This window comes from Amblyomma maculatum, chromosome 4, assembly GCF_055883805.1.
Source record: "Amblyomma maculatum isolate TAMU_Amacu chromosome 4, ASM5588380v1, whole genome shotgun sequence".
Lineage (NCBI taxonomy): Eukaryota > Metazoa > Arthropoda > Arachnida > Ixodida > Ixodidae > Amblyomma > Amblyomma maculatum.
This window is the reverse complement of record NC_139347.1, coordinates 63592993-63737171: the sequence shown is the minus strand read 5'-3', so window position 1 is coordinate 63737171 and position 144179 is coordinate 63592993. Positions and strand designations below refer to the sequence as shown.

Sequence of the window (144179 nt, the reverse complement as noted above, 5' to 3'; positions counted from 1 at the left end):
GCGGTCTTCTGGAAGACTGCAACACACAGACATCGAAATCGCAAGCTAGTAAGGCCGATGCCAGTCTTTCGCTCCACAGCAAGGCGAGGCGCACAAGTTGTTCAGAAAGCCGAACGTCAGGCCAGGTAAAAGCTTGTAAGCACGAAAGTCCGGCGAGTTCCCGATGGCATTTGGGATCGAGATTCGCGCTTCCCGCATACGAGCCAGTTGTTGGAACTGCTCTAAGCTTCCGCCACTCACATTTATTAGGCTGCATGGAGGCATGGAGAATGGCTCGTGATCTAGCCAAAGTACCAAGTGGCATTCTACCAGCATTGCCAAGGTCAAGTTTGAGCATAGGGGTCCAAAGTACATCCGAATGTACTGTTCAAAAAAGCTTCGGCCCAGGCCCCAAACAAGAATTTGCCCGCCGGGGTGGTGCAGTGGTAAGACGCCCGACTACTGCGCCGGAGTTCCCGGGATCGAATCCCGGCCTCGGCGGCTGCGTTTCGATGGAGGCGAAACGAAGTGGCGTCCGTGTGCTGTGTGATGTCAGCGCACGTTAAAGATCCCCAGGTGGTCGAAATTACTCCGTAGCCCTCCACTACGACCCCCCTTTCTCTCTATCCACTTTCACTCCCACCTTCATCCCTTCCCTTACGGCGCGGTTCAGGTGTCCACAGAGCAAGTGTGACAGATACTGCGCCTTTCCCTTCCTATGAACCAACGAACCAACGAACGAACCAGTTACCGTAGCAACCGTCATAATGAACGAAAATATTACACAAACGCGAAAATGTGTCCAGCTGCTATGAAAATTTTTAAGCCCAGGAGGGGGATCAAATAAAATCTTCAGTTGGAAGCTAAAACTCGTGGCGCCGACTTTAAAATCAATCTTTTTTTCTGCGCTTAACATTGGAGGCCGTATTGTTTAGCTCTGACCAGGCTGGCAAAACGCCATTGCGGCCTGGCTAAGGAGGTCGTCGAGCGCCATCGAGCGACGACCACCCTTGGGTCGACTTGAGGAGAAGCGTCCTCTCGCGAAGAAAGATTGGTTTGGTTTGTAGGGTTTAACGTCTCAAAGCGACTCGGGCTACGAGAGAGGCCATAGTTGAGGACTGCGAAAATTGCGACGACCTGGGGCTCTTTAACCTACACTGACATCGCACAGCACACGGGCGCCTTGCTTGCCCCCTCCATCGAAAAGCGGCAGCCGAGGCCGTGATTCGATCCCGCATCCTTGGGATCAGTAGTGGAGTGCCGTAACCACAGCACGACACCGGCGGGGTTCACGAAGAAAGAATACCCTAATTTCTCCTCAATAAAGCTTCCTCCTCCTCCCAACATTTAGCAGCAATAATGTGGAATCAACTAGTCTACTACTCTGCATTAGTTCAACTCAAGAAAGCGCCTGCATTTTGTAGAGGCTACCTGCTTTGTACGCCGCCCCCAGTGTCAAACAGGCCGCGCCGACGCTGCTGGTGCGACCTCTTTGACACTGGAGGCGGCGCGAGTGCGGACGTGCTGTTCTGTCCAGCTGGGGTTCAGCTGAGTCTCCGCTCAGGTAGATTGGTGGGCTGCTTCGACAGCTGTGTAAAGCTATTTTTCGCGATTGCAGAAACGGGCCAAAGAAATGAAGAGCGAGGTCCAAAGTAAAGGCAACCCAAGCTCAAATTCCGCCGCGCGAAGCCAGTGGCGAGCCGTTTAGGCTACTGGGGCTTTGACTGGGAAAGAGCGCGGCGGCTGCTACCAGCCATACGCCGGCGGTAGCATCAGTGGCTCGCGCGCATACGCGCCCTTCAGTCGGAAGGGGGGGGGGGGGGGAGGGAAGTGGGAATGAAGTGGCGCCTGGCACGCGCGCTCCCTCAATGGGTGCCTTTGTAAGAAAATATTAAAAAATTTTGATTCAGTAGGTATGCGTTCACGCGTGGTCTCCTTGCCAGCTATGAAAGGTGATATGAGCGGCGGACAGACTAAACAAACCTTCAGAAAGTGGAAGATGCCCATTAAATTAAAAATGAACTGTTGCTTGCCGGAAAGCATTTTTCGTGGGTTAGGAACTGACCAATTTATTTTACCGAAACACTGCTTTTATAGCATGAATGTTTTTCCAACTCGCGAGCGATGAGGTCGAAACCTTGGCTATTGCCCCACTGGGGCATGAGTTTACATCATAATATTTTAAATGAAGCCCACCGCAACTTCGTTTTCAAGTAGCCGTAGGTTCCAGCTTTCCGATGGCATCTTCCACCTAGAAAAAAAGATACTCACTTTTCATTAGATCGCCATGCCTGCTATGAATAGGCGAATATGAGCTAGCATTGACTTTTATAGCTCTTTTAAAGGTGATATTAACATCCCAAACTTTCCTCAGCCAATGCTAACCTTGTTAGCATCCCTGTTCAATCCTCAGGCAGCGACCACAAAAAAAAATATAACGCACTATAACTTGTTATAAGAGAGAGAGAAAAAACATTTATTGCTCTAAAAATTGCTGGTTTTAGCGGCGGGCCGATGTCTTCATATCTTCGGCCTCTTCACAAGGTCGGCGCCCCTATTCCAGAGCACCGCTGAGTCTTGCTGCTTCGCAGGCGTGCCGCACCAGTGCCCTTTGGGCCGTGAGCTCGCTGCTGGTCAGCAGACCCTCCCATTGTTCCGCACTAGGGTTATTTAGTTTGTGGAAGGCTCTGTTTCGTTCGCATTCCCATGGGATGTGGTATAGAGTGGGGGTTGCCCTGCACCACGGACATGTGTTCCTGTATTGTGTAGGGAACATCTTGTGCAGTATGTATAGATTGCGGAAAGTCCCGGTCTCCGCCAGCAGACCGCCTCGTGCTGTGTTAATGATGTGTGGGGTGGTGGGTATTTGAATCTCCGCCCTCTTTGGCAGTTTAGTATATCTGTATACGTTGGTTCCACCGTTATAGGCTCCTCCAGGGCTTCTGACTGCCCTGCTCGGTTCGTGATCTCGCGAACTAGGCTGTCTACCCTCGAGTTACCCTCTATCTCGGTGTGTGCCGGTATCCAGAAAATCCTGTGTCTTAAGGTCTTATTTGGAAGCCTTGCTTCGAGGAGGATACTCAGCGCTTCCTTGCTTATTTTGCCCCGTGTGTAGTTCCTGCATGCTGCTTTGGAGTCTGTTAGGATTATCAGAGACTTGTTCCTACGGTAACCTTCGGCCGCCGCTAGAGCTACGGCAGCCTCCTCCCCCTCCGTTACCGTACAGTTTCTTAACGTCGCACTGCTGATTGGTTCCCCCATGTGGTCTACCACTGCTGCCGCGACGCTGAACTTTCTGGTCCTGCGGTCCCACGGGTATAGGGCCGCGTCTGTGTATACTGTATTTTCCATTGTGGCTAGGTTCCGCTGCACATAGTCTGCCCTGGCCTGCCTTCTAGCGGCGTGGAGGTTGGGATCCATGTTTCTCGGCAGGGGGCTGACATCCAGTGTTTGACGGACCTCGTCTGGAATAGTGGCTGTTCTATCTAAGATCCCTTCTACGTTGTGTCCTAATCTCTCTAAGAGCTTGCGGCCGGTGACTGTCTGTTGGAGCCTGACTATTTGCGCACTTAGCTGGGCCTCCGTTAGTTCTTTGAATGTGTTGTTTAGGCCCATTTGTAGCAGCTTTTCATTTGGTGTGTTTCTTGGTAGGTGGAGTGCTGTCTTGTACGCTATTCTTAGCAGTGCCTCCGTCTGTTCTTTGTCTTTCTTGGTCACGCAGTGGTATGGCAACGAGTACGTGACTCTGCTGACTATCAGGCTTCTGACGAGCTTGATCGTATCGCTTTCCATCATCCCGCTTCTGTTCTGCGATACCCTCTTTATCATGCGGCTTACTTGTTCTGTTGACTTCTTGAGTAGACTGATTGTGTGGGTACATCTTCTGCTTCCTTGGATCCACATGCCTAGGATGCGTATGGTGTCCCTTTCCGGTATATTTTGGCCTTTTAACCTTACTGTCAGGTCCTCCTTGGTGGGTTTGGACCCCACCCTAAGAAGTTCCGACTTCTCCATGGAACAGGTTAGGCCCCTTTCTTTCACGTACTCTTCTACACATGTTGCTGCTTCCTGCAGTCTCTTTTGCTTTTGTCCTAGCGAGCCTCGATTCGTCCAGACCGTAATGTCGTCGGCGTACATTGAGTGCTGGATGCCATCGATCTTGCTGAGTATTCTGGCCAGTCCGATCATCGCAATGTTGAAGAGCACTGGTGAGATTACGGATCCTTGCGGCGTGCCTTTTCGTGGGGCGGTGAAGGTGTCGCTTCGCAGGTCTCCCAACTCCACTGTCGCTCTGCGTTCTGATAGGAAGGATCTTATGTAGTCATGGGTCCTCCTTCCGCAATTGGCGTTGTTTAGGCCTTCCATGATGGCTTCGTGGCTAACATTGTCGAAGGCCCCTTTGATGTCCAGGGCCATGATATGTTTTCGCCAGTTGTGGGTGCCGTGTCTATGATTTCTTCCTTGATCTGCAGTAGGACGTCTTGCGTTGACAGGTTCGCCCGGAAGCCGAACATGCTGTGCGGGTACTGCTCCTCGTCCTCTAGATATTGTTGGATTCGCCTGGTGACGATTCTCTCGTACAATTTGCCAAGGCACGACGTGAGGGAAATGGGTCTCAGGTTCTCTATCTGAAGCTTCTTACCGGGTTTGGGTATCATAACCACGACAGCGTGCTTCCACTCCTTCGGGACCATCCCCTCTGCCCACAGCATGTTGAGGTACACCGTGAGCTGGTCGATTGCGTCGTCGCTGAAGTTGCGAATCAAGGCGTTCTTGATCTTGTCTGCGCCGGCTGCTGTATTTCGTGTTGTCGCGCTTATCGCCGTCTGGACTTCCTCTGTCGTGATTGGCCTGTCCATTGCAGGATTGTCCGCCCCTTGGTACTCCCCGTCGTAGCCCTGGGGGTTGTCCTTTCCGTAGCATTTGATGCGGACTGCTTCTAGCAGTTATTCGTCTGTTCCGTCGTACTGGTTCCGCCGCCTCGCATATCTGTTTCCCCTTTCTCTCTGTTTTTTGGAATCCCCAGCTGGCGCTTCTTGCGTTGAAGTCACCCGCGATTACTAAGGTGTTCGTCTTGGCTAGTTTATTTGCATCCGAAAAAAGCTTGCTGAAATCGCCACCCTTTTGTTTGGGGGGGCTGTAAAGGTTAACTACGAAGGTGCTCTTTGCCTTGTGCTTCTTTTTGGGTATAATTTCTGTTATTATATGTTCTATCTGTGTGCCCCTAAATCTCTTTGTGTGCTATGGTGACCAGTTTATTGCTGATGAGGGTAGCGACGCGTCCGTTTTCCTGACATGTGCATCCCTTCAGGGTGGGTGTGGTGTTAGTCTTCTGTAACATGATGATGTCTGGCGGTGTGTGTCTGGTATTGATGAACTGCTGGAGGAATCCCTGCTTGCGTCGGTATCCCCTGCAGTTCCACTGCCATATATCTAATTGGTTCTGTCCTGTCATGTTGCGCCACTGCTTTTTCCACTTTGGTTTTCTGCCCCGAATCTCCTTTCATTAAAAAGCCTGTCTCTGGCGTCGTTTGTGTTTTTTTGTGTGTTTTGGCTTTTAACGTATGTTCGGAAATTTTGATCTTGTAGCGCTACTTTCTGCTACAGTTGCATCATTTGGTTTTGCATCATACTAATAAAATTTTCCAATTTGCACTCTAAGCTCTGTGGTTGTTGTGTGTGCTGCTCCAAGGGCGGTTCTGGCGCTTGCGGGGTCGGGTTCATGATTCGCGGGTGCGAACCCTGTCTCTGGAACTGCATTTTCTTTATGAGGTCATCCATTCTTTTTTTACGTTTCCGCGTTTCCTCGCGGCAGAGTTCGAGCTCCTTTTTTAAGTGCCCTATTCTCCTCAGCTAGTTTCTTTTCATTGTTTGTTTGAGTTTGTTGTCCCGAGTGCGGAAAAAGTGATTTGGGAGGGCCTGCTCCCCAGCTCACCTTCACTCCACCTTTCTTCTGTTGTTGCTTTTGTTAACCCGGGCCTCCGCTTTGCTTTACCTGGGGTGGGTAGGACTCGTCTCTGGTCCGACTCTGGCCCCGGCTCTGGCTCCGCGACCGGCTTCTGGACTGGCTCGCCTCGTCCCGGGCCTGGCTCCCGGTCCGCTCCGAGCTGAACCACCTTGGTCCACGTCCTCCCTTTCGGTTCCGGATCCGGCTTTGTTGCTGTGTGGGCCCGCCTCGTGTGGGTCCTCCTCGCAGCTCTTCGGCCGTCTTGAGCCGGTGCTTGCACTCCCTAGTGCCGGCTGAGTGATCGCCTCCGCAGACCAGGCACTTGGTTGTGCACGAGTGTCCTTCCATTGGATTCTGCGTCCCGCAGAGTCTGCGGGCCTTGCTTCCCGGGTTGGGGCAGACGCCCGATCTGTGTCCTTGTTGACAGCAGATATAGCAAATCTGCCGCGTCGGGCGGTATGGGTAGCACCACATCTCTCCTCCGTAGTATAGCACTTGTCTTGGGGTGGTGGGTCCGTCAAACGTGATGACGGCTGAACTTGACTTTCCAAGCATCCGGGCGCTGTGGATCTGGACTCCCTGCGTCCGCATTCTTAGGTTGGCTTTGAGTTCGGCAGATGATGTCCCCGGTTCTATACCGTGAATCACGCCTCTCTGAGTGCCTTCGGGGGCTGCTACGTAGGCGTTGACTTCATACGCTTTGTTGCCAAACGTAAGATGGGTAATACGTCTTACGTTCTGGGCCGTATTTTCATCGTCTGTGCTGACTATGATGATGTTCGAACCATTTCGTAGTCTTATTATGTCTTCGCTCTTGCACTTTGCACCGGTCGCTGCGACAACGGCTAGGGCGACTTGATGGGTTTGTAGCGATTGTATCACGAGGCCCCTCGGTCTCAGGATTACCTTGAAGTCGTCTTTCGGGAGCGGCGGCAATCTTGGGCCTGGCCGGTGCGCCGCTTCCTTCTTGTCTTGCTTCAGCGCAGCTTTCGTTCCAGCTGCCATCGAGGCACCCCCCGGGGTTTTCGCGCTTAATTCCGCTTGCAGGAGGTGGGACATCTCCGGGGTTTTTCCGTTCCTTGCGAAGTTTCCTCTTGCGTTTCAATTTGGCTAATTCCCAATTTTGGTCATCTGCCTGCTCGATTTCGCTCTGCGAGCCCTGCGGGCCCAACATGGCGGCCTCGTTTGGCGCGAAAATCGCAGCGTTTCCCGCCTCAGCCGTCGGCCGAGTGCTGAAGTGGCAATCTTCTTCTATCTCCTGGGTTTCCATGAAATCTTTCGGTGATTCTTCTAATGCCCTCTCAGTGTTGGGGCGGTTGTCGGGGTAGAGAACCGTTTCCATCGCCGTTGTCGCTCGTGACGAGGCCGGAGAGTCCTCGAACGCCCATTGTCGCGCTAGGCCTAACGAGGCTTAGCTCGCATCCCGCCGCTCGGCAAACTGAAAGTCCGGTAGAAAACCCAAAAATGGGCCCACCTATTCGAATTTGGTGTCCAAGTGGTCCGCTTCTGTTGCATTTCAAGCTCCAACAAGAATTTTGGAGATCCGTTGAGATGATCGGGCCTGGCTGGTCTAAATTTGCTGAGCCCATGCGAAGCACGTCCGCTCCCTCGAGCTACCGCAGCGCCTCCTCAACTTGTTATAAATATTCGTAACATCGTTACGCATGTGTTTATGCTCTAGCTCTTTACGCGCGTGCATCGCGTACACTGGTTTGGCCCCACCGGCACCTAACACTGTGTTTTGCAATCAGTCTTGCGCCAGTATAGCCCACATTCTCACAAAATTCAAGTCCAAATACGAATTGAGAAACGAAAAATATGAGACAAGCTTCTTCAGAGCTAACTTCCCAGCTTAGCATCGAATCTAGCCTACTTTTCCAGAGCATAAGCGTTCCGCTGCCTCATGAACGATTTAGTGGGGATTATTTTTATGAATGGAGAACGCGTGTCTATTACCTACCAAAGCTTTTCAGTTGATACTACTTTCAAAGAAAAATGTCTCCAGCACGCAGTGAACTTTCATCCTAAGGACACAACGTTTACCTGTAAAAGGATGTCATATGAAAACAATTGAAGCGTGATTTTCATACTCGACAGCGCAGAATATCGATCGAGTGTGCCACTGAGTTCTTCGATTCGCAGCGGTTATAAAGCTTTCAGTATTTCGAGCATATACTAAAAATTAGATTTTAGATGCAGGAGAAAAGAAACCCAAGCTGCCCGTGTGTTGCGCGGCGCAAATGCACGTTTAAAAAACACAGGTCGTCGAAATTTCTGGAGCCTTTCATTACGCCGTTTTTTATAGCCGTAGTCGCTTTGGCACGTACATTGAAGTCCATAAACCATATTCGTAACATCGTTACGCATGTGTTTATGCTCTAGCTCTTTACGCGCGTGCATCGCGTACACTGGTTTGGCCCCACCGGCACCTAACACTGTGTTTTGCAATCAGTCTTGCGCCAGTATAGCCCACATTCTCACAAAATTCAAGTCCAAATACGAATTGAGAAACGAAAAATATGAGACAAGCTTCTTCAGAGCTAACTTCCCAGCTTAGCATCGAATCTAGCCTACTTTTCCAGAGCATAAGCGTTCCGCTGCCTCATGAACGATTTAGTGGGGATTATTTTTATGAATGGAGAACGCGTGTCTATTACCTACCAAAGCTTTTCAGTTGATACTACTTTCAAAGAAAAATGTCTCCAGCACGCAGTGAACTTTCATCCTAAGGACACAACGTTTACCTGTAAAAGGATGTCATATGAAAACAATTGAAGCGTGATTTTCATACTCGACAGCGCAGAATATCGATCGAGTGTGCCACTGAGTTCTTCGATTCGCAGCGGTTATAAAGCTTTCAGTATTTCGAGCATATACTAAAAATTAGATTTTAGATGCAGGAGAAAAGAAACCCAAGCTGCCCGTGTGTTGCGCGGCGCAAATGCACGTTTAAAAAACACAGGTCGTCGAAATTTCTGGAGCCTTTCATTACGCCGTTTTTTATAGCCGTAGTCGCTTTGGCACGTACATTGAAGTCCATAAACCAAACCAATCAACCAACCAAAAATTAGGGGACAATTAAGCTCCGCCGTTAAGGGTATGAGACGGTAGTATTCTCACACACACGGAGGGTGTTCGACACTTTTTATTACGAAAGCAATACTATTCCCATTTTCAGCCCTTCGCGTAGGCATGGTCGGTTGGCATACTTGACCTTTAATCACCCCAGATGGCTGTGACGTCATACCAGCTGCGAGAGATGAGTTGAGTCGTCGGGTGGCGGCGGTCAGTAGACACGGCGCACCGCGGATGAGATGATGACGTCACTGTGACGTCATACCAGCTGCGAGAGATGGGCTACCAAGTCGAGTCGTCGGGTGGCGGCGGTTGGTAGGCACGGCGCGCTGCAGCGGTGGTGGTGGTGGTAAGAACATTTATTATCTATACAAGGGCCTGGAGGTATGTTCGGATCGGCCCATATGGGACCGGTCTTCACAAGCACTAAGTGGAGGTCCCTAGTTTGGGACCCCAGTGGAGGTTTCCGCCGCCCGGGCGCCACCGACTAAGGCTTGTTGGGCCTGTAAGTCGTGGCAGCCGAGCAGGACCACCTCCCAGTCCTCCCGGGTTGGGTTGGGGATGGGGGAACAGCCGGATTAGAGGGGCAGGCCCACACCATGTGATAGATGTCAGAAGACACCGATCCACAGTGTGGGCAGCTGCCACTAAAGGAGGGGTCAAAATGTTTTAGTGCTGCCGGGCACAGCAATGTATTGGTTAAAAGGCGGAGAAGGAGCCGCTCATCCGCCTTTTTGAGGCCTTTACATGGGTTGGGGTAAAGGCGATGACAATTCTGATAGTACATCGTGATATCTTTGAAGGTGTAGGCTGGATTAAAATCGGGTTCTTGATCGGGTGGGGAGGAGAAAACAGCCCGGTGAGAGAGCGCGTAGGCGGCTGCGTCTGCTGCCTCATTTCCTGCCAAACCCTGATGAGCAGAGGCCCATATAAGGGGGGTCCATATCCCGTATGCAATTTGAGTAGATTTGATAGGCTAGTAAGGGAGTCCAGCCTTGTCTGACGTTCCTACAGGCTCCTCGCGAGTCCGTAATTATGTATTTTGAATCTGAGTGTGAGGCCGCGAGAGCAATCACCACCTCTTCTGCGTGTGTTGTATTGTGGGCTCTGAAGGTGAGACCGTTAACCGTTTTGCTGTTGTGAACTACAGCGGCCGTGTACCATCCCCCATGGTGAGGGCCGGAGGCGTCCACGTAGTATACACCTGTTTTGTTGCCATAATGTCGGGCTAGGGTTTCCGCTCGTGCCAGGCGGCGACCATTATGATCTTCATGTGACATATTGGCTGGAAGAGGTCGCACACAGAGGGCGCGTCTCCACAGTTCTGGGATGCGAAACTTGTCTTCCATGAGAGTGGTGTGTTCGATACGGAGTCGAGCAAGAAGGCGGCGACCCGACTCCGTTTGCGATAAACGCGTGTACTGATTTGTAAGGTGCGCCTCCCGGAGCTCCCGGAAAGTATTCACCACCCCAAGGGCCATAAGATGGCTGTTTGAAGTAGTGATGGGGAGGTCTAGGGCATGCTTAACAATTTTGCGATGGATGACCTCAAGGGCATCCTCCTCGTGTTTCCGTAGGTGGAGCTAAAGTGTCGAATAGAGAATCCAACTGGTCACGAAGGCGTTTGCCAGCCGCAAGGCATCTTTACTTCGTAACCCCCCGCGTTTGTTTGAAACCCGGCGGACCATGCGGCCTAACTGGTCCCCCACCTTACGGAGTGTGGCCAATGTTGTGTCTGACCGTCTTTGTTTGTGAATGTAAAGTCCGAGTACCCGTATCTGGTCAGCTTCGTGTATGGGACCACTGTCTAAAGAAAGAGTGATTTGAGTTGTGCACTTTGGCGAGGGGCGGAGGTGCATAAATTCCGATTTTTGTGGGGAACACTGAAGACCACAGCAGCGGGCGTAGCGGTCTACTATCGTCGCCGCTGTTTGCAGGCTGGTTTCAATGTCCCCTATGCTGTCATGCGTAGCCCACAGGGTGATGTCATCGGCATACAGGGCGTGCTGCACACCAGTGACACCATCGAGCTGGGCAGGCAGGTGCATCACAGCCAAATTGAAGAGCAGCGGGGAAAGTACCGCGCTTTGGGGGGTTCCCCACGTGCCGAGTAGGTAAGGACCATGCTCATTACCTTGGATGCGAATGTAGGATTGACGATCTGTGAGAAATTGCTTTATGTATTGGAATGTGTTGAAGCCACATTCGGTCTGGCTAAGGTTAGTGAGTATGATCTGGTGTGTTACGTTATCAAATGCCCTTTTGAGATCTAAGGCGAGTACTACCCGGTCATTATGGGGGCATTCGAGTGGGTCAAGGACTTCCCGATTGAGTTGCAGGAGGACATCTTGAGCGGATCTGTGTGGGCGGAATCCGAACATGGTGTCCGCGAATACATGTTTTTCTTCAAGATATTCAGATTGCCGGTGCCGCACCATCGTCTCCATTAGTTTGCCCACACAGGAGGTCAGAGAGATGGGGCGGAGGTTATCTGTGTCAATTGGTTCGCCTGATTTAGGAATAAAGGTTACCAGAGCCGTTTTCCAGTCGCTTGGTAGGGGGGTGTCGTCGCGCCAAATTGCATTGATGTAGTCGAGGAGGGACTGGTATGCCGAGTCGGGCAGGTTCGCCAATAGCTTGACGGTGACCTTATCCTTTCCCGCGGCAGTGCCCGTTTCATTTTGGCAAGAGCCGCCCGCAGATCATGGAGCTGGAAAAGTTGATCCAGCTCTGTGTTCTCTCTGCCTGCATAAGAGTATGCTGATCCATGGGGGTCTTGGGCTGTACACAGATACTGGTCCCTGAGTTTCTGTGCTAGTTGAGTCGTGTTTCTAGAGAAAGCATGCATGGCTCTCTGCAAATGTTTCTGTGTTTCGGTTCGTGTTTGGGTTGGGTCGATGAGGGCTCGAAAGAGGCGCCATGTGTTGCGGCTGGACATTTGTCGCGCGGCCGTGTTACATCTATCCACCCAGTTGGAGTCGCTGAGTTGGGCCGCGTACTCAGCCGCTTTCTGGGTGAGCTCGGCAATTCGAGTTTTAAGCTTGCGGTTGTGTTTCTGGCGTCGCCAACGGCGGACGAGGCTGCGACGGGCTTCCCAAAGATGTAGAAGGTGGTTATCCACGTCCGTGACCGCCTCTGAAAGCTGGATCTGTGTTTCATGCGAGCTAAGGTGTGTCAGCAGCTGTTGGGACCATGCTGAGTAGCCCTGCTCGGAAATGGGTGTGTTATCAAGTGAGTCAAAATTTTGCCTAAATTTTGTCCAATCTGGGATACATGCTTGTGTTATGAGACGTTTGAGCGGGCGTGTGTGTATTGTAATGTTAAGGATGCAGTGGTCACTAAGGTTTCCTCGGTGTTGAGCCAGTCTGTGTGTTTTATGTTGCGAGTGAAGGTTAAGTCCGGACACGTATCCCGTGTCACGGCGTTTCCTAACCGTGTTGGGTGGATGGGGTCAGTCTGGAGGGTGAGGCCCAACGTGGACGCAAGTTCCGCCAGCTTAGTCCGCGCGACTCCTCCTTGCGATACCCCCGCAGCTGACTGGGAGCATTAAAGTCCCCCACGATCAGGGGAGGATCGCGACGCGCTACTCTTAGCGCGCGGCTGAAGAGGTCCGCGAATGTCACTCGCTTGAGTTCGGGAGAGCAGTATACGTTGAGTACATGCAGTGGCGGGTCCCTGCGGCGGAGTCGTAGGATGGTCACCATTACGTAGGGATAATCTATTTGGAGATCGAGATCCACTAAGTTGGCTGTGCATGCTTTGTGTACGAGAATACAAGACGCGGGATCCTGTTGGAACGTCGTGTAATTTGAAAGTGTGCGCCCAGGCCTGGCTCCTGGAGGGCAACCATGGCTGGTACAGACTCGAAGGTTTCAAGGTAGAGAAGGAAATCGGCCCGCTTAATGCGGTCCTTAAAGCCTCTACAGTTCCATTGTGATATTTAAGTTGAGAAGGCCGAATTGGAGGTGGGAGAACACCTTTGATTAAGGTGTCTCGCCATGATTAAACAGTTTTTCGGAGGAGGATGAGGGAATGGCCGCCCCAGAGCCGGGAGCCGCGCTGCTACCGAGTGAAGGCGCTGCTGTCACTTCTCTCGCAGTTGAGAGGAGGAGGAAGAGAAAACGATGGGTATATAAATACTCGCGCTTGCTTAGCTGAGGCACTTGCTTTGCATCCTGATAAACAGAAAGAAAAGTCACACCGTCTCGATGAAGCCGGTTAACGACAGCGGGCTACAGAGACAGATGAAGAACGGTAACAGCGTCTCGCTCGACGGCGCGCTCAAACTGCAGCTAGACGAGCGCGTCGCGCTTCTCTTGAATTGTCCTCAGCTGGTAACGACTCCTAATGGAATGGAATGTAATGGACGCTTTGAACAGTGAAGACTTTTTGTCGACGTATTCACTCAGCACTCAAGAACGTAGGAATGCAACTAAGTGGCAACGACGCGTTCAGGAAACAGAAAAACAATGGCTAGGTTATGGTTCAGCTCTTAGTTTAGCCAATTGTGGTGTACTATTTTGACCATACGATTAACACAGGACACACATTGGAGTTTACTGTTGTTTAGCTTTATTTATTTATTGTTTTATTGATGGATTTATTGAAAGGAAAGGCAGAAAGACAGAAAGGAAAGGGGGGAATTGGGGATGGCTACTAGCTCTCCCTCATCCATGCATGCGGTGTCCACCCATACGGCGTTCGTTTTGGAGCCGTGGTATTTGTGCAGTGCCTTTACTCGGTTCGGCGGCGTTGCTCGTGATGCTGGGGGCGCATGTTGCAAGAGGGAGGTTTGATGAGAAGGTCTCAGTGTAGGGGGCGCTGTATGAGAAAGAGGGTAGGGTCATTCACTGTGATGCGAATGTCTACAGTCCCCAGGATATAGCGATCGGTGGAGGTCTTGGTGAGACGCAAGTATTGGGCTTGGCGATGGGCCTCCACCAGCTCCCCATCTGTGTTGTGGAGGTCCAGCTGTTAAAGACGTTCTGTGGAAGCATTGATTGCCACGTGTAAGGTTGTCTAGAACGCCGTGCGTAACATGATGTCCAAGGCGTCCGTTTCCTCTCTGTTGCGTCGGAGATAGGAGACTGTGTATAAAAAAAGAACTGAGGACGAAGGCATGAATAAGACAACATAGGTCATTCTCCTTCATGCCTGTTGTGCTTGAAACTTGGCGGGTGAGGGGCGATATCGGACTTGTCACCTGCTTTAGTTTCTTGAGGATTACGGTGTTTTTGCCATTACTCTGGATATAAAGTCCCAGAACTCGGAAAGTTCTACTTCTGGGACGTGACGGCCATCAAGTTCAATAACAATGGACGTGGTGTGGCATCCGCGGGTCGTGGGGCGAAGTATAAGGGGCTCGGTCTTCTCTGGGGAGCATGAAAGTCTGAAGTTCTGGGCGTGTTCTTGTGGGGGTGATTTGGCGTTTGTAAGGTGCCACTATATGTTGCCATCACCACCTATGGCGGTCCATAGTGTGTTGTCCGCATAAAGGGTGTGTTTAAGATGAGGTATTGCGGACAGTTTCCGGGCGAAGAGAATTAGAGTGGCGTTGTACAGGAAAGGAGAGGACGAACGCGTGTAAAATACCGACGCAACGGAAGGTGTAGGATGGGAAGGCAATGGGGGTCAATATGAGCCTTAGCTGTATGGTCCATGAGAAAAGCTTGAATGTAAGTGTACATCAGTACGCCTATATGTTCAAGAGCTAAAGGAAATTCCAAAGTCAGGACTGCCTTTGTGTGGCCCGCTATAGCAAGGTGGAAGATTTCACGGGGGAACTGCAGCACGGCGTCCTGAGTAAGAGGTGGGGTTGGGAATCCAGCATGCTGTGTAGGCAAAGATCATTGGGAATCCAGCATGCTGTGTGGGCGAAGATCATTGTCCGGCATGTGAATTATTTTCGCGTGGGCCACGTGCTCGAAAACTTCCCCGAGACACGAGGCGAGCGAGGTTGGGGTACAGGTTTTCCAGTGTGAGAGGCTGGTTCAGTTTTGGTATATATATTGTTAGGTCGTTATATTAATTTGGCGTGCCGTCAGGACTAGGGAAGGGTGCGCTCCGCCCATAATTTGTTGAAGTAGCCTGTAACTAGGCGATTAATTTGTCATCCATGTTTTGGAGTATAGAATTATTGCATATTTTGTCAAATCCCGGTGCCGCATTTGGGCGGAGAGTCAGGAGGGCCGCTCTTACCTCCACATCCGAAATATCAGCGTCGAGTTCCGGGTATAGGGTTATCTGAGTAGGAGGCATGGGGTCAGATGTGCCGGGTGAGGTGTATGTCCAGTAAAGGGTGTCAAGGAGAGCATCTGGGTCGCTGTTTTGTGAGTATACGAGGCATGTAATATGGCATGTAATATGTTCTGCTGGTATAATATGGTTTTGGTAGATTTCGACTGTGTGGGATTTATGAGATGTCTGAGAAGTTGCCAAGCTCGCTTGGTAGACAGTTTGCCGGCGAGTCGGTCGCTAACTTGCCCCCAATTATCGTGGCAGAGCTCATATGCGTTTGTTGTATCTGCGTCAGCAGGGAGGCCAGGCACTTTTCAAGCATTCTGTTTACCTTGTTGCGTTTGCAGCACTCGAGGAGGATGTGGTATACCTCCCAGAGGCGGGCGAGACGGGAATCTAAAATGAGGGTGTAGTGTGTGGTTGTGATGTTCCAGGTATTGTGCTGGGCATTGGTCATCAGTTATTCTACCCATTCAACGATACTGTAATAGGTGTGTTTAATGCACGGATGGCATCCCAGTTCACCAGTCTGTAAGGGATGTATTTGTTGCAGGATTGTTTATATGGGAACGAGATGGTAATAATGTAGTGATGACTTACTAGTGTATGTTGTGTTCTTGTCCTGGTGACGCCAGCGACGGAGGGACTGAGCGTCAGGTACGAACTGGTGTCCATACTTACGCTCCTGCCGATCCACGTGCGTGTGTGGCAATTGTGTGTAGTGAGGCGCAGCTCCTGGGCTAGGGACCAGAGGCGTCGACCATGGCCCGTGGTATAGATATACCTGCAGTCGGTGCGCTGACATTTGAAGTCCCTTTCGATGAGGAGAGGGTGCTTGCCCGCGGTTCCGTGGAGGAAACGCAGGAGCGTCTCCAGGGAAGACATTGGCTGGGATGTGGTGATATATATTTGCAATGGAGATGGCGGGGACTGTCTGTGCGTGAGGCATGATTTCAGTGATTATGCAGGGTGTCTCAAGTTTCGGTCTTTTATGTCGCGTTTTGTTGGGTGCTTTAATGGAGTATAATTTGGCCACCGAGGGTTTGTCCGTGACATCCGAGTTGTAGGGCATAAAATTCGGAAGCGATGACTTATGGTTGTATCCTGTAGAAGGATGGTTTGGGGTGGCGGTGAGGATCGAAACGACATATTAAAGAGAGAGCGCGTGCCCCGGAAACAGCGGCAATTCAACTAGAGGATAGCTAAATTACGTTGATGCCCCGCCATAGTGGAGTATTTGGGGTTAAACTGCGGAGGGCGTTAGAGGCGGTGGTGTTGGCGAGACGCGAAGAGGAGGTAGATGGAGATTGAAGTGTTTTGAGGAAAACTGTTTGCGTGTGCTTTAAGGTTTGTATGCGGTTGTCTATATTAGCCAGTCTCATGTGGAACGTATGAACCAGGTGTAAGAATATCATGTTTATTTTGTTCTCGAGTTGGGTGAAGAGGGAGTCGATTTTTCATATATCCAGGCTTCTGAAGCCTTTACGTTTGCTTCAAATTTTGCTTTCATTTGCTCAAGGTCATCATGTATGACGGAGAGAGGGTTCTGAGGATAAGTTCCTTTTTCGGGGAGCGGTTGTGTGGCTGGGAGTGAGAGAAGCAGGGAGGTACTGGTTGCTAAAGTAGGGTGCATTGGTGTGGGGTCTGTATAAGGAAGGAAAGACGGCGTACCTCCTGCCGCAGGGCCCTGAGTTCCTTGTCGCGTGGATCCTTCTGGTGGGGCTGGGATGTCGCGGTTTCTTTGGAAATGGCTGCAGCTTCTCGGATGGCCCATGACGTCTTTGGCGGGTCCTTTGCGCTTTCTCCTCTGCGACGCGACGTGAAGCCAGTGGCGTTGACTGAGCTCCACCTTCCATGCAGCGTCTCTGGGTGACTTGTCCTTGCGAGAGAGAAAGGAAGTACAGGGGTGTTTTAGGACTTCCCTCCCTAGCCTTGCAACTCCCCGTGCCCGTTATGTGTGCTAAGCACAACATACGTTGGGGAGTGCAGGAAGAGTTAGTCTCCTTGGGAGGCGGTTTGCCACACCTAGCGCAGTTATTCGTACTTGACAGCGAGCACATATCTGTACAGTGGCCTGGTTGTCTCCAGTTAACACAAGCGTCCATGTGGCCTCTGTAAGGGGTGCACCGGTGGAGCCCCCTTTCATAAAGCACTGAGCGGGGAACCGGTCCTTCCCTAAAAGTAATTAATATACAGATCGAGTGGTGCCTTCCGTCGAACATCTACTATGGGAACACGGGGATATCTGTTGACTAGACTGGGAGTTTCATTACGGTAGGCGTTCGAGATATCACCTCTCACCGCGCCGCCAGGGGCGCGATGTATGCTGCAACTGCGTGGTCGGTGTCTTGGTAATGAATTTTGTTGATTTGGACCAGAATAAATGCGTCGGCCTGGTGTGCTGTGCTTATTGTGCACGTGTTATTCTTAGAATGAACACGTAACTGGGTGCGGGTGGTCTCCTGCAGCGTAGAGGTGGCGTTCCAGATTGGGACACGGAGCTGTCGTAGTGGCACCAAGGTGAGATGCAGTCCTCGCCGAGAGCGGAAAATCGCATTCTAATCGTCCATCGGTAGTGCCAGCTGCTCGGTGAACTACGCGAGCTGCGCCTCGGATCCTCGCCAACCTTTTTACGGGTGCCAATAATGCGCCTCGGATCCTCGCCAACCTTTTTACGGGTGCCAATAAATGCTATTTCTCTCTCTATCTCGCCGGGAGCAGAAAATCACCTTGTAATCGTCAGTCGGTAGTGCCGGCTGCTGGGGTGAACTTTGCTCGACAGCGTGTGAGGCTTGCAACTGCTTGGATTCCTTGGGGCTTTTGAGTGCGTTTGGGGTGGCAGGGAATGCAGTTTGTGCGTCTGTGATAGGCTTGTCTGTCTCATCGCTCTGCATGGCGGAGGTTTGACGATTCTGCTGCAGTGGACGCTCCTGGGCGCGGGCAAGAACGCTGAGGATGCGCATTCAGTCCCGCGGATTTAAGCCCCGAGGGTCATCAGCTTCGCCTGGCACTTGTACCTCCATGATGACGATGTGCTTGGAGGTCGCGCACGGAGTAGGCCTAGCTGCCAGCAGAGCGAGGCCTAGTTCGAGCCATGCTGCTGCTCAAGGCAAAATGAGACCTTGGGGGCCCAAAAATGGGCAGATCGGGCAAAACGTGATCTGCGCGAGGCACTCACCTTCACGGGGCTCCTGTTTGTTGGCGAAATATAGTCCGGCTTTTTGGGCAGCTGGCGAACTTAACAGTCTTCGCACAGAGCCGATGTGAAGCGCGTTCACACTCCACGCAAGGCTGCGTTATGATGGAGGCGGAACGAAAAGGCATTCGTTATCTGTGCAATGTCAGTGCACGTTAAAGCCCTTACCACAAGTCTAGGTAAATTATTTGAGCAAATCATCACATGCAGGATAGCGGTCAATACCCACACAATAGTTGGTTTTCGATCTGGCCTATCCACGCAAGTGCTATGCTTCAACTCACGACAGGTATTCAGGACACACACCAAAGCAGTACTGATTGACATCAAGACGTCCTTCAACAATGTCAAACATGAGGTCATCCTAAAACCCATGGTAGATCTAGGGGTTGGCCAGTGAACATGCAATTACATAAAGGCTTTCTTGCAAAACAGAACAACAAGCATGTGCGTAGCCAACCTTTGTACATGCTGCTACACACTAGCGAACATAGGCACCCCAAAATGGTCCATGCTATCAGCTTTTCTTTTTAACGCAGTACATGTTTCATTTGCACGAAAATGGACGCAAATTCCCCATCTTGGTCATACTTTGTAGGACCCTGTGGACTACATGTTGCTTGGACGCCCAATCGTAGAAATACTACAAACAGCCACAACTGTAATACAAAAAGGTCACCAAGGTAGGCCTCACCTGAGAATGAGTGAAAAACTTTATTAGGTATATTTAAGAGAGGGGGATATTAGAACTTCTCTTGATTCCACCACACGGCAGAACTTAACACACCCCCATCAGAATCTGCGTACAGGTTAGAGAGATCCCTCAGGGGCGAACTATTCGCATCCTGGACCTCTACCTTCAAGAAGCTGGAAAAAATACTGAAACCATCAAAAGGTTAAAGAGCACGCTAGCAGCCACTACACAGCTAATATGTGGATTTACAGGTAAAGCTTGCGGACTAAGGGAAGCGGATACTCTGCGAGTGGTTCAAGCCCATACTATGAGTAGAGTACAGTACTCTACCACATACCGCAAACTCAGTACAATCAAAACCCATACAATAAACTCTATATCAGACAAGCTGCTAAAGCAGCACTCTGCCTGCCCAAACACGCCAACAACGAACGCCGGGAAGAGTGAGGTGTGCATAACACGATACAAGAGTTAATCTAAGCGCAATTACAAGCCGAATATCTGAGCCCAGTCAACATCCCTACGGAAGGCACATACTCTCTCAACTCCAAATTCGCATCCCCGCTAATCATAACTCTCGAAAAGCCCTCTCCAAAATCCTCGTCAAATGCTACGCATTTGATCACTCCCTCGTAACCTGCACCCCGACCGAAATCTCAAACGACGGGAAGCTAGGGCAGTGGCCCTCATACTCGATACGGCGATGAGCAGAACGCCATATGGGTAGACGCTGCATGTGATCAGCCCAGAGCCACAGCTGTTGCATGTACCCTTCCCCTCCCAATTATATAAGAATCACCCTAGGAAACTGATTCAGAGGAAAATAAAGTTTTGCCAAACCAAAGAGGAAGCAGGAGAAATAGCAATAGCACTTGCGCTCGGCAGCTCCAGTGCCCGCTGCACACTCAGTGATTTAAAAAACTGCCTTGCTAAATAATGCTAGGGGCCGAGTCCACCCTGCTACCTACCAAATACTGCCCCCCCCCCCCCTCCTCATGCAGCACTGAGGCCATATGGGTGCGCGCGCTCTCTAGAAACCCCAGCAATGAGGCCGCTGGTTCTTTAGTCCGAGGATCCAGAAACCGGACACAGGGGGGGGGGGGGGGGTTTCTCGAAGGAGCGTGCCTGTAGATTCGCTGAACTCATTGCGAATGCTCGCGCCGAATGGCAAATATAACCCCCCCCCCCCCCCCCGGAACTACCCTCACTACCCGACAGCGACACCTATGGTGCTATCTGCAGACGCGGACCATACCAACCCCATCCCTCCTCTCTCACTACCGACCCACCCCACCTTCGTGCTCTCTGTGCAATGCATATATAGAAGGCTGATCTAACACATATCCTCCTGCCCTGTCCGACTTCGCCTCAACTAGGCGGGCCGATTTCACTCCAAACATGGGAAGACCTGGGAGACCTCACTACGCTGGGAGACCTCACTACGCTCCACAAATCTGGCAAGGCATAAGATCGCCGCAGGTCGCGTTTACAGCGTAATAGACGTATTAGGCATGATCGTTTCAGTGTGTGGGGTCATGAGGGGATCCAGCGGGCCCGGAAGGTCCCGAAATCTTCTGCTAAATAGTTTGTCTCTCTTTCACGCTGAATATTCACAGGTGGTCAAAATTACTGCGTAGCCCTTCACTACGGCTTCTCTTTCTCTCTTTCCACTTTCACTCCCACTTTCCTCCCTTCTTTTGGCGCGCTCTAGTGTCCACAGAAACTAGTTTACCAGATACTGCGTCTTTCCCTTTTTGTGAACCAATTATTATTGTAGCGAGTGCTACCAAAGCGACCTAAACTGAGCAAGGCCTGCACGCTGTTCCTCTTCACAGGGGCCTACGTCACACACTTGCTTAGGGGAAGATACAAACGAACACCTACTCATCGCCAGAAATCCATGGTATATACAATCAGCACATGGCAGAGCTCAGGGTATGCAAAAGGAGCTGAAGGCACTTTGGCACACAAAACTATAGAATGTGGCAGCTGCCGAGTTCAATAATGAAACAGCCTGGGACGATATGCCGCGAAGTGAGGATTCCGCTAAGCAGAAATAACTCATCAGCCTTGCGGCCGAGGCTGTGACCGCCCAATGCCACCATCCCCTGCCCGGTAGCCCAAACTCCGGGACCTCGACGTAGGCAGGCCCACGGGGGAGCAAGCTACCGCGCTTTGGCTAAATAAAGACCGACCGACCGACCGACCGACCGACCTTCCGACCGACCGACCGACCGACCGACCGACCGACCGACCGACCGACCGACCGACCGACCGACCGACCGACCGACCGACCGACCGACCGACCGACCGACCGACCGACCGACCGACCGACCGACTGACTGACTGACTGACTGGACTGACTCCGACTGACTGACTAACTGACATCGACTGACTGACTGACTGACTGACTGACTGACACCGACTGACCGACTGACTGACTGACTGACTGACTGACTGACTGACTGACTGACTGACTGACTGACTGACTGACCGCGAAAGATAGTAGGAGTTCAGTGCAGCGCAGGGGGAACGCACTGCATGCAGGTGCATCTCACCTGGGAGAATTTCTTTTTTCCTGCATCTTGGTTTTCGAGCTCCAGGATGTCAAATTCTTATTGTTGGCTTGTGCGCCTTGATATATCTTGCTGAAGAAAAGCACACGCATTTCGCAACCGCTGCAAAATGGGCTGATGCTGTGTGCTCCGATGCTGCGGAAATTTCGACAGTAGCCCAAAAGCTATTAATAGTATTTGGTTATCCCAAGAATGAAGCTCACAGAAACCGTAAACATTTTAGGGTAAGTAAATTAAATTGACCCCTTTCGATAGCTGTTTGAAACCGAACATACAACAAAAACCTTTTGTAAATTTTAAGGTTGTTGAACAGCGGTTTCGAGAGAACTCGGCGCTCCATTTCTATGAGCAAGACATCATTACCAAGCTGATAAACAAATGGCAAGAACCATATAGCTCAAGCCTTATCGAGTTCAAATTCAAAAGGATGCAGTGCATTCGAAGTTTCTTAATTGCCCATCGCATCGTTCCTTCGAGAAAGAAAGAAGGTGCGTCGGGAAAATGACACCATCCAGCAAGACATCGAAAATTCCGTAGAAAGGCTAACAAGGAAGAAAAACGCAAAAATTCACTGATTTCGTTTAAAGATTTGCAACTCAAGCTAGTCAACGTTTCCGAAATTGAAGTTCGGACCAGTCACTGAAAAAGAAAAGAAAACCCTGCCAAGAATTTGGAAAAAATAAAGGTCTGAAATATTTTGATGTAAAGCACAGAGAGCGATGTAATGTTCATAATATCTTCGTATTCGGTTTTGTACGGTTTCGCTGAGTTCTGTTTCTTTCGATGTTTAACAGGCCATGCTCATTCAAAATTGAATAAAAAAAAAACTTTTGCTTCCTTAAAGAGCTGTAAAATGCATGAAGCGTACTTGGATATCATGCTGTCTAGGGAATAATGTTTTGGCGTTAATAAGATCTGTAGTGTACTCAAAAGCAGTAACTATAGCAGTGTAATGATGTACATGAAACTCTAAAAACAAAGCACTTAGCTGCAAAACAAAGTGTATCGCGATGGGCTACAAAAAACACAAAATATATATTAGCGCGGACTATATATATATATATATATATATATATATATATATATAGACGTCATGCACGTGGTTAAAAAGTGGTCTGTTAGTCATCAATTTATGTTTATTAGCTCATTGCTACAGCTGTTGGCGAACCCGTCCAGCCGCGAGCGGAGGCAAGCGACCGACCGGCAACTAGCGTGACGTCACAGAGCCAACGGAGAGGCCTTGAGTAGCCTAGGTGGCTTTGGGTCTGGTGTCCACAGAAGCTAGGGTGACATTGAAACTACACTGGGCTAGCAACAAAGCCACCTAGGTGACTTTCCTACCAGTCGAGCATTTCGTTGTGGCCGGGCGAGGTCAGTTGGTTGCATGCGTCGTTTACCATGGCAACCGGAGGAGGAGGAGGTAAACTTTATTAAAGAAGAGGTCGTAGGCGCGGGGTGGGTTGGCGTTCCCGTCCCCGCGGTGGGCTCCTCTTCTAGGCCGGACGCCAGGTGGCCGACCGACGATGTCGTTCGGCGACCTCTTCGGCTCGCTCCGTGACTCGGAGTTGAACCTCCGGGTCGGAGCTGAGCAGCGCGGCCCCCCACTGAGATTGGGTAGAGAGCTGCAGACTCTGTGATGGATTGTCGTGATTACATGAGTATAGGATGTGCGGTGTGTCTGCCTTTTGATGTCCACAGAGAGAACAGACAGGGCTGAACTGCTCTGGGAACCATATGGAGTACATGTACGGATTAAAGAAAGTGTCTGTTTGAAGCTGGCGCCAGGTGACTTGTTGTGTTTTACTTAGTGATCGATGTGGTTCTGGGAAGATTTGTCTTTCTTTCTTGAAGTGGGTAGTAATTTCTTTGTAGGTTGTCATCCGCTCCCTAGCCGACCTGAGCTCAGGGCAGCGCACCTCCCGGTTAACTACGAATCCTCGGGCAAATTGGTGCGCTGCCTCGTTTCCAGGATGGTCCGAATGGGCAGGGACCCAGATCAATGTGATAAGGCGGGTATGGGAGATTTTTTGTAAGATTTTGATGGCTGCGGAGTGGGCCCTTCCTTTTGCAAAATTTCGAATTGCAGTTTTAGAGTCGCTAAGGATGTATTTGGCAGTGGTGGAGGTAATGGCTAAAGCTATGGCAGCCTCTTCAGCCTCCTCCGGAAATTTTGTTTTATTGATTGTCGCCGATGCGAGGGGAGAACCTCGATGATCGACAACTGCCAGGGAAAAGGCATCTCTGTCCGCATGTTCTGCCACGTCCACGTGCGCCGTGTCTTTCTGTACTGAAAATCTTTCGTGTAATTTTTGTGCTCTAGCCCTTCTTCTGTCCGTATCATATTCTGGATGCATGTTTTTAGACAGAGGACGGACTATTAATTGCTCGTGCACGTGTCTTGGAATCGGCAAAGTGTGGGCCCGGGTCCCTTCATATTGTATTCCTGCTTTTTTTAGGATGAAACGTCCCGTTTCAGTGCTTGACAGTCGTTCGTACTGTGCGGTGAGGTGTGCTTCCACCATTTCCGCTAAGGTGTTATGAATTCCTAACTTTAGTAGTGTTTCATTTGGGGTATGACGAGGGAGGTTTAGCGCAATTTTATAGGACTGCCTAATTAGTGAATCCAGGTCGTCTCTACAGCAGGTGCGGCGTGCGCTTGGCCCTCGCTGCGGGAGCACGCGCACTCCACCATCATAGGCGTGCCTGACGTCACGCGGATGAGCCGTTGTGCGCCTACGCCTATATTAAGGCGAAAGCCTTTAATGGCTCATGCTGTCATGGACAAAATATGTCCCGCTTTTTCGGCGGCTCTGATTGGCGGAGGCGGGATGACGTCATAGAGGTAGCGACCAATGACCGAGCACCACCACAGTATGCGCGAATGCGTGCCTTATGTGGCCTTAGGTCATTCAATGAGCGAGTACTAATTAATAATGTATTATTAATTGCTAAATAATAACTAATTAAGTAATTCTTTATTTATAAATCATTTGTCCCTTATGATAATTAAGTAATTACTAATTAAATAAATAATTCCTAAATAGTGGCAGTTGCGTAGCAGAATTCGGCACTCAGGTTTTCGCCTTTCACTACTTTAGTCGCTAAAGTCCCTCGTAATTTTTTATGGTAACCACAGAGACTTCACAGGTGCGCCGCGAACTTTGTCGCCACCTCACCGCGCGCCGCTCTATCACCCGAACCGCGCGTCGCATGCGCAGTATTAGGTATAAAAAGCGGAAATGAAATAGGCGGCTTTATCACAACGTTTGACATGGATGCAGAGAAGGCGAGTCAAGCCGCTGCTAAACGAACGTATAACAAGAGAAGATTAACTCTTCCGATCCCGAGGTGCGCACTTCACAGGTAGAGCGTCTCCGCCTAACCGCCACACGCAGGTCCATACTAGAAAACCTATGGATCGGCACTTGCGGAGGCGCCCAGCCAAAATCTGAAATTGACATGGCTATACGGAACCAACCAGTTATGGATTCCCCCTCTGCCAAACAAATTTGCTGGGGCTTAACTTTAGTTAAGCCTGGAAATTGCGAAAGCAATGTCCGCTTGTCTACGCAGTGTTTGGCTTGTGGTGGTGCACATTGCTAGTCTCCTTTATACCCACGAAATGAAAGGCATATTTTAGACGTCTCCAAACTATTATTCATTCACAGATTCTTCTTTCTGTAGCCCAATGAACCGCAGCAAGGCCTGCAAGATCTTGCAACTTGTATGACGTCAATCGCTTGCCGCCGTTCGCAGGTGGTCGACCGGCCGTGGAGCGTAGCTACGGCGCGCCGAAGAGCCGACTTGCTACCCCGTCTCTCGTTCTGGTATGACGTCAGTAGTCACGTGACCGACCGCCGCCGTCGCTCGACCGTGAAGCAAGAACCGACTTTCTACCCTGTCTCTCGCTCTGGTATGACGTCAGTTGTCACATGACCGACCACCGACCGTGAAAAGTAGGCTCCGGTACGGCGAGAAGGCGAAACCTGGCGTAGTATTGCTTACGCAATAAAACATGCATCCCGAACATCATAAGGAGCGCCGGTGGAATATATAGCTCAACTGCTCAGTAGGAAATTTAGCCGCATGCCGCCGGAGGAAGCGTAGATGCTACCGGAGGGACAAGTTCCTTTATGGTTGCAGCGGTGACGAGCGGGTCGGGTAAATGATTACCGCGGTCACCCTGAAAACTAGCCCTCCAGAGATAGCTGAGGAAGTGACTGTAGCTCTAGCCTGTGCCCAGACGAAGGCGCATTTCGTGGTCTGCGACAGCAAAACTGCAATACGAAATAACAGTCGTGAGTTGATTGCCCCCCAGGCGAATCGAAAATTCAGGAGCACTTTGGCTCACTAAAATGCAACAAGGCGGAAGCCTTCCACGCCGCGCTGCTTAGGCAACGACTGCGAGACAGTTTATGATTGACTAGAATTATGACGGATGCTGCGCCTTTTTTTTTTTTTTTGCTGTAAGCCAATTTTATGCGCCGATATGCCTGCTGTACTGCGTCTGTTTCTCTATATGCTCTGTGGTGCGGCATTAGAGGAAACTATATAATTGAGGCCTCTTTCTCACTAGCCTCCATAACCCTCCATGTAAAGTGGAAACGCAAAATCACCAACTGGGATCGCTTTCGCGATCATCGTACCGCGGCCCCGAAGCAAATAGACCATCTTACAAATTGGCTGGCTAACCTCAACAAAGGCGTGAACGTGGCCACATCAGAAATGCAGTGCACATAAAACTATGAGGTGATTGACAGCCGAAACTCCACATGTGGAAAGCCCACTCGAGCCTAGAGAAGTGATGATTTAAAAACAAACACAATCGCACTCTGAAGCTACGCATCTCCGCTCTCATAAGAGAAATGGAGGCACGCGCGGCACAGCTCAGTCACCAGCAATGGGGTCAAGTATGAAACCATCTTGCTGGAAACCTAGGACTTAAGGACACGTGGCGGTTGTACGATGCCTTCTTGAACCCGATCACGCCAAGAATGTACAGCAGAAAAATGTGACTCGTCTTATCCACGGCATAGAGATGGACGACGACAACATTATTCAATCCTTAAAAGACACGTACCTCACAACCACACCAAAAACACCCTTACCACATTACCTTGGAACCCAAGACCATGAGCTAGACGAAGACATCACAAAAAATAAAGTCCGAGCAGCCATGCTCCAACTCCACACTACGTCTGCTCCAGGAGCCGATAAGGTCACGAACAAAACACTTAGAGACCTTGATGAAAACTCAATCCAGGCAAAAACGGAATTCTTTAACAAACACTGGCAAGAGGGATGAGGGAACGCTTCCCTCAGAGTGGACACACGCTCAGGTTACCTTTATTCCTAAACCCGGCGAACCGCTCACTCTATCAAACCTTAGGACCATTTCGCTAACTTCATGTCTTGGTAAACTTTTTGAACACGTTGTCTTGAATCGGCTACATACACACATGCAAACCGCGACCTTATTCCTCACACCATGCTGGGTTTCCGCAGCCACATATGCACCCAAGATGGCATGCTACAGATATCCGAAGAACATTATTCATCCCCGACACTTGCTGGCTCTAGACTTGCAAAAGGCATTTGGCAATGTCTATCACTCATCTATATTGGATGCATTATCCGCTCTGAATGTGGGAAACCGAACACATGCTTACATTTCAGCATTTCTCCGGGATCGCACAACAGTAATTCTGTTCGGTCCCCTAAAATATCCCACTTTTACCCTCGGTAATAGAGGCACCCCGCATGGATAAGTCCTTTCTCCTTTTTTATTTAACGTCACACTCATCCCATGGCTCAAAGCTGTCAAAGATTTCAAGCCTCTCCCATTCTGTATAAGCAAATGATATCACCCTGCGAACCACCACCGAGAATATCGGCAGCATTGAAGAAACTCTTTACGAGGGGGCGGACGTGGTGTCAACATGCGCAGCTTCAATAGGCATTGCATGCTCCTCCACCAAATCCGAGCTCCTGATACTCCACCCAAGCCCGCGGAAACACCGCCACACCCCTATGCTCATCACCATAGATGGTCAACCAATGCCACAAGTTCACAAACTTCGAATACTAGGTATGTTGATACAAGACAACGGCCTTAACACGAATACACTTTCCAGACTCACTAACAAAACACATCAGATCACCCGCCTAATCAAACGTATAGCCAACAAGCACCGTGGAATGCACAAGCATCACCTCAGACGCTTAGTACAGGAATTTATTATAAGCCGCATTCTTTACTCGCTTCCGTATTTATATCTAACAAAAACAGAGACAGACAAGGTGGATGCTCTCATCAGACAGGCTTATAAGGCAGCCCTCGGCTTACCTAAACGCACCCCAACCTATAGAATCTTAGGCATGGGAATTCACAATACCCTCAGCGAACTGGTGGAAGCCCACCGCATCGTTCAACTAGGAACGATGCGAATGCCCACTACCCCAACTGGTCGCCACTTTCTTTCCTATCTCCAACTTAGGCCGTTAGGTGCCCCTCCAGTAGAAACTTATGCAGTTCCAAAGGCAGTCCGCGATCACCTCACTGTCCACCCACTTCCTAAAAACATGCATCCCCTTCATAACCAGGCCAGATGGAAAGCGAGAGCACGTGCCTTACACAGAGCCCATGCGAACGAACCTGACACGGTTTACATGGACACCGCAGAATATCCACACCGCTCAGCTTATGCGATATGCGCGGTATCCAGACACTTCGACCACATAACATCAGCCTCTATCATTGCCCGAACGTCCGTAGAAGCGGATGAATCCGCTATAGCCATTGCGATAGTCTCTTACACTGCCACCCTTATCCTCAGCGATTCTAAAACTGTTTTACAAAATTTTTGCCCGAGGCCAGCTACATGCTGCCTCTCACAAAATCTTAACTACCAACGTTCAAACATCCCGACCCATAGAACCTGTCTGGGTACCAGCCTATTCAGGCAACCCCGGTAACGAAGCGGCACATTCTGCTGCTCGAGCATACGCCGACCGAGCAACAGATACCGAGGATCTAGGCAGCACTTGAGATCGACTGATCACCTACAACGACATTACACTACACTACCAGTCTGAAAGACTTCACTACCCTCCCCCAGACCCCTCCTTAACTAAACCACAACAAATAACATGGAGACACCTTCAATCCCGCACCTTTCCTTCCCCGGCACTGCTGGCACTCTTCTCCCCCTCTACTCATCAATCCGAATGTTCCCTCTGCGAGGCCTCGAGAGCTACATTCGAACATATGTTCAGATGCCCGGAGTTTCGACCACCGGCCGAATGAGGCCCTACGGACAACGAGGCTTGGGAGATCGCGGTCTCCAGCTTAGAACCGGCTCCACAAAGCACTGGGCTGAAGCGGTCGCCGTCAGGCACGGCCTGCCGGCCACCACCCGTGATCAGGAGCCGACCCAGCCTTTGTAACAAGTATTTCGCGGTTCCACCAAATAAAGTTTTTTACCACCACCACCAAATGAAAGGCGCCGCACAGAGCCGGGATGGAACACCCGGCGGGGTCAGCTCCTGGTGACGTCTTCACCAGTCATGACGTCACCATGTGACAGCTATGGATGGGGATCGTAGAGTGTGTCAAATCTTAAGCCTGCTTCTGATGTGGAGCCCGCCATTCATCCCAAGCGACAAAGGGCCTGAGCTCCTTCATCCGCTGTTGTAAATAAGTTCTTTCTCTCTCTGGCAGATTGGTTTATAGGAAAAGAAAGGCGCATCATCTGTCACACTTTCTCCGTGGGTGAGAGAGAGAGGTGCCGCAATGCAGGGCTGCGAAGTAATCTCGAACACCTAGTGATCATTAACGTGGACTCACATCGTACAGCACACGGAAGCCTCTCCGATTCGCATCCATCGAAATCAGCCGCCGGCAGTAAGTTTTGAACTGGGTAGATTAAAGAACAAGAGCTTGGCAAAAACAAATTCAGAAAAATCCTCCGAGAAGTTGGGAACACACAGCACATTTCTTTTTCTTTAAATTTTACGTTTTATAGAACACACTTTGGTTTGTGGGAAAGGAAAGGCACAATATCTGTCACGGAGACAAAATGATGTGGTGTCCGTGTGCTGCACGATGTCAGTGCACGGTAGTAGTAGTAGTAAAAAACATTTATTTTAACAGAGGAGCTCGGGGCGCGAAGGCCCCTGGGCCCCCGCACGGCCCCACTACACTCAAACGTTCATGTTCCTACGGTTCATGACGTCGGCAGCTCGGTCTGTGGCAGTGCACGGTAAAGATCCCCAGGTGGTTGAATTTACTCCACAGCCCACCACTTCCAGCAGTCTTTCTCTTTCACTCCCACCTTTCTTCTTTTCCTTGCGGTGCGGTTCATGTGTCCACAAAACGTGTGACAGATACTGCGCCTTTCCTTTCCTGTGAACAAATTATTATTATTCCTCCGTGAACACATGAGATGGTTCTCGGCCGAAGGAGGTGGGACAAGGTAGTGAAGGGTGGCAGCTCCTGGCCCTACGGGGCTGGGACGGTAGGTCAACGCCGCGTACGGCGGGGGCTAGCCAGCCACCGAATTTATATCTGTTGTAGGCCGTCATTGCACCCGCCGCCGCTTAAGTGGTGGACGACGGCTGTTGCGGTGCGCGTCTCTCTCTCCTTCTTCTTTTTTTGCTTTTCTACGTTCTCTCTTCAGTCCGCACGAGGCAGCGGAGGTGGCTCAGCTACAAAGACAGTAGCAGGCCCATGCATTTTCTTTTCCTTCTTCCTACAGCCGCAACAACAACACCGTGTGCTGTGCGATGTCAGTGCACGTTAAAGAACCCCAGGTGGTCGAAATTTCCGGAGTCCTCCACTACGGCGTCTCTCATAGCCTGAGTTATTTTGGGACGTTAAACCCCACAAACCAAACCAAGCAACAACAACAACAACAACAAAGAACCGCGCTGTAAGAAAAACAGACAAGTAGGTTTGAAAGAAAAAAGAGAAAGAGGTGCCACGGTGGAAGAATAATTTCGATCACCTGGAGATTAACGCTCACTGACATCGCACAGCAAACGGACGCCTTTGCGTTCCACCTTCACCTAAACGCGATCGGCGCGGTAGGGTTCCAATCCAGGTACCTGTATCAGTAGCCGAGCGTCTTAATCTGGCGCTAACAGTAAGCTATATAATCACTATCATCATCATCTCCACTCCTACCAGTCGGTGCTACTGGGGCAAATGAAACAACCAAAGAAAAAGAAAAGGAAGGTAGGCTTATAAAAAAAAGAAGCGAAGACAACAAGGTCGGGGGTTAGGACTGTTCCACGAGGCCTCTGCACGGGGAGAGCACGGACTCGCGACCGCTGTGCTGGAGCAGCTGCTGGAACGAGCTGAACAAGGTAAGACAACGTGCCCGCCCACAATGCGTGATTTCAAGCGCAAGCCCGAGGCGTCCGCCTGCGAATACCACGCGACATGCGCCCGGCGTGCTGTGAACGCGGTGAAATGTCTCCTGCCGTACTTTTTTCGCATGTCGAGTTTCGTGACTCAGGCCTAGGCTGCCCATAGGCGGCCATTGTTTGCGGAAGAGAGCCATGAAACCGATTTTTGTAATCTTCCTTCGTACTGACTGGCCTTTATGGCGTTTAGTATATGCTTTCTCCCGTCGACGTTTTAGCGAGCCATTGTGTTCATGCATTGCATTTCGTGTTACCTGAGCGCGTATTTTTCCTTCTCAACTGGGTCTTCACTTCGATGTGCTGGGTCACTAGTCGAAGACGACAGCGTTCTATTCTTTTTTATTTCGCTCCGTTACCAGCTGGCCTCCATGCTAAAGTCAGCGCGGCAAGTATCGTCACTCTGAAATAATGCGGTGAGCTGCAAATGGAGGCTGTGGGTGTATTTTTGGCCTTCGCTCAGCGCTACTCTTCGACGCAGTGGTAACTCAGTATTGCATGCCTCGATGCACCCCAGTGTTGCCGCATTTATGCATAACAGCTTAAATATAGTAATGCCTGATTGGGAATGATAATAGAGAAAAAATGCCGTATTAATATTGATCACAGAAAAAAAAAATATTTTGTGCGTATTTCATGCAATATTCTTGAACACCTTCTGCAATTTCCGCGTCGCATGTGAAGTGATTTCCAGAAATGCGTCCAGGTGAGAGTGACTGCTCGACCGGATTTGTAGCTCAACTGCAACCGATCGAGTGAAAGTTGCATTCCTTTGGTACTCTGCTATCAATTTTGTGTTCCAACCGGCTGTAATACTTTGCTCTTCCCAAGGCTCTGCTTATGAGAGCTTTAGTAGATATTCTGCGCGTATAATCCTTCTTGAACGTCGCCTCTCCATCCCGCATCGTAACAAAAAGTGTTATTGAGGAGTGCGTCCAAATGAGAACGACTGCCCTACCCGTATAGTAAACTTACCACGCCCTATCGGGCGCCAGTTAAATTCATATGACATTCTGCAATACAATCTTGGGATCCGCCCGGCTGCAATACACCACTTGCTAAGGCGCTTGTGCGAACTTTATAGTGCTTATTCAGCACCGATTTTTTTTTCTTTTATTTTTTGAACATCCCCTCACATTTTCGCGTCACCACTTCAAATGATTTTCACTAATGCGTCCAGGCGAGAGTAACTTCTCTGCCGGATTCGTAAAGCCCCTGTACCCGACTGAGCATAATTTTCATTGATATTCTGGAATTAGCTGCAAATTGAACTCTGACCGCCTGCAATACTTGGTACTTTTTACATTTCCGCATATGCCTACTTTAGTGCTGGCAGTGCTGGAAGGTATTGCCTCCGACATCGGGATGTGTTGAAGATTCTGCATGGAAAACCGTGCGTGTCAGAACTTTTAGGTGCGGAACCTTGCAGAGATTGCCACAGGATTGGTCAGAAGTTGTAAGGAAGCAAAGGCATCGTTCATCGGAAGTGACTGCGTGGGGACGTAATCTGGTGTTGATAGACTGCAGGTGGCAATTATCGAGTAATTTTGAGTACTGAAAATGCAGCTAGACATTCAGCACCGCTCATTTGGAAAATCCAATCAGCTGTAGCTGCACGCGAGCACTCAAGGACGCAGCTTTGGGGGGAGGGGGGAGGCTATCAGAGATTATTCGTCTAATCATTAACAATACCGCATATTTGTCACTTGCTATCTGCGCCTGCAAATGACCAGCTGCCATGAGTACATTGGCAGCAGCATACAGAGCACTCAATTTAAACACTTTATGTTCTATTTCTTTAGCTGTTAGTTTACCTTAGATGCCACAGTAGCAAGCGCTCTGATTTACTGTGTATGCTGCACAATGTTCCTATCGGCTAAACACTAAAATATATTCTTGATTTGTATTTATTTGTACCCGCGCCTTGCGTTTTCTTCAACTCGTAACTGGTATATCTTGAGACACTCTTGTAGGTACGTTGCTTATTTCTATAGAATTTCTCTCTGTGTGCATTTGCTTAGTCACTTTCATTTAAACACACTATTAGCGATATGCGCTCGATGATTGATATGCTTTAGCAATGTACTAAAACTATTTTGCAAGGCCGTTCTCGCACTGGCACTATCTTCTAAAAGACATTCCTGAAGAGAAAAAGTTTGATGAATGTTTAAGCTTTGTCTTAAATGTAGACGCCATAGCGTGGGTTGGCTTTCTTTGTGTACTATACCCACAAACTGACTACAATGCAACGAATCGCCACTTTGTTTTTAGATACTACAGAGTACGACGGAATGTCTTGGCACTTTATTTTATTGATTTTTATTTATTTTTTCATTACAAAAACTTTCTATATTTTTTCTTATTTCTTGGTTAGTAATAATAATAATAATAATTGGTTCACAGGAAGGGAAAGGCGCAGTATCTGTCACACTTGCTCTGTGGACATCTGACCGCGCCGTAAGGGAAGGGAGGAACGTGGGAGTGAAAGTGGAAAGAGAGAAAGAGAAAGGAGAGCCGTAGTGGAGGTCTACGGAGTAATTTCGGCCACCTGGGGATCTTTAACGTGCGCTGACATCGCACAGCACACGGACGAAAATTTCTCTATTCTTATTTTCACTTTTTTTAGAAAAGCTAGGTGCAGGTGTGCTGTGCGATGTTAGTGCGAGCTAGTAGCAGGCCCGCGCATTTTCTTTTCCTTCTTCCTACAGCCACAACAACAACAACATGTTAGTGCAACTCCGGATGGTCGAAATATCTGTAGACCTCTACTACAGCGTTTCTCATAGCCTAAGTCGCTTTGGGACATTAAACCCCACTAACCAAACCAAACCAAACTTTGTTTAGCTTTTAATTATCAATAATAGATCTATTAATTATAGCCTTAGTGTTAACCATCAATCACCCAACACACTTCCAATTCAATACCTAGCGCTTATTGATCAACTCTAGGCCAGGCTCCTTCCAAAGTTCCGAACAATTTCGGCGACTCCCTAAAACACCTTAGCCTGAAGTGAGGCACGGCTACTGCTTTTCTAATGAGCGAACTGTATTTGCTTCGCGTAATATTTATCACTTTTCGCATCACATCATGATGTGTGAAGTTAAAATAAACAGGTTTTCATTCCTTCTCCCCTCCCCCCTGGCGAGCTATAGGAGGGGCTGACACGAGTGCCATGTGTGACAAGACCGAGCCAGACACGGAAGGAGCAGGTCTGGCCAGCAACCCCGCAACCGAGATCGACGATCGCCAGGATTCATTTGCTGGTTCGGTAAACAGCCTAGGCACGCCATCTTCACCTTCCGATAGGTAATCTCTCATATTTACCTATTCCGTGTTCGATTAAAAAAAAAGAAATAAGGGAATGTTGTGATACACGTAGAGCACATGCTAAAATCGTTTTTGGAGGTTGTTCCGACAATACTGCTAGGTCAGCACATATTGCCTTCATTCGTTGATTCTCCCTAGCATGACTCTCCTTGTTGCAGATTTCAGAATCATTTCGGTATGACCCGAACGTTCGCTGAGCCTACCGATCTAATTCAGCTCTCGGTGTCTTTCATTATCCCTTGTTATATCCATACACACCCTCACAATTGTTCATTGTCGTTGATAAATCGCTCAGTGATGACCCGAGTTCATGCCAACACTCCAGAACTCCAACTATATAGAATACGCCCCCGTCTACCTAGCTGCTCTCATCTTAGCCCTCATTCAAAGTTGTTCGCATTCCTCCCCTACAACACCCTTAAAACAGTCTCCAACCCACTCTAGCAATCTTCTTTGGACCCCCGCAAATGCGGGCCTAGCTGGTGACGAGGTGGCTCACACTTGCGCCGGCCACGAAGTCCGCCTTCGGCCGCATGGCCAGAGTTTCTGCGGGGGATCGCCTCATCTGCAAAAATTTATGGCAGTGGATTCGTTACCGTGGTGGGACGTAAAACGAATAGAGTAGGTCTTCATATTCACAAAATTGTACAGAGAATAAACATTCCACAACAAATTCGAAAGTCGCATTCAATGCAACGCAATTGCGCAAACACTTTGTAACAGGTACTGAATTTAGTTAAGACTTCAAACACAAGTGCAGGTAAACAACAGAGGCAGGAGAACACAAAGTAAGAGAACATGCAATAACAAGCGCAATGTTTGACAAGACGTTTTCAGATTAAAGTATAAATAGCTTTCTCAGGTGTCGTTAAATGAAGCGGCTTGTAACAGAGATGCTGGTAAAATATTCCATTCTTCTGTCGTCCTTGGGAAGTAAGAATTGGCATCAGCATTTTTTTCCAGAATAGGACCTTGGTAATAGTATTCATGGCTTGCTCTTAGGTGCTTAACTCGCTTGGGAACTAAGTAACGGGAACAATTGATATTCAGGGAATTTCTTGAAAGTTGTAACAAGAGTTTGAATACGGTCAACCGCCGAAGCTCTTTTAGAGGTGCACATTAAGGCTCCGCATGTCAGCGACAGAATCTGTATTTGGACATTATAAATATAGTGGTTCTTCGTTGTACCCTTTCAAGTACATTTATTAATTCCCTTCCAACGGGATTACACATAATGCTAGCATATTCTAATGTTGCTCGCACATATGTAACCATTACCACCTCAGTCGGCCCTTGTGCTTCCCTTGCACACCGCAAGACATCTCGTTATCGCAAAATTCTATGCCTGTCTGTCTGTCGAAAAAAACATTATTTCGGGTATTTTGCAGGGAGGAAATTTCAAGTGACCGGGGCCACCTATCACAGTCACTAGGTGTCAGCTTCAGACTTGCACATTTCCCACTCCTGCCTTGCGCCACCTCGTCCAGCCATCTATCCGTCTCTCCTCAACTTGTCATTTCTGCCTTGCCAGAACCAATCTCGGCCACATCATGTGGGACTGTCTTTGGCTCCCCCTACAAAAATATCTGTGTTCATTCAGAGGAGCACTGGACGGCTACCGTGCACAGCCCAGCGCCTGATCCTCTGGACAAAATCTTGAATTGGTCTCACAGGGTAGCGGAGGTCTATTTAATATAGTCCCTCCCTCCCTCGCTCACTCCACTCTTCCCTCCCCGGATAAATAAACTCCTTACGCACCCACTTCATTTCGCTTTTGTTTACTATTCATACCGCGTGCCAGCTGTCAACACGCCCCCGTGCTGGGAGATAAACAAACCCGACGCCTCACGTGCACTTCTAGGGCACCGCACGAGCCCGGCTAACGGTGTCGCTCGCCTGCTGGGAGCAAACCACCGACGCCACACGCGCACCACTAGCGGTATAGCACGAGCACGGCTAAGGCGACACCGTTAGCCGCGCTCGTGCCATACCATTAGTGGTGCGCGTGCCCCATCGGGCAAGATGCAAACGACGTTGATAGCTGGCACGGGGTATGAAAAGTAAACAAATGCGAGGGACCAGCGACCTTGACAGGATACTGGAATGAGAGCAGCACGTGGCATGCTCCTCTGGCGCTGCACGAGCTTCCTCTCAGACACACGTCCCGGCCCGGCGATGTTAAGGTTCCCTCCGGATTCCTCCGCGAAATTTAGTTTGACTTCAGCCAAGCGGAGTGGGAGGCAGAGCTGGCCCACACAGGCCTCTCTGAGAAGCGCAGCCTGCTCACCAAGGCCCGGGAAACAGCCCAGGCCAATGGTATCCTGTAATGAGGAAACCACCCACGCTATTCCGTTAAACAAATAAAGTTTACTCTCTCTCTCTCGCCTAAAAATGCAAATTTGACGGGGAATAATAAAGACGTATAGTATATCGACTCTTTGGTACGATAAACGCCAGAAAATTACGGAACGTTACTCCCTGTGTCGCATTGGTGCTTTTAGTTGACCGTACGAAACTGACTGAAAACCTTTATTGAGCAGATATAAGGGACGGGGATGAGCAGGTGGGATCCCTAGTCCTGGACTCCAGCGGCTGCCGCTGCTATCCGCACGCGTGTCACGAGCACCCACGAACGCAAGTTGCAGTGGCGGCATCTAGTGTTAAACAAGAAAACAGTCGTCGTTTGTTTAGTCTGAAGCCAAAACTAGCCAAGTTTGAGAGACAAGCGTGGCAGATGCTACGCCTTTCCTTTCCTGTGACCCAATTATTATTATTATTATTATTATTATTATTATTATTATTATTATTATTATTATTATTATTATTATTATTATTATTATTATTATTATTATTAATTATGAGACGCGCTTTTTCGCTGAAATCGTTTCACTTATCCCCGCCTATGTGCAAAAAAGTTGGCAGCGCTTTCGAGGTGAAAATCGCAACACGGCCACGGCTACGACTACTTAGGCGCAGTCGACGTGCGTAGGACAGTTCAGGTGCCACTTTCGAACGAATAAGGAAACTGTAGTGTGTGCGGTGAACTGAACTCTGCGGTGTTCGTGAAATAGCTCTTCGTTGGAGTGGAAGGTGGTTACATTGTGTTTTGTTGCGGAAGCATTAGTTGCTGAGCCATTTTGCGGAATCCCCGATGTGTCAGGCTGCGCATTAGCGAGTGACGTCACACAGAGCACAGCTGGAGAGCGGCGTCAGAGCCGCCACCGACTGCTCGCTGCACGGTAGACTCGAGGTGCCGCCGCCGCCGTGCCAGCTGCGCATTCGTCAGGAGAGAGTGACGTCCACTGTGCACATCTGGTGCGCCGTGGCTACCGCCGACTCCTCTTCAGCGCAGTGACTCAGAGGTGCCGCCGCCGCGTTGGCCGCAGAAAGTGGCAAGCCAAAATGACCTGTGTGTGGTTCTTTGCGAATGCATGTAAAGAGAGCTATACCTAACAATACCAGCGAAAGCGGATGACGCACGAGCAGATGCCGCAGCATTCAACCTAACAGGTGTTCTTGATTACTTTTTCGTTGTTTCCTCAAGCGAACTTCGTTTTGTTCAGGGGCCTCTCATCGTTTTGCATGTTCCGCACGGGAACCCACGTCGGTCTGGTGTTGAGACGCAGCCTGGCGTCTATACTGAACCGTACTGCCCCTCCACGAGCCGATTAGAACGGTGAAGCGAACGCGTGCTACTGCGTCTTGCGGCGATCATGTGGCTGTAGATATCGTCAAGCATACACAGCCGGTCCTCCTAGTTTCAAAGCCATTGCGTGGCTTTTCTCACCAGGGAAGTTGTAGCTCTGAGTAAGGCCTTAAATTGCCACCGATTACGTGTGCCACTGTGATGGTACAATCCCTTGCCATAATGCTATGTGCGCCCTTGCACGCGTTGGATCTCCTCTGATGACTACCGCACGTTGCCACTAGCACTTCTGTTCTAGATGCTTAGAAAATACGAGCGCCATCAGTCCTGCACTTTTACGACAATCGCGGGACCACAATCTTTGCGCCCCGGCCGCTACTGTGGTTCAATGGTTAGGGCGCTCGGCTGCTGTGTCCAAGGTTGCGGAATAAAATCCCAACCACGGCCCCCGTTTTCGATGGAGGCGAAAAGCGAGGCGTCCGTGTGCTGTGCGGTGTGATTCCACGTTGAAGAACCCTAGGCGGTCAAAATTTCCGGACCCCTTCACTGCGGCTCATAGTTTGAGTCACTTTGACACTTTAAACCCTACGAATCAACCGGCATTGGTCCAGAAACCGTCACCTCACAGCGTGTGTGAGCGATACACCAGGAAGCTGCTCTAACGGGATCCTATGCGCTGCGTTCAAACTCGAAGCCACCGATGTTCAACTGCACTCTTCTATTACGGCGACTGTTTCCTTCCCGTTCTGACTTTCACTCCAAACCACGCACGTGCATATAATCTCGAGTCCGCCACGATGGCGGACTCGAGTAAGACTACTCGAATAAGTAGCTGAAGGGGCATGGTGTACACCCCAGTCACTGCGGCCTCGTTCCTATGGATGCGACGTCCAAAAGGCGTCCTTGTACAATGCAATTCCTGTAGTTAAAAATTCCCAGCTGGTCGAAATTATTATAAACCCTTGCGCTGAAGCCTGTTTCCCTTAAATTCTTTCTCTTCGCTATCGCTTCGTTTATACTGTGGTTGGGGGCTCATAACATTGTCGCATTCCTTCGTTTTCTCGAAACCAATTTTTCTAGCCTTTTCGTGCCTTAGTAGATTGGAAATGTTTCGCACGGTTCGCCACCTGTACATGAAGTTGTCCATTGATTTTTTTTCAGCGATAGCTTATGCAGCTTGTTCCGTCGAAAAGCCGCCCGCGGCGTCTGAATCGCGTGTCTGAAATAGTCCGGGACTGCGCGAAATAAGTCGCATCATGATAGTTTGTGGTTCTAGTGAGTGATGAATTTTTGGCGTATGGTTGGCGATGGCGAGATGAATAAATCATTGTAATAATCGAATAATTCGTGAATTACAGAAATGAAAAGTGACAAATTGGCAAAGGAGTGTTCAATGGTGTAAAAATGCTTAGAATGAAAAGCCAATTGATGATGCCAATTATTGAATTTTATATTACGTAACTGATCCATTATTTGAAATGATTGAACAAATACAATGTGTTGAATCGTGCTGAACTGCTCAAAACGGAAAGCTAGTGCTTGCTGGTGCTAAGTGATGGCGCATAAAATAAAGATGACAAAAATGAAAAAAATGAAAAACTGAAAAATGTCCGTGTGTATGCAACTTTATCCCGTAATGCACTTAACAATCGAGCTTAAGTGTACTCCTATCTTTTTGTTTTACAAGGACAGCGAAAAATTTACCCGCCAGTTTTTTCGTGGTGCAGGACCGCAAGTCATCACACAGCTGGTGGCAGCGGCGACACCAGTGGAGACAGCGCTCGTGAAAACAAGCCGCAGTTCTACATCGAAGTGGATGCCAGTGCCATGGTCAACCTAAAAGCTGGCACGCAGTACACTTTGGTGCCCGTGGACTCCGACCAGGCAACGGCCGCTGCCGTGAATTCTATCCCCACTGCAGACATCCAGACGCAGCAATCACTGTACGTCTGTAGCGACCCAATAGCGGCCCTTTTTCTTCCGCACTGCTTTGTCCGCACCGTTGTAAGCGTGGTACGGAGGGCACGTCTGACCATATATCTGTAACCGAAGTCAAAAGGAACTCGTTATATTTATCTACTCACCGAGGTGAGCTGTTTTTAAAGCTAAAGCCTTTCTAGGCTCGTGCAACGAAATCCCATGTGCGAGAGTTGTGCGCGAGATCAAACTGTAGGCGAGATTCCTTGGTCTATACTCCGTTTCATACATCAAGTGCAACGTAGTGAGAACTACGCAAGAAGTCCGCAAGAAAAAAAAAAAGGAGTCGTATCACTACGCGCTCGTTTTGTGCCCGAGTGGTTTCTGGGCAAACGGGCTCTATTCCGAGCATACACGTTTGCAAGTTAGTTTGCAATAACTTGCTTCGCGTGCCTGGACATCTTCGCAGCCGCGGATTTTATAGAAAAAATCCGCTCAGAAGAGGCAGTCGAGGTCACTGCGTTGCGCAACGCGAAGGGCATAGCTGGCAGGGTTGCGGGGCAGCAAAAACGCGACACGAAAGGAAACGACAATCAAAACATATAACAACCAAATCCGATGCTTTCCCCCTAAAAAAGGTGCATTTTATAAAGTTTATGGCAAATGTAAGGTGTATAAAGCTTGCAGAGAAAGCAACTATTATTTTCTCTCGTCAAGAGCAGGCACTATTTTTCATCGCGGATGCGGGGAGCGCTAACAAGAACTCTAGCTTTGGCAGTGTTACACTTGATGTATGAAACGGAGTATAGCTTTCTGCCATGTTCAATCCCACACTTGAACGCGCACCAAGAACGCCACGCGACAGGAGCGTTGGTCTACCGTCCAAAACTCTCACTTAACGGACACTTTCCTGTTGACCAATTATAACTATATGTACCACTGCAACGACGTCGATAAGAGGCAAGCAAAGAGAGGCAAATGATAGGAGAGGAAAGGTGGGCTTTCGCCATTCTCCTCTTAAGAGGCATCAAGAGACGCTTTGTTTTATACTTCCTCAACAATGAAATCACTGCCCCAGTCCTACGGACTGGACGGCATAGTGCTGGCGAAGATAGACGCAAAGCAGGCGCCAATTTTCGCTATCGCTTAGCCGCTGGCTATGGGTCCAAGCAGTGTCTGCCTATTTTCCTGTAGCGCACCAAAAAACATAAATAAAAAAAAAAAGCGTAACTACGGAAGGACCAATATGTAAAACGGAGACTTGAAATAGTCGTAACTGGCTGGAAATGAGTAAATATGCTTAGCTGCGAGTGGTAGTATTTAGGCATGACTCAGCATTACTATAGAGTAATTACACGAACTTACTAGAAATGAGTAAACATGCTAAGCTATGAATAGTAACGACTACTATACCTAGGCAAGACTCACAATGACTCAGCATGACTACGGAAGGACTAGTACGTCAAACGAACACTTCCAGTGGCCGCAGCTGACCGGAAATGAGTAAATATGCCTAAATATGAATGCAGTGGTAATGACTACAATGACTGTGCATGTCTCAGCATGACTACGGAACGACTAGTATGTCAAACGACAACTTGTATGGCCGCAACTGACTGGAAATGAATACATATGTTTAACTATGAGGGGTAAGGCCTACAATGCCTGGGCATGGTTACACAACGACCAGTATGTCAAATGACAATTTGTAATGACAACTGACTGGAAATGGGTAAACATGCCTAGCAATTAAGGGCAACGAGTATGATAACTAGGCATGACTACGGACTTGTAATGGCCACAATTGACTGGAAATGAGTCAATATGCTTACATATGAGTGGTAATGACTACAATGGCTAGGCATGACTCAGCGTGGCTACAGAAGGACCATTATGTCAAAAGACGACTTGCAATTGCCGCAACTTACTGGAAATTAGTAAGTATGCTTAACTATGAGTGATAATGACTACAACGACTGGGCATGACTCAGCGTGACTAAGGAACGACCAGTGTGTCAAACGAAGACTAGTAGTGGCCGCAGCTGTCATCGTTGTAGAATACTTAAAAAAAAAAACGATCAATAGCAGCTTTAACAGCTCTTTTAAACGTCCTATAGTTGCTTGCAACGAACAGGTATTTATCACGTAATTTGAAATGAAATGTAGGGCAGCCTTACAGGAAACACGGAAGAATACGTGCCTAATCAGCGCATATATGTTTAGGAGACTCGTAGTTTGTCTGGACTATCGGTCACTTGTCAGCTTGTCAACTCTAAGGCAGAATTATTATTTGACGTTTTAAGTTGTGAGTGTAATAATAAGCACTTGTGGTAGTGAATCGCCGAAATATTATTGTAATTCACCAATTAAAATTGCCATGGGGCCGGATATCTACCCCGGCCTTTGTACTCTGTCTGCACTCTCCCCGGTGCACCCGAAGCAAACTTCCATCATATCCTCAACATCTGCTCTGAGCTTGAGCCACCCAGCAATTGACAACAGACAGAGTGATGGGAGATCGCGGTGTCCTGCCCAGACCCAGCTGCACAAGAGCGGGTGGTGAGCTGGGCTAAGAGTCACTGAGAGCCACACGCTCCCGACCACCCTACGCATTATCGATCCAGCCCATCAGTATAGGCAATAATCATAAGGCTCAAGAATCAATAAATATTTTCACCACCACCAAATTAAAGGCGCCACACGGACGCCTGGATAATACTGATGGGTTGGTAGTTGCTCCTGGCCCTACGTAGCTGCAAGGGGGTCACTGCCGCTTGTTGCGTGGGCTAGTATGCCACCATATTTTGAAGCGAAAAGCTTCACTGGGCTAGTCAACACCGGGGTGAGCGTGGCATCGTAGTCAGAAAAAGCCACAGCTGCGCATGCGCGAACTCGCTGAGTGACGTCACTAGGAGAGGCGCAGGTGTTTGAAGCGAAAAGCTTCACTACGAGGGTCAGAGCCGAGCTTCGCGTATGCCATGTGCCGTGACGTCACAGCCAAGTCCAAATGCTCCTCTCTTCATAAAAAAATTGTAGCCATCCGGTAATCGAACTTCCATTACTTGGAGCCACAGCTGAGCGCTTCACCGCTGTACCACGTCGCGGGTCAAGAAGATATGCTCATATTTCCGCTTGTGTACCGTGACGATGATAGCGGGATTCCGCGCGTGACAGATACTGTGATTTGCGCGCAGGTTGAAAGTACCAGACTAAAATACTTTAGTCACTCAATTATGGTGACGTCAAGGATGTGACGTCAGCCTACTGTCGTCGGCTATGAGGACCAAGCGGGAACGAGTGCGCTCCAACGCCGCCGGGCGGCGCGTCTAGCCTTCCGCGAGTGACAGATGCTGCGCCTTTCCTTTCCTGTAAACGAATTATAGAACGCCGGTGAACTTAGACGCGCTCGACATGGAAGCCAAGGAGAGTTTAGCTGGTGACGAACGGCGCAGAAGTCTAAGTAAAATTAACTTCTGATCCCGAGGTAGTCATCCCGAGGTAGTCACGTCTTTTCGCTACGTATATCCAGGCATAGCTGAGCTAAGCCATGTTTAATTTTTTTTTGTCTGTTGTAGGCCGTCATTGCAACCGCTACCGTTTCGGTGGTGAACAATTTCTGTTGCGATGCGCGTCTTTCTCCCCTATTTTTCTTTTTCGTTCTTATCTATTTGCTCTTCTGTCCGCACGAGGCAGCGGAGGTGGCTAAGCTACAGAGCCAGTAGCAGGCCCGTCCATTTTCTTTTTCTTCCTTGCCTTGTCAAAGGGAGGGGATGGTGCACTGGGTGCAGCCCTCCTGTTAGAGTACAGACCTCAACCAACAACCATCATCATCCTACGGCAACCCCGGGCAAGGCCACCCACACCATAAGGTGGGGAGGTTTTTGTTTCGGGGAGCGGGCGTTATCCCAGCCAAGGGGCGCATGCAATCTGGATTCGCTCCGCCGGAGCGGGTTCACACTGCCAATGCTACAACCCCTGCAACGCCCCGGCGGTTCGAAGCCTGACGCGAGCAAGACTCCTAACAGCAGACTTCTATTCTTCGATTTTCTTCTTTGAATATGGTTAATGGGTTTCCCCATTCTTCATAAAATTTCTTTGCGCCAAGGTGCTTTCTTCCTTCACTCGCAACAACACGGACCCTGGCACGCGCAGTGCGAGCATACCGCAGTTGTACCTAATGGCTACTATTGACTTGGCCACTGGATAATGTTAGCTACTCTTAATCATTTTGAAATGCTGCTGATGTCTGCTGTACTGCATCTGCTTCTGTATGCTGGTTGGTGCGGCGTTCTGGGAAGCGGCAAATGAAAGGCTCCGCACGGAAGTCTGAATAGAACGCCTGTGGTTACGGCGCTCGACTACTGTTCTCAAGGATGCGGGATCGAATCCCGGCCTCGGTGGCCGCTTTTCCATGGAAGCGAAAAGCAAGGCGCCCTTGTGCTGTGCGATGTGCGATGTCAGTGCACATTAAAGAACCCCAGGTGGTCGAAATTTCACTACGGCGCCTCTCAGAACCTGAGTCGCTTTGAGACGTTAAACCCCACAAACAAACAAACAAACGCTTGGCGGGGTCAGCTTCGCACATGCTTGAACGCCTGGCGACGTCATGACCCGTCATGACATCATGACCGAAAGTGACGTCATTATGACGTTAGTTCCGGTTTTTACAAATGTTCGGTCATTGCGTCACTAGGTGTTGACGTCATAGTCAGTCATCTCTGTCAATTCATAATCACGTGACAATCACTAACTAGCACTGTCATTATCGATCACTATCACTAAGTAGCGGTGAAGGTCTCCCTTTTAACCACACTGGTATGACGCGAGACAAGAACTGATACGTTTCTTCCGTGCGCGGCTTGGCTGTCAGGATGATTGATAGCTATAGTGGGACAGGACAGGACGCCAGATGCCGGGCACCACATGTTGCATTAAAGGCTTTCGCCTTAACGTGTAATGACATTGCATTAAAGGTACTTCTGAAATTAACACAATTGCTCCAATATATAGTTTTGATCTATAGAACAACTAGGTCAACAATAAACAAATACCTCTCTCCAGACGTGGCGCATGCATTATTTCCCCTCCGAAATTCCCTTCTAGCACCTATTCCATCCCTCTTTCCTACACCCGCGCTATTACAAAGATAAAGCGACCGGAACGAAACCGAAAGCACGGTCGAAAGCCCGTTGCTTTCGCTGCACTTGACGGAAATAAGCGCTGAATGCAGTGAACAGCCTGGCAGCGATGCCTCAAGGTTATGAAGTTCGGCTACGGTGCCGCGTTTCGATGGACACTACGGCACCTCTTGACAGGGGTGACCCTGTCAGCACGATGCAGCGGTGGGGGCTCAGCTAAGGGCCAGTTAGCAGACGCGTGCATTTTGATTCCTTCCTGTTGTTGTTGTTGTGGCTGTAGGAAGAAGGAAGAAGGAAAAGAAAGTGCACGGGCCTGCTACTTGCTCTGTAGCTGAGTCACCTCCGCTGTCTCGTGCAGGCAGAGAAAGCAGAGAAGGAAGAAAAAGAAGAGGCAGAGAAAGACGCGCGCCGCAACAGCCGTCGTCCACCAACCACCTAAGCAGTGGCGGGTGCAATGACGGCCTACAACAGATAAAAATCGGTGGCCGGCTAGCCCCCGCCGCAAGCGGCGTTGACCTACGTATCCCAGCCCTATCAGAGCCAGCAGTCCATATATAGGTTGTCAGATGCGAAACCCATCACCTAAGTCTTGTCCACCGGGCGCACAGAAATGATACCATTTGTAATTTTACGAATCGATGTTGACTGTCTATGAGTGTAATGTAATTGAGTAAGCGATTAGTGAATGGTGCACTGTTTCATGATCAGTTAGTGAGGATGCTATGCTAACCATCGTTAATTACCTAATAACACGCATTTCAATAATTATGATTAACCAATGATCCATAATTATCTCGTAAAAACGATTAGGCAAATAAAATAATATTGATGACGATGGCTAATAAGTGAAATTAAGAGTGATATTAAGTGAGGGGTTTAATATGCGTCATAGGTGCTGACATCATCATGCCTGCCATCTTTAATTAGTTACAGTAAACGCATGATTATTAAGAGATAGCGATGATTATAATGCGAGTAAATACGGTAACATCACGCGACAAGATTGCGTCATACCGGTCACATGACAACATTACGCAAAAAGTTGTCATGTGACTAGATGACATCGTATCAAAGTTGCGGGACAGTATGACGCAAACACTTCAAAGACACGTGACACCACGACGTCATACAAAAGTCATGTGCAGGACTTCATTGCAGGAAGGATCACTTAGCCATCGCAGCAGTCCATGCTTTCGCATTTCTCCGGTGCAGCAGACTGCAGTGATATAAAAGTTTTTCTTTCACTCCCAGTTTTCTCTCTCCCCTTAACGCGCGGTTTAGGTGTCCGGATCCGATCCCGCCGCAAGCCGGCGGCTGCGTTTCGACGGAGGCGAAACGAAGAGGCGTCCGTGTGCTGTGCGATGTCAGCGTACGTTAAATATTTATTCCCAGGTGGTCGACATTACTCCATTGCCCTCCACTACGGCTCCCCTTTCTTTCTACTTTCACTCCCACCTTCCTCCCTTCTTTTACGACGCGGGTCAGGTGTCCACAGTTCAAGTGTCACAGATGCTGCGCCTTTCCTTTCCTGTGAACCAGTTATTATTCAATCCAAGCATAACCATAGTTAACACAGCTTTCGCTCCAATCACGAGGTTCTAGCCATGCTTCAACTTCCCCAAATTGTTTGTGCAGTAGCCGCATCTGCGAACGTCGTACTACGCTAGCCTGCTTCGGGAACGCGCTCGTAGTTTTCGCATTCTCTTGGCTTCGATAGGCGTTCTCGTTCACTTGCTTTCATCAATGGCCTGGCGCCACAGGCAGCAAGCATTTAATCGACAATCAGTTCCACCAAGCAGGGTCACCATCTGTATATACTTCCCTCTGCGTCATCGCCTCGCGCATAGACGGCAATCATGTGCGCCTACAAGAGGCATACCGCCGAGTTTCGTGCAATCTGCGTTCAAGCTCGTGTAAAAACACTGCGACTCGAGACATTTTCTTGCATTTGGGATGCGGCTGTTTTGAGTGTCTCAGTAGCTGCGGTAAGGGGAGCGGGGGGGGTGGGGCGGGGGGGGCATGAGTGTTTTCAGTAGCTGCGGTAAGGGGAGGTAGTCGAGGAGGGCGGGGGGGGGGGGGGAGCATGTGCTGGCATTTTCACTCAGGTTTCACGTGTTGCATTTGAATCTCGAAGGTCTGTATTACTGTGTGTCAATTGCTTTTGTGCTTCAGAAGTGGCTAATACCCATCGGGACGGTGGGTAGGCTACTAATGTTTCTGCTGACGCTCTTCTTCAACCCTTTACGAGCGACTTTAGTCCATCCACGCAGGAAAAAAAAAATTCTACGGGGCACTTTGGACCACTAAGGTGTAAGGAGAAAGCCTGTATAGCGCAGTCGTCCGCAGCGCTCCACTACGGCACCTCTTTCTATTTCTTTTTTTCGCTCCCATCTACCTCCCTTTCATTACGCGACAGGTCAGGTGTCCGTAGAGAAGTGCAACAAACACAGCGCCTATCATTTCCTGTTAACCAGTTTGAAACGCCGCTATCTGCATCTGTATGCTGTGGGGTGCAGCGTTCGAGGAAGCGCCAATGGTCGCAGCACTGACGCGCGGATCGGAAGCCCAGAGGGGTTAGCTTCGTATACGTATATGCGTGGATCGGAATCTCGCGAAGACGTTTTAAACTTCTTGCGGACGCAGGGACAGACGGACACTCTTGAGACTACAAAGACGTTCGCCTTAATATCAGTAATTGCTTACCTTTGCGTGCTTTGAGGCATAAGATTCTCTTGTGAAATGTCCTATATCCGTGCTTGGCGTTCTCGGCAGGCGAAACCCGTCCACCATCTCTGTCCAGAACCGTAGCCGCCATTTCGGAACGTTTGAAGTTGTCCGACATGTCGCTGATCATATCCCATCATGTACCGTGCACGACACCACTTATCATTGGGAACACTTGAGCGCAAACGAATCCGCATGGCGTAATCACATTTCTACAAACACTTGAGTTTAGTTTCTCGCTCATTCCACGATGGCTCCTACGCGGGCACTCCACACCGATTGCGCGCGGTTTTTCTTGACGCTCTAGGATGTCGGCGACAGAACGTGTCGAACAGAGATTTCAACACTCTCAGCTTTTGCCTGCGTTTCGCGCGGTATCATTTCTCTCGAACACAAATAATGTACGACTGTCGTCATTGGCCGGTAGTTTTGCTGATGAGAGAGCGAGGGTTCACTGGAAAAACACATCGCACGTGTAGCACTGCCCGTGAATCAGCTCTGCGATTTGTCCGCCGTTATGTGGATGCTATGAGCCCGAGACGACCGCACGAGCAAACCCGCTGTCACGCGCTCACGAGCTGATCGCGCGCCACTGGAGGAAGGCGGCCGCCTGACGCTCGTCGCTCCTATTGTTCTTTACACGTTGTGCGCGGGTTCGCCGGCGTTCGAGTTCAATATTGGTTACGAAAACAAAAGGAAGCTTTCATATGCGGCATTCATCGCGTACGCGACACGCACGGGGAAAGGCTGCGCTCTTCCTCAGAGGACATCCAGCACTGTAACAGGTATAGTGTTGATAATAGGGAGAATACGTCTCTCACAGAAACATTGCTACTGTTTTATAGCTGGGAGCCTCAGCGTGATTTGCGTCGAGGGTATTTTACGAGGGTACTTTACGGTCACTTGATTAAAGGACAGTTCAATGTCATATGCACGAAACAGCGCATAGGAGTCGGAAAATGTTATAAGCGAAACGGAATTGGATGGCAGTCCGCTCACTTCGTATGACCGTGCTAGACCCTTTCATAACTTTAACTGCATGTAAAAAACGTTCAGATATTGTTAATACGGCATTTGCTTCTGCAATGAAGGGTCATCAAGTGTGGTTTGTGCAGAAAACCGTCTCCGTGTGTTGTGAAAAAGCCAAATCTAAGAAACTATTCAACGCAACAAAATTGGTGAAAAAAACAGCCTCGCCTCCCTCGTTACAGTATTCCAAACCATCGAAGAGCAAAACAATTCGAGTGGATTTTTATGCTGTAGTACGCTACGTTCAGAACAGCTGAATCTCCTTTCAATTTTCTATGATAAATTGCTGACAGGGCGCGATTACGAACGCAGTTTTCACGAATGGTATAAAAACGGTTTCATCCATGTATTATGCAAAGCCGTCCTTTGGGGCGGTTGAAACCCGAGCGATCAATAACACCTGTTCACAGGTCTTAGGCATATTAAAACAAGCGTGCGTATCCTTTTTCGTTTTTTTCTTTCCCTTGAACAGTGCTTGTATGTTAGTTTGCTAAATATTTGCTCTGGTACATCAGAGTCAGTCGCTGTAATCAAAACTACTGCGAAGCCATCATTTATTTTACGCCGATTATTTGAGACACCTTCTCCGAAAAACAACGCTTACCAACGAAAAGATAGCAAATTTTCTCCAAATTATTCATTTTCTCATTTCGCCCATCGTTTAAGCGCTTCCAGGCTCCAAATATTGCCAGGATCGACCGTTAGGCGTAGCGAAATAAAACAGGCATAGGATCAAGTGAAGAAAAGTATTATTTATATGCATATTGTTTCTTGCCTATATTAGACTGGTTTCTTCGAGTTTATATCCCTAAAATAATAGTAAAAAAGTGCGGAAGTGGCACAAGAAATAAAGAGGTAAAGCTACGAACAAAAGCCGGCAAGTTAATGAGCCATTTGAAAAATATCAATAAAATTGTTATCGTAAGCATATTGGCAGCACGTTAACCTGTGCCCTTGATTGTGTCTTATAACGTACTGGTGACGAAGAAGAGGAACGGTTCGTGCACAAAGACGCCACAGACTACAGAATGTCTCATCTCTATTATAGCTAAGTGCGACTTCTAGAGCGTTTCTTGTTTTGTTTTCATGCGAGGCGCATCGGGAATATCCCTAAACACTGATGAAGGCTAGAATTCGAACCTTCCGGCTAAATTATGCACTTTAAGGCAAAAAGTCTTCTTGGCGCATGAGTGGCATATTTGCAGTGCGTCGACCAAGTCGGCAGAATGTGTCGACAGTGCGTGTGGACAGAGCCTGTCATCAAGTCGCTACTGAAACCGAGTAACCGGGTTCCAACGCGACCGCCCGCCTCTGCGTTTCGATAGACGCCACGAGGAAAGGCGCGCGCCCGTCTTTTTTTGTGCGATATCAGAGCACGTTGAACATAACCAGGTGGTCGAAGCTTGGAGCCTTTCACAAGGGCCCCTCTTCTCTCTTTCCGCTTCCACTCCCATCTTCCTTCCTTACAATACAGTGTGGGTCGGGTGTCCACGGAGAAAGATCGACAGATAATTTGCCCTTCCATTCCTGTAAACCAAACTACATTTTGCATTTAGCCTGTCGTCAGAGCGTGTCCGCACAATTTGTCAATAATCCATTGAAAATTGATCACATTTTATATCCAATCTAAGTGGAGTATGGTCAACATCGGTGACATAAATTCGGATGGCGACCCCCAAAAAATATCGCCCCTGGACACCCTAAATTCGACCTTGTCAGAATTTGACCAAATCCAGTCTCTAGCCTAATCAAGTATGGCTGATTCAGTTGTGAGCTCCAAGCTATAATGGACCCCTCCCAAGACTTGGCCCGTGAACGTCCAAATTTGACATCGTCAATATTTAAGTAAAACTGATGTCCAACATAATTTGAGCATGGTCAGTGGAGTGATGACCTTCAAACTGGGATAGGGCCACTACCAAATTGTCCGCCAAGAAACCCAAATTTTGATCTCTCGTTGAAACTGGACCAAAATAGATATCGAACTTACTTCCAGCATGGAGAATTCAGTCGGGGCTTTCAAATTCGGATGCCCCCCCCCCCCCCCCCCCCCCCCCCCCTCAACAGAATTTAGCTGCCTGTAGCTTCAAAATTTGTCCTCCTCAGAATTTGGCAACATCAGTTTCTAACCTAATTCGACTATGGTCGTTTCAGTGGTGGCGTTCGAATTGCGATTGCCACACCTAACACCTTTCGTCCTGGATCCTTGATATTTGGTCTGGTCATAATTTGCCCATATGTCTCATACATATACATATAAACCTAGTTGGGCTTCCTCAAAATTGGCCTCCCTAGGTCCGCGAAATTTGGACGAAACCTATTTGAGTATGGCCATGGCAGTGGTCACTTCCAAATTTATGGGTTATTCCCAAATGCTAGCCCCCTCTGTAACTCCCAATTTGACTTCTCCCAAAATTGACCACAGTCGGTATGTAACCTATTTTCAGTTTTGCCAACTCATGGTAGCTTGCAAATTTTCGCGGGCCACCGCCGAAATTTCGCCTCCTGGACCTCTGAGATTCGACTTCATCCAAATTTGACCAAAACTGATGCCTAACCGTATTTTATTATGGCCAACTCATTCGTGATTTCTAAATATGGCTGGGCCACCTCCAAAATTTGAGTGCATCCACGTTTTATCGTTAGAAATGGCAACTAAGCAACGGTAGTGAGCAACGAACCTCACAGCTCATAAAAGAACTGGGCATAGAACTTAGCTTTTACATTTCTGCACGTAAGGAGATTTAAGTGCACTCCCATGATTATTTTTGCCTTCGCGGCTATCTGTTCTTCATCCGTGTGCGTCTAAAACTAGGTGCAATACCTACTCCAGCTCACTAGTTCCCAACTATGCTCTCACTCTTCTCCCCAGAGCTTGGTCCCGAACTATGGACGGAAGACTACCCGGCGAAGAAACAAATGGACATACCGGAGAAGTCGTAGTCTCCAAGGTAAAATAAACTTCGACACGTTTTATAGGCACTACGCCTCTTTTATAGCCTCACGTCTAGTAAGCGTTAATGAAGACACTGCTGTTGATTTGTTGTAGACACGAAAAGTCATGAACATGCTAAGCAAAAGTAGTTATACGCTCTCTTCCAGTACAATATTTTCTTTGGTGAATTTTGTACAGTGTCCTCAAATGCAAATTAAATTATCTAGCAAATGCATTTCAGACCACTCATAGTACTGTGCCTATTTAACAATGGCACAGTGGCACCGCGTGACAGCGCGTGCGGCGAATGAAATTTTGTTAGCCAAAAATAAGGAACTCTCGTGAGAACAAAAGCTGCACCTAAACACTTTCTAGCTCCGTTTTGCTGACATATGTCATTGGGAGTTCTGAGCACTATATTGGAGCTACTCATTAACTTACAACGTTGAATAACCGAGCGACCAATATCCTGTTAGCTTCACGCTTGGCTGTGCTGATACGCTGATATGCAGATAAGGTTAAGGGGACCATTAAGCTCCGCATTTATGCGCATGTGACGCGATAGCGCTTATCGCTCCCGTGCACGGCTTGATCTTTGAATCCTTCTTCACGCGCATGCATTTTCCTACTCGCTCAGTCAACATCAGCCTAATTTAATTTTCTTCCTTATCTGACACACACACATTAGTGTAGAGACTTGAGCTACCACATTATGCCAAAGACCTTCCGACATAGGAGTGAAAGGCCAACCGATGTTCTTTCCGGATTCCACTAAAAATCAGTGCTCGGAACATTTCTCTTTCTTATTTTCATTACCAGCGCATAAACAATATTCAGTTTTTTCCAGACAACTGCTTTAATAACGCTAAAGTGCATAATTTTGAGATAGTGTTAGCTTGAAACGCGACTTACTCGCTGTAGAAAATTGATGCAAAAAATTGGTGGTGGTTTATTTAGCTCTGGTTAAACTGGGTTGAATTGCGTTAGTAATACCTCCATGGCTGCGCTTATTCATGATTCAGTATGTAGTGCACCTGATGGTGTAGCTTGAGATGTTTAGCTATGGGTAAAGACATGGCACACAAATGAATGACTATAGTCTTTATTGAACGTCGTCGTGTCCTTGGTCCCATGGCAGGAGCTGCCAACTTGTGTCTCTCGTTTCACATAGGACGGTTATGTCAGACTCAGCTTGCCAGGACCCTTGCATTCACGTTACCCTTATAGGCCCCTAAGGCACGTTCATACTGCTTGATTAAAGCTGTATTCGGCTCGGCTACGGCTCAAGGTCAAACGTGGCCCTTCCAGGGACTACGCGACGGGCTGAAACCTGGCCCACTATTGCTAACGCAATAAAACAGAAAATGACCTTAGACGCTGATAAATGTAAGATGACGCATTTTCCAAGGCACTAACAATATAACTGCTCATAGCTGCATTCTCTGCGGCTCTCAATCACAGCATACAATAGCATATAAACATATTGGACTACATCTCTCTACCAATCTTACGTGGTCAACCCACATTAAGCGCATCACTTTAACATCAAGGGGACTCCTAGGCTATCTTCAATTTCATGGAGTTCTCTCCCACAAATGTTAAATTATTAGTCTGTATACTACAATAATATGCCCTCATTAACTGTACCTTTCTGGCAGCATTGAAACTTTATAAAATCGCCCCATTAGATTTGTCTATTTCAATTTTCATCGTACAGCAGTGTAACTGAACTAAAGAACCTTGCTGGCGTACCCCTACTGGAGCACCGCGAAAAAGTAGTCGGTTAAGCTCTCTTTCATGCCAAGCATCAACGTCACAAAACACTCCCCGTTTTCAACGCGTCAGGAAAATAGTCAGCAGGTGTCGTATCTTTGTCCAAAAACGGAAGCATTCGCACCGTTTTTATTCATCTGGAGAGTAAACGATTGTAACGGCCTTCTCAACATCTCTGTAATCATTGAAGGCTTCACCAAATTCAAAGACATGCTGAAGTTTATTTGCGTATTTTAGTTTCAGGTACCTTACTGCCGTAATATTAAATCTGTGGTACTTTGCTTTAATTTCTGGTTTTTCTTTACCAATGCATTATTATTGTTTCTCGTCTACTGTCCGTCACCTGTTTGTCTTCTTTCCTATTGTTTTTGTAATTGTTTTAGCACTTTGTACTTAAAATGTGTGAGCTGTTTGCCAACGTTAAATTTCTATTTCGTCCCTCTATGGCAACGTGGGAATCGTGCAGTATGCATGGTCCTTTTTTCGTTGCTTTAGTTCTCGATACCCACACCTCATGTAACGTGCCTTACTGGTATCTTTGAGGCTGCAGAATTAATTATAAAGCCCCATTTTTACCAAACCGGTCAAATACGCTTGCGTGGCCTATGCGTATCGCGTTTGACTCGGGGCCCAAAGCCCACGATTCGGTTCCCATCACAAAGGAGCTACCAGATATGACAGCTCCTGCCAAATCGTCCATGTCACGTGGTCTCATGACGCCGCACAAACCGGCGGCCAGCCAGTTCCCCCAAATTCCACCTGCCAACTACACCCACCGGAGACATGGTGGTGATTTTTTTTTTTTTGTTATAGCGAAAGCAATACTACTCTGTTTCGAGCCCTCAGCGTAGCGCGGCGTAGCCACTTATGTCTTACCCACGTGACGCTGCGACATCACATCCCACGTGACACTAGGGTGAGAGCTGGGCTACCAATTCAAGCTGTCAGCGTAGCGCGGTGGTAGCCACATCTTACCCACGTGACGCTGTGACGTCACACCCCACGTGACACAAAAGCGATAGATGGGCTCCCAACTCAAGCGGTTGGCGTGGCGCGGTCGGAGCCGCGGCTCAGTAGGCAGGAGCTGCAACTAGGATCTCTCGTTTCACATGGGACTATTATGTCAGAAACAGCCTGCTAGGATCCTGGCATTCACGTTATCCCTATAGGCCACTAAGGCACATTAATACGCACGTTGGTTAAAGCGGGGCTTTATATGTGGGCTGAGGAATAAGAAAAAGAGAAGAACGCTCGGTCACCCGCAGCTAATGCTTTCGCTCAATATTTGGTTCAGCAGCGTTGAACTCTTGTAATTTTTATTTTTTGTTGCCCGCCATGGCCATAATGCCGAAGCCGAAGTTAACGCGTCAACATTAAAGGTTCCGTTCACTGGTCGGCGTTGTTGCGATAAATCATAAGCATGGCGTTTGCAGGCAGTAGCTGGCAGCTGACATAGTCGCTCACTGACTGAACGTAGGCTTCAATGACGTTACGTTTGTCAGGAGCTGCCAACTCGGGGCTCCCCGTCGTATGGGGGGATGATATCAGAATCAGCCTGCTAGGAACCTTTTATTCACGTCACCACTGGGCCACGCAGGCACGTTCATACGGCTTGGTTACAGCGGGCCTTTATATGTGGGGTGGGAGTCTCCGCTAGCTCGTCATAGCCTTATAGGCGGAGCTTTAGTGTCCCCCTTAATCGACGCTGTCATGATAAAAAGTTGTGCAACCTAATCGTATGATATTGTAAACCACTCGCTGTCGTTCTATGTCGGCTGCAAGCAAAGTAATCAGCCAACTTTCCTTATCAACGCTTCTATTAAGCCACCCAATATTACATGCATCAAATTAGCTAATTGGAGCTTACTTCTTTCTTTATTTTCATAAAACTTATCTGAAATCTCAACTCCAATCTTTTACTGCTGTCATGAACAGACCAAGTTCAGTTTTACTTAGCTAGTTTAAGTGGCAGTTGTCAAAAAGCCTCTCCTCTGCTTGTGTTAAGGCATAAACATGTCATTTACATTTCGTATGAACGCCTCGTGCTTCTTTACAGTTGGACTCGGTATTTTCTTTCTTTTTCTTTTGCTGCTTTGGCCACAGGAAGAGATTCATGGTGACGCGTTCGGCCTGGAGCAGAGCATGATGGGCACATTCGACACAACCGCGGTGACCGTGTCAAAGGCGGAGGTACCGGACACGACGCTAGAGACGGACTTCGAACAAGCCGACTGCTCCGGCGCCGACAAGGAGATGACATACACCCCACTTATGACAGTCTCCCAGCAGCCACCCCAGCCGCAGCAGCAGCCACAGCCCCACGACGCAGCCGGGGCAGCCGCTGCCGCACACATGGTAAGGAGCGTAAACCGCTGAAATTCCAGTCGCAGATCATCGTAACTGTGCATGCACTTTGTTGCTACGCGCTTAATCGTCGATTCCTAAAATATTGCTTCTGTTATAACACACTCCTTGCCATATAGTCGTAAGACATGACAATATGTGAATGAGCATTCGATGTAGATACAAAGCTCCGCTTCTACCAACCGGTACGAACGTGAATACGTGACGTACGGGTATACTGTCAAATTCGAGATCTTAGAGACTTGCAGATATGGATTTCAATCACAACTTCTAATCTCAAACCCTAAGCGCGAATTTGCAGAGCTTGCCAATTCAGCAATTTCTTGGTGCCTAGTGATGTCACATGACCGGACCACCAGTCACTGCGCGGAAATGTCACCTGGTAACTACCACCTGCCAAAGCCGTGACAATTATTTCTATCTCGCAACGTCTACGCCAAAACCTCTGGTCAAAAATGTTTTCGCATTATCACGTTAAAAAAAAAACAATAAGCTTTTTAAAAGCCTTTGGCCGAGGCACTTTACGTAGCCAGTCAATGAGGACGCGGATTTTTGGTGATTTGAACTTCCTTGAATTACTTACCTTTCTTTACCCTTTCAGTAGGCTACGCATTTCAGGCTGCGGGAATTCTGATTTCGGAATTTGCTTGCACCTTTAAGTAGATGCTAATTAAACAGATACCTGCTACGCATACATGTCGTTGACCACTGAAATGCAATGTGACTGAGAGGTATCGCTTGTTTTCCGCTCATGGAAAGGCGAACATACCTTGCTATGCTGAGCAAAACCTGAGAAGTACCCCCCTGCATGCAATATCACCTCTAACTTGGCCTCCTGCACAATTTTCGCCTCGGCGGCCGACTTGACCAGTGAATAGCTTGTTTCTAACCGCGTTCTGCCTCCTCAGAAGTGCAGTCTCTGATTTGTAGGAAAGTTTCAATAGAAACGCTTAGTGGAAATTAGGTCGCAATACTCACGTTTTTCTGATGGTTTGAATTTGGAAGTATTTTGATACTTTAATTTTCGATTCTTCTCTGCCAAGAAACAGGCCTTCCATATAGAAATAAGCGTCGGTAGTATCCCCAAGCAATAATTTATCGGTCTTAGTTTTATATCTGCTCAGTGTTCTTGTGAAGACATTCGGAGGAAGCACTGCATGGTAGCTTTCATAGAACTTTTCTTGATAAAAAACCTGAAATGTAAAGCCGGCGTTAAATATTTCTCCCAGCATAAATTAGCGTTAAAGCATTAAATAAATGAAAGCGGTCTTTCTGACAAAACAATACCATTTGAAATCTTCCAGAATATTTTTCCTGCCCGAACGAGTCCAATATCCAAAAATAAAACAAATGCTCTGCGTGCGTTGCTTCCGGACAGCATTCCACGCCCGTATTAGAACGGAGGCCACTATTTGTTCCAGTGCTCGATGAAAAGAAGAGTTATGCCTTCTCGGTCTGTGCGCTCTTGCGCGCAGCAACACACGGGCGGCTACGACAACCTGCGCTACCGGCACCAGTCGCCGCCGATGTACGTGGCTCCCCAGCACCAGACGCCCTACCTGGTGCATCCAAGGGCGACGTGGGCACCCTACCCTGGAACTTCCAACACACAGGCAAGTCGCACCCACGTGCCCTCGCTGGCAAGGCAGCTATTCCTCCCCCCCTTTCCTTTACACCTTTTATGCACGGCCTTCTAGCTCGGTCCCTACAGACCAGAGAGGCGTAGTCTTGACTCGGAGAGCTAGGCGCTCGAACCTTTGAAATTGAATTCAGTGTCCAGGACACACCACATGAGGGTACTAAAGGACTGTGGCTCAATGTCAGCGTCCCAGCCAACAAAAAACAACATTTTCATACATTTATACCCGTAGAAAAGCGATAATTAAACTCGCTTTACTGTTTCATCTCTAGCTTCAACATTTCCTGGCATCATCACACCATCCCTAATTTCTACTTGTCCATAGTAGATGGGGGTGTGAATAAGCCTAGCATATGATCAGGGATTATGAAGAAAGATTGGTCTGTCCACACTAACCCCGCCAACGTCAGCGGAGCCTGAGAGTGTACTGTACGTTTACCCAGCTCAATCCACGCCAATCTTTTATACTCCTGCCACTCTCGCACTCAGTTACGCATAAATCACGCTTGTTATAATAGAGAGTTCATCTGTACATTGGCTCTGATACTGTCGTTATAATTAGTTAACTTGGAAACACTGATTGTGGATCTGTAACACATGCAAACACATGTATAACACATGCACACACAAAAAAAAAAACGTAATCGCAATTGGGGAAATGGCTGTTCGAACTTATTTAGAACATTTCCAAACTCGATCCTTATTGCCAAATACAATCATCCTTAAAGCACGGCCTAATAACATTTAACCAACGCAAGTCTTACTTCTGCCACTTATCGATTACTCGCGTGCATCGATGTCCTCGACACTCGTCGCTTCTCACATTTGTTTGATACCTGCTCAAAACTCCAGTGGCGTGCCGAACACATTTTGGGTCTCGTTTGTAACACATTCGGAAGGGTCGTATAAACATAAGGATGTTCTCGTCCTATATGTGTCCCTCCTAGTCTTCCCTCTTCCTCCTTTCATCATCGCATCGCTCCATTCCCTCTGTTTTCCTCCTTCGCTTCCACCTTGGTTTTTATTCTCCTCCTCGATTTTTCACTTCGCATCGTCTTTTTTTTTATCATACTGTCATTCCTTCCTCAGTTCACATCTCCCCGTTTACTGACGGAAAGAAGTGATTTCACGTAGCGGTACTTGCCAGGTTCCGGAATTGACCTGCGTAGCACAAAGGCACATTCATCTCGGAACACATCATCCTGGAGGTCTTCCCGGTGGCTACCAAGCACCAGTAAGCGGCTTTCACTTATGCCAAACTTAAGGTATATATATATATATATATATATATATATATATATATATATATATATATATATATATATATATATATATATATATATATATATATATATATATATATATATTATAATAGAATAAAAGTGCTTTTATGACTTATATATGCCATGCAGTTTTCTACCTTTCAATATGCGGTCGAGATTGCGTGTCAGAGAGTGCTTTTCATTCAGTGCCCCAATAAGCTGCAGATTATGAACCCTTTAGAATGTTTTGGTCTACGAGCGTTATATGATAGGATGGACCTGTTTAGAGCTTATGAATGCATGAAATAGTGGGGGGTTGTCTTTCGCAAAGGAAGGCTGGGATGGAGGACGACTCAAGGCCTGCCGCTTGGGCATATAATATCCCCTTATGCATTTTATCGCACACACAAACACCCGTACAGGCGGCGACAAAGACATACTATACCCTTCTAAGAACATTTAAATGTCTCCTGTTTAAAATTGACAGCTGCGGTGTGCGTAGAGTTTAGTAGCTGCTGGTCAGGTTTTTTATCAACAAAGATGGTTTATTTTTATCCGATAGGGAAGTCCTGATTGCAATTAGAGCAAAATAGCGGGCTCAATTGTATCTCACCTGTACCTTCAAGGTTCTCTGATCACCGATGTTTTCAGGTGTGCGCGGCATCAGTTTACAAGTGACTGCATCGAGCTTAACAATTTATTATTTTAGTATTATCAGGTGCGATCAGTGCGTAAACCGATAGTGTAGAGTATACATCATCATCACTGATTGGCACCGGGAATGCCCTCCCTGCAGCTGAGAAGTGCACCGCAGCATCCTTCAACTGACATTAAATTTTGAAGTATTATTCCTCTGAAGCCAACATAAAATATGATAAAATGAGAAATCTTACAAAAGCAAGGGCATTTTTTTGTTTATCATTTTTTAATACCAAGGCCTTCGAAGTTGCTGGGAAGACAATCCTCGTGCTTTGTTTTCAGCCACGCTGACACAAGTGTCACACACCTTGTTTGCACCTAGGAAAGCCTAAGCAGTGATCCGCGATACTCTCCCTCACTCCTTCTGATTTGTATTGGATGTACCTGGGTGGGTCTTCAAAACGAACTGCAACATACAGATCAACGGCTCCCACTAGGACAGGCTTCCCGGTAGGCTCCCTACGCTCCCTTGTTAGAAGCGACTTTTATCCCTAGTCTGTCGTTCAGATTCCTAGATCCCCAGAAGCGAAGCGTAAGAACATTTTGCGCCGTCATGGCTGTAACATTGCTCTCACCTTCTCATTTGCGCAGCGTCGGTTTTCCAGAAACATAAGGAGGGGGGGGGGGGGGGGGCAAAAGTGAAGTGCCTACCAGGAGCAAGTTTTATTGGTGACTGCTCTCTTTTATTAAAAGTCGTTTTATATCTCCGCAGGGTCGCGAGTGTCTCATAATTCCGAGACTTCCTTCAGAGCGGCTGTGGTCTAGTGAAAGGCGCTTACTCACACGGTCCAGTGTAAACCACCACAGCACTCTGGGGCCTTTCGTCGTTTGTCAAGCCGTACCTACATTTCAGAGGCTTATATCTTGTATTTGCTTTGAATTTTCGGCCATATTCATTAGGTGATGGTTTCTGGCTCAGCAAGGAAGCATTTTCTTGACATTATGCTCTGCCAGAATACGTAAAAGCTTTCCTTTTTTAATTCTCTATGAAAACTGGCTATAACCCAAAACATAAATGGGCTCCATTTATCAAACGCTGCCAGTGATTTCAACTCTACAAGTGGCATCCAGGAGAATATTTTTTCGATGGGAAGCTGGTCTGGGCAGGCAAGGGAATGAAAGCGATTATTTAGTTTGTTGACACAGTTCATTCCCAGCTTACATATTTTGTGTTTCCGTTTCCTTGATATAAAATGCCCTACTTCTTTTTTCACGGCGCCCGCGGTTCAATGGAGGCCAGCTTGAAAGCACATCAGTGTGTACCCTGTACGGAAAACGCATCAGTACGTTAAGAACTCCTGGGTTCTGGAAACTATTGAAGCCGTTCACAATGATGTCCCTCATAGTATGGGCGACTTTAGACGTTAAATAGCACGAAAAAGTAAAATTTAACACTTCCCGTTCCTTCAGGGGGTGTTTCTCAGTCTAGTCTCTACGATTTGTATCACTGGTGGCAGCACACGGTGAGGCGTTGCTAAATGCGCTGTCGGAGGCATAAGGGGCGTGGCTGCACAAGGTCGTAGCGCGTGGCGCCGCGGTGGCCAGGCCGTGTTTCTAACGGAGAACCCACCCCTTCACCCCACCAACCCCCTCCCCCCTTCAGTTTCGCTGTAGTGGACATCACGGAAGCGGCAGCCCAAGCAAAGTACACCCCACCTCCTCGGTTCACCACGTCCCCACACATAACGGCGGCTTGCCGGCTGGGCGCCCTCACAATGCCCCTGCTGTGCAGGCGGCCTACCTGCCCCTGCCTGCGTCCAGTCACGCGGCGGGCGCGGCGGGCGGTGCGGCCGCAAACCTCGGCGCGGGTCCCAGCACCAGCTCGGCCTCAGCTGCAGCGGGCTCCGACGCATCCCTGCACGCCGCGCTGGGCGGCGACGACGTGACCGCGGCAGGAGACTTCGGCCGCGCCGCGGCGGGCGCTGCGGCGGACGGCACAGGCAGTGACATCATGGGGGTGGCCCGAGTGGCCAACATGGGACAGATTCAGCACATGGTGGGACCCCTGGACAACGTGCCTTACTACATGCCCTTCAACGGCCGAGAGAACCACAACGAAAAGGAGCGGAAGAGGAGGTGCGTAGTCACTGGCGTCGAAATGATTTATTCAGCAGCTACAGTTGGCCATGTCACTCTCCGCGGAAGCGCTTGGCTGGGCCTCGCACTTCACAGTTTAGCCCAACAAAGGAACGTCCTCACGTAGCCCGAGAATTAACTGGTAAACGCTGGGGATAGGCGCAAGAAAGTTCTCATTCACCGTGAACTTGAACCATGTCCTGCAGAAAGAGAATAGGATAGAAGGGAAACCGGGATATATTTTGACAGACTAATAGTGCACACTATAGGTGCGCTCAATCTCGCGATTTTAGCTAAAAACGTTGGTGCTCACTGTATGTTTTTTTTTTTTTTTCAAATTCTGCCTTCTTCTAAAGCTTATTCGAGGGACTTCGACTTTACTATTTTCTATTAAAGTAATGACCCCTGTATGGCAAAATTTAAGAAAAAATAATGCCAAATTAGTGACTTTTCTAAAACAAAGGAAACTCAAAACGGTATCCACTGTGTTGGTTCGGTGCCAATGGCTGTTTGGCTTCTGAACCCGACGAAGCGGAACCGAATCGCGGGCGCATGTTGAAAGTGCTGGAAAACAAAAGCGGCCATGTATGCCTTGAGAATTTTTTGCCTGTAAAGAACTTAAGGGGATGAATTTGCTGCACCCCTAACGGCAGTTCCTAGCAAATAATCCGCACGTCTTCGGGCTACAAAGTTCTACACACAGCACTTGCAGATCACTCGCCTCAAGGCGATCATTTCAGAAGTGCCACGGAAGAAAATTTACAGCTTAATTATTCGTGTTTTAGTTTGCAGCTGCAACTAATCAGCGATAACAACAAGGCGTGTCCAAATGACCCGATTTTGGCACGATGGCAGTCATCTCAGGATAGGCACGTTTACTTAACCCAATTTCATTACAAATATTTTTAGAAAAAACGTCATATTGCGATGCCCTCTGCCGCTATTGCTGACACTAGGTGCTTAGATACCTTTGGGCTCTTTTTCGCTATCGCTGCTGGAATTGCTCGAGTCCTTACCCTCTTCCTAAGCTCCGGTTGCATCTATGCATCCGCCAGCTCCGCAACTGTAAAACTTTTTTAAGTGCTCTGTCCGGAGACCCTGTTCGGCCGGAATAAAAAAAAAAGTAAAAATAGACGAGGTAAAGCTATGCTCTTGCGTTCAAGCGTCTCTATTGGAGAGGCCAGAAGATAACAATGAGGCCGAAAGACAAACAGCAAAAGACCATGCTGGTCTATTGCATTGTATTGGTATATTGCATTTTTCAGATTGGAGGCTCTGAAGTTTAGAAGTGGGAGGCGGGGGAAGGGGGGGGGGGGGGGGGGCGTAATGCAGAGTTGAGTGTATATGTGGTATTTCTAGTCGTTGCAGAAAAAAAATTAATACCGAAAACAGTTACCTTGAGATCAAAAGTTTAGGATGGGTTCGCCATCCGACCCTCATCATCTGACTCTTGCCGACCGTTCAGCAATGTTTGTTTAATGTATAGCGATATATCGACGTCGTTGTGACCCCACCCGAATGGTTCAGCACTAGACAAATGATTCAGCGGCAGTTTTCACGCTACACTGGACCTTGAATGTTAGATTCAAAAAGGATGTCCGGCGCTTGCCACGCATTCTTGGGGAGCGCTGTTATCTTGTTAGAAGAGAATATCACGTCTCTTTTGCCGTACTCGCGATAGACTGACATCCAGACACTTTGATAACATAGAAACGAGGGTCAAGTAGTCTCAAAGGAAAACAGAAAATGAGAATCGAAAAAATTTGCACCGCAGCATGCCATATCAGCGCTCCAGATGAATAGCGTTTTTTTTTTTTTTTTTGCAGAGATGTACATGCCATTTTATTTTGTGGGAATTAGTGAATGTACCACATGATCTCTATACTGAAACCGCACTGTTTGAAACTTTAGACCTTCTCTATGAAATAACTGCAACAGATAAATGGCAGATTTTCGTATTAGCGTTCTAGACAGCAGATTTAAACTGTGAGCAACTGCTGTGTGCCCATTGTGTTTAAGGAAAAGAGCAGCATCTATTCAACTGTGGAAAAAAAAAAAAAAAAGAAACACTGCAACGCTGACTTCGATGGTCCGCGTAAGCTCTTCAAAGAAACGTATAAAGCTGGGCGAGGGCTTAGAATTCGCCCTCATTGTGATTACATGAAATGGTTGTTATATGCGCTCAGCGCATGCAGTTTCTTATGAATACCGAAATCATCAGGCTACCCTACACACAACCACACGGCCGTTTACACCCTTTACTGCAAGGACGAATGCTCATCTGTCACAAACCCCCGCCTTTACGGTCACAAGAGGTGCGGGATCCTCTTTACGATTACTCGTCGTTCCTCTATGAGGGTTGTGAACACATTTAAAAGTTAGGCCGGTCAACCCGTGAAGCACGTGTGTCGGTGTGTGATTGAGGAATAAGTACAAATAGGTCACTTTCTTTTACAAACAATTGAAGGTTTATAAATAGCAGACCAAAATTACACTGATAATAATAGAGTACAATGAAAGAGAATACAACGCCACGACAAGATATTGATAAAGACGAAGAAATAAATGATAAGAGAAAAAAAAAAAATAACCCGACAATGAACAAAACACTGTGATAAAAATATGAAGACTATAAAGATAATAAAGCAGGTATTTCAGATATTATAAGTATGAGCAAAAGTTACATAAGAACACAGCGTAAAATACTACTAAGTCAGGTCAAAAGTTAACAAAGCGAAAATAATGTTCGATTGAACAACAGTCCAAAGTTCTCACGTCTTTCTTGTTTGCTGAGGCGTCGAAGGCTGTGTTGCTCGGTAGCGGCGGCCGTACAGGTGCAGAGGACGATGCGTCGATCGCGGGCCCGAAGAACACAATACGCTTTCGGAGCACCGCGGAGTGGCCGGAAGTTTGAATCTTCCCAAACGCACTGGTGAGGGCGTGCTGCTGTCGGTTATTTTATACCCTCGGCCGACTACGCAGCAGCCGCGTCAAGGACAGGCGGTCACTGCCCCATCGGCTTGTCGAATCTTGTCCAGAGGAGCGACGGAGTCCCGTGAATTTCGCTCTATATTCCAGCCATAAGCTCCCGCATCTTCCGCTGTATAATAGGTGAGGCAGCTTGTGACACTGCCCCCCACTGAAGAATATTGCCTCGGAATATTCTAGAACTCCACAAGCGCCGAGAACGATGTTATTACGCCCCTATAGAGGGGTGCAGTAGATTGGGTCCGTTCAGTGCACTGAAGATCGTTCGTCACTCACTACCGTTCATGACGCGCACCATATACACACTGATCTGAACCCGCACACACCACAACACTGTAGTTCTTCAGTCATGTCTTGCGCACATGTCACAAGTCACGGATCACTGATAACAATCAAGTGCACATATATACAGGCACATCGTGTATGATTTTCATTACACAATCAACACAATGCAGCTATGCAGTAGTGCAAGCTTAACAACTATTCCAGCCGGCTCATGTAATCTGCTCCCACGTTCTCGCTGCCTTTAATATACTCGACACGAAAGTTAATTATGTCACAATGACGGGCACTCGAACCAAAGGCGCTCGTGTGGTGTGACCCTTCGGAGTTGTGCGTTGGCACAGATCGCAAGAGGCAACGAACCGCTTAGCGTCAGCCTGCATTGCTGGCCAGAAGAATTCTGTCTGAAGCTTCAGTAGGGTTTTCTTCGCGCCTTGGTGGCCTCCCATCAACCCATCATGTGCCAGCTTGAGAATAGCTGATCTGTACTTTTGGGGCACAACAACTTGAGTGTACTCCCCGCCCGACTCGGCGACGTATTTCCTTTGAAGGACGCCGTTAGCAATGAAAAACTGGTGGCTACCCTTTCCTTTCTTCGCTTGCGGCGGGCCTACGCGATCGAAACACGAGCGTAGGGTCGCGTCATTCTCTTGCTCTTGAACCAACTCTTCGCGGCATACACTAGGGAGGCCTTGCAGGACTTTAAGCTTCTTCAGCGTTTTATCCCTGCACGCCTGCGCTCTAGTCACTACCGGACAAGCTTCAACGGCATCCGAAATGGGTGCGGGGCTCTCGGTGTCAGGCGCTAGCTCTTCAACTTTTACTGCTGTGGACTTCGTAGTCTCGCTTTCTGTTGTCTTGTGCCAGTTCGGATCGGGGTCGTCTGCTGGCCTAGCACCTTCCACATTTCCCAGCACCAAATCGTACAAGGGATTCTCCATACACTTAGCGAGAAGTCGTCCCTGAAAGTACGGGGTGTCGACATCGACCCAAGCTTCTGGGAGCATTAGGACTGAGCGGTCAAGTAGGTAAACTGGAGACTTCGTATCGGTGATATCTTCTTTCCGTACCAAGTCCTTTCTTACCACCACCGTGTTGCAGCCTGTGTCTCTCAGGACTCGGACTGTCTGGCCTCCGATCATGCCGGCTACGACAGGTAAGCATTCCCTGACGGCGCATTCTTTACTGGTGAACCCAGCGTTGATGACGGGGATCTTCCCTCCATCCTTAAGTTCGAGGTATCCGTTCTCAACACATACTGCAGCGGACTCCCGATTTTCTTCTCTCTGTTTCGGGGCCCCATTTGCCCAGCATCTCCAGCTTGGATGACCTGGTTTTCCGCATTTGTGGCATTTCTTGGGCGGTCCCGATCCGTCGGATGGGGCGGCCCGGCAATTTTCGGGGCGGTGTCCCGTGCGTGAACAAATAAAACATTTCTTTTCATCGCTGCTCTTCGCATCCGATGATTGAAGCAAAGTTTCCCTTCTCTCGGTCGTCTTGGAGACGGCGTTTTCTGCCTTATTCTTCGGGGTGCTTCGCTTTCCGAAGTTTGACCAGCCATGGGCCTCCACATACTTTTCTGCCCTTGCTACTGTTTCAGAGAAGGATGTGTCCTTCTTTTCTTTCAAAAACATTTGTAGCGGAGTGGCGCAGTTAGAAAGGAACTGTTCCTTTAGAATCAGGTCAAAGAGATCTGCGTACTCTTTCTTTGTGTCCGACAGCTCTATCCATCTGTCTAGGAAGTTCTGAAGACGCGTCACGAACTGTGAACACGTTTCCTCGTTCCGGGGACTAGCAGACCTGAATTTTTCTCTGAACCCTTCCTCTGTCATACGGAAGCGAATCATGAGTGCCTGCCGGAGCTTGTTGTAGTCCAAGCACTCGGACGCAGACATGCGACTAAAAACGCTGAGCGCTTCGCCGCTTAAACATAGACTAAGGGCTGTAGCCCACTGGTCGCGAGGCCAATTCTGACTCTCAGCGACGCGCTCGAAACGCATGAGGTAAGCGTCAAGGTCGTCCCTGCCCTCATTAAAAACCGGCATCAGCTTGTGCGGGCTTATGCGTTCGGGCCGAGCAGCTTGACTCTCCCCCGTTTCTGACCTTGTCTCTCCGGTGCTGTTAGCGTCAGTTGCCGGATTATTAGGTAGGTCTCGTCGGAGTATCAGTAACTCCTTTTCTTTCTCCATCTCCGCCATCCGGAGTTTAGATTCTAGTTCTGCCTCCTCTTTCCGCCGCGTACGTTCCTCATTGCGTTCTTCTCTGCGACGAGCTCGCTCCTGATCTACCCATTTGAGCAGCTCTTGACCCTCAAAGCCAAAAGTTCGGCCATACTCAACAAGCCTTTCTAACTCTGCATCAGCCATGTTAGGTGGAAAGCGTTATGCAGTGCTAGGATACAACACTAAAAAAATTGCACCTACTCCTCTCTCCCTCACCGACACTTGGTTGACCAGTCCTGTCGCGGACGCCAATTATGTCACAAACCCCCGCCTTTACGGTCACAAGAGGTGCGGGATCCTCTTTACGATTACTCGTCGTTCCTCTATGAGGGTTGTGAACACATTTAAAAGTTAGGCCGGTCAACCCGTGAAGCACGTGTGTCGGTGTGTGATTGAGGAATAAGTACAAATAGGTCACTTTCTTTTACAAACAATTGAAGGTTTATAAATAGCAGACCAAAATTACACTGATAATAATAGAGTACAATGAAAGAGAATACAACGCCACGACAAGATATTGATAAAGACGAAGAAATAAATGATAAGAGAAAAAAAAAATAACCCGACAATGAACAAAACACTGTGATAAAAATATGAAGACTATAAAGATAATAAAGCAGGTATTTCAGATATTATAAGTATGAGCAAAAGTTACATAAGAACACAGCGTAAAATACTACTAAGTCAGGTCAAAAGTTAACAAAGCGAAAATAATGTTCGATTGAACAACAGTCCAAAGTTCTCACGTCTTTCTTGTTTGCTGAGGCGTCGAAGGCTGTGTTGCTCGGTAGCGGCGGCCGTACAGGTGCAGAGGACGATGCGTCGATCGCGGGCCCGAAGAACACAATACGCTTTCGGAGCACCGCGGAGTGGCCGGAAGTTTGAATCTTCCCAAACGCACTGGTGAGGGCGTGCTGCTGTCGGTTATTTTATACCCTCGGCCGACTACGCAGCAGCCGCGTCAAGGACAGGCGGTCACTGCCCCATCGGCTTGTCGAATCTTGTCCAGAGGAGCGACGGAGTCCCGTGAATTTCGCTCTATATTCCAGCCATAAGCTCCCGCATCTTCCGCTGTATAATAGGTGAGGCAGCTTGTGACATCATCATACTTCGCCATGTAATTTCAAGTCTGAAATGAACTGTACGTCGCTGGATGCCAACGCTGTATGAATCTCGTCCATTTTCAATAATGCGATCGGGGCTGTCTTCCATATGATTATGTAGTACTCCATGCTTAGTGTCTTTATAAAAATGAATTTCTTTTGGAGGGGGGGTTGGGGGGGGGGGAAGCGGTGGCACGCCCTTATAGAGACGTCGGCAATGTCCTATACGCATGCACAACAGTCACTCGGCGTATTGCGAACGTCAGCGATATCCAAGAATAATTGATGTGTCTCGTCCATCGTGTTCCAAGCGTCCTAATTAAAGCCCGCGTCGATTACCAGGGGCATCGATGCTGACATGGATGCCATTTACGCACGAAAAATCGTGGGTTATACCACTTTGGTATCCAAGTTTAAAGACCATTTTGTGATATTTTTCTCACCCCTATGATCTTTTGAACCAGCCTTTATCTAAAGCAGCACACTGGGATTAAGAATAAGAGAATAGACAAGTATTGGTGATTGTGCACTGTTTCATCGAGTTATGTGAAACTGGCTTCAACTTAAGCTTGTATTTCTCCAAACTCTGTTGTGTGGCGCTTTGTGCAGGACCCGCATCAAGAACGCCTGCCAGACCCTGCGCTCCCTAGTGCCAGGCCTAAGCGAGAAAACGGACAAGGCCACAGTGTTTGAGTTCACCGTGCAATACCTACTGCACCTGAGGAGGCACCTCGGCAGCAAGCATGACAAGGTTAGTCAGCGAAAAGCGGACAAACCCAACCAAGTTACCCGTGCTTGGCAGTGCGCCTGCATGCTATCTTGGACAAAGTACATGGATGCGGCCAGTTCGTCAGTGTCTACAATGACCAAGTTTCAAATATTAACCAATACACCTTTTTTTAAAACAAAATCAAGGTATGCACTTCCATGAGCAGGTCCACGGTCAGTTGCCGCACACCATATATGGTTTATTTCATCCCTTCAAGACATTCTGTCAAACATTTAGGCATTTAATGTAATTTCATGAATAAGCACAGTCAACAAGAACAGCCAACCTCATCGCTGCCTTGTGATTCTTGCTAGACAAAGGTGTTCCCTTCAATTAGATCTGTGGTGCAGTGGTTAGGGCGCTCGACTGCTGTGCCCAAGGATGAGGGATCGAAGCCCGGCCACGGCAGCCGCTTTTCGACGGAGGCGAAAAGCAAGGCGTCCATGTGCTGTGTGATGTCAATGCACGTTAAGAACCCCAGGTGGTCGAAGTTTCCGGAGCCCTCCACTATGGCGTCTCTGACAGCCTCAGTCGTTTTGAGACGTTAAACTTCGAAAACAAAAAAAAAATGTATGTCCAGCAGCAACAGCAGCAATTGAACCCTACCAATTAACTCTGCCTCTAACCGCCTGACTCTACGGTGCACTGCTATGAAACTTTCTCCTTTGAATGCTGGCGGCTGAGTTTCGATTAAGGCGAAAAGAGGCGCCCGTACACTCTGCGATGTCAGTGCACGTTAAAGATCCCCAGGGGGTCAAAATTACTCCCTAGACCTCCACTATGGCTCCTCCTCCTGCTCTCTCTCCACTTTCATTCCCACATTCCTCCCTTCCTTTGCCCCGCCGGGGGGGCGCAGTGGTGAGATACCCGACTACTGTGCCGGAGTGCCCGGGTTCGAACCCGACCTCGGCGGCTGCGTTTCGATGGAGGCGAAAATAAGAGGCGTCCGTGTGTTATGCGATGTCAACGCACGTTAAAGATCCCCAGGTGTCGAAATTCCTCAGTAGCCCTCCACTACGGCTCCTCTTCACTTTCACTCCCACCTTCCTCCCTTCCCTTACGGTGAGGTTGAGGTGTCCACAAAAAACAAGTGAGACAGTTACCGCGCCTTTCCCTTCCTATAAATCAATCAATTCTCCCTTCCCTTAGTGTGCGGTACAGGTGTCCACATAACAAGTTGGAGAGAACTGCGTCTTTCCTTTTCTGTGAACCGATTATTATTATTATTATTATTATTATTATTATTATTATTATTATTATTATTATTATTATTATTATTATTATTATTATTATTATTATTATTATTACTGAATACTCCGCTGTTGTCACAGAAAAAGTGGTCACCTCTTCCATGCAATACGCATGTATTCCTCCCAAGGCCATTTTATCACTTTAGCATAGCCGTTATTAATGTAAGTTCTGCTTCAGCACTTATTTACTCGACCTTGTGACATTCTCTCTTTCCATGCACACTGTAGTACCTTTAAACTGATTCAAAGTTTCCTAGTGTCTATCCTTAATCCCATAGGTTAGCTGTGAGAGTATACAGCTGTTACATGCTTTTCTTTTAAGGAATACTATAATCTTATTAAATATGCACTCCGAGCTACAAATTGGTTATCCGAATAATTTACTTCTGGTAGCACGAATTACGCTAGCCCTAGATGCGTTTCCTCTCAATATCCCTATGCATTTCGAACGATTCTTTCCTTTGTGACGTTAATTTCAAATTAAGGCGAATGTCTTAACTGTGGCTCTGGGGTGGTGCAGCGGTTATGTTGCCCGACTGGGGTAGCCGAGTTCGATACTGACCGCCCACGGCTGCGTTTCGATGGAGGCGAAACGGAGAGGCGTCCGTGTGCTGTGCGATGCCAGTGCACAGGTGGTCGATGCCAGTGCACGTTAAAGATCCCCAGGTGCTCAAAATTATTATGTAGCCATTCACAATAACACCTCTTTCTCTCTGTGCTTTTAGTCCCCCATCGCTTAAGGCGTGGTTTAGGTGCCCACCGATATGTGCCTTCCCTTTCTTGCGAGCCAATTATTACTATTTTGCGTTACGAAGTGGCGTAGCTGTCCGCAGTGTGTGTATGGCATATCCGGCGCCTAATTCCTTTCCATCATTTCCTTACAAAGTGGTGCAGATGTCCACATAGTAAGTGTGACAGATAATGTGCCCTTCTTGCAACAAATTACATATGCGAAAGCGCGTTCCCAGCCACGTTGTCCCAGTCAACACGCTCGACTACTCCATCAGAGTACCTAGGTTCAAACCCGAACGCCGGTGGCTGCGTTTTGGTGGAGCCAATACGGAGAGGTAGGTGGTAATAACTTTATTAAAACAGAGGAGTTTGGGGCATGCATGCCCCTGGGCCCCCGCACGGCCCCACTACACTCAAACGTTCATGTTTCTATGGTTCATGACGTCGGCAGCCCAGTCTGTGGCGATCTTCTGCCGAACCGGGTCCTCAGAGTGCAGCAGGGTCTCCCAGTCCTCCCAGGTGGTAAGGTGCTCTAGACCCCGCGGGGGAGGATCCGCCGGGCATTGGAACAGGATGTGGGCGAGGGTGGCGTTGGGGTTATTACAAAGGGTACAGGAGGGATTGGTGAGGGTGTGGTGGTGGCGAGACGCACTATAAGGAGACGGGAGGGTGCGCGTTTGTAGTCGTCGCCAGAGCGTCTGGTGGTAGTTGTCTAAGGATGGGTGAGGTGGGGGATAGAGTAGTCGCTCGGCCCGATAGGCCTGCGTTAGCTCACTGAAGGAGTACATGCGATCACGCGTGAATCCCGGATCGGAGGCCGCCGGCGCCCGGTTTAAATAACCTCGGGCTAACGCATTGGCGGCCTCGTTACCGGGATTCCCGGAGTGCGCAGGCACCCATATCAGCTCCACATAGCGGGGTGGGTTAGTGGCGGGCGAGTTCAGTATGCTGAATGCAGAAATGTGAACTCTACCACGCGCAAAATTTAGTAGAGCAGTTTTCGAGTCGGAAATTATGTAGCGTGCTTCCGTGTGTGCAAGCGCGTAGGCGATGGCTGCTTCCTCGGCTGCCTCCGAGGAGGTGACCGAGGGGAGGGGGACAGTAGCAACAGGCTGCAGGAAGGAATTTGTGACGGCCAATACCGCTCCCTCATTCGTGCATGCGGCGTCCACCCATACGGCGTCCGTTTCGGAGCCGTAGTATTTGTGGAGCGCCGCTGCTCGGGCTCGGCGTCGTTGCTCGTTATACTGGGGGTGCATGTTGCGAGGGAGAGGCTTGATGAGAAGGTCTTGGTGGAGGGGGCGAGGTATGGGAAGGAGGGTAGGGTCATTCGCTGGGACACGAATGTCTAAAGTCTCCAGGATATGGCGACCGGTGGAGGTCTTGGTGAGACGCAAGTATTGGGCTTGGCGATGGGCCTCCACAAGCTCCCCAACTGTGTTGTGGAGGCCAAGCTGTAGAAGGCGTTCTGTGGAAGTATTAATTGGGAGATGTAGGGCCGTCTTGAACGCTGTGCGCAACATGACGTCCAAGGCGTCCGTTTCCTGCCTGTTGAGTCGGAGATAGGGGACTGTGTATAAAAAACGGCTGAGGACGAAGGCGTGAATTAGACGACATAGGTCGTTCTAATTCATGCCTCTGTGATGGCCCGAAACTCGTCGGATGAGGTGCGATATCGCGCCTGTCACCCGCTTTAGTTTCTTGAGAGTTAATGTGTTTTTGCCGTTGTTCTGGATGTGAAGTCCCAGAACCCGGAGCGTATTCACCTCTGGGACGGGACGGCCATCGACTTCGATAACAATCGGTGTGGTGGGGCATCCGCGGGTCGTGGGTCGAAGTATAAGTAGCTCAGACTTCTCTGGGGAGCATGAGAGTCCGATGCTCTGGGCGTGTTCTTGTGTGAGGGATGCGGCGCTTTGCAAAGTACCTTCTATGTCGCCATCACTACCGTGTGTGGTCCACAGTGTGATGTCGTCCGCATAAAGGGTATGTCTAAGATGAGGTATCGTGGACAGTTTCCGGGCGAGTGGAATGAGCGTGGCGTTGAATAGGAAAGGAGAGAGGACGGATCCCTGTGGAGTACCGACGCTCCTGAGGGTGTAGGGTTGGGAGGTAAGGGGGCCGAAATGAACCTCAGCCATGCGGTCCGTTAAAAAAGCCCGGACATAAGTGTACATCCGTACACCTATGTTCAGAGGAGAAAGAGCAGTCATGATCGCCTGATGTTCGACGCGATCAAAAGCTTTGGACAGATCCAAAGCCAGGACTGCCTTTGTGTGGCCCGGGACAGCCGGGTCGAAGATGTCGTGGGTGAGCTGCAGCATGGCGTCCTGAGCGGAGAGATGGGGGCGGAATCCCACCATGCTGTGTGGGTAAAGGTCGTTGTCCGCCATGTGAAGTGTCAATCTCGCAAGTGCCACGTGCTCGAAAAGTTTCCCGAGACACGAGGTGAGCGAGATTGGTCGCAGGTTTTCTAGTTTAAGAGGCTTGTTCGGTTTTGGTATAAATATTACCTTGGCGTGTCGCCAAGACTGGGGGAGGGTGCCCTCCGACCAGCATTTGTTGAAGTAATCTGTAATCTGTGTGATTGATTTGTCATCAAGATTGCGGAGTATAGAATTGGAGATTTTGTCCAGTCCCGATGCTGAATTTGTGCGGAGCGTCAGAAGGGCCGCTCTTACCTCCGTTTCCGAAATATCAGCGTCTAATTCCGGGTTAGGTTTTCCTGAGTAGGGGGGCATGGAGTCGGATGTGCCGGGTGAGGTGTATGTTCGCTGAAGTGTGTCAATGAGAGCGTCCGGGTCGCTATTGTGTGTGTGTAAGAGGCGTGTAACATGGTGTTGTGTAGCGGATTTGGACTGTGTTGGATCTATGGGATGTCTCAGAAGTTGCCAAGCTCGCTTGGTGGACAGTTTTCCGGCGAGTCCGTCGCAAACTTGCCTCCAATTACACCGGCAGACCTCCTCTGCGTGTTGTTGTATCTGCGTCTGCAGTCCGGCCAGTCGCTTTTTAAGCGTTCTATTTAACTTGTTGCGTTTCCAACGCTCGAGTAAGCTGTGGTACGCCTCCCAGAGGTGGGCGAGGCGGGAATCTAGAGTGGGGGTGTCTTGTGTGGTTGTAATTAGCCGGGTATTGTGTTGGACATCGGTCATAAGTGATTCTACCCACTCGTCGATGTCCGTGATAGTTGTGTTTGTGTCGTCCTTCCGCAATGCGCGGATGGCGTCCCAGTTCACCAGTTTGTGGGTGATATGTGTGTGGCGGGATTGTTTAAAGGGGAGCGAGATGTTAATGATGTAGTGATCGCTTCCCAGTGTGTGTTGTGTTCTTGCCCAGGTGACGCCACCGAGGAAGCGACTTAGCGTCAGGTCCGGACTGGTGTCCATGCTGACGCTGGTGCCGATCCGCGTGGGTGTGTGGAAATTGTTGTGTGTAGTTAGGCGCAGCTCCTGGACTAAGGACCAGAGACATCGACCACGGCCCGTAGTGTAACTGTACCCCCAGTCGGTGTGTTGGCAGTTGAAGTCCCCTCCGATGAGGAGAGGGTGCTTGCCAGCGAGTCGGTGGAGGCCCCGCAAGAGCGTCACCAGGGAAGACATTGGATGAGATGGGGGGTGGTATATATTGGCAATGAAGATGGAGGGCACTGTGTGTGGGTGATGCATTATTTCCGTGATAACGCAGGGTGTCTCTGACGTAATAGTGTGTGTTTGGTGGGTGATTGAACGGTGAATAAGAGTGCACACCCTGGGTTTGTCCGTGGTATCTGAGTGGTGGGGCATAAAACTAGACAGTGATGCTCTAGTGGCCGTATCCTGGAGAAGAATGATTTGGGGCGGCGGGGTGAGGATGGGAATGAGTAATTGGAAAGGCGCACGCTTGCCCCGGAAGCCGCGGCAATTCCACTGGAGAATGGGTAAATTAAGTTGCTGCCCCGCCATAGTGGAGAGATTGGGAGCCAAGTGCACTAGGCGTTGAAGAGGGTGGTGGTTGCGAGGGATGAAGAGGAGGTAGTTGGAGATTGATGTGCTTCAGGATAACGGTTTGTGTGTGCTCTAAGGTTTGAATTCGGGTGTCTATGTGGTCATTCTCATGTCGAGTGTATGAACCAAGCGTGAGAACATCGAGTCAATTTTGTTCTCGAGTTGGGTGAAGAGGGAGTCGATTTTGGAATCTATCCGGGCTTCTAAAGCCTTTAGCTTTGATTCAAATTTTGCCTCAACTTGCTCAAGAGCATCATGTGTGACAGGTGGGGGTTCTGACGTACGTTTCTTTTTGGGCGGTGGTTGCGTGGCTGGGGATGTTGGAGAAAAGGCGGGAGGTACAGCTTGGGAAGGGAGGGTGGATGAGGAGGGTTGGTGTGGGGTCTGTATAAGGGAGGAAAGGCGGCTTACCTCTTCCCGCAGGGCCCTGAGCTCCTTGTCGCGTGATTCTTCCTGATGTGGCTGGGTTGGCGGGGTTTGTTTAGAGATGCCTTCAGCTGCTCGGTCGGCCCATGACATCTTTGTGGGTCCTTTGCGCGTTCTCCTTTGCGAAGCGACGTGGATCGAGTGGCGTTGAGTGCTATCTTCCGAGTAGCGTCTCCGGGCGGCTTGTCCTTACGAGAGAGGTGTTGAGCTGCAGGGTTGGTTGCAGGTCTTCGCCCTTTAGCCTTGCATCTCCCCGTACCCGTCATGTGCGCTTCTCCGCATAAAATACATTCCGGAGTGCAGGAAGGGATAGTCTCCTTGGGATGTGGTTTCCCACACCTCGGGCAGTTATTCGTACGTGGCAGCGTGCACACATCTGTCCTGTGGCCTGGCTGTCTGCAGTTGATACAAGCGTCCATGTGGCCTCTGTAAGGGGTGCACCTGTGGAGTCCCCCGCCGTAAAGAACTGTGCGAGGAACCGGTCCTTCTCTAAAAGTAATTAATATTGATCGAGTGGCACCCATGCGTCGAGCGTCCACTATTGGGGCACGGGGATTGCTGTTCACGAGATCCTCCAGTAGCTCCCTGGGGGTTTCATTCCAGTAAGCGTTCGAGATTACTCCTCTCACCGCGCCGTCCGGGGGAGCGATGTAGGCTGCTACGGCGTAGTCGGTGTCTTGGTAATTAATTTTGGTGATTTGTACCAGCATAAGTGCGTCGTTCTGGTGTGGCGTGCTCATTGTACACGTGTTATTGGTGGGATGAACACGCAGCTGGGTGCGGGTGGGCTCCTCGAGTGAAGCGGTGGCGTTCAAGATTGAGACGCGCAGCTGTCGTGGCGGTACTGAGGTGAGGTGAAGCCCTCCACGGGATCGGAAAATCACCTTGTAATCTTCAATCGGTAGTGGCGGCTGCTGTCGTGACCTTTGTGCGGCAGCGCGGGCGGCGCGCAGCTGCTCGGATGCCTGGGCCTTGTTAGTATTTGGGGTGGAAGATGATGCCGCTCTAGCGTCTGTGGTAGGCTTGTCTGCCTGATCGGTCTGCATAGCGGAGATCTGGTGAATCTGCTGTTGCTCCTGGGTGCGGGCGGGAACGCTGAGGATGTGAGTCCAGTCCCGCGGATTGAAGTCCCGAGGGTCAATAGCTTCGCCTGGCACTTGCACCTTCATGATGGCTTTGTACTTGGAGGTCGCGTTCGGAGTAGGCCTAGCTCCCAGCGGAGCGAGGCCTAGCTCGGGCGACGCGGTGGCTCAAGGCGAAATGGGCCGTGGGGGCCCGAAAACTGGCCAGATCGGGCCGAAAATTGGTATGGGCGTGGCGCTCACCTTCACAGGGCTCTTGTTGGTGAAAAATAGGCCACTGGTTCGGGCTACTGGCGAATTTCGCCGTCTTCGCACGGAGCCGACGTGAAGCGCGTCCGCACTCCACGCAAGGCGGAACCGGAATCCCCAATACGGAGAATTGTCCGTGTACGATGCGATTTCGGTGCTTATTGTTGTTGTGGCGACTTTATTAAGAAGTAAAAGAAATGCACGGGCGTGCTATTGTTGTTGTTGCGACTGTAGAAAGGAGGTTGGAGGTGGCTGTTCTTGGCCCTACTGGGCTGGGACTGCTAGGTCAACGCCGCTTGCGGCGGGGGCTAGCCTGCCGTCGAATTTTGTATCTGTTCTAGGCCGTCATTGCACCCGCCACCGGCTAGGTGGTTGACGACGGCTGCTCTGGCACGCGTCTTTTTCTCACTCTTCTTTTATGTGAAGCATACTAGCCGCACAACGCACAACCGAGCTCTTCCTTGCTGCGCCGCGCGCGGCCGCGTAGCTACCATTTGACCTACATCGGCGCACCACGTGATATGACGTCACAATAGCTGTGAAAGCTGGGGCTCGAACTCTGCGCTCGCTTGCGGACGCGCAGCCTCCACCGGCGGCCCAACTCCCGCTCCTACCGCTAGGAGATACTGACGTCACGCAGTTGTATAAAAGGCGACGCACTCGTTGAGTCAGTTGAGCAGCGAGATGTCGGCCAGGGAGAGGGCGGCTCGCCAGACCGCAAAGCGCAAGTTACAAACAGCCACGGAAACGGTAGAAGAACGGGAAGTACGGCTTGCCAAGCGACGTGCACAGTATGCAGCTAGACGGCAGCGTTCGACAACCGATGCCGAGGGGAAGGATGAAGCTTCGAGTACTTCTACTCGGTTCGAGCGGCGAAATGCTACCAAACTGAAAATGCGTGCTGAAGACTGAACATCATAGTGTATTTATTGGTTTGAGAAAAATAAAGGAAGAGCAGAGTGTTTCTTGTCTATGAAATGGCTAACCAGGTATAGCCAGGTAATGTCTTGTCTATGAATGGCTAACCAGGTATAGCCAGGTAATGTTTAATTTTTTAGGCTAGTATGCTTCGCATCCTAGGCTTAACCATAAGCTAAGCCAGACCAATTTTTTCTTCTCTACTTCTGTCCGCACGAGGCAGCGAAGGTGGCTTAGCTACAGAGCCGGAGCAGGGCCGTTCATTTTCTTTTCCTTCTTCCTACAGCCACAACAACAGCAACAACAACCGGGTACTCCGGTTCACTAGTCGAACGTCTTAACCAGTGAGATACTTCGGCGGGTTAAACATCTCCAATTGGTTAGGTTTTTGGGAGAAAAAGGAACAGCATATATCTCCGACTTTCCTGTGAATGCAATCATTTGGAATGATCGGCATACAACATGAGACCCGCCACATACCCGGATTCGAATCCGAGTGCGGTGGTCACATTCGCATGGTGGCAAAACGCAAAGGCGTCCGTGTACTGTGCGACGTATGTGCACTTTGAAGATGTCAATAAAGTAAATTGGTTTATTGCAAAGAAAAGGCGCTGCATCTACCAGATTTCTCTGTTAAAACTGATTTATTTATAGGAAGGGAAAGGCGAGGTAACTGTCTCACTTGTTTTCTGTGGACACCGCAACCGCGCCGTAAGGGAAGGGAGGAAGGTGGGAGTGAAAGTGGAAAGAGAGAAAGTGGAGCCGTAGTGGAGGGCTACGGAGTAATTTCGACCACCTGGGGATCTTCAACGTGCGCTGACATCGCACAGCAGGGAAGGTGGATTGATAGAAGAGATAGAAGGAGGTGTTGTAGTGGAGGGCTACGAATGATTGCGACAGCTTGGATCGGTTTGCTTTGTTCAATTTGCATGGAGCCGTAGTGGCGGACGGCGGAAATTTCGACCATCTGGGAATCTTTGACGTGCCCGGTATTCACAGCACAGGGATGCCTTTGCAATTCGTGTGCACCGAAACGCAGCCGTCGCGCTCATGTTCGATCCCGGGTACTCAGATTCCTAAGCCGAGCGTCTTAGCCTCTGACCCGTAGCGGGGCCCGATTGATAACTGATTGATAACAGCCAAGTTGAATCCCGACCGCCGGCGGCTGCGCTTCGATGGAAGCGAAACAAAGAGGCGTTGGTGTGTGATGTGATGTCAGTTGTTGTTATTGTTGTTGCGGCTGTAGGAAGAAGGAAAAAAAATGCACAGGCCTGCTACTGGCTCTGTAGCTGAGCCACCTCCGCTGCCTCGTGCAGGCAGAAGAGAAAATAGAGAAGAAAGAAAAGGAAGAGGGAGAGAAAGACGCCCGCCGCAACAAGAGCCGTCGTCCACCACCGAAGCGGTGGCGGGTGCAATGACGGCCTACAACAGATAAAAATTCGGTGGCAGGCTGGCCCCCGCCGCAAGCAGCGGTGACGTACCTGCCCCAGCCCCGCACGTTAAAGATTCCTAGGTAGTCGAAATTACTCCGTAGCTCACCCCTACAGCTCCTCTTTCTTTCCACTTTCATTCCCGCCTTCCATCCTTCCGTTATGGCAAGGGTCAGGTGTACACAAAAACAAGTGCGACAGATACTGCGCGTTTCCCTTCCCACGAACCAATTACTATATAACTGCTAACTTCCGACAAGATTATGTTGTTATTATTATTATTATGGTATTATAAAATAGGAACTGGGCTGCGTTTATGCAAATGCAGTGCCTTCGTGGGCATCAAAACAACCTTTATCAGCCCATATGACTATCTTTGGAAACAGGTCCCCGCCGCGGTGGTGCAGTGGTTAGGGCGCTCGACTCTGTACCCAGGTGCGGGATCGAATATTAGCTCCTGTGGGCGCTTTTCGATGGAAGCGAAAAGCAATGCGTCCGTGTACTGCGCGATGTCGGCGCACGTTATAAAACTCATGATGGTCAATTTCCGGAGCCCGGTGTCTTTCATAGCCTCAGTGGCTTTGGAACATTAAGCGCCCTAAACTAAACAAAGCCTTAGGAACAGGCAGGACTCTGTTGTGATTTTACCATAACATTTAATAGATGTTTCTACGTTAAGTCTTTGCATGTTGCCTGGCTACGTGTTCTTTTTAATTCCCTCCCTTTTTTTAGTATCTTTTTATTCGTTAATGACATATTTCTTACCCTTAACCTCCTTACCTTTAGATGGGCATGAGATTATGTGTCGTTTTGCACAGGCCATGATATGGTGTGGCAGCCCGTTACAGCACATTGGGTGATCCTGGGCGATAAAAAGCGAACATAAACCATATATTTTCGTCATTTGTTGAACCCTCTCCATGGTTCATGAAAAGTTGATCTCACCGTGTTGGTTCAGCGGCGGTGACACTCGGCTACTGATCCGGAGTTACCGGATGCGACCACGATCGCGGCAGCCGCGTTTCTATGATTTTAAAATTGGTGTATAGGAAAGGTGCCGTACCTCTCCCTCTTCTCCGTGGACTCCTGAATCACGCCGTACGGGGAGAAAGATGGGAGTGAAAGTGGAAAGAGGTAGCATAGTGGAGGGCTTCGATGCAATTGCGGCCGCTTTATAAATAATGCACCCACATCAAACAACACACGGACGCCTCTCCGCTCATCGAAAGCCAACCGTCCGCGGTCGGGTACGAACTCGGGTGCTCTGGTTCAGCAGCCGGGCATCTTGACCCCTGCGCCATCGCAGCGGAGCTTATTCATGTTCGCGTTTCCTTGGCGGTGCTTTTGAGGTCTCCGCCGGGAAGAGAGATAGCTTTGTTCCTTTTCTGTTTTAAGCCCGAAAACCGGCGTAGTGTAAATGAAAACGACGTACACGTGGTTCCAGCGACAGCGCAGCATGTAGGCCCTTGGAGATGACTCACCAAATTTTATTTATGTTCGCCTGCGGGATCCCCTTTCGGTTGTCCTCGTTTTCGGCGCCTAGTTCTCCTCGATGATTACAAGCGCGCAGAAAAACATTTCGAGCTAAAAATGTTATTTTAATCGCCCATGCATGTCCTTAACCGTTATCCCTGCTATCGTTTACCTAACGCTTCAGGCATGTTTTAACTGCTACAGTTGCACAACGCTTCCTTTGCGAGTTGAGGAAGGTTTAAACTCCTTACATTTACTCCAGAACGTAGGTGAATAATTGTGACAGAACTACTCCGAAATTATTCTTAGAGATGATAGTAAACGTTACCGTATATCCTGGCGCATCTTTCTCAATATAAATGTCGAAAGTGCCACCCTCAGGAGTCAGTAAATGATAATATCTCCTGTCTCTGCCAAGGTGGTAAAATAGGTGGCTACCTAAAACGTACCTAACAGTGATTACTTTTGTTGCGTTGCCCTCTGGAGGGCGGAATCTTCGTTTAGTTATTTGCACCTTCTGATAAAATATTAACCCCGTAAGCAAATGCAGTGTAAACATCCTAAAACTTTGAAACTTTGCACTAGATAAGGCTGAGAGTCAAGTGTATGAATAAATAAATACATACATAAATATTCCATGATAATGATATATTTGAACGGCTGTATTTCGTAACAGATTTTAGGGTGGAATTTCGCATATTTTCGGCCTCTGTCGTGTTAAGGGCTCATACATTTTTAGTATTTTTGTTTAATATTAGGGAAATATTTTGTTTGTTGACTTAAAATTGGCTAATCTGTTAAGCCTTACGTTCAAATGCATGCTGTGGACTTGCGGTATGAGCTCCATACGAACTAAGTACACAGTTATTTTGACCTAAATCTTAGTGCACCACGTTTTTTCTCGGCGTTGCTTTTTTTTCTCACACTTTTTCCTAATCCGGAGCCCTTCACTGCGGTTCGTCTTTTGTGCTTCCTCGTTTTTCCCTCGGTCATTTCACACATTTTCACCCCACCGTCAGGCGCGCCACGATACTGCTTCGGGTCCTGTGGCTGCTGATTTTGACATCTGATGTTCGCTTCTTTTTCTGCTTCTTTCTTATCAACCCGTTGTCGCATTCACTAAGTGTTCAAGGTCACACTACACAAATGAGCGTGTGCAGTCAGCCACTTTGCGCAAGGTCGTTTGTGCTAAAATACATGTTTCATTCTTGTTAGGTTAAACACTCATATTTTACACTGCACTTACTTACGCAATGCGGTACCTCTGTAACAAGCCCCCATGAGTGCGAGCTCAAGGCTTGAGAGCGCTTTATAGCCGGGGTGATGAAACAGCGTAGTATCGGCGTTTCTCACTTTTTCTGCTTTATCAGATCTGATTTTACGTGAGAGCGTACTGGGCTCGTTGTGCCGAAAAGCCGTCGCCGTACCCTAGGTTGAGAGAGAGCTTTCAAGGATGGATAAAGAAAGTGCCGATAAATATATACCGCCCCGGAATGCAGCGGCTACTAGAACTCCGGGACCTGTTACGTCTTTGCAAAGACAGTTGGCGCTTGCACGTTCGAGTCATGATAAGGCCTCGCTCAAAATTGGCTGATCCACACTGCCCGTGTAATCCGGAAGCAACGTGGGAGCTCCAAGCCGCTATCACGTCATACCCTTAAGACGGTGCTTTAATGTCCCCGTTTTTAAGTGCTTTATCCAAGAGGTCGGCGCCAGTTGACGGTAATTAAAAACAGCCCGAGTTTTCCGCTGGTGGCACGGACGAGTCGACGATTACACCAGGCGCCTACAGCATTTGTCGTAGACCAAGTTACGCCGCCGGCAGTTAAGTTTTTCACTTGATTTGTGTTCTCCCTTAGACGTAAAGAATCATTCATTCCAGATCACTTCTGTTAGAATTATACTCTATGACCATCTGACCATCTGAATTCGCTAGCAGTTGCGAACTCTCTCTGCACTATCACAGACATCGCACATACAAAACCATGCGCTAAGTTTGCTTGCTCGTCGCCAAAGGGACCAGCTTCAGCTAAAATTCGATCGTTCTGCGCTTAGTGTCAGAGAGTGAACGTGTAAAGTTTAGTCTCACTTTGCTTACTTCTAATTTGAATAAATTATAGAGCGAAGCTAGTTGGTAATGTCGTAGTCTTTTCGGCATAAGATTTCACTCGGGTGCCGATGCAGGGGCATAAGTGCGGTGGATCTTGATCGTGAGAAAGCGTATTTATCGATAGCTGTGTTCAGTAATTGGCCATATGGGACTTTAAATAAAGAGGATACCCTTAACAAGCGTTCCATAGCCTTGAAATATGCTCTCTCAACCCCTTTACACGCATTTCTCTGGAGACTTCAAGTCGAACATTACGGCATCATTATTTTTCTTCCTGCTACCCGTTATTTGGCCATGTGTTGACCTTAAATAAAGAGGACGCTCATAACAGGCTTTTCATAGCCTTTAAATATGCTCACTCAACTTCTTTACACAAATTCCTCTGGAGTTTAAGTCGGACATTCCGGCACCTCTATTTTCGAAACTAAATACTGCTTATTGGTATTCTGAGCACGGCGATTTCCTCCCCATCATTAGTTCCGGCAAACTAGTCGCAGATCTCTTTTCCCGAGTCAGCTGCTCTCAAAATGTTAGCAAAAGCCCATGACTAACGTGGGGTGAGAGACGAGAGTAAATTCAGCTAAAACAAAAACTTGCGCCGTGCGCAGTCTATTTCCCAGGAATTCATGGAGAAGTACTCCCCGTACTGACGAGCTCCCGATCCGACCAGTATGTCAAGGTAGCAGACACCATCGAAAAGTACTCCCCGTACTGACCAGCTCCAGATCCGATCAGTACGTGAAGATGGCAGAGACGACGGAACATAGCAGCGGGCCGCAAATGGAGGACTGCAGACCGGCGGAGTCTAGATCGTCTGCCTGTGTTCTGCAAAGCCGGAGGAGCCTCTCTTGCGTGTTCTTTTTTTGTGTGTGCTGTTTTTTTCTGTGAACTCTGTAAATTTTTAAAAACTTTTTTCTAGGCTTCTCTGACTGTTTGAGAGGAAAGGTCGTGCATCTTTCTCTTTCTGTTTGAAGTAAAACGCTCCTTATCTTCTCAGACATTTTACTTTCTGACAAGAACTCCCTGCACAGCGTCGGACTGACACTTGTTTTTGTTTTTATGTCGCAATCTTAACGCAAATAAAGTGTCAGTCTGTTGAACTAAAATTTGTCATACTTTCATACGCATGTCACTTCTTTGGACAAAGTGCATCTCATGTATGAAAATTAGTGGAGGCAGCTGAAAGCTAATCTCTATTTCTTTACACGATGACAACGTTCAGGAGATGTTCGAAAACCTTATCCTGAAAGAGATTCTGAGAGTAATAAAAGTGGCTGCAGCTGTCTTATAAACACGAAGGGGATACCCCTAATAAGCTGCAGACCGAAACAGCAAGCTGCTCATGCGCATGCGCTTTAGCAGCTATTGACCGCAGTGAGCAGTACTAAAAGAGTACGTTATAGCCTAAATCTGCCTAATGTATGATCGGTAATTGGACACCCCCTAAGAAGTTCAAGAATCGTCGTGCGAATCGCTTTATCGGCGCTCCGTGCAAAGGTTTATCACTCACTAGAAGATATGAAAACCGAGCGCCTGGCTTTTTCTCAGCAACGTTTCTTAGACGGGAGCCTTACCATCTGTCTGTTTGCCTCCCCCAGTCGAGCTCAATGATAGTCCTCCTTCCCACAGTACAAAGTGCAGAGTCATGCGGAGAGCGGGTTATAAATGCGTGCTTTTCGGTGGCCACTGCCTTGTGCGTTCGGTCGTGGGTGGCCACGATGGCAGGCTTCCGAAGTACGGTTTTCATCTCTGCGATCCTATACGCTGTACATGTAGCAGCATCGGATGATGTGGTGCGCACGCAGCCACAACAGGTCCACCTATCGTACGGAGGTAAGAAAGCAAGCGCTCAGCTACAAACTTCGTTCATAAAAGGAGCTCTTTATCGCCTTCTCAGGTTCCAACTAACATGTGCAATTGTTTGAATAACGCTTTGCTCGTTCGTCCGGGAAAGAGTCTTTCGTAAGAGGTCAGAAAGCTGAACGATCGCGCTTAAAGTTTGATATGAACATCAAAGCCTGCGAAAAGTTCTCGTGAATATATGGAAGCCAACCAGTGCTTCATCATGGCAGGTTGACGTGCGAGCAGATACCTTCAGATATGTTGTCATAAGGCATTTATGAAACGCGGCACATGACAACTTCGGACAGCAGTAGCTGATTGCTTTTGCCCAAGTAACACTTTCCAAGTAACGCAGAACACTGCAGGCAGCAAAATACAATGCGTAACGTTGCCTGATGTATGATGCGACGGCGTTTCAGCATTAAATCGCCACAACGTTTTAGGCACATGTGGCACCAACATTGCGTGCAACATCTCTACGTTTCTTAGTTATATCGCGACAACTTTCGTGAACAGAAATTTGTTATTTATTTATTCATACTGCCGGCATAAGCATGAGTAGCCGGATATGTCCGATGACAATATTACATACATGAATAAAAAGGAACGATAAAACTATGCAGTTCATTGGTACTTGCATGCACAAAACACACCACTTTACAAGAAACCCGTGCAGTCCTAATTATCATACAACAAGAAGCAAATCATAATTGAATAAGTTCATGGGATACCTATACCCTTGGCTACCCAAATAAATTACACAGCACACCAGGAAATCATCATACCGTTAACAAGTACTTTGTCAAAGCATTTTCAAACGCTGTAAGTTCTGTAGAATGACAATACTGTTTGGCAGCTTGTTCCACTCGTCTATTGACTGAACTAAAAAAGAATATTTGAAGCAATCGTTTCTGTAGATTAAAGGTGAAATGCATTTCGCGTGCATCACATCACATCTGGTGTGATGTGTTTCTTAATATGCATGTGATTTTATCTCATTTTATCTCATTCTTTGATGTAAAGTAACAAGTCTTGCTTTTTTTTTAGTTCTGTAACAGACAGTGGTCTAGTCTAGGCTTTATAAATAAATCGCACGGCTCTGAACCCGCTCACATTTCTGTATATTTGTTCTGGTATAAGGTAGCCAGATATGACTTGCATAGGTGAAAAGCGGAATTACGGTCATTTTCTAGGCAAGAAGCTTTACTTCTGGCGTAGCACCACATAGTTTCTTCCTCAATGTAAATAGCTTAAAGTTCGCCTTATTGCAAACATGGTCGACGTGTAGAGACCAGTTCAAGTCACTAGCTAGGTAAACACAGAGGTACTTGTATTCTTTTATTTCCTTTAAATGAATAGTGTCAAAATTGTAGTGGAACACAAGTGGAGTCTTTTTTCGTGTCACCCGCATAAACTTTGTCTTCTCCTTATTTAGATTCATTTTCCCCTTTTTGCACGAATGGTAAACATGGTCCAAATGTTCATGAAGTCTAACCTGGTCGTCGGAACATGTTATTTTAGCATAGATAATTGTGTCATCTGCATAATGCCGCATCGTTACAGCCTGGTGAAAGCCAACGTTTATATCACTAATATAGATGGGGGAAAAAAAGAAAAAAAAAGGAACTTTATAACCTAAAGTTGGCAAGGCTACATTAATATAATGCACTGGCAACGCACGTAGTCTGTTGTTAATCCGGCTGCTGCCTGCGAACCTTGTGCATGCAGTATAACCGGAGAATACCATGGCAACATAGAATATGTCTTAGAAAGGCGTTTTCATGGGAATTAGCACTAGTTTTAAGCGAATGCATTTGCGCAACGATTCGACCAAGATACCAAAGCGGACATTTTTAAATGAATATTAGCAACATGATCCTATTTTTCAGTTTCGCCGTTCCAAAATTAAAAATTGTTGACATATATTATCTATACTTCGACTGTCACTGGCTCTAAAACGGAGGCCTCATGTAGAGGCTATATGACCTCTCTGAGAGTTGCAGCTACGTGTGTGTGCGGAGCACCGTGGTGCAATCTGGTTCGAAGAGTTTCTTTATCGCAGTGTTTCTTGTCCAGCTGATCTCTTTCGCCTGATATTCGTGAGAGTGTTTGCTTTAATTACGTATGTTCTCAATACAACTGCTCCTTGAAATCTCTGTAGCCTGAGAAGTTACTCTATGTGCCTAACATTGATTGGCCGGGGGTCCTAAATGTTTTGCACGTAGGACGTGCGAATGTTTTGCTCAACTGCTGACACAAATTAGGCAACGTTCTTACTTTTTTCACATTTCTTTTTTTGCTCCAACCTCATGCTAATGTCATATCAGTGTCGCCCGAAGGTCGTACTAAGCTAACTGTGTAAGATGGGCTGGTGATCAAAAACGTGACGTTAGTAACGTCTAATGAACGTTGCGGATCGACGTTTGAAGCTATTCAATCAACGCTTGACGTTGTTTGGGTAGTTGGGTTTTTAGGCTACAAGCATAACGTATACTGGCGTTCATTCATTCCGTTCTCTCTGTTGCAATATTGACACATTCTAGAAACACACTTCAAGATGAACGCAATCAAGCTCTACACGTAGTGAGAACTGTCATGTATAATTGACACAGTACTCCTAAAGTCAAGATGGCAGCCGAAAGGTTGCAAAAATGAATTTATTGATTCATTTTTTCTTTGCCGCAGTATGCGTCGTCTGCATATGCAATTCTATCTGGATTTTCTGTCTCGAATCTTCGTGTCTATGTTTCTGCCCTTTTCTCTCGTCTTTGCTCATCACATTCGGGGTGCATGTTCTTTGGTAATGGGGAATATGGTTCTGTTTCCGGTCGTCCCCTTTCATTTCCTCAGTCTTGTCCCAGTATTACTTCGGTTGTATACCTATTTCCCTTTCCCTCCCTCCCTGTTCCTGTAGTGGTTGCTGCTACCGCCAGACAGGCTTCCCAACTTCGCTACCTTAGTCGCAATCCTGCAGAGTGGCGCACCTCAGACGACAGGCCAATTTGCTTCATTTGCTGTCGAGCCGACCACACTTCGCGTTACTTCCGTCGCCGTACCTTCCTCCCCACTCACTCCTATTACAACGCCGACCGTCGATACCACTATAGACCTCGACACTTCCCTTCCCAACCAAAGGAGCCCCGGCCCGCCTATGATGGACCTGGACACTTTCTTCCTCAACCAGATGAGCCTCGCAATGAAACCATCCCCCCTGCCCGTCGCTACAGCCGATCTCCATCCCCACAGGCTCGTCGATCCCGTTCACCGTTACCTTGTCGCAGCTTCTACCCATCATACGCCGACACCTACCTGGTAAACTAGCGAGTGCAGCGCCCGGGAGTGACGCTGCATTACCGACCCGGAGTGCCAACTCGGTACTGAACCCGCACCCAGACGTAACCTGATTGATATTCTTGTGGACGGAGTCCCAGTTTCTGCCCTTATTGACACAGGTGCCCACATTTCTGTTCTCAGCTCCTCGCTCCCGTGACGCCCCAAGAAAGTCCTCACACCTGCTACCTCATCTACAGTTCATGTTGCTGATGGCAACACAGCTACTGCGATTTGTATGTGTACTGTAAGAATTACCATTGTCGACCACCACATCCCTGTGTTATTTACAGTCCTCACCAGTTGCCCTCAAGACGTTATATTAGGACTCGACTTTTTAACTGCACACTCCGCTCTTATTGACTGTTCCTGTAGAGTGATTCATCAAGATCTGCCGCTCTCAGTCCTGACAACAAAGCTCCTGAAACTTCAACGCTCCGTCTTCGCTCCGCTGCCTCCAGAAGCCGCAGTGTATGTGCTCATGTCGCCTTTTCATGGCAACTAAGTTGTTTGCCTCACAACCGACGTGACTCTTCAGCGTAGCATCACTCTCCCTCACAACATAGTGCATGTAGCGAATAACAATTATATTCCAGGTCTGAACTTCAGCTCTTTTGTGCAAGTTCTTCCTGAGGGCATATCTCACCAAACTGACCCTATTGTCTGAGTTTATTGTAGCTGCTCTTTTACCTGGCCCTATTGCTGGAGTGCCGACACGACAGGCACCATCCCCGGCGTGGTTGCTCCTGACTTGCCCCCTGATCGTGCTAAAGCACTTACGATCTTTTTGACTTCGTACAGGGATATGTTTTATTTTGGTGACCGACCCTTGGGTCAAACGTCCCTCGTTACTCATCGCATCGATACCGGAGACGCCAGCCCACGACATTACCGAGTCACCATTTCTGAACGTCGCCTCATACAAGATAAAGTAGACAAGGTGTTGGCAAGAAACATTATAGAGCCTTCTAGTTGCCCCTGGGCGTCACCTGCCGTGCTTGTAAAAAGGACAATACATGGACAATACCTGGTTCTGCGTTGATTACCGACACCTCAAAAAAATTTCGAAGAAAGCCGTTTACCCGCTCCTTAGGATTGACGATGCCCTTGACTGCTTTCATGGTGCCACCTATTTTTCTTCGATTGATCTTCGTTCCAGTTATTGGCAGATCGCTGTCGATGAACGGGACCGAGAGAAGACCGCCTTCGTCACGCCCGATGTCCTGTACCAATCCAAGGTGATGCCTTTTGGCCTGTGTAATGCGCCCGCAGCATTCGAGCGCATGATGGACTCTGTTTTGCGCGGTTTCAAATGGACGACATGCTTATGTTATCTTGATGACGTTATTGTATTTTCTTCGACCTTCGAGAGCCATCTCCATCGCCTTTATGCCACTCTTGGAGTCTTCCGAAGAACTGGCCTTCAGCTGAACTCGAAGAAGTGTAGCTTCGGCCGACGTGAACTCAAGGTGCTGAGTCACGTGGTCGACGCTCGTGGCGTTCAACCTGACCCAGACAAAATACGGGCTGTAAGTGCATTTCCTACACCCCGCTGTACCAGTGAAGTGCGTAGTTCCCTTGGCCTTTGCTCCTATTTTCGGCGGTTTATCCCCAATTTTGCGGAGACGTGAACTTTGCGGAGACGTGGTCCACTCACCAATATTCTGAAGAATGACGCTCCAGTTCGTTGGGACCAAGAACAATCTCAAGCCTTCTCTGCGCTCATTGCAGCCCTCACCAATCGCCCGTCCTGCCACACTTCAATCCCTCGGCAGCAACGGTTGTACGCACAGACTCCAGTGGTCACGGTATTGGTGCCATTCTCGCCCAACAGCAGACGGGTCGCACTCGCGTCATTGCTTATGTCAGCTGCCTCCTTTCTGCTGCTGAGTAGAATTACTCGATCACAGAACGTGATTGCTTAGCCTTCGTGTGGGTCATTACAAAGTTTCGCCCTTAGTTGTTTGGCCGCCCGTTCTCCGTCATCACCGGCCACCACGCCTTATGTTGGCTTTCTACGCTGAAGGATCCTACTGGTCGCCTGGGACGTTGGGCCCTGCGCCTTCAGGAATACTTTTCTGTCGTCCACAAGTCCGGCCGGCTGCACGCTTACGCCGATTGCCTGTCCCGCAACCCGGTGGATTCGCCACCTGCGAGCGAGTGTGACATGTGTGTTGGCCATCTCTGACCTTTCAAACATTCGCCATGAGCAGCGCTTAGATCCCAAGCATTGTGGCATTATCAGTCGCCTGAGCACCGATCACCTTGACGCAACCCTTGCTTTGTTTGAACACCGCAACGGCACCTTATGCCGGCGGAGTATGCGACCAGATAGCGCCGAGCTTCTGCTCATAGTCCCCGAACACCTACGTGCCAACGTTCTTTAGCACCTACACGACGCGCCCACTGCTGGCCATCTTGGCGTACCTCGTACGTACGACAGCGCGCACCGCCGCTTCTTTTGGCCAGGCCTTTACCGCTGTGTTCGTCGTTACGTGCTTTTTGTGACCGGTGTCAGCGACGAAAGAAGCCCTCGGTGGTGCCTGCTAGATGCCTGCAGCCGATCGACATTCCAGTAGCCCCGTTTTCCCGAGTTGGCCTTGATCTCCTCGGGCCTTTCCCACTCTCTGCATCTGGGAATAAATGGATTCCGGTAGCCACGGTTTATACTACGCGCTACGCTGTCACCTGAGCGATACCCACCAGCTGTGCAACTGAGGTGACTGCATTTCTTCTCCACGACATCATCCTGCTCCATGGTGCTCCACGCCAGCTGCTCACTGACCATGGCCATTGCTTTCTTGTTCGAGTATTTTTTTTTTTTAAATTGGTTCACAGGAAGGGAAAGGCGCAGTAACTGTCACACTTGCTCTGTGGACACCCGAACCGCGCCGTAAGGGAAGGGAGGAAGGTGGGAATGAAGTATTCGACGAAATTCTCCGGTACTGTTCCATTATGCATTATTTCACCATCGCTTACCATTATCAAACGAACGGCCTCACCGAATGCTTCAACCGCACACTCAGGGACATGTTGCCAATGTATATATCGGATGATCATCGTGACTGGGATATTGCTCTGCAGTTTGTAACGTTCGAATATAATTCCTTCCGTCACGTTACAATGAGCTACTCATCCTTCTATCTTCTATTCGGCCGTGACCCTCCCCTTCCGTTTGACAGCGTACTGCCTCCCACCGTTAACGCCAGTTCCTATGTTCGTGACGCCATACCTCGAGCTGACGCCACCCGTGTTATTGCTCTCCGACGACTGGCTTCCTCCCAAATTCTCAAAAACGCCGCCAAGATTACCGTCATCAGGATGTCCACTACTCTGGACTTCCGCTCTTAGAGTTGGGCTGTGTGAGAAGCTCTTGCCACGCTACGCAGGACCCTACCGTGTTTTACGGCCCGTAACTTCCGTAACATACGAGATCACCCCTGTGCATCCGCTACAACAGTCCACTATGCCACGTATCGATATCGTTCATGTCGCCCGAATGAAGCCGTACTACACCTTCAGTAGTTCACCGACCTAGTGCGCACCGGGACTGTGTTTACCGGGCGGGGGGGGGGGGGGGGGGGGGTTAATGTTACATATATGCCCTGCGTTGCTGAATGTTCACGAAGACGACGATCAACAACAGTGAGACAAAAGGAAAACGAAGCTGCAGAAACGGTAGTTGGTGCTAAGAGAAGGTTGGCGCCTCCCAGAACATTCACACAAGTCATCAGCAGTTGTGTTTGTTGTGCTAACCTTCTCGCCACGTATCAATATGTTTCTTCCCGCCTTAGTTTTCTCTAGCCTTATTTGTTGTGTAGCTAGTGTTGCCTCAAATATGTCATCTAATGTGTTGTGTAATCCGAGCATCATTAGCCTGTCCGTGGAGGTATCTGCCCAGAAGTGTACAGCTTCTCTAGCCTTATTTGTTGTGTAGCTAGTGTTGCCTCAAATATGTCATCTAATGTGTTGTGTAATCCGAGCATCATTAGCCTGTCCGTGGAGGTATCTGCCGAGAAGTGTAGTGCTCGTTTAATGCATTTTCTGATCATGCTATCGATCCTATTTTTTGTGCCTTCTTCATGTCTAAGTATGGCATGGCATAACCGACGCTGCTTATTGCGAAAGCTTGTATAAGCCATAATAGGTTACTTTCTTTATTGCCTCTTTTTTTATCGGCTATTCTTCTTAAAAGGCTTGTCGCTTGTATGGCCTGTACTTTCTGTTCTTTTTCTCCATTTGTACCCGTTTGTTTTGAGGACAATTCCTAGCACCATCATTTGCTCGACTTTCTGGACCGCTTGTCCCTTCACTTCTATATTTACATCCACTTGTTCTTTTTGCCTTAAGTGTTTCGAATTGTATATAAACAACTCCTATTTTTCTGAAGAACATTTAATGCCCCTCCCTTTTGCATATTGTACAGTGTTGTTTGCCGCCTCTTGCAATTTGTGCTCGATTTTAGCATCGCTACCTTTGTTTGTCCAAATGGTAATGTAACCCGCATATAGGCTGAATTTTAAGTCCACGCATGGGTATGTTGAAAAGTGCGGGCGATAGCATCGCACCGCAAGAAAAGATGTACGAATATATAAGAAACATTTTAACGTACAGAAAAGCAAAAGTAACATATCAGAGGACAGAATCTCAGATATTCGAACTGGGGAGCAGGGGCACACCATAGGAAGAGCCCTATGGTGTGCCCCTGCTCCCCCCTATGGTGTGCCCCTGCTCCCCAGTTCGAATATCTGAGATTCTATCCTCTGATATCTTACTTTTGCTTTTCTGTATGTTAGAATGTTTCTTATATATTCGTACATCTGTTCTTCTACGTTTAGTTCTATGAAGCCCTGTAGAATAGCATCTTGTTTTACATTGCCAAATGCCTTCTTCAGGTCCAACCCTAAGATAACTTTATTATATTTTGATCTTGATTTTACTATGTAGGAGCATTCGCTCAGACGAAGTTCTGACGTGGGGTTATGTTCTCTCAATGGCAGGATCTAAAGCTTATCAGTGTCATTTCAGCAGAGTCACCTGGCTACAAATAGTGGAAATATTGTCAAAATTAATAAGAGCGCATTTAAAGTCTGGCGTTTGGGTCTGGTGTTTTGTATTAGACGCGTTGGCTAATTTCAAGCGCTTTTAGTAATGTAACAACATCCAAAGTGTGGTTGTTGTTTTTTTAGTGTGTCTGTGTATGCTCCAATAAAGAACAAAAAAGCTTCTATGGTGCATTGTATTGTTACTACTTATCTTTACACACAAAACATCTGTTCGAATCCCCTGAGTTAAATTTTCTTCCGAACTTTTTTAAATTCACAACATTGATATATATTACTAACAACTTTCCTGTGGTGTGTTCCCGTTTGGGCCACATTATGTGATGCTTTTGGTTCTTAATCGCAGAAGAACCAGCCGTGAACAGAGCCACGAGATAATGGTATGACAGCGGTTGCACTATGCAATTAACCTACACCGTAACCATTTCCTGCCTTCACTGAGTGTATGTTAGCTTTAGGTTGCGTTCGGAGACACCTTTCAGCAACAATCGCCGTTTCACTGAAAGCATCATCTGCTCGAGTGCTCCTACGGGATATGGTTTGGCAATACCCAAACAGGAACACAGCCCAGGAAAGTTGTTAGTAATTTATTTTAATGTTCCCGGCTATGGCCGACCAGAGTTGCTGAGAATATTTAAGATGAATACAAATGTAACTCCAGGAGCGAACATCCTGGGCACTCTCCACTCACGACAAAGTTTTTAACATTTGCCAGAACTTTTCGCATAGGCGTAAAGCATGTCGCTTTAATTACTCTGCTTTGGGTTTGTAACAGGAACGACGTCCTGAAATTTCGTTTCTTTTAAAACGGTGCAGAGAAAGTGAACGACCTCGCTATAAACGCAGGCAGCAAAAAATGCATGTCATAACATAATTCTCGCTTGAGTGAGTTTACTGCCAAGAACGAGGCTTATGGAGCAATGCTTTCGAAGGAGCACTTTGGCCATCACTGTAACTCTGTTTTCTTCCCTTCATTCCTTCCGCCTACAAGAGGAACACTTTTTATTTTGAGTTTACTGAGACTTGCAGGCTTTTCACAGCAGTTACAAAGCTATAGCACAACAAAGCTTCCTCGTAAAATCCCGTAGGCTTCGAGCAAACGCGTATACCTGGCAGTGGCAGCGCCTCTGTTCCGGAGCGGCCCGTACAAACTTTCCAGCCATGTTTACCTCTGGAGTGCGCTTCGTATTTTATATCTAGCTGCTTGCAAAAGTTATAGAAGTATACACAGAAGGGAACGCCCTCTTAAGAGACGGTTCAGGAGCAAGCCTCCGGCGCTCTATTTTATGTTGAAAATCTAGAGCAAGGAAGCGAAGAAAAATATTACCCGTCTGCAGGAATTCTCTTTACCCCCTTTCACGCCACCTTGTCAAACGTGCAGCGGAAAAAATAAGAATACGAGGTCGAAGGTAAGAAAAAAAAAATAACAAAAGCACTCTTTCCGCAAACTCAGACGGTGCTTTCTGCAAGGCGTTGCTTTCTGAGCATGTCGAAAACTAGAAGTTGGCACGATTTGAGGGAAACAAAATAGCACGTTATTGTACCGGATGGCGAACATCATCAAAACCTTTACTGACGCCTATTGGCATATTTCATACGGATTATGAAGTACGAAGATTTAATGCAGCGTAGAAGAATACCAGAACATTGCTTCTGTGAGTCTGAAAAGGTACAAGGCCAAACCAAAATGTTTTGTGGTTTACATTTTGAACTTTATTTACACACCAACTGGGGTGCAATAAGAATGTCATCTTTCTGCTTAGTCACTGCACATTTTAGCGGAATTGCTCCATCGATTCAGAACTTCTCGTCTTGAATACGAGACTGCTTTCGACTACTCATGTTGGCAAACTTCACCACTTCCCGCACTTCTAGGTTCGTGGTTACCGACGAGCTCGATAAGCGCCCCTGGATGGCGCGAACAGATGAAATTTCAATGGGAAGAGGTCTAAATTTAGGGAGGATATTCTAGTATCGCGATAGAAATTTGATGAAATTGAGCCCCTTTGAGACACTGGGACCAGAGATTTCCGAACACTACTCGTTAATTCTTCTTCGTGCAGATTGCTAGCAGAACAGACCTGCTTCTGCCACAACCGTGGAAGACGAAATGACACGATTGATATCAAACTGTGCACACGTGTGCACAGGTGCACGAACTCGATGAATACATACGTAGATGGCAGTACATCGGCCGTATGCACGCGTATGCCTCGCAGACAGCGGTGTGCAAAGACGTGAGAGAAGCGGGGCTGAAGCTGTTTCGTGACATATTGGAAACCTTGTGGTAGATGTAAAAAATGCAACATTCCGCTGATTGTTTAGGATTATCTCATGGCAATGAACCGGTAAGCTTAGCAGGGTATTCTCGCGGCCCATAGGGAACACGAGCTCAAGTTCCGCCGCACGACGGCAGCGCCGCATTTCTCGCGTGGTGGCGAAATGTGAAACGCCGAGACGTCGCCGGAGCAGTCGCTCCGCTAGATTCCTGCGCACGTGCGGCGAACGAGTTCCGCCAGGCAGTTTCTTCGCGATATAAATGCTTCCGACGAAGGAGAACGGTGATACGATGTAGTGCTGTGTTGTAGGAAGCCACAACAATGTGCGAAACGCTGAAAAACGAGACTCTCGAGTGAAACAGGTTCCTGCAGCAGGGAGAGAGAGGCTGGCGCGATGCTGTTAAAGGAATAATCGTGAGCACATGTTGTTTAGGTAAATTATCAAACTGAAGGTCTTAGCTATTTCTTTACTTAGCTTTATGCTGGTTCCGGGAATGATCAAAATGTCGTTTTAGAAATTGGTGGGGAATATTGTAATTACTGTTTTTTCTTTATACGGTTTTCATTTCCATTATTATTTTTTTCGTATTCTTACCGATTGTTTTAGGTTGCAACACTCCGATTGCGCTCACAGTGTTGTCGTAGGTAATGTAGTAAGGGGGAATGATCAGAATATGCAGAAGAAACGCAAGAGAGGCAAGAAAGACAAATCGGGCTTCGCCGTGGGTTTTGCGCTATTGTTTGACCTGTTTCAGTCCGAGCTCCACAAATCATAAAAACCACTTCTTCTAACCTTAAGCTATTTAATTAACGTCTCAGAATACTCCTGCAAAAGTGCACTACATATTAATGTTGTTCTTAGTACTTTCAAAGCAAGCTCCTTTCAGCAAATGTTCTGTTCCTCAAGCAACTCCTGTCGGTATAAGTTCTCACTGTCTCCTTTGTGACGCTTCTCGTGTGATAGGAGTAATAACTTTGCAGGCTTTCCAGAAATGGCAGAGGAAAGGAAAAGAGAAAAACCGCAGGCAAACATGAACGAAACACAACGCGCGCATCGAATTCTTAATTAAAACCGGAATGTCACCGAAACGTAACTTCCCTATCGCCAGCACGGACTGTGCCCGTCCAGGCGCTAGGAAAGCTTCGGACACTGCTTATTAAGCTGGCATAGTGGATTTGCCGCCGGCCCGCTGCGTCGGCTCGCGCCCGCTCGGCAGGTTGTCATTGGACCGGTGCGTCGCCTCCGCAAAAAGGCCTCCGTCGGCGCGTGTCATCTCCGAGATTACCGCTCCGCGCCGTCGCACTTCCTGAGAAAGTTGGAAACTTAGACTCCATTAAGAGCCAATTATAAAGGAGTCCACGGTTTCAGAGATAATCCACTCACTGCGGAAGCGGCCTTCTTCCGATCACGCTGCTCAATCCTGGCTCCGTCCGTATATAACTCACGGCATTTGATCACTGATGATACCCTTAATCCCTGGTGCCCATGAGCTTTCATGTCTATAACGAATGAGGAAATATACTCGAATCGTGCATTTCCTCCTTTGTAACGTCCGTAACGGGTGGCAACGCAGTACGAAAAGTGTTCGAGATATGTTTTTCGCATCTGTTTCTGATACCCCTTTTATACCGCACTTCTTTAATGTAAAATTTACTATTTCTTTTCTAAACTAGCCAGCGGCAACCAACAAGTGCAAATACAGTAGTACACGTACTCATATATAGCTATATTTACAAAGTCAGCAAAAAAATCAGAAATAAGCTGCAGCCTTGATAAAGAGACAATGATGTCATGTTTTCGGTGCACAATTTATCACGAAATCGAAAATTCCGCCAGCGGTCTCTGGAAAGTTCGTTCTTCCTGGCCCCGTTATATCGTCAATTATTTGATGTGCATACGCTATTTCGACTAACATATACATATTATACGCTTCATGACGTAGCCTTGACTGGGTGCCGCTAAACGTTATAAACCCCTGAATCACTGAAAAAAAAAATTATGTGTAAAGGAGAGAATGTGTTGCCTCTCCGTCGTACGTTAAAAATAGAAAACAAAGGCGTGTAGGGGTAAAGATTCTGAAGTGGATAAGTATAGATTCGGGAAAGTAGAAAGTGAGCGAACTTCAAAAGTTCCGGTTAAACATGTATTTGCTTAGGCAATAAGAATTGCAATTATGACTAATTAGAAAGCGGATATGATGAAACTTGTATAGAGCACAATGATACGATCACTAGATGCATCCCTGCGAGCTCTGCACGTTGCAGCGTTGCACTGCATCAGATCGGCCTCTGCTAACATTCTTCAGTTGTCCTGAGGATACATCGGTGAGATATGGTAACTCATCCAGCTGTTGGCATATTATTGAGCTGATAAAAAGATCTTCATTTTTTATATTATTTTTATTCAAAATGGCCTATAGACATTGCTGTCCCAAAAACGTGCTGTTTCATGGTCGTTTCAATTACTTACACCAAATATGTGGTCCAACTTTACAAGCGGAGAAACTCAGAACCAGCGACTGCTAGGTCATGTTAGCATCATAGGTTAATGTTGAGAGCTGTCGCCATCTCTTGCAACTTGAATCTATTATTCTCGTTTCTAGCTCCTTCAGCATAAATTTAATTGTCTTATTCTTTTGAATGTAACATCCGCCTTCGTCCTTGTCCATAAATAAAACTCAGGAACAAAATATATTCCTCAAAGGAAACTACAGCTGACCTTTCAATGTCTTCTTTTCTTTATTTCTTCTTTAGCGCATTGAAAGCTCTGCGACTAGGCTCCCCGATTCTGCAACGGTTTTCAAATGAAATATGCTGAGAAATTTTGCCCACAATCTTTCATGAACGCAGCGCCTTTGCTTTTATATAATTGGTGAAAGTATAATCAGCGAGCGCAGCAGCGGTTACGCGGTCAAAAATGAGGAAACAAAAATGTTTTAGCAGATTCGACACAACAACTAAACAGTTTTGAAACAGTGTTTCTTCTGGTAGTCCATTGTAAAGGTGAGTAGCCCGAAAGTGGCCACAAAGGAGGGCTATATATTGTTAACACAAGCTTCTTAGTTGGAAAAATAAGTGCTCCGCTAAGGATCAAATTCGAAGCTGCGGTGTTTCTGTTGAAGATTTTCAGTTTCCATATGTTCCCACATGACTGCATTCCAGTGGGTGTTGATGAGTATTTACTTCATTATGCTTCAATTTGAGCTTCACGCACAAAGCCTTCGTTCCACAAATATGCAACATATGTTGCAAATTTACACGCCACGGATCCGTTCACTCACACGGCGCGACGGATAGTAAACTTTTTCAGCAAATAGTACATGTTGTCAACGGAACCTGTAATGGATTGGGTTCACCTCTTCAACTCAGAAGTACAAGACATTGCGTTGCCATTTATTAGAAAATGCTGAAACCACCTAGCCTGCGAATTTTAGCGTCTTATTTATTAAGAGTGCCCTAGCAACGAAGCTTAATATATCAGAGACAAAAAGAACACTTCTGAAAGAATAAACAAGTCCCGATACGCTAAACAGCCTATAAGTAGCTTTTTGCCGAGATCTGTACATGACTTGGCCTACACCGATGATGGTCTCATTTCAGCACGTTTCATGCGATTTCAAAGTTCCAAACCAAAGCTATCAAACCTCATTTCTTAAATTAAAGTGCTCGATGATTAAGCTGTGAGACGACATATTTTCAATTTTTACCATAACCACAGACATGGTTTGTGTCTTGTCACTAATCGGCCCATGCATTTTTCAAATTTACATCGTCCTTCCCCCGCATTGTCAGTGCTACTAATCACTAGTGGTGTGAGAATATTCAAGCCTTCTAGAATTTTTGACGAGCGTTTGCTATTAGAATTAATTCGCACCACAGTTTTACCATTCGAACTATATGAACTTGCAATGTTCAAAAATTACAAATTTTTATAGTTGACTTCAGCTGATAGCAAACATCCTGGCACTGCCAAATCATAGTACGCTTTACTTGTCGCATGACTTAAATAGTTTTTTCCTCGTAGAAGTGATTGCCAGCTCGTGGCTGAAACCCCCACGTCATATTGGCTGAACTTATTCGCTTTAATTCATTTTCGTGAGAACACCTAGGGTCCCTACCTATTCTAACAATGGATTTGTTCACCTCTTCCAGCGCTTAGCTGCCTAGCTACTGATAGCAAACTGCAGTTATGTGTATCTGTCCTTGCCTGTCCTGTGCGTGTGTGCGTGTGCGTGTGCCTGTGTGCGTGCGCGCGTGTGTGTGTGTGTGTGTGTGTTTCAGTTGCGTCGTCGTTTGCTCAGCAGCGTTCGTCATGTCCTAACAACTTGCTCAACAATCCACCAATAACTTTATTTAATTTTATTCCTGGATATTAATTTTAGGCCGAACCTCTTGCCTAGCCTGCCTAGGCAATTGATCATCCTTAGCAAATGATGCATTGATTGACTTTTCACTTAGCAAAGCAATGCCATGTACCAATCGCCATTCGCTGAGGTTTTCTCTATTCACTTTTATTCCTAACTGTTCCTAATCCAAGTCTGTGAGTGCGTTCTGCAAGCAAGCGGTAAATAGATCTGGAGAAACTCTGCCTAGCCTAGAAGCCCTCTTATTGAGATTATCAGTGCTATGATTACTATGTAGCAATCACAGAGCTTTTCTAATCCTTTGCATATGACTGATTTACACTCTGCTTTAGAAATACTTCCGTGATTGCATAGGTTTAAAGTGAATGAAATGATTTCTCGTAATCTATGACGGCTGTATGTACATATGCTAGTTTATATTCTGATTATATTTTGGTTAGTTATATTCCGCGCACCTACGAATCTGCAAATTGGTCTGACACTTGGTGTGTAGTGTGAAAATGATCTTTTGTCGTGTTGGCTTTACGGAATCTTGCATCGTCTTCTGGTTGATTGATGGATTGTTGTCTTGTTTCTACGTAATACCTTGTAAGTTTCTGGTCCGTCACTTTGTAGATAACGAACAGCAAGCTGGTAGATCTGTAATTTTTCAAGTAATTTGCGTCCCCTATCCTATATATTAGGATAATGGTGGTAGGAGGAGGAGAAAACATTTAATTACAATCATATGATTTAAGAAGGGAGGCGCATTTTGTTGTGGAGCTGAGTGGCAGACGCTATTCCATGGTGGTATTATTTTTATTTTAAGATTTCGGCATACTCGAGGTCATGAGGCGTTTCACTTTAGGCTGCCAAGTTTTTCCAGCATTAGCTTCTGCTCGTCTTTCGACAAATCTATAGTTAGCTCATCCGCACTCCTTTTTCATTTCATCCAATTTTGTTTTACTTCGTATTCTTTATCGACGGAATGGCTGATTGATCTCCGCCACTGCCATTATCATCATCATCGTCCTGGTTTCGGCTACTCTGTAAATTAGTGTAAAATATATCGGCTACATTAACTCGTTTGCATAACGGTAATGGCACCGCCCTCCTTGTCTCTTATCGCATACGTCTGATTTTTATGTGTGCCTAGTTTTCTGTTTCCTGCTTCAGGCTATCGCTGTTCCTTAAGGTATGCTCGATTTTCTTCATATTACATTTCTTTATGTCAGTTACCTTAAGGCCATCGATTAGCTCTGATAACTTTGCCAGTTCTATCCGCTCTCTCTCAGTGAAGGCTTCCATGCTTCCCTGTTTCGTAATCACAACCTTTGTCCACATCGATAGCGTATCGATATCCTGACTCACTATCCCGTCGCGTATTTCTATTGCGCACGCCGTAATGATATCTTTAGAATTATATTTGATTACTCTTACTATAAAGTCGTGCTTTTTAGTTAAAGCTGAATATTGTCAGGCAGCGCCAAAGAAAGGGAAATCTTTCTGAGAACGCACCAGGCTAAGATTGAGTTACATCCTGTAAATAACCTTTAAGAGTATCTATTTTTGGTTGGGTTTCTTTCTTATAGTTTCTTCCGTTCCTCCTTCAAGTCTAGAATAATCCGAGACCAATTACCATCGTGGTCACTTCATTGCAACTTTCCGATGACATCCGCATCCTGCTCAGCACAGGGGTTAGCGCAAAATATGAAGCCGATTTAAATTTTATTTTCCTATTCTGAGCCCATGCAAGTATAATCCTGGTGCTTCTGCCTATTAAGGAAGGTGTTCGTGATTCGCAAAATATTGCGTTCGGCGAACTCTACAAACAACCTCCACTGGCTGATTCTACAGCCTATGTCAGTCACCCATTTCCTGGTCACCCGCTTCTCCCGGCTTACCCTTGAATTGAAGTCTCCAATCGCTACCGTGTACACTGTCTTTGCCTTACCCGTTACCACTTCTACGCCGTCATAGAAATTTTGGACCACCTGGTGATTATGACCGGGTATAACCGCGTAGGGCTTATACCAGCTTCAGTTCGTGCTTTTTTAGCTTAGTTACGATGCCTACCATCCACTCATCAATGCTATGTAATTCATCTATATTACCAGCCTTATGATTATTGACATGGAGTCCCATGCCTGGTCCGTGCCTTTCCCCAGAACTAGGGTTGCATTAAACGTATCTAGCCATTATAGCATATTTTCATGCTTCATCAGTCATGCTAACCTCACTAAACCATATACCCTGTTTAATTCCCGCTTGTTGCTCGACCAGCACTGCTACACTAGGCTCAGCAGATCAAGTTAAATTTATCCAGTTAAAAATTGCAGGTTAAGTCTATAATGATGGCCTATATGGAGCCACATTTTTTAGCGCCCTCCTCCGCTTCCCAGGTTTGGCAGCCACCACGGTCACTAGCTTCGCTGCCGCTGGAGAGTTAGGGCCGAGGTGTTAATTTGATATTGCCGACGTGCGACGACGACCGAGACTGCGAGAGGTGCCGCCGGTCGCCATATAGGAAGTGGTGGCCAGTTAGGATGCATCAAAGTGGCCAGATTTCGTTGTCGTGAGGGAGTGTGTTTCTGGCTGTCGTCACAGAGGTCAACTGCACACAAATGTGATTATGCAATTCTATTGACAGGCGGATTATTGACACGCGGATTCGAACCACGTTCCTATTGCATGCAAGGCAGATATTCTACGCTGCACTGATTCTGAGATAGTTCGAAAATATTTCGTTCAATTTGCAACCAACTTTAATTACCTGCAGTATCTTCGCACCTAATTATTTATATTTAACAACAATACTAAATTTTCTTTCTTCTGCAGAATGTTGCATACTTCATTGACCTTAACAGTATTAAAAAAATATTTGAAACGTGTTAGAGGTGGTATCCGCTCAGTTTTTAATATTTTATTCGCTTCACACTCTAAAGGATATTTTTTTTTTTTTATTGGCAAAGTTCTGTAAACAACCCGTAATTGCTGATGAACGTGTCCAAGATAGTGTCGCAAAAAATATCACTAGTTTATGACTGGGGTCTGGGAGGCACTCGTATACAGAGAAAAGCTTGGGTATCTTTGTCAGGTCGTGTAGATAGCATGGCTTAGCATTAAGAAAAAACCAATAAGCTTCAGTTTATGTAAGAAAACAAATGGCATGTGCGTACTCTCCAGGTTGCTTCCCCTGTCGACAAGGTGCATTTCTGTCCCAGATAGAAGGCGACCATTGCTAGAGCTCAATATTTACTATAAGACGTAAGATACGTAAACCAGGAAGTACAGTAAAAATGTTCTTCCTTGTTAAAGGAACTTTTTTTCAAACTTCGTATATGCTGCTTTTTTACAGCTAACGAAAACCAAAGAGTGGTCACATGGGTCACCTTTGACCCTACAAGTACTCCAAGAGTCGAGTATGGTGTGAAAGGATTCCACCACACGACCGAAGGCACCACAACACGATTTCAAGATGGCGGAGAAAAGAAAAGGGTTCTCTACATTCATCGCGTTCTGCTTAAGAACCTGCAGCCTAATACTCAATATAGTAAGTTATTTCGAACTTTCTTGCTACTTTCAGAGTGATATATTTCGGCTGGCTTTAACTACATTCAAATGAGATGCGAACTGAATGTGTTCTAAGATCTGACTTTCGACGTCTTTTTATTTTTCGGTAGTTTCCTTCTTATGTTTTCTAAGCTCCTTAACGGAATCAATATTCAGCTTGTGTGGGATTCTAACGCAGTATTCAGTCGGGTTCTTGGTGCCACGGGAATCCTTTCTATCTGGTCACGCCATGGTGGAAGAGGTAAAATAGACTGCAGAAATGACATTCCAGATCAACGCTGCTGACAATGCGGCTTGATTAAATTTGAAAAATGCGGCTGTTCAGGAGTGGGGAATGATCTACATGTCCACGTTGGCAGCAGAGGAATTATCTTCTTTGGAAAGCAACGGCGCTCCAGTCTTAGGCATTACCTAAAATAAAAATCGCGGCTTAGGTCACGCACTTGGTTACAAGTATAGCGTATTCTTTCAGCAACCAGAACCACATTTTTTATATGGTAATTGCGGTATCAGCACTATCACGCGAAACATTTAAACGCGCTTTCGGCTTACAGAAAAGGAGCTACAGCAAGCATTTATCAAGTGCATTTCATTTTCATCTATTTGTGATTTTGTCTCCCGTTCTGCACTGTATTTAGAGTACTCAAGTGAATGTTGCTTGTAACGAGAACCTGGGTTAAAAGATCGCGGGTTGTTATCAGTGTTTCTTATACCGTGGTTTAACTGTAGCGCCAAATACTCGGCCTTTCATAGACACACAAAACAAATCTGAACAGACAAATTAAGTATCGTGCTTCCTGTTGATGCCTATATGCTTTTTTTTCAAATTTCCATGCCCCGACACGAACAGTTCAGGAAGGACGCCGAAAAAAGATAATTTTACTTCATTCAGTACTTCCCATTTGTAATTAGGAATGCTGAAGAGTGAGCGAAAATGTTTGCTTGCGCGTAAAATACAGAGTGCCGTCCTTTTCATACGCAGTGTACCACTGCGGCAGTGTAGACGGCTGGAGCGCCGCATACACATTCCATGTGGCTCCCTCGCACAGCAGCAGGGCCACACTGGCCGTGTTTGGAGATTTGGGTAATGCGAACGCTCGCTCTTTGTCCACCCTGCAGCGCGAGGCTCAAACAAAAAGCATTGACGCTGTGCTGCATGTCGGTGAGTGTTGGTGAAAAATACTCATCCCTCCTATGGTGCCCAGTCTAACCGCCGTTCGTGAATCTTAGCCCTTCCTTTTTGCTTTGTGAGGACAAAGAAGACTTTTCATGAATGTTTTTTTCCTTTTCAATATTTTCTTTGCTATTCGCGGTAATTTTTCGTTGTCACTCAATAGGCCTTCCATGGAATGTGCGAAGTTCACGCATTGAATATGTAGCGGTGCTAGAAATTAGGAGGCAAAAACGGTCACACCTACAAAGCCGGAACTGCACATGAGCTTCATATCAGTCCTCTCTCGATCGCATATATATATAAGTATTTCTTTTTTCTATTCTGTTCTTGAGTGCCTCACCAAGTGTTTGATTCCAGTGATAGCAAGGGTTTTTACTTTCGGTTTCATTTTACAGGAAGTTATCATCTACCGTTTTTTTCGGTATAGTAGGTGGTGTCCACGTTTTGGCGGATATTGCGTCACACCCCTTGGCGGAAGAAATCATCATCATCATCAGCCTGATCATACCCACTGCAGGGCGAAGGCCTCTCCCATATTTCTCCACTTAACCCGGTTCTGTGCTAGCTGCATCCACTTGACCCCTGCGAACTTCTTAATCTCATCCGCCCACCTAACTTTCTGCCGCCCCCTCCTACGCTTTCCTTCCCTTGGAATCCAGTTTGTTGCCCTAAGCGACCATCGGTTATCCTTTCTTCGCACTAAATGTCCTGCCCATGTCCATTTATTCTTCTTAATGTCCACTAGAATGTCGGTAACTTGAGTTATTTCTCTGACCCACTCTGCACACTTCCTATCTCTTAATGTTACCCCTACCATTTTTCGTTCCGTAGCCCTCTGGGTTGTCCTCAACTTAAGTAGAACTCTATTGGTTAGCCTCCACGTTTCAGCGCCATAGGTGAGTACAGGTAAGATGCAATTGTTATATACTTTCCTCTTTAGCGATACCGGTAAGCTGCTAGACATAATCTGCGAGTGCTTGCCAAATGCGTTCCATCTCAATCTTATTGTTCTTGTTATTTCCTTTTCGTGGTCCGGATCTGCGGTTACTACCTGTCCCAAGTACACATATTCGCCTACTACTTCCAATACTTCGCTACCTAATGTAAATTGCTGTTCCTTCTCGAGGCTGTTGAACATTACCTTAGTCTTCTGCATATTGATTTTCAAGCCTACCTTTCTACTTTTCCTGTCTAGGTCATCAATCATTATTTGTAGTTCATCTCCCGAGCTGCTTAGCAAGGCAATGTCATCAGCAAATCGCAGATTACTGAGGTATTCTCCATCTACCCTTATCCCTAACTGCTCCCATTCCAAGTCTCTGAATACTTCCTCTAAAGAAGCTGTGAATAGTATGGGGAGATTGTGTCTCCTTGCCTAACACCTTTCTTTATGGGAATTTTGCTACTTTCTTTATGCAGAACTATGGTTGCTGTGCAGCCACTATATATATCTTCCAGCACTTTCACGTACGGCTCGTCTACCCCCTGATTTCTCAATGCCTGCATCACCGCCGAGGTTTCGACTGAGTCAAATGCTTTTTCGTAATCAATGAATGCTATGTATAAGGGCTGGTTATATTCCGAGCATTTTTCTATCACCTGATTGATGGTATGGATATGATCGATAGTAGAGTACCGTTTCCGAAACCCTGCTTGATCCTTTGCTTGATTGCAGTCTAAGGTTGTCCTGATTCTATTAGCGATTACCTTAGTAAATACCTTATACGTAACAGACAGTAAGCTGATTGGTCTGTAATTTTTAAGGTCCTTAGAGTCCCCTTTCTTGTGAATGAGGATAATGTTTGCATTCTTCCATGGTTCCGGTACCGTCGATGACACCAGGCACTGCGTATACAGGGTGGCCAGTTTTTCTAGCACGATATCCCCCCCGTCCTTCAGCAAATCTGTAGTTATCTGATCCTCTCCAGCTGATTTCCCCCTTTTCATAGTTTCTAGTGCTTCCTTGACCTCATCTTCGTCACTGGTGGAACGTCTGACTGTTTTTCCCTACCGGCGGAAGAAATAAATCACCCCAAAAGTGAAATGGAAAAAATATCATGAAACATATCCTGCTCCCAGAATTATTGACCAAGCCACTGTTACCAAAGTCCAAGGGAAGATGAATAGCATACTTTTTAGCCACGGTGAAACCTTAAGAAAATAAGGAGACATGTGTGGTGTTTCCATAGGACTTCCAAGGGCTTTCCTTCTTTTTCTTTCTTTCGTTCTTTCTTTCTTCCTTTATTTTATTTTTTTTTTTTTTTTGCTGATGAATACTTAAGGTCATTTAGTCAATTTTCATTGATTTCGAGTGACTGATAACTGTTTGTTTACTTCACGGCAAACAAAAATCGACAGCTTACTCATTACAATCAAATCGTCTCTTTGCCGCTAAGCCGACGCTGTGAACGAACTAAGTGAGGGCGCACACAGGCAGAAACTGACTTTGGCTACGGCTGGGCTCATGACAGAAAGGGCTTTGGCAGCGGCCTGTATATGAGTGTTGCCGAGTGGCGTGCATGCAGAAAAGGGCTATTGTAGAAGATACTCCAAATTCAAGTCTCTTGCTTCACCCCTGAAAAGATCAGGGATAGTAAAACTATCGTTCATACAAAACGCGCAATATATATGCGTGCTTTTATGTGTTCTTGTTCTATTTTTTTCGAAAAGCTATGGAATCATATGATAATTAAGATCTGCTCTTCCAAAGACGCCGCATGTCAGAGCTCTTGGTTTGGGTGCCAAAGTGCAAGTGGCACCCACAACCTGCCCGGAAGAATGCCTTTTTCTCAGGGTTCTGCAGCACATTATAATATTTGCCGCTGTACTATTTGCTATTCAAAATACTATTGTACTGTACTGTACTATTCAAAATATTCCTAACCCACACAGCTGACTGAATTTACTTTACTAGTTCTTTGCAGGTAAAATCAAGTACGCGTGTTCGTTCAATTTGTGTACGCGGTCATAAACACGCCGGTTTTCGGCAATATTATATGTTCTACTTCTCCATATTTTTATGCGATAATAGAACTTACCATGAAAATTATCATATATACTCAAGAATATTTCCCAAATCACGAAGACTTTGCATTTTCAGCTGTAATACATTTATTAGGAAACTACGTTTGAAAAAAAAAATTTTTTTCGGAACGCGAATTTCTGCTGCGCACTACAACCTAATTCATGTGTTAATAAACTAGGCTTTGAACTTTCTGCGTTATCCAGAGCTTGTGTATACTAGTGCAGTTAGTAAGCACACTTAAGTTTACGCGCCCATGCTAATGTGGTCATCTTTACTGATCAATGTGTGAAGTTTAAGTAAACCAAAAAGAATTAACATTTCATCAAGTACTTAATGGTGGGGTAATGAATCTCTGTTTCCTACGCAGATGAATTTTTAAGTTCCTAAGCTCCTCAAAAATATATTTAGACATGTTACATGCATCTGTTTGACTGTGGATGACACCACAAAGTATTCTTGGCAGTTTCACAAAACTCAGCATTAGCATCGATGAAGTAAAGGCGTATCAATCACCGAAGACGCTTTCATAGATATAGCCTTCTTTAGAAATACCACGGCAGCTTTCAGCCCTTGCAATAAAAAGGTGTCCCGCCGCGGTGGCGCATTGATTAGAGCGCTCGACTACAGTTCCCAGGGATGCGGGATCGAGTCCGGGCTGCGACGGCCGCTTTTCTATGGATCCAAACGCAAGGCACCCGTGTACTTTGCGATGTCAGGGCAAGTTAAAGATCCTCAGTGTGTCAAAAGTTCTGGAGTCCTCCGCTATGCCCACTCTCTTAGCCTGAGTCGCTTTGGGATGTTAAACCCCGTAAACCAAAACTTGCAATAAAGAAAGACGGCAATAAAAATAAAACTCCGCACATCTCCCTACTCGTACCAAATATTTCTTTTTTTTTTTTTTTTTTGGGGGGGGGGGGGGGGGGGGGGCACGAAGAACTTAATTGAACATTTGACAAAACCAGAGATGTCAATTTCGAACATATATCCATTCCGAAAATATGTTGCTTTTCTTCTTTTTATTTTGGAAAGCGTACGAAAGCATGTGCTTTAACTGATATATCTATTTGCATTTTGTTTTCACATTCATCGAGATAAAAAATGAGCAACAGAGGAGTGTGTTGAATATTATCTGAAAATGTTTCTGGGTCAAATTGTTCAATTCGCGCTAAGAAAAACTAGTTGCTACACAAATTACTGCCACAAGAGCTAATGACAAATTACTTTTGAAAATGTCGAATCTTTGCGTTTGTACATTCACTCTGCTTTGACGTCAGTAATTATTATGAAGAAGTGCCCAATATCTTCAAGTGGTGCAGCGCAATGGCACGAAGCCTAGACGAGAGAAGGGGAGAAACACAGGCTTAGTGCCGTTGCCCTGCATCACTTGAAGATGTCAGACCAACTAGCCCTCCAGTTCATGTTGTACAGCGTCCAATATAATTCCGGTGCAGACATATTAATGGCCCTTAACAGTTCAGCGACCACCGTTCCTTGCTGCTTGTAGCATCGGTCTTTAGGACACTTTAGTGTGAGTGAAAAGGTTCAAGGTTCTGTAAGACCCGTCCATTTGCGTAATGACGATTGCCCTAATCACCCGCAAACAAAACGTTTGGTTAAAGCGTCTCAGGACCGTTGCAAAACGTTGTGTGCATCGTATTAATGTTTCTTTTTTTTTCCTCCGTGCAGGCGACTTTGCTTACGACATGAAGTCGGTACGTATGATAGTTATTTTCAGTTGATGATGCAATGCTGTTTTTCCATGTCTCCTGCACAGCTCAATGGCGGGCTGGACTATATCGGGGAAAAAAAAAACATTAATGTATAGACCAATGTGTTATTAGGCCGCGAGCCGGCATGAAAGGCGCAGTTCGCTGCTACAATATTCCTTTCTAGAGTTTTAGCAAAAGCGTTCATTTCTGCCAAGCTCCGAGTAAAGTTCTTTCATTGGCTAAGAAAGATACTTGGAAGTTACAGGCACGGATGTGTTCCCGGCAGTAAGTAGGAGAAAATTGGGTAGAAACGTGGAGAGTGCAGCCCTGTCATCAATTTCCTCGAACGCACATCTCTTAGCCGGGACAAATGGTACCCAGTGGCAGCCGTCTAAGCAAATGAATGCAGCGCCGTCATTAATCCTTCGTCGCATTCTCTTCTTCCCAGCTGGGCAGGGGTTTTCTTTGCCGAGCGGGTAAGGAATGAAGAGTTTCTTGGGCTTGCACGTCACGGACATGCGCAGGATTATTGGGATATCAATAGTTGATTAAGCATGCTTGCGCATATTTAATTGGTGCGGCACAAAACAAGTCACGATGCATTTGCATGTCTCAAGTCGTAGTATATGGTCTCCTCAAATTGTCTACTGCTTTTCCTAGACTAAAATCGTCGGTTTGGCGACGTAACGTATCAACTAGGATTTGATTGTGATCATCATTCAACTGACTTCTCCTCCAGCAAATCCAACCCACGAAGCAGGCTTAAGTTGTAGTGAAAAATACACTGTTGAACCTCTATCTACTTGGACGCAAGCAGCACACGAGGCTTTATTACATGCCTATCACCAAGTTGGCACTTGGCTTTAGGCGTCGCCCAGGAACTACTAGTTCACAAGAATTTTGGCGAGATTTTCAGACTAGTCTTTGGTAAGTCTAGTCATGATCATTTGTGTCGTTTTTACGACGTTATTGTAGCGCCGGTAAATATAACACTGTTTTCGAAAAAAATCTTATTTCTTTATATATAATACACGCGCGCATCGCTATGATGAAGGCATCTGTTCAATTCAAATGTCTGAAACAAAAAGCAAAACGAATATCAATCTTCGGAGCCACTCTTTTTTTTTTTTTTGTAGTTGACAAAGATTTGCAATTCAAAGCATTTACAATGTGAATATCATTTATCAGTTATATATAAATCAACTTTCAATGAATGACTTTTGCCAGCAGGCTTGTATTGAACATCTGACAATAGATAATAATATGGCAGTTCGTTAACCACCAAACGCAGCATATGTTCAAGAACAAGAACGGTCGAAGCCGGTTATCAGTTACGCATGACTGTTACGTCAAGCATACTATACGTGGGTGGATGTCGATATGAGTGAATTACAGGCGCATTAATTTCCACGCATAACGCCGCCTCCTAACCTACCTAAAACGCCTTAAACTCATCGTCACACTATCAAAAAAGGTAGCAGGGACGAATAGCCCACCCGGGACAAACACCGAAAGAACTACGAAGCAGAGTCAGCCATTGGTGCTGTTTATGCAGACCAATAGAGGTGGAGCTATGGCGGTCAGCAGATCAAAATAAAGCGGAGTTTTTGTGTGTGCTCAGCCGCGTACGGGTGCTTTACGGATTATAATCGACGTCAGTGCCTAATATAAACTGCATATAAATTTACGTGCGGTGAAGTATGATTCACTTTTCCTATAATGTTTCATTTGTAAAACAGCAGGAATGCGCAGATTCTGCTGTAGCAAGAGATGTACCAAAATGAAATAAATATTTAATTGACGCCGAACTAGGGCTTGTTGGTTCATCTTTACAAGCTGCAGCGCATCAAGAAAAAGAGCGAAGACCGAGCAGAGCACGCAGAGCGCTATGCGAGCCCTCCTCTTTCTTTATCATTTGTCCTTCATCCGCTACAGCTTGCAAAAAAATTAGAGCTGCTTATATCCTGAAAGATGAGAAAACGCTTTAGGATTGATGGTTCCCGTAAATAAGCTAAGATTAAACTTTCTTTCCGTAAAGGCACACAATCTACGAGTAAAATTGCTGTGGTGGCAGGTAGAACGGTCTGCTGCTTCGACTCACTCAAGAGTCTGATCTTCTTTACCACACATCTAGAAAGGTTTGTCTTTGATATACCGGAAGCTCGGAGTAAACCCAATAAGCTTTGGAAATGAAGCGCTTCACTAAAATTTACCGAATGTGTATCCTTGCAGGACGATGCCAAGATTGGAGATGAGTTCATGCGGCAGATTGAGCCGATCGCTGCCTATGTTCCATATATGACCGCCGTTGGAAACCATGAGAACGCTTAGTAGGTATCAAGCCGTTTATTTTACAAAAGTTGTCAGTAGTGTGTATGAAATTACTTCTTATGCATTAGCCTCAAAATTGTTTTTTTCTTCCCCGCCTCTGGCGAAAGTATACAGCCATCGTAAGATTTAGTAACAAACTGATTTGTTCTTTCAATAAAAGATTGTTGGTCACTGCTGCTACAAACAAAAAAATACTTTCTATTTTTATACCAACCACCAATGTCACCATCACCCTATTGTACTGTTATACCGATTGTCTCATATACTTTTATTTTCCTGTTTAAATTGACTTATCAATTTTCGTCCCTACTTACGCCAAACTTTAACTCTGCAGCAACTTCTCAAACTATGCCAATCGATTCTCGATGATGGACAAGAGTGGAATCATCAACAACCTCTTTTATAGGTGAGAAAACCACCAAAGGATTATTTGAATATGATAAATTTGAAGGGCTGTTTACGAAGCGGTGACTTACAGCGAATCTGTCGTAAGTAGTATAGTTTGCTTGATGATGATGGATTAAAAGGTACGAGGGCATCTTTGCATGGTCACAAAGCACCGAGGTCCAAGGTTTTCTAAACATAGCGTGTTCAAAACAAAATTTCAGGATAATTTTTTCGCAGAGAATTCAACTGCCCGATTTTGGTAAAACGTGAACTGAAAACCATTCTATGCTTAGCGGGATTTGAAATTCAGCTCCGAAACTTCCGCTGTCTCGATGTACTGTTGCATAGGTGTGCCTTTAAAAACTTCTAATATTTCCACGTTAAAAACCTTTGTTTCTTTACCACCGTCTCAGGGAGGGCCTTAGTATACTCGACGTCGTGGTAGCTAGCTTTATCCGGTGAAAATCCTTATAGAGACCAATCCGTTCTAAATAAATGACTCTGAAGCCGCGTTTTGTCTAGAATATAATATATTTTCTATTTTGGACAAGGTGCGTTCCTTTCTCCGGGTGCGTTCGGTGCGGCAGTTTGTCTAACAGCAGCATTTCTTAACCTAAAACTTTCGTTGTCACAATCACGTGCACACTTTCTTTCTGGACAAGCATACCACGTCCCATACTTCTATTTGCTCAGGCACTTTTTCTGCAATTATAATCATTGTGAACCGCAGTTAATTTACTTTTCTTGAGCACTCTTGAATCCTTCTTATTAAAGCTCGCAGAAAGAATAATTCATAGCTTCTTATTCTAGCAGTAAGGCTCGCTTTTAAAATTTTCCGGTAAAATTAAATAAATTTGAGTTCGAAGAAAGCTTAAGGACTACTAAAAGCAAGGTTAACGACCCGATTGCAGAAATGCTTGTAAGTGGAATAAGCAAGCACGCGTTCTGATTGAAAAGGCGGAACATTGCGTTAATGGGCATGAATTTAGAGGCACTCGGTAAGGTAAGACAAAAACAAGAATTCTTAGCATTAGCACAACATACAAGAGATTTGCACAGCGTTGTTATGAATGCGGCTTTGTTGGAGCTGTTACGTTGATTCCTGTATGACAGGTCGCCTTTTTTTGTATTATGAGCAAGCACTTAAATTTCTCAGCGATGAAGAAAATGACGGTCGATTGTTAACAATAAAGGCCTCTCAATCCCGCCATTGGGCTAGGCGCTATGTTTGAAAAGGCCAAGAAGATGAAGAAGAAGAAGGCCTCGAAACAGACGCAAGTCGTGGCGCATAAGCGGATTTTCTACGAAATATTTCGAGGACTCGGGGAGTAAATGAATGCTCGAGAAATACGCACAGCAGCCTTGCTTTCTGCGTTTCGGTCCAAATCGATTCGTCAATGAGGCCTCGTGTACAGAGAAATAAAGGGCCAATGGCTTGGAAAAGAAATTTCATACAAATCAGCACCTGCACCGTAATCGACGGGTGAATGAAAATAATAATATGTCAGCTTAAAATGTGCAAGCAAAACTCATATGGGGCAACCTTTTCCAGTCTATCACTGTGTTGTATTCTTTGTATCCTTCTGAAAAACGATGGCGGAATGTTTGAGTAACTTGTTTACAAAGCACCGCTGAGCGTTTGTCATGCTAGAAGCTGTGTGCTTTGGATGGGTCTCTACGACAGGTTTGTTAGAGCACTCAGAATGCCTTGTTTCAAGCGCAACTGAACTGCTATTTTGAAGCGATCCCGATTTTAAACAAAGATCTACATATTATTAACAAAACCAATTGACACCCTGCACATGGCAGAATGTGATTGCGATAAGAAATAAGACATTGCGTAAATCGTAGTCTAGGCAGATGCTTGGGGAAATGTCAAAAAGCTAAGCGCAGTAGCTCAACTTCTAAGGAATATTGCTACGGCGAAATGGGAAGAGATCAAATAAATTACTGTTTCAGCTTAGGTCATTCGGCTATGTATTAGGTATGTGTTGTGTTTAACGTATGTCATCCATCGCAAGCTCTCACCAGTGTGTCATCGCAGCTTTGACATTGGGCCAGCACACGTCATAAGCTACTCCACGGAATTCTACTTCTTCCTGAAGTATGGCTGGCATCAAGTTTCACGCCAGTACCACTGGTTGGTGAAAGACTTACAGGTATGGTCCCCTACAAATGACTAAACAGTACTTGGCACGCGGATATGAACAAATGAGAATGCGATTTTATCAGCGCGTGAACATTGCATCAGAAAGGTATGTGTGCACTTCTAGAATCTGTTTTCACATAATTTAGTTGATGGCACCTTTCTGCCCGTGGGTAGCCCCACGCTTTATTTTAGGTTCCGATAATTAAGGGTAAAGTGGAACTGTTTTGCTAGTTTCTTTAAGCAATTCTACTCCCGTTCGTTTTTTCTTTTTTTTATTTCACACGTTGGCCGCCAGAAAGTAGAATATTGAAATCATCAACCGATCTCCCGTTCTACCAAATATAATTTAAGTGAAAAAAGAACCTACGACAACGAGAGAAATAACTTAAGAACGTTTTCAAAATGACGATCCTATAGTTACGTGAGTGATGAACAAACAACCGACATTGCGTAATGCCTTTAATCAAGAAGTTTACTTAAGCGCTTCATTTGTGGGCTGTGGTAAGTTTCTGTATAATACAGCTCACCGGGAAACCTTAGACATTCTACACCGTTCTTTGTTCGACGTGACGCTGCTTTACTATGTCAAAGTGCTCACAACCACTCTTTTTTGTATCTTCCTAATTAGGAAGCCAACCTGCCGGAAAATAGAGCTAAGAGGCCGTGGATCTTCACAATGTCGCACCGCCCTATGTACTGCAGCAACAATGGAAAGAGAGACTGCAACTCAGATACGAGTATTGTGAGTGTCATGGCCGTTTCTGCCTGTCTTCATAATCAAGGAAACTTCTTTATTGCGCGCGCCCCAAGCAGCCCTTCATTTATATATATATCCGTTCAAAACAAAGCACTATGAACCAGAAATTATATGCTTATAAAGCAGACCTACACACGCTTAAAAACATAAGGTTTTTGCTGACATAGCGATGGGGACCATTCTGCGACATGTCTGCGACGGTTTTTTTTTCGTCCCCTTCAGGGCAGTCTGCGCATGCGACGTTGCAAGTCGCAGCGAGCTCACCGTGCTGGCTGCAACCATCGCCAACATATCAGCCTACCTCTGGGACTGGGCTGTCAAGCCACGGCCGCAGCTAATTTCGTTCACTCAGACCACGATTGAGAGAACCACAATCGGGGCGCACGACTGCGCGTCACGTGATATTGTTTTGTATTTCGCAAAGCTTTTTTTTAGACCTCGGAAAAGTGATACACGTGAGGCATTTATTATCGGAAATAAATAGAATGGGTGCTTCAGAAGGTGTTCTCCAACTTTGTAAATCACATTTGTTGTCTAAAAGCAATACCTAATAAATTAGAAAAAATATCTTAATTACTAATCAGTTAATTGCAAAATAAAAAATTGTCTGTGCAGCGCCAGGTGGCTGACAGCCGTGTACAAGTGGTTTCTCTGGTCTATCTCAAATGTTGTATTTTTTAACCTTTGGCTAAAGTTGTAGTCGGGTACAGGTCCAGAAAAAAAAAACGGCATCCAGCTATCAAAGGACCCCCCTCCAACTAATAGCTGCCGAGATATACCATGATGTCACGGCCGACCTCCTTGCACCTTCTTCGAGTGAGTCCGTGCTGGCAAATAGTTCTTAAATGCTTGGCGAGTTCCAGCAAAAATACATAGCTTTACTCAATTGGATCGATACTATAGTCGTTTGCTCTTCATGCGGAGTAGAACAGGTAAAACGACGAATTATGACGGTGAATTTCAGCATCGTCGATTTTTCACGAAACCGCTTGGTTGTTCTGCGCTTCATTGCATCTCTTTTCCGTCTTACAGCCATACGAGGTGACACCGCTGACATAAGGGGACCTAACCGGTTAGGAGATTAGGGTAATAGCATGGCGACAATGCGCACGCGCGAACAGTTGTGATGAATAAAGTAAGGGGGGCGGTAATTACTCTGGCATGCGCACTAGCACCACGCTATTACACTGTGCCTGTTCATCGCAACTCTCCGCGGGTGCGCATTGTCGCCCCGCTATTACCCTATTCCCCTAACCGGTTGGGTCCCCTAATATAAATCTCGCGAGCCCATGAGCGCGGAAGATCACGTTTTTCTGTTGGTTTGTTTTTTGTTTTGTTTTTCCCCGTGTGCGCCGCGACGTCGCACATTTGGAGCGATGCCACTTGCTGGAGGGGGTCCTTTGAGTGCTGTTTGCCGCTTTTTTCTTGACCTATATCCGACTATATAGCTTGGTCACCCGGTATATTGTGTATATGGGAGACGAGGAACTATACTTACCGATTTCAAAGAAAAATAGTCATCATACCAGGCAAAAAACGTGAACTATTTGCTCCTGTAACCATACAATCGCGTCAGTAGCACCGTCACAGTTAATCCTGTTGAAATTTCGCCTCCGCGATATTATTATTCCGGGGATTCTCTATATGAGAATGTCTACAAGTAAAAATTTTTCCACGGGTACAACATGCATTAGTGTTTCCGTCACGTCTTTTCAAAGTTAGAAGCTGCCTGTCTGCCAAAGACTTCAACGGCTGCAATTCAGGAATGCCTAGAGCGCTGAAAAACCTGCCAGGCATTCCTCGCCGCTTCTTTTTTTTCTTGTAAAAAGGAAAATAGGTGTCGATGAGCACGTTTTCTTCCTCCTCCATCTCAAGGACGTGATCGGCATAGAAAGGTTATGCAAAGCCGATATTTTGATGTCGAGAACAAACACACTAATCGAATTTTAGTCTCGCGCTGGTGTCTTCAGCATGCTTGTTGCCGGTGGTGCTGGAAGAGGTGGCTCCAAGGTGTGCTTTGAGGTAAACACCAGGCCGTAGAATGGCGTTCTTCAGAAGATTTGTTCAGACAGTGTGGCTTCCCGGGAGAAGTTACACAGCCACCCGTGTTCCGAAGTGGTAAAGCACAAAGAAAAACAAATGCCTACCGCCCAAAGGCAGCGCGAAGAGTCCATGATCCAGCCTTGTAGGCTGTCTCACTAGCACAGACACTAAATACATACGCAATAAATACTCCGCGACCATGAGTTCGTGCAGTAGTGTAAGTACTAGTAGTGGATATCTCTGTCGCAGCAAACATATGGCGGCTATTGCTTTCCTGAGTAGGGCAGAATTGAATAGTAACACAACCTCTATTTTTTTCCCTCCGAGAAACCAGCGGCTTTCAGCCATGTCCATTAGGCGTCTCTGCTTCCCCAGTTGTCTTCTGTATACGCGTTCCCGAAGACACGGAGAAGGAAATGCCATACTTCCGCCTTAGCAAGGGAGAAATAAGCCTATTTCGCCACGGTAGTTTGCTCCGGTCATCTTTTGTCTTCTTTACTGTAATTTTTGTTTATCTCGCGCGCAACACTTATTGCTTCCTCTTTTATTTTTATCCGTTCGCGTGTCGTCTTTACTGCGACCGTGTTTGTGCTCTTCCACGCAACATGATGCCAGCGCTGGGATAAAAAAGAGCTGTTTTTGACAGGCTCTAATTCCTTATCTTTTTGGTTTCTTTCCCTTCCTGGGGTCTTAAGGAATCAATACCCACAAAAAAAAAGAAAGAAAGAAAGAAGCTAATAACCTCCGGTAAACGAGGGAAGCATGTTTTGCGCGACGCGTGGCCTCAGCTAACAGTTTCTGAGCACGCGGATTTTCTACGCTCGCCTTGTGCCGTTCTGCATCGTTCCAGGTTTCCAGAGCTGCTGGCTTCCTACTATTCCTATTGATGCTAATAGATTACGTCCGGCGTTACAAGTCGGCATTAAATTCAAGTAGCAATGCACAGTTTACTCAAAAGTTTGTGAACGCAATGATATGGTTGAAAGTAAGCCTAAGCAGAGTCCTGACAAATAAAAAATGTCTTGTGAATCCACTTCACAGCCTTGGGGCATTAATCCCGTCCGTTACAGGTGAAATAGAAATAGAGTTCATAACAACCCCACAAAAAGGGGTTCTAAGTAGTCCTCGCATTTGGGTACGTGACTAAGTCTGTGAATCCATTCAAAAGTTTCGAGTAAAAAATCGAATATCCTTTTCCCCGACTCACTGAACGAATTAAACACTGCGAGCTCCCAAGTATTCCAAACAATTCGAGTGTACAGTGAAGTTTTCAGTCACCTTTAGAATCAAAATCATCACCTGGACTTATACCCACTGCAGGGTGAAGTCCACTCCCATTTTCCTACAGTTAACCCGGTCCTGTGCTAGCTGTTTTAGAATAATAAGTATCAAAATTGAGTAGGGTACCCTGGAGTTTTTTTGTGCGACTATTTTATAATAATAGCCCTCTCCTACACCGCACATCATGTTGTCTTGGCCGATCTGCGAGAAAAAGTTCGCCCGGCGGCATGGTACGATCATTCTGGTGGCAACAATGGTTGGACTCATCCTTTAAGACTGCGAGCTAAGTGTCACGGCAGGTCCGCCATATTCAGCAGTCTTCTTTATTTTTTCCTTGCTCTGTATCCCAGGCCACAGCCCGTAACGCGCGAGCCGCTCACACACTGAGGTATAGCGCTAGGCTGTTCACCTTCGTCGTCAGTATATATATATATATATATATATATATATATATATATATATATATATATATATATATATATATATATATATATATATATATATATATATATATATATATATATATATATATATATATATATATATAGCAGGGGAAGGGGAAATCGAGGGGTTCGTTATTATAAAATTCAAAGGAGCGAACAGCCTACGAGTCCAAGGCAACCGTTGGGGATATTTCGTTTATGTTTTGTTGTTGGTATAGACAAGCATTAGTCTTATGATGATATTTAGGAATAAAGAATAATAAATTCAATATATATATATATACATATATATATATATATATATATATATATATATATATATATATTTCCTTAGCGCTTACGTCCGAGTCAGAACGTTAGCAGACTGATATCGTGACGTGTTCCCATTAGTTGAGGTAAATGCTATGTCTTTTGGGCAGCTACCACTTCTTAGCTCCAAGATTTATAGCGTCACCGTTAGTGGTTCACGGTTTCCCATGAATAATTATTTTGGGGAAATATTTGCGCGAGCTACGAATAGTCATACAAATATATAACTCGCATTTCAATCAAATTTTTCTTTTTTTTTTTTTTTTTTTTTTTTTTGCTCAGAATCATCAATTCAGTTTCGAAGAAGTTCGCTTCCAGCAATCCTATTTTTTTTTTTACGATTTATCAACGTTACACATGGAGGGATACAAGCGATGGAAAAAAGCACCTATCACTTATTTATACACGGTATAATGAGCAACAATTTTTACCTCACGTTGTGTGTGAAGGTTCCGAACCACGCCTGCTGTTTTCATTTACTAAGGTAGCCTTTTAACGGTTAGGTAACAGCCAGATGTCACTGTAAGAGAACGCGGAACCAGCAATACTAATGTCGCCAATAGACGGAATTTGAATGACGGCTTGTTTTTGTTCTTTTTTATTATCTTTTGTGTCACCTTCGCGAACAAAGCTGTAAGATTAGCTGACAATCAACAGGATAACAACGCCTGGAATATTCCTTTAAGTATGAAAAGTGAACTTGGGTTTAAAGTGTAGGTGTGAAGCATAAGATCCGAGGCGACGACACTACAGCACCTAGCGTGTCGCTCTCGTCGCTCCAATCTAGGCTTCTCAAATAAACGTTTCTGTGACGCCTACGCCACGTGAACGTAAAGCGAGCAACGAACCTTCCCTGTCTGGGATTGCAATCTTCGCAGGCTCGCCAAGGATTCCCGCTGACAAAGGAGTACGGCCTGGAGAAGCTCTTCTTCAAGTACGGTGTGGACATGCATTTCACCGGCCACCAGCATTCGTACGAGCGCACGTGGCCCCTATACGACGGCCAGGTGGGAGCTTGTGACAGTGCTCTTGCACCCCCCTCCCCCCGCTATTCCTCCAGACATAAAGGCCATGTAGCAATGATCTCAGCTTTGAATGCGTTTCTTAAAACATCACGGTTTTGAAATCGCACAACAATAGAAATGTGTGCTTTGGTTTTCAGCGGTGCACAGCGTAAGTTACCCGAGGCGACGCGGCGAGATGCTCTGCGTTCTTTCCACGTATCTAACCATTGCACGCGCGTTCACGGTGTTGTGCTGCATTTGACGGCCATTGCCGTCTTGAAACTATTCGTCGTAACCATGAATGTGCATCGCTCTTCAATGTGTTTTTTTTTTTTTCGTTTTTGTTCTCTCGGGGACTGGGCTCAGGTCAACGCCCCGAATGCGTACTATGTTCTGAGCATATCAAAGATTGTAAAATAATATATACTGCGATACGCTCTCTAAATCGCAAGACAAATTTTTTATCTAGCAGTCATGAGGGGACAGCATTTGAACGTAGATGTGAGCAAAATTATCGCCGGGGGCGCTTCTGTACACGTAATAATGTCAGACATGAAGCAGTTTAAGAAAGATAGCATTATCATGAGTGCGAGTGACTGCAGCAGGCAGAAACCGGTGCAGGATATTGAGCTGTATGAGGATTTGGCCTGTTGGTTTCCTTTTATGTCATATCGACACGCGAAATATCGCATGGAAACCAGTGGCTAGAACGGAGGAAATGTGTTTTCACACCGCGCCGATATATTATTATCATTCACGGCACAAAAATTATTCACCCGAACCAGTTTTCACAACACTGTCTCTGATGGCAGGTGTACAAGACAGGCGGAAAGGACCCGTACGTGAACCCAAAGGCACCCATACATGTCGTCACGGGAGCTGCGGTAAGTACTGTGGCGTGCAGCACAGATTGCTTGCCGGTTTCGCAGGCAGGGCTAAGAGCAGGTCAAGCGTTGTACAATTGTATCATAACTTGCAGTCGTCGGCCTACATGTGCGTTACCAACCCCTGACGCCACCACGTGAGGAGTTCTGAAAATGTAGTGGCCGCATCGCATGTGCTAGACTACACCCGAGTGCCCCGCGCATGCGCATTGACACCACACTGGCACATGGTGCAGAGAGTACAGGAATAGAAGGTGGAGCTTTTAGAACTGCTGTTTGTGAGGATAAGTGTAAAGAGTTTGCAAAGCAATTGAAATTTCTCCGATTTCGCCGGATTATGACCCCATCCTCCGTTTCGACCAAGTATGATCTCGGATTTGGTGCTGGCCTCATGACTTTGGCCTTTAGACTTCTGGGCGCGGCGCCTGATTTTTCAGTTGCTGAAACTGCACCTATCAAGAAGTGCTGCGCGAAAATAATACCTTGCGCACTGATTTTATAAACGTAGCACTCATTATTCCCACCTGCTTGCTGGTAAGTTCACCAGCTTAGAAGAAGACTACTTCCTCGTTATGCTTAGATCGCACTGAGGTTTCAATCCGAACAAAATTTAAGACGTTGTTGGAATTATGCGCAACCTACCGAGAGCAAAGTTTTCGGTTTAGGAATATTGTTGGACAAATGCTTGAGAAATTAGACGTAGGCTTCCGCCTTGTTTACAATATTACATTTGTCTCAGCCCACAAAATTACGAGCAACCGTCAACGACCATCAGTCAACTCAATAGCTACAAGTTCCCATATATAGCGCTCAGATTACGACCTATATAGTCGTCCCGCGACGCGCAGGGGCCTCGCCAAACCTTGCTCTGGCAAGGAGCTCTACTTCGGGTTCTGCGCATTGCGTTTCGCAATTTTGGGCCACGAGAATTGCTCGGCCCCACTATTTCATAAAAAAGCAATCAATGCTCGTCCACATGCACTGAAATGCGAGAGCTGAGAGCCAACAGACGAAGTACGTTATTTCGTTGTAACACCATTACAATATGTTTAAATGCAGTGCAGAGGAAAATTCATAACATATATAGAAGTACGTCTACCGTGGAAGTTGAAAAAAAAAATAAAAAAGTAGGAATTAGCACATTTTTTGCGACGATAGAGGGGGAGGGGGGGGGGGGCGATATCTTGATAAGTTTCAAGTTATCAGCTATCAGTGCTGTTAGTTCTGCTCATGCGTGCTCTTGGTTGTGAATGGAGTATATATTTCTGTTCTTTTCAATAAAATCTTCAGCTGCTAGTCAGCGCTGGTCCCGTCTTCTTTCTACTCTCCTGCCTCCGTTGTTGCGCTGTTTTTTGCTTAAGCAAGACACACATTCTGAACACGCCGGCGAAGCAAAATCGGGAGTGGAGAACTACCTGTTCGCTGTCTAAAGTAATTCACTTACTGCAGGCGTTACGCTGACACATCCCCTTTCCAAGCGCATGGTGCAAGCTCGATCAAATAACAGTAAGAAATGCACTACAACAGGGAACCAAAGTAACGTGTAATATTTACACATGCTCTGCTTACCCAAAAGGCAACAAAATAACAAGTGTGCGTAACATAATTAGCATCGAAAAAAAGTGTAAGACGCAGTCTACCTGTTTTGACCTTCAGGTTGTAATTGGTATTTACTGTTAGTGCTCCCGGAGACGAGTAATAAAAAAAAACGTTTTAGGCAGGTTGCGCGTCTGCCTCCTTTCTTGTTGGGTTTTCTTTTATTTTCACATCTGAAATCGTATTTCTTTTGCATGGCTGCAATTAAAAAAGCAGCTTCAGTAATTGGGAATGGTTTAGCGTTGTCGCCGCCATGGGAGCTGCAAATCGCAATCTAGTTCATCGAACTAGGTCTGGGCGGCAATGTTCAATCCCTCGCACAGAAAACTGCATAGAAAATATAAAACACAAAACATTTCTTACAGACCATTTGACAGCTGGTAAGAAATTTCTTCTCTTATAACCCACCAAGGAAACATGAAGCTCGCAAAACCGCTTGTACAAATTTCTGCCAGGTCAGCTTTTGCACGGAGCCGTTATCCTGGAAAAAATGCTCTTCCCTTTTCTTCATTGAGCAAGCTGCTGTTTCAGTTTTGTTTTTTTCGTGGATATCCTTCAGGGCAGTTACCTGAACAAAATGATTGACTTGACTTAAACGCTTCATCATCGTGGATAATGTGTACACTGGATACTATGGCACAGGCCAGAGTATACGAACTGTAGGATTTGTGCCCGCTTCTTTAGACTTTTAACTTGCACAGTGGTGGGTCGGCGAGTTCTCGTTTCACTTCCTTTCAAAAGCAGCAGTGTGACCAGGCTACAGCCTTTCTAATCGGCTCAGGCTGCAAATCTTTACAACCACTAAAACACCGAGGCAAGTCAATCTACTGGAAATGAGAAGCTCTTTAGTGGAGAGCTGTGGATTAATGTCTAACATATGGTGTTCTTTAACGCGCACGGGCATTTTATGGCCCACGAACATTTCTGCCCCCCCCCCCCCTCTCTCCCCCTCGATCTGCATGCGGCCCTTGCTGACAAGATTCTACCTACAACTTAGGGATCAACACAGGGAAGCCACCCCGATAGGTACTTAAGAAGGATCAGTGTACGATCAATGTTAACAAAGTATTCGTCAGCATGTATTGAACGTGAGTATATATAGCTTTGTCTAGAGCATAATAAGAGATGACTAACGTTTCTGCCGTTGTACTGGTTAAAAATGAAACTACACGCCTAGCGTTGCCTTCTTAATTATAAAATCACTAATGTGTTCTGGTTTTGATCAGGGAAACTGGGAAAATCTCTCGACGTTCGTGTCCCACCCGAAGCCTTGGAGTGCCGTAAGGATCTCCGACTACGGTTTCACTAAGATTCACTTGATCAACAAGACACACATCCTACTACAGCAGATATCCACAAGAAAGGTAAAGTCGGCTATCAGCAGCCTCTTTTCTTTGTTTCTTAGTTTTCATCTCCAGTGTAAGACTCTAAGATCATCCCCTTTTCTATTCCAGGAGCCCCACGTCGTCGATACGACGTACATTGTAAAAGATAGGCCGAGGAATTTTTGACGAACAGCTATCTCAAGCCCCGCCATCTTAACATAATGCTGGAGCTACACAGTCAGAAAATTGTCACGGCTTTTGTTTCCACACTCTCAATAAAGCTAAATAATATTCCTGGCAGTACAGGAGAATTACAAACCCCCAACTTTGTTCTGAAGCGTACTAGTATGGTAACAATCTTCTTTTCAAAGGGTGGAACAGACACTGCTCTTAGGACGAAGAAAGTTTTCAGAGAAACTTCAGAGAAACATTTCTTTCCGACCCTAGCGAGACTGTCTGCTTTAGTGCACTTTTTATTAAGAAAATCGGTCTTGCTAGTTAAGTAAATACGCGAACTTAAGTCGTATAGAGCTTATCCACGTTATTTATTATTTCAATGAAAGATCTATGTACATTCGATTAAATCCGGTCTTATTTGCTCGCGACTTAAAAAAAAAAAACGAATAAAAACTAATGACTTTTTGAGGGAAGGGCAGTTGTGCGGTATGTACACTTTGGAGACATTGGACAAAATATACTAACGAGATAAAAATGTTCACGCACGTAATCACTAAATAACTTCAATTTCATTTAGTCACTGTTTTTGCCAAAGTTTAAACCCAAGAGAGAATAATAAAGCAGCGTTTAGAGAGGAATCGCGAGGAAGATTACCTTCAAGGAAAACCCAGCCCAACTGTGCAGAGTTTGCGTTCACGTCTTAGCTGCAAACACGGGAACTCTAAACTAACTCGTCCCACGAGCGCCTCCTTTCGTTAACATTCATCATTACTGGATGCTGTTGTGCGCCGTGCAGAATTCCCACGAGACACAGTGAGCCGCGGTGCCATCGACAAGTCCCATGAATAAGTTCCGAGATCAACGAGCCCAGCAGTACATCACCAAGAATACATAATAACACAAGCGCGGAGCTACCCTGTGGCTTCCTAGCGGTGAGGCAAAAGGTACTTTTCGTTGCCATAGGTACCTGGAATAGCAGAGTAACAGTGAGAAGGAATGCGTTCAAGGTTTTCTCGTGCTGAAAAAGAAAAATACAAGAAAGGTTTTCAGGAGTTGTCGATTAATCATATAGTACATTTTTTCTTCATTAGGAAGGTAGTTTCGCATCTCGCGTTGCGATTTAATTGCAAGCTTCTTTAATCACTCGCGCAGTCGATGAGTAGGGTGGTTTGAACTTTGATTCGCGGCCCCTAAAACCTCGTGACAGTATTGCGCATTCTTGGAGTATTTTCACCCTAACTCATCGACGAAACTCTCTACGCATCATGGACGTACATATCTCTTTGAACGACCTTCACTTGAAGCAAATAAAGAGAAAAGGAACCGCTGCTCGCATTAAAAACTGTGTATATACTCGTTCTTAAAATTGATTAAAAACGAAAAAAAACTTGTTGACGTTTCTCATTGGCCAAATGGAACAGCACCTACTGTACCGCGCCATTATCATCTCATGCGCACAGTGGATTTCACTTATCTCAGGCCAGTCCTGGTCATGTGAGCCTATTGGGAAGTCCTTGCCTAGCATATCATTACACGGACCATATACTTAGACCTTCGTCACTGTATAACCAGAAGGGACGGCACTTAGTTTCCGATACGAGATACTCCCTGCTACGGTCGGCTGTGACGACGAGATTTCCACAAAATGGCTCTCAGGCTCACTGTCCTCCAGAACCTAAGACATAAAGCTAAATATAGCGGATAAACGAAGCCAGCACCCACCGAAGTTAGCGTGCGCTTGAGTTGGTCCGGAGATAAGATAGTGCAATGTCCTCTGTCCGCACGTGGAAGCGACGGCGGCTCATCTATAGAGCCAGTTGACAGGCCCGTGCATTTTCTTTTCTTGCTTTCTACAGTCGCAACAACAACGATGAGCAGTAATATGGAACAAAAAATTTCCAAATCAAAAGCCTGATCTTTTACTGTCATTTGTGTTAGGATTATTCAATATCCGTGCAGTGTAAGTATATACTTTATTTCTCATTTTGTTTACGTGCTTGTGTCGATGCGTGTGCGTGTGTGCTTGGAAGGAGGGGAGCGAGGGGGGCGTATGCGAACAGTGCCGCAGTACCTTAAACGCTGTATATCGGAGACGGCGATCAACCATTGCACTACGTAAGTCAAATCACGTGAGTAAATAGTGCATGCCACAAATTTAAAAAAAAAAATTGAAAATCTTCGCGCATACGGATTAAGTTTGTCCTGGCCTTCATAATCTCGACAATTAGCGGCAGCCTTTTTGGCACCTTTAATATACTGTCAAACATCAGCTCATATGTTGTGTTCACTTTGCCTGCGGTTGGCGCTACGACGGGCTCCTAAGAGTATCAAAACCCGGAAAATGCACGTTAAGTGTCTCTCTCGGCTACCTTTCTCCTCATAAGTTGCTTAGCGAAAAAGCATTCTAATATACTTATCGAAAACTTTTCAAAAGAAAGACCATCGTTTAAGCATCGCGACATTATCGGCCGATAAAGGCGTTTACGCGCCATGCTCGCAAATGTATCTGCACCTGAGCGTAGCATTGCCAGGCAGCGGACACGTCTGAGAGCGTTATGCCACTGCTCAACCTGCCGCCTTCCTCAGACGACAAGCAGCGGTTTTATGTGGGAACCCATTTATTCCATGGTAACGGCTGAGCGGCGACACGTTAGCGAGATAGAGTCTGTCACACGGTAAAGCCGCGCGGCGCCGCCCCAGCAGCTGTCCACTTCACACGGGTCGCGCTGCCCTCTGACGTCACGTATGCCTTGGGCTCTGGTATCTCTCTTCCCGTTCTCGAAGGCGTCGGGATACACGCGTTGAGAGGAAATTCTCCAGAAGGATGGGATACAGTAGACCGACCAAGGGGCTAAAGCTGCTTCCTTCAACATTCAGGTCTTCTTTCTATTTTCTGTAAGCGTCAAAGAAATAGAAGCGCATTTGGAAGCTTTGTCCACAGCTTCACAAAAGCCTTGGCTCTATAATATATATATTTTTTCATACCATACTTTCACTGGCATGAAAAACATATTATTTTATTTATGAGGCTTTTTCTTCAGAGAAAACTTAATAAATATCAAACTGAAATGCTTATACGCTATAGTAAAATTTAGAGGTGTCAGAACAGCAGTTTTTTCCAACCGAATCAAACACGAGTAGGATATTCCCGCTACGAAATCAAATACGAATATTGCCAAGTAATGCCTGTCAAAAAAATTGTTAGTTTTGCGAATAACTGTAAAAAAAATAAAAAATGCGAGCAATAGCGTCAGACAAAGCGCCAATAACGTAGCTGCCTTACGGTGCTAATTCCTGGAGCGGAAGCTATGGCCTCAATAAACTCAGCACTCTTTAAAAGAAAGGCTAGCAGGATGAATTCAGGTTGTTACTTGTTTGAGGGAAGTTAAACGTTTTAGAAAAGTTACCTATTCATTTCAAGGACGAATGAGAATAAAGTAGAGCCACACCTGAAGACGTTTACAAGTGTGGCCAATCCAACTCGTAAATATGTGTCATTATCCAAAGGCACAACAACAACTTTATACGGGCCATGAGCCTACAAGATAGGGCACCAAGACAAGGCTGTTAAACTTCCCTAAGCATCATCACGTCGTTCGGTCTTATAAGCAGTTAATTCGCATTATGAACGCTGTCGCAAGAATTGGACGTATGGTGGCACTGAACCTTTCAACTCACGCATACTGACCGCTGCAGGAGGCTATGCAGCGTCGGTGTGTGTGCCCTCTTTTTTTCTTTATTGCGGTGGCGCTAAGGGTTCAGAGTAGCCAGCGTCGGCATTATTGTTATGGTATTGGTTGTGATGAGAAAATCAACAGGAAGCAAAAAATAAAAATCCCTGAAACGTCCCGGAACCGAAATAGATTCTTCAAACAGCGAAAACATAAAACCTAAGTTACCATATTCAAGGCTTGCTTTTTTGTGTAAGCCGTTGTCTGCAAACCATGTCAAACTAAACGAATAGCGGCTATAACCGCAACTTACTCGCGAAACAAGGAAGAACAACATAAAACCTTAGTTACCCTATTCAAGGCTTGCTTTTTTGTGGAAGCCATTGTTTGCAAACCGCCACATAATGCAATGGCGACTGCTACGCCGCTCCGCCTCGGTGGAGTTGGGATCGAACAAGATGCATGTTATTTTTAAAATAACTAAAGATGTCACAATAACCCTTTTTAGATCACTGACGGTAAAATAAGATGATCACGGATGTCAGAAACTGTATTTTGCAGGCAGTTCTGTTAGCGGCAGCGGCGTCAAATGTAAATTCAGTGCCAGACTGGCTTTTGGAAGCATTTGAGGTGGTTAGGAGAAAAAATAGGCAAATAGTGATAAAATCGGTGACTTATTGCCCGAGGGGGGGGGGGGGGAGGGGGGGGGGGCATGCGCCTGGAGTTTTTCAAGCTAAAATAGCGCTTTGCATTGCGCTCAATCGTATTCATGACCTGTAGTATACTAAACACAGGTGACGTACACTGAAAACGTGGAGAGCATTGAAGTTGCGACAGAGCAAGACTGCCCCAATTGTTCTCATCTGACTTTTTTGGCAATAAGACATTGAATCCTGCCAGAACCTAGCGTTCTGCATCGCTGTCGTCCCCGTTGGGAAACATCTACAAACATTCTGCAAAGGCTTTATACTCATTTCTGACAGCATACTGCTCCTCAGGTTATTGTCCGTTTCTGCACAGCTGTGTAAAGCGAACACCTAGAATTTTGTCTTCTATCCAAGAGAAAACATACAAAGCCCCGGGTTCTAAAATGTTCCTGTCTGAAACAATAAAACATACATTTCGGTGCTTTTTGCAACCGCTGGATTGTTGTGGCCGCAAGGCACGAGGTTACAGCGCAACTCATTCACAGTTTACTTTTTTCAGTCGGTTTCCTCGTCACGCACGCTGTGAACATGCAAATTAAACAGCTGAAATATTCACGAAGGGAAAGGAGAAACATACCTGCACCCTGTGCTTGCCAGGTGTCATAAAACCCGACGGTGAAAATATCAGCAACAACACGTTACAAAAGTATCATGCAGCAATTACGCTTACAAATTGTTTGAATACCAGCCTCCCAGCTAAAATCATAAAAAACAACTATAAGAAATTGATGGCGGCTCAACTCAGCTAAGCCTTGGATATGCGTAACGAAAGCTACCAAACGGATTGTTCGTAAAATCCAACTCAATCGTTCTCGTCGCCGGTGCACTGTCTGCAAACGGTATTGTTTGGTGAATCTTATTTGTAGTGTAAGTTTCGTGTCCCTCAGAAAATATTCAAAAGAACAGTAAAAATGAAGAAAAAAATCAGCAATGACAATGCTGGGAGCATAACATTTCACTGGGCTTGGAGGAGAAGGAAGAGGACCAGCTTGCCTTGTTCTTGGAACATTTGGAACTTGGAACTTATTGGAGCTTTTATTAGATGCAAGGGTCGTTTGCCGTCCGCATTGGATGAAGCAGTTCCAAATTTATCCTAATATTTCCGTCTGTCTGTTTTTTTTTTTTTTTTTTTTTTTCAAGGAAGTAAGATTTTACTCACTCGTATCTTTTAAGTATGGGTGTGTGCGATGAGACTTCCCAAGTTTTGTTTGGTGCAGTTTAAAGCAACCATCCCCTTACAGCTACTACTTCTAGCGATATCCTCGAATAATCACAAACACCTTTCCAGATGCACGACCTGGTACTATGACGATGCGCTTTGAAGCGACATAATGCGGCATATGCGCATAGAAGAGCAGCTTTCTCTCGCTTTCTCTCTTTTCTTTTTTTTTTTTTTTTCTTGGAAGCCAAGCTGATAAAGACGTTTGTTTCCACGGAAGATGTTGCATGACAGTGCAGCCATTGATTCCAGCTGTTGCGAGAGCTAATCAGATGGTTCATCATTTCGCACAGAAACTGAAACAGTTTCCTTCCGTATGCAATTACGCTTGTCCTTGCGCTGGACGCAGGTGCTCTGAAAGTGCTGGCTCCTGAAACCGATAACTGTCGTTTTCTTAACACATCACGCATCTAAACTCATTTCAATTACATCTTAATGAAATCGGCCCAGCAACGGCGCCTGATAAGCTTGGATAGGCTCATTAAATCTTCTCAGCTGTGCCGGTTGTCCGCTGGCCATTCCGAACGGAGTGAGCAACTTTTTCAATTTGCGGCGTGAAAGAATGAAAGGGGGAAAGAAGTCCAAGACGGACTACATATAGTCTGAAGACGTCCCAATTCTCCCTCAGCGTGTAATGCTCCCTAGAGTTTTATGCAAATTTACTCGTACTACCTCGTCCGACAATACCGTGCATTATCTCGCATAACCAGGCAATTTTCCGGAGGTTTCTTTAAAATGCAATCGTCTCTGCGTCGGTAATCGTAAATATAGCCATTTTTAACCGCACCCAGAGCTCACCAGCTGCACCCTTACATGAACTTAAACTAACTCAATCGCATAAAGGGGACACCCAAATGAACCACTTTACTTTCCCGGCATTGCGAAAACAATCCCAGCGAAGCATTCACGCGTCGCTCGGTCCACGGTTTCTGTTGTACGGGTTATTAAAAACAAGTAGGCCTCGGGAAGTTTTCAAGAGCCTGCAAGCTCTGTACAGCGACGTAACATCCCAAGTTTACAGGTGTGTAAACCGAGTTTGGAGAGGGTCACATAGCCCATTTCGTCTATTTGCCACGGGCAGGGGAGTTAAAGACTATACTTGCTTTTTCTATGTCCTATCAGGCTTCACGACGCCACGCTTCTATCAAGTTCGGGTTTACAAAAGGCTGTCTGTTATGATAAGGATTTTCTCTTGCTCTTCAACTCCGATGTTGGGGGTAACAGGATTAAAGCGCAAATCCCAAAACAGCGCTAATGAGACTGAACATGGCTAGTAGGGAGTTTTAAAATCGGAGTAAGGGGAATATGGTAATGGGGACGGGGGGGGGGGGGGGGGGGCGAGTGCGCATGCCCAGAGTGCTTACCGCACCCCTCGCCTATTCATCACAGCCCTTCGCATGTGCGCATTGTCGCCCCCCTTCGCTATTACACTACCTCCCTAACCGGTTGGGTCCTCCTATTCTTGAACTCCCTAATATCTGCTGCTGCTTTGTGACAGGACTTGTTTTCGGGAACACATATATCAAGTTTCTTATTAAGCTCCATTCCGATTACCCTGCCTTGGCAGAGCAGCTGGTAGGCAGTGATGTCGGGGTTTTGCCACAAGGTGCGTCATTTCTGAGGATTGCAGAAGGTGATATTTTCCGTAAGCTTAAGAGCTAACATCGGCCATGTTCTGAAATGATTGTGTTTGAACCGCCATCCTAAGGCAAAGCTTCACCTGGCGACGTGCAATGAACAGTAGCGAGAAATCATCATACATTGGTCGGTGATCGGTGGGTATTTTTCAAGCGTTAGCAAGGTTAGCGAGATATTACAAGGAGCTTGCTTTCCACGGCCAGTATTGTCATACGCACTGATTCCCTCCAGGCGACAAAGCTACTTAGACGCGTCCGTAGCATCACAGAAATCTGCCAAAATATACACAGTCTTGCGGCACGCATGCCAACTCTTATTGAATAGACTCCGCGAGACCTTTTAAGTGCTCAAAGCCATGCTGATGCTGCGACCCGCCTTTCCACCTCAACATCGTCATCGTGAAACCGGATAAAATTCAATAATGCTACCCTACTTTTAACACGAAAGGAGCACCTCCGATGCCACACACGTGTTCTCATACCTCTGTGTATAGTATATTTCCCCAGCGGTCTAACCCATGAAAAGGAGGAGGCGTTTCGGAGGATTCGAGTCGGGGTGGCCCTAACACCTGCAATCACTCGAAAGTGACCTCAATTTCGAGATTTGTATCCCCATCCTGGGTGCCCCGTCTACAAATCCAGAGATACAGAAGCCGATATTCACCACCTGCTGTAGGAATGTCCAGCGCTGAAGCCGACGCGGATCCGGCACCTGGTGGCAGCTGGCCTCTCCCCCAATAATCCGTCGTCATATGCCGCTTGGACGCAAGGGCGGCATCATCGTTTATTCCTCGACTTCATTACATCAGCCAACCTTTTTTTCATTTATTTGACCATACCCTTCATTCATTATAACATTCTTTTTATTCCCCGAGGCAGTAAGCATCGGAAAATAAATTAGTTATGGTTTAGCTGTGCTTAACCCTAGTTAAATTGCGAAAGCAACGGCGGAAGATTCTTTCGCCTGCTATATTATTCCCTTATCACGCCCTGTAAGGGTAAGGTGCTAAATTATTGGGGACACTTGAGCTCATCCTTTAAGGGTATGACGCGAGAGCGCAAGGTGCCAGCCCACATATAAAGTCATGCTTCTACTAAGCCGTAAGGTCGTGCCTGCGTGTCGTAGGGTTAACGAGAATGCAAACGGTTCTGGCAGGCTGATTCTGATATCACAATCCCATATGAAGGAGCGACCCGAGTTTTGAGCTCCTACCCGTGGCATAGGGGTAACGTGAATTCAAATGGGCTGGCAGGCTGATTTTTTTTAAGAGGAGACCGTAGCTGCGCCTCTTCACGACGTAGTACCTGCGGCCACCCGAGGTCACGCTTTGGCTGTCGTAGTATTCCTTCCGCAATAATAAAATATCTGCCTGTGTAGCCTTACCACCAGTAGGGAAACTTTGAAGGCGTACGTGCCGCAAGAAACTGAACCGAGAAAAAAAAAATTGGTATCGCGTCCTGAAAACATTAAACACTATTCACTTTACATGCAGGTGAAGTTATCTCTTCAGAACTTTAGCATTTCCGGCAATTAATCAAATAGCGTTTATCATTGTCCTTTACAGCTTATTTCAAAATGGTCATTCAATGGCTGAGAAATTAAAAAGAAAAATTCGTTAGAGACACATATTCGTTCTTAAGTGTGGAAGGCTTAAACCCTTACGCGATACTCATTTGCCACGTTTGACCCCATGTGTTTCTTTTGCACTCATTTGCTTCCTTTCTTTTTAGAGATTTTTAACTAATTTGACACAAAGCCAGCGTTTTTAATCGTCTTTTTAGATCTCATACCCACTCGAAGTCTTCCGCCGGATGTGACGTCATCATCTAACTTTCTTCGTTTTTCTTTTTTACCCAATTTGTAGGTCCTTCGGTTATTTTAGTATTACTTACTCCTAATTACACGTTCGTAATTTATTTAAACACAAACCCAATTTCGATGTTTTTTTTGTACTACTTCGACGTCCGAGCTGTTTTCACGCCCCCTGACTATATCGATTCCAGCGTTGTATTGGGGAGAATTTGAGATTTATGGCTTTAATTAATAACGAATTACTCTACAGTCATCAAACTTTGCTTTTTGTCCTATATTTGTTGTTAACGCGCTAGTAGGGGTGGAAAGACCGCGCGCGGACGCAAACTTTCTGCACACACTCGTGAGCCTAGAAACGCTTTGCTTGAATACCAAGATTACGTGGAACAAAATGAGGAACACACTCCCGCGTTTACTGTTCAAAAACCGGCTGTCTAAAAATCAATCGGTAAAAAATGCTTTCCATAATGTTTATGCATTCCCCCTCCCCCCCAAAATGGTTTCAGAAATTGAATATAAATTACGTTGTTGCAATAATTAATCAAAATACAATGACAAAGCTCAAAATCAACTACTTCCATGCCCCCAAACAGTTTCAGAAACCTGCAGAGTAGCTGGAGCCTCGATTAGGCTCCGTTAATCTTTTTATATTGGCGTGACCGATCCTCTCTTCACCAACTCCCTAACTACTCTGTACCTTCTCCGTCAATCTTCTAGCTGTCTCCTACTTCTCTCTCTTTTTCAATAATTTACGACGGTCTGGATATTCCGGTACCCCAGCGTTCTTTTTATTCCCGCAGCAGTACCCCTGTATGAAAGGTTGAAAAGCCTCACATCGGATAACAGTGTGCTATTGTTTGTATCCCAGAAGTGACATCACCAAATGTCATCCTTCACGTCTTTTTTTTATTTATTTTTTTTTTTGCCGCATAGACTTTGTTCTCAAACACCCAGCCTAAGATTCGTAAACACTCGTTTAGAATTGTCATGTTTTTGTTTTGCCTCTTAATAATAGTGTTAGTCGTCCTATAGCGTTCTAATATATGCTTGTTCGTTTTTTTTTTCTTTGTTTTTTTTTTTTTGTTATTGGGTGGTTTTTGGTGAGTGAACATTCTGTTCCAAGGTTGCGTTACTATAGTTTCCTTCCCTTTGGCATCCCCATTTATTAGCCAAACATCTAGTTCTCCGTGCGGTACGGCGCTGCATCGGTGCATGTGCATGGAAATTATTGCCACCCATCGCCTATCAATCAATAGCCCCACATGTTCTTGAAGGGCGCTTTTTGCCTCACGCGCTTAGAACAATGGTCACCCCATATCACCTCGAACGACGTATGTAGTCAAGTTTCTTTATGCTACCCAGAGTAAGCCTATCGGCTGTGATCCGCTTTGGTTTAAACTCTATGCAAGACCGTAGAAAGGAAATTATAAAGAAGGAGGAAAGCAACACAGCTGTCATGAAGAACTATGCACTCTTGACATATAAGAATTATAATGTTTGTCTAGAAAGGAGCAATGAATGGCACGGGGCTTGACGTTTGCAAATGCTGTGTAAAAACTGCGCTCTCAATTAGGAGCTACACTTGTGCTCTTAATTAAGAGCACAACTTCCGCTCTTAAGAGCACAAGTTTTTTCAGAGACGGAGCACGCCACAGCGTTTGGAAACGTCAAGCTCAGTACCATTGAGCTTTTCTAGACTAACATTATAATTGTTATATCCCCACAGTGCATAGTCCTTCATGCCAGCTGCGTTTCTTTCTGCCTTCTTTATAATTTCTTTCCATGGTCTCTAGAGTTTCTACCATCATTTACTTCTATGCCACGATATTTGTGCGCTTTAACTTCAGGCAACTGAAGTTCTCTAGCATCACCGTGCCGAGCCTATCATTGAAAGCCATGCTCCCCAATTTTCTGTACTATAATCCTAGAACTTTCACCTCTTCCCTCCATATGTCTGCCACCTTCTGAAAGTCTTCCCAGCTGTCGGTGGAAATACGATATTGCCGGCATATATCAATCTCAGTCTGCGACATGTCTATAGCTCGCCCCTTCAGCACCCCGAGTCCCGGCACAGTAAGCCCTAATCTGCTCATTTCTGAACTCCTTTCAATTTCCTATATCTAGATTATAAATAGAAGTGACGATAAAGAACATCGCTGTCTATGTCCCCTTCAACCGTACGTCTGGCAGCTCCTTCGTACAATTTCTTGGTCGCTCACTACCGCGTTCTTCTCATTATAAATATAGTCTTTTTGTTATGCCCAAAAATATAATTTCGCGGCTCATACCCTCTCTTTTTTCAAACGTGCCATAACAAAAAGCAATTTTTCTCGTGGTAAGCTCCCTTTATGTGTAAAAGCGTATTGCATTTTGTCTTTTTTATCTCTCTCTCTCTCTTTAGCAATTTCGATGCTTAGGATGACTGCCAAACAATTTGTCACCTAATATATGGCATTTTGATGCGATTCTGCAGCTTCCCCAGCGCTCTGTTTCTTCCATCCAATTCTGCAGCTATTCTCTAGTGGTTGGAATTGCTTTTCTGCACAATATCGATGCAGCCAATAGAGGCCTATAGAGTTTAGAGCGATTGATTTCTTTTTTTTTTCTTTGCTTTTGTTTCTGAGGTTCATCCTCCTCTCGCGCCGGCTTAGTGCATTTGCATAGTTTTCAATGCATCGCATAGAGCAGCATAGAAAATATTTCATTTCCTTACTAAGCAATGTGTTAAGTCTATTTCAATTTTGTCCTAACTTGTTTTGAAGCGAAAGCTTCACGGCGCGCTTCCGTGGTTCGGTCGGCGTGTGTTTCTTACGGACTTAGATGTGCCTAGCGGCGCACGGCCTCCGGGCCGCCCGCTTCTTCGAACGTGTTGCGCGGAGCTGGTAGCGCTCACTTCTTATTCTGCTGCTGCTTCGCTTTTTTGTTTTACATCGTGCATTTGCTTCTTCTTCTTCTTCTTCTTCTTCTTCTTCTTCTTCTTCTTCTTCTTCTTCTTCTTCTTCTTCTTCTTCTTCTTCTTCTTCTTCTTCTTCTTCTTCTTCTTCTTCTTAACACACTTGGCAAACCTCATTCGTACCAGTACACATCTCCACATATATACAACATTTCCTGACACAATGCCACACAGCCTTCCTGTTCCTCACTCACTCTTTCCCGCCACCGCTTCCCAGCTAACCCGCCTCCTGGAACCTCCCCGTTCAAAATACCCTCGACACCTTCGTGTCGTCCAGAGTTGTAAGGACAGCTTACTCAAAACTGAAGTGCTGTAAGTATCCGCCATTTCCGCCTGGAGTGCTAGTTCTGAGCGATGTCGCTTAACGGTTGATAGCTAAGCCTAATCTCCCCCTTCAAAATGCCCTGGAGATCGAGTCGTCTAGACCCTGCTGTGATGTCCTTGATGTTCGCAGACATCATGCAAGAGTCGAGCTCTTTCCCTTTGTCTGCACTATAGATTCAGCCGTGCTAAAACATTTTTGGGTTTTGTTTTTTGTTTCCTCTATACAAAAAAAAAAACGTTTTTTACGCATACCACCAATCACGTGACATGCTTTAATGTATTTTTATCTGTCTGCAGAGAAATCTCATGTCCGCTTCATTTTTCAGCAAGTTAGCGTCGTAATATTGACTTAGGTTACGCGTTTCTTTCGTATTTGTACCAAGATCCTTCCAAAGCTTCCAAAACTTTCAAGGTCCCCGCCTTCCTTTTTTTTTTTTTTTCAGATACCTGCTACTCGCTGATCGACTGCAGTCTTATTCTTTTCGTTTAATGCATCCTGGCATAGTTTGTTATTTTTTTCCTGACGATATTCTGTTTACATTAGTGACGGCCTAGTTTCTTGTCTTACTTTCCAATGTGCTTAGGAGCGCTAATTTCCAGCGCCTAAAAGGCGCCATGTGAAAAGCATAGAGCAGAGTAGACCACGAAGGGTGTTGTTTTGGGTAAAAAAGTGTGTTAGCCAACAGTCTTAGTGTATTATTGCGGATTTATTCGCAACTTACCTCTTGGCAAGCGCGCACTTACTTCCGGATACCTTATGTGGCCCCCTAACAACCTTTTAAAATAAAACAATTACTTTGTTCGCGATAAAACTATTGCCCCTGGGTTCCGGCATCAGGCCGTCACGCAGGCGCCATCGCGGGCAGCACTGGTCGCCCACTGCCGCGGCTACCAAACAAAAAGAGCCGTTCGTGGGCGTCGCGTAAACAGAAATAAAATGCAGGTCTTTATTGAAAGAGCAGAGACAACTGCACTACATGCGCGACACCCACTGCGCGATACAGATTTTGGGATGCACAGTGGCTCTACGCACACAAACGACTGTACAGAGCAAGCCTATAGAAAGAAAGCATGCAGCAATTACGCCTACGTACATAGAACTCTGAGGACATGGTGCCTGTCGCAGCCGGCGCAGAGACCATTCGAAACAGACGCCGCGCGCGAAATGACGCGACACAAACACACACAGAAAGAGAGAGAAAGAGAACGGACGCGTTCCGCATTGAGTCGTTGTCCCATGAATATACATCATCGCGAGAGAATTTGGTCGATTTCCTGCACATGTAAATCCATTTTCTCGGACGTAACGCAAAAACAGCTCAACATCTGTTGGGAGTAAGAGAAGGGATGAATGGAGGATAGAAAGAAAAGGAATGAACAGAGAACGCGCATAATGTCCGAGCGCAATGTTTGAGATACAAATTTTCCTTTCTCAGATGACAAATGCAAAACCACGTTTGTAAATGACTGGGGCTTTTTTTCTGACAAAGATGGCACGAACTTCGTGCAATGCTGACATGCATCAGTCGAACGATATCTTGACCTGAAAACGACATCTAAAATAATAACTGCAAATTTAATTGTAGATAACGAATATAAATGCGATGCACAATCTTTCTGCTGTACTTGATGCGCGGTAATAAAACATAGGTCAAAAAAGGCGGGCTTTTTAGTTTGTGGTTAACACAGTAGCAAAAACGCTCGCACGCAGAAGTGATAAAAATACGCAGATGCGGGTACTGCTCCTTGGTTCGTCGTTTTTCAAGCCAGCGTTCGGGCACTGATTTACTAAGGAAAATAACAGCGAGCACACGGTGGAACCAAGGCGACAAGACGAGGTAAAAGTTCTGACAAATTAAAATCGCTACACAAAGATGAAAGGTGCTTTGAGAAGTTGTAACGTTCTTTGAAATGCTTCAGCATGGCCATGAATATGATGGACGCAAAAACACCAATGGGTACATGTCGCGAAAAATTCTTGTGAGAATGAGGTCTTTGTGGTGAAGGAAAATCATTTCAGGGCTCATTTATTGCTAATTACTACGGGAGCATTGCCTGAAACAAAACGAATAGTATCTGAGATATTTAGCAACGGCATAAGAGGAAAATATAAACGTTGAATCATTTTCACAACAACCTGATGAAACACAAAAATACGCGTGAAATGAGTGACAGGGAAGTAACATTGCCACAAAAGTTTACATCCGCATACGTAAAGCCAAGATCACTGAGCAATTTGCTCTTCACATCTCTCATAAATGGTCAATCTTTGCGAAGCTTCAACAAATGGCTCTTAAGCTATGATTCTTTAGCTCTTTGGCACATCACAACAGTTCATATAGCAACGAGTACACAGAGTTATTCTCTCCATGCAATTGTAGTCAACGTGGTAAGGTCAAAAAACATTTCTTGCAATAACAACACGTATATTTGCTTGCGGGCTCGAACCAAATGGTCTTTTCAACAGCGTACTTTCCACACAATCAGAATATTTGCAACTCGTCGCACTAACCATCAGTAATTAACAACGGCCATCTTTCTTTTTCAAAGTTAAGTGACAGCACACATTCTCTACATTAGCCTGCATTCATCACAGCCCGCTTTTCTCTTTAGAATAGGCCCATTTCTAGCAACAATTTCTGGTTCACTTGTAGTCGATTGGCTGTCAGTGCACTGCACGGCATCCCACATGACCCGCAAATGGTCATAAGCGGCACCTACGCCTACAGACAAGCACGTATGAGAGGGGCGCCTCATACAGATATCTTGTCGCATGTAATCATCGACCGCGACGAAGGGGGACAAATTCGTTTTCTTTTAAATTTTTTTATTCTCAATGCGTCCTGCTTTCGGATTAATTACGACTTATTTTCAATTGAGTGAACTGGCTGTCAGCTTACGCCGAGCGAAAGCAAACCGTGCAAGTGCGGCATCTACAACACCAATCTTTTGCATTGATGAACAAGCAATGGCTGACAGTTCGTGCTTTGCCTTTCACTGCCTGGAACGTTTTCCGTTTCACCCAGCGTAAACTTGAAAACAACGCGCCAGGGGTTTTATCACAATGCAACAGCAAAACTGATAACTGCTTCGGTGCGTCCTGATCGAGGCTACACTCAATTCATCCTTCTGGGGACATTTGGATCTAAATAGTCTTGCTCCACTCTGGTGGGATTTTGATACTCGTATAGGAGAGACGACTATAGCAGTGACCATACTCTCCGCTTTTCGGCTGCAGCGAGGAGAAAACGAACACCTCAGTAAGCTTGAACTCTAGGAACGAAGCGAACGAACGTACAGGTTCTAAACGCACAGCTTGCAAACTCGCGCTAGTTCAACTGTTCTCGGAAGCCGAGAAGAGAAAGGAAAGGAGAAGGTTGGTTGGTGGTTCCCGCGTCACCGGGGGGCTGGTGGGAGGACGGCGCGAGCGCCTTAGCGCCCGGGCCCGAAGGGATCGTTGGCCAGCTTGAGTCCTAACCGAGCCTTGGCGGCCTTGGCGCCAGACGCTCCTCGCGTCATGCCAAAGTCCAGCATGCCCCGAGACCTCTTCGGCAGCACGTCGAAGTTGCTGCAACGAGAGAGAGAGAGAAGAAGATAGAGGTGTACTTGTCAAATAAGCTCAGAAATGTAGGCCAGCGGCCTCAGAGAAGAAATAAAAAAAAATATGCACCGAAGATTCGATGGCAGGAAAAACTGTCATCTAAGCTTTAGCCCCCAAACGCGAGCATCAGCTGTTCGAGCCGAGACATGCATTGTGATCAGAAAGAAGCCGAATGATGACTGCTATGGCTAGTAAAAATCGATTGAGACATGTGTCAGCTCTCGATTCGGTTGTGCGCTGCGCTGCGCAAGTAATACCTTTGCTAATTAGATGGTTTTCAGGGTTCAGTGCCACGCAGATTGTCAGTGTTCGATATATTCTCGTTAACTAAGTACGCTTAAGAGTGTGTACTATTGGTTTATTTCTAGCAAACATAATGTGGTTATTTTAATTGCTTGTTGTATACCGGCTACAATGTTCAGGGTCGTCCACATTTTGGGTGAACACGCGATCCCGTGACCACTCTTTTAAGAGCGTCAGTACGGCTCAGCCGACAGTGCACCGAAACAAAATCACTGTCCAGGCGTAACACCAACTACGGCTTTTTCCGTGCCTGCGCCACATTGCTACGATACGCAGTTATGTTGCAGGTAATACTGCTTTAAACAGAGTGACGAACTCCTCGAGTGTTCCCCTTAATATTGGACAACCTTGTATATAAGGATTTAGACACTTTACTTGCCTTGCAACCCCGCTTTCAAAACAATTTTTCTTCTCGCTTGCCCCTGTAGTTAGAAGCCTGTTTGTTTGTTTGTTTGTTTGTTTGTTTGTTTGTTTGTTTGTTTGTTTGTTTGTTTGTTTGTTTGTTTGTTTGTTTGTTTGTTTGTTCGTTTGTTTGTTTGTTTGTTTGTTTGTTTGTTTGTTTGTTTGTTTGTTTGTTTGTTTGTTTGTTTGTTTGTTTGTTTGTTTGTTTGTTTGTTTGTTTGTCTTCTGCTCGACGCGTTCTGATTGTAGTTCGGCTGGCTTAGTTCCAAATGCTCAGCTATGAACAATGCGCGTGATGGTTCCTTGGCTGCAGAAGAGTAGAGTTTTCTCAGAGTCCATAGCCGAACAGGCGGAATAAAAAGTCGCGTTCGTGAGCATAGAACCGCTTGAGTAGCATGCGGGGCTACAAGAACAGATAGGACAAAGCATAGGTGACCGTCAACATGTTGATGGCATATAATGTAAAAGGTTTGAACTTTCAAATTTAATATAACTGCGCAGCCAAATTCGCGTATTTCAACTATCAACTTAGCCTAGATCACATAGTGTTTGCTAGGAATACCTGCCGCAAAATACAGGACCGTATCTTAATGACTGTTTGCATGTTGTGTAATAAGTAAAACAGCATCAAAAAGTGTGACAAATATAAATCAAATTATCGGGTAGTTAAACTTTCAGGAATTTATCCAGTGTAAAGCTGCAAAATTGACCCCAACCAGCAAGCTGGGGGCGAAAGAAAACGGAAGATTCAGGTATAGCGCATATTCCCGGGCCAAGTTCACCTAAATGGCATCTAAAATAACGACCCGTACCTTAAAAAGACTAGTAGAGCAATGCAAATTCAAGAAAAATATAACTTTTTTTTTTCAGGAACAAGGGGGGGGGGAGCTAATGGTTATGCTGACACAATGTCGCTAATGGCTTCCGTTTGCGGCTCCCCTTGCATTTCCTATTTAATGTACATTTCGTTTTTGCTGCTTGCTTAATCGCTGGTCTCTTAGTTTGTACCTCCATTTTCTCACATGTATGCTCCTTAACATATAGTTGTAAGCTATCACATTATGAAAAAGGCATCCGGCATTTAATTATGAAGTCTCGCTTTATCCTGCCCTCATGAACGCGCCTACATGACACGTTCATGACACTCCCACATCAAAGCAGCTGCTCGAGTAAGCAGCTCCTGCAAAGCGGCCACGTAACGTGGTCTCGTGACGTCACACAACCCGCCGACCTATCAGCGCTCGGCAGTGTAACCTGGCAACTGCCACCTGCCAGAGGCATGCTATGATTATTCGCTCACAACGACAACGTCGCCACCGACGACGCCAATGCCCACACCACATTTGCTGGCGGCCGGACTTTTTGACGCTCGTTTGCTGATGCTAAGGTACCATCTAGAATAACCATTTAAAACTGGTGATCGTTAAGGCGGAATTCAGCTGTCAGCATAGCGAACGTCTAAATATCATGATCATTTATTTGTTCTCGATTCAACCTAACGTGCAAAACGTATTTTCTCAAGTTACTCTGAAGTGTTTTTAAATCTTTCACCTGGTGATACTCATGGCTAATTACACGAACAACACGCCGGCCTAGCTTCGAACCGTTCATTAGAACGGTACTGTAGTCCACTTCGCTTTCGCAGGGTTGCTGATTAGTTCTTACCTGGACCGGCTCCTTAGCAAGCTGAGAAGGTAATCTTCGTCGGGGGTCAGTGATGAGTCGTAAACCGAGTTCTGGCGATCCCGATCTCGGTCCCTGAAATGAGAATACGAAAGTGAGCGTGCGAAGAACATTAGGCGCTCGTTATAAATGGCGACGAAAGGGTAACGCGAACATGAAGCTCATTTGTCTGTGATAAAGAATGCCCTCTCGTCTTTCGAGATTTAGTATAAGGTAGGCTAACTTGGACTCAGACTTAACGTAGCGCTAGGTTCGCGCTCTACCGTGTACGCTTGAAAGGACACTCGGAAGCCATTCCTTCATTCCTATCACGGATGGATTGCTAATGTTTATGTTATGTCATGATCTTCAGTTCACATTAGGCACTCCTTTTTTCTTTCTATGGTTATTTGTTTTTAATCTCGATTCCTATGTGATCGCTTATTTTCTATCGCTTAAACAAGGGTCATATGTGCACCTGCATCGAAGGCTTGAAGAATTTGTATTAGGTCCGTGTACATTATGCACTCAAAACTCTACTTGCAAGGTAGTATTAAGGAATTTGTGCTTAGGCAGATTCCATTCGCCGTTTTCGAACGATGTCGTTAGCAAGCAGAGCTAAGCAAAATGTTCTTGGATTCCAGCAAAACTGACAAAGTTTTTCACGCGTACAGGCAAAATCGACCCCGGTAATACTTTCTTATTTCGTTCTGTGAGTATCAGCGGTCTCTTGATTATTCCTTTAAAAAACTGATATGCATGTGAATCGTCTTGGAGATGACAGGTATATATTCTTAAAGCATGAAATCGGATTGCTTTCTAAGGTTTCACAATTCAAAGCCTCTTAAGCTATGATGGATGATGTAGTGTATAGGGCTCTGAATACGGTTCTATTGACATGCACTCTTATCACAAAGTGCGCCCTAATCGCTATCACTTTGGTTCGCATAAGGAACTGGAAATATATTTTGTCCACTTGCGATGATAGCCATAACAGAGCGTCCTAAAACCCACAATAAAGCATTTTTTTCTCGTTAGCAAATCCGAAAGATAAAGCGCAAAATACAACAATGATCACGTAATTTTACTGTCGCAAAGTTAGGATTGTATGCTGTCTGCAGCTTCAAGAATGTTCAACATACAGAAAAGTTTTCTGGCACAACAATGTCTTTAGCCATGATTATCGACGCTTAGAAGTCAGTAGGTCGGAGATGAGAATGTAATACGCAGCAAGACAATATGCAAACATTGCTGTTTTCAAAAACATATATGCAGGTAAATAATTGCCGGAAGTCTCGATCAGATGTCATTTAGTAGAAGGCGAATATTTTGTAGGACTGGATCCGTAATGGCGGCCATATATATTCAGCATTCTGAATTCTACTCTCAGAGCAGTATTAACATTATTGCGCATATAGTAGTGCACGGTAGCAGTATCAATGTTGCATTAATATCAGTAACCTGGTCCACTACACCATGTCTAACGTTTCTACCGACCTCGTGCAATCATATAAATGTCCTGGTTTCATCCCTGCCATGATTTTGCGTCGAGTACGTATATTTTAAGCGCTACGTCACCCGCCAAAAAACACTCGACTTAATAAAGCATCATGTCCAATCTGACCCACAGCATGTGAAGGTACCAAATATGTAGTGAGATGAAAACTTGAATGCACGTTTCACATCTGGCCTCACACTCTATCGTATATACCCGAAGCACTTGAATCAAATTTGAAACATAGCAACCAGTTTCATTCATTTCCTGATACTATTTTAATATATGACTATCATTAATTGCACTCCAACACCTGCATTTGTTCATCGTCGCCACAAAGCTATCTTATAAGCGTTTCACAAGTTCTTTTATCATCAGCTATGAAAAGGGTACTACATTTGCTCACCGCACTATGCAGATCCTTCATTTTCAATGTGACAGATTTTGCTTCAAAATATATCCTACACTTCTTGCTTTCATTCTTATGTTCCTCACCGCCTAAGTAGCAACCTCTGACGAGGGTCTCTCAAAGAGCTATTACACTAAACCGAAATCAGTAAAACGCACAAACTCGATAATTTCACATAACATTCCTGCCTCACTCCCAAAAGCTCTGGTAAAAGCCGAACCCTTTAAGCGGCATGCTGTGATAATGCAAGGCAGCGAACATCGCTAAAATTTCAAGCATCCCCAC

General features: G+C 46.6%; 3 protein-coding genes across 4 annotated transcripts in view; 2 read left to right on the top strand and 1 right to left on the bottom strand.

The window, feature by feature from the left end:
* The first annotated feature begins 34300 nt into the window (after nt 1–34300).
* On the top strand, nt 34301–83444 carry LOC146191256 (uncharacterized). Its single transcript, XM_084599904.1, has 8 exons — nt 34301–34434; nt 39829–40044; nt 51782–51860; nt 55721–55972; nt 57457–57609; nt 61314–61657; nt 68862–69003; nt 83283–83444. Exons 1-8 carry the CDS (start codon nt 34301–34303, stop codon nt 83322–83324), a joined length of 1362 nt encoding a protein of 453 aa, XP_084456030.1. The 3' UTR covers nt 83325–83444.
* Nucleotides 83445–84293: 849 nt separating this feature from the next.
* Nucleotides 84294–123846, top strand: LOC146191255 (acid phosphatase type 7-like). Of its 2 annotated transcripts, XM_084599902.1 has the most exons (12): nt 84363–84507; nt 102890–103084; nt 104087–104266; nt 108990–109015; nt 111245–111342; nt 111678–111749; nt 113775–113889; nt 114508–114621; nt 119591–119719; nt 120529–120600; nt 123423–123560; nt 123651–123846. In XM_084599902.1, the coding sequence occupies exons 1-12, from the start codon at nt 84393–84395 to the stop codon at nt 123705–123707; spliced, it is 1311 nt and encodes a 436-aa protein (XP_084456028.1). In that variant the 5' UTR covers nt 84363–84392; the 3' UTR covers nt 123708–123846. The 2 variants fall into 2 exon arrangements, with proteins under 2 accessions (XP_084456029.1, XP_084456028.1); XM_084599903.1 differs by lacking the exons at nt 119591–119719; nt 120529–120600; nt 123423–123560; nt 123651–123846 and adding an exon at nt 114859–115239 and having other exon boundaries at nt 84294–84507.
* A 15608-nt stretch (nt 123847–139454) lies between these two features.
* LOC146191254 (uncharacterized) overlaps nt 139455–144179 on the bottom strand; it is a 5313-nt gene continuing 588 nt past the window's right edge. Inside the window, exons 2-3 of the mRNA XM_084599901.1 lie at nt 141994–142086; nt 139455–139590 (exon numbers count right to left, since the gene is read on the bottom strand). Coding sequence (XP_084456027.1) covers nt 139455–139590; nt 141994–142086 — 229 coding nt within the window. The remainder of the gene's footprint in view (nt 139591–141993; nt 142087–144179) is intronic.

What these genes read in the sequence shown, in the direction of transcription:
- LOC146191256 (XM_084599904.1), top strand. Translation starts at nt 34,301, where the DNA reads ATGTGTGACAAGACCGAGCCAGACACGGAAGGAGCAGGTCTGGCCAGC. An exon ending in GAAAAGGAGCGGAAGAGGAG is followed by an intron (nt 61,658 to 68,861) that starts GTGCGTAGTCAC and finishes CGCTTTGTGCAG; the next exon opens with GACCCGCATCAAGAACGCCT. An exon ending in TCGGCAGCAAGCATGACAAG is followed by an intron (nt 69,004 to 83,282) that starts GTTAGTCAGCGA and finishes CGCCGTGCGCAG; the next exon opens with TCTATTTCCCAGGAATTCAT.
- LOC146191255 (XM_084599902.1), top strand. Translation starts at nt 84,393, where the DNA reads ATGGCAGGCTTCCGAAGTACGGTTTTCATCTCTGCGATCCTATACGCT. An exon ending in TTGCTTACGACATGAAGTCG is followed by an intron (nt 109,016 to 111,244) that starts GTACGTATGATA and finishes GTATCCTTGCAG; the next exon opens with GACGATGCCAAGATTGGAGA. An exon ending in GGCCCCTATACGACGGCCAG is followed by an intron (nt 119,720 to 120,528) that starts GTGGGAGCTTGT and finishes CTCTGATGGCAG; the next exon opens with GTGTACAAGACAGGCGGAAA.